Here is a 144,179-nt window from a genome sequence, read left to right on the forward strand (position 1 = left end):
TTAAACACTTTCCTTTTAAAATTTTATATTTATTTTGCAAACAACAATACAGTGAGCAAGATATTCAAATTAATACAACAATCATTATGACTGACCTCAGGGCAAAGGAATGCAAATATGCAAGTCTATTACTTTGTTTTTAGCTCTTGGGTTTGCTTTATTATTGGGGTACTTTTATTTTTTTATTAGTTACTATTTTAAAAAAATGTTGAGACAGGAAAGAGCCAGTGCATAACTAACAGATCAGTGTAGTTTATAATGCAATTTAAAATTCACATGATACATGAATGTTAAGTTACAACTTTATTAATACATCCAAGTGACACAATATTTTAGTGTATTTTCTCCCATTTTATTGCCAATATAGTTTTCTCCATCCAAGCTATGTTTTACCATTGTTTCAATCATTCTGTGTAAACTGGAGCTGTGTTAGATTTACCTTTTCTGAGTATATGCTTTGTGCCAGTAATAGACATTTCAGTACCTGTTTCATGGTGTTTACTGAAAGATTTAATTCATTGCTAGTTCCCAGCATTTGGAGAAGGACAGATCTTTCTATTCACAACTGTGGAAAGACCTTTACGTATATTACTCCAATGTTTTTCTGGCTGGCGACAAGAAAAATGTATATGGGAAAGGTTATCTGATGATTGATGGCATCTCCAATATTTACTGTAGTTACCTAAATCTGCTTTATAGACATACTCTGATGTACAATAAAAACACTTTGCTTTTGAGAACCAGAGAAGGCTATTTTCTTTTATGTAATCCCTGTAATACTCTGTACTCAGTATTTGCTGTGTTGCAGACACTTCCCTGTACTGTGTATAGTGAATACAGCAAATAGTGAGGTACTGCTGTCTAGTCATCTGAAGCAAAATCAGAATGCTTACAAGTACAGAAACTGTAGATGGAATATTTTATATAAATTTCCTATTAAATTATATGCTTTTATTTTTTCAAAGACAAAATAATACTGAAAAATGGTTATTATGTTACCATAAGGGCCACAGTACTTTAGATTGTTTCCTCTCTGTCCTGAGCTTGAGGAATCCTTCCTATTTTTATATTTATTGGTCTACACTTTCATGCTGCAGAACCGTTGTCTGAACTGTTTCCTGTATTTGTTAGCGGAGATACTCTTTATCAAAGTTAGATTAATTTGAACACAGAATAAAAATTTTGTAGCAATCTAGACTCCTCTCTGTTCTGCATATTGAAACAGCCCCAGAGAGCCAAACTACTGTATTTATCATAGTGGAAATTGATTCTTTACAGACTGTTGGGATTGATATTCTACATTTTCAGAAGTCACATGATATAAATTAGAGTGATATACCTAATGGCACTTTTTCTGTGTGTTGGTCCTCCAGTTTAGATACAGCTAATATCCTGTGAGGCAGAAGATGGGGATGGCAGGGTCACATAGTGAGATGATACTGGATGGTCTATCCAAGGGCATGCTGGCTAGCACCATGAAGGTGTGAGACAGTATTAGATCACCAGGTTACTTAAATCATTCCAGTATGGCTAATTCCTGCTGTCACTTTTTCAAATGGGGGTCACTCACTGTTGGATTCTGCCAGTGAAGAACCTTAATGTCAAGCTCCTAGAAGAAAGTAATGCTGATGATATCTGGCTCCCAGAAGATCAGGAGGGAGACCCGTTACGAGCATTTCTCATACACAAGAATCCATCGTTCTGGAAAAGTTTTCTGGTACCCACCTTGCACGAGTAGAAGCAGCTCTGCTGAACTTCTTGTTGCCCCAGGCCTTCCTGTAAAAGCCACAAAGCTCCGCCATAGTGTTCCGCCTCCACCTGATAGAGGGAATTTATTGAATATTCTATGGCTGCTCTCTCTAGTCCATCTAGTTTTCTTGGGCTTAGCAACAACATTGTCGCTTCTATGCCCTTCCCTGGAAATCATGGGGTCCCAGGGAGCTTGTTTAAGCAGCTGGGCCCAGAAACCCAATAGCACTGTTTCCCAGTAATCACAGGGAAGAGCGCCCACATCCTGCAGTGCCTCTCAGTAATCAGGCCTCAGCAGTGAACATGGAATACTTCCCCACCACTTTAGAGCAATGCTATACAACTGTGCTTATCTGAGGAATGAAGGAAGTGCATTTCACTGTTCACACTTTGGTCAGCACTACCTCCATTGGAAAACTGGCCTCACACCATACTTCACAGCAACTACCAACAGCACACATGTGGGATGCCTACTGTTCGGAACACAGAAATCCTCCTTTCTGACTACAAGAAACAGCAACATGGCAAATAGTGGGTCATGTGGCCAGATCCTGGCTGAAGGAGGTCCTCTCCCACTTCCTTCTTACAGACCTTCTGGGGCATGTCCCTCCATATTGGCAAAGGCCTCTTGCTATGATGATGAGGACTGTGTACACAGCCAGCTAGATTGTCCTCCTGATACTGGTACTGTTGCACACCTCACTCCCCTCTGACAATCAGAAAATATCCCAGATACCCTTTTCTTCTTTTGGCATTGTTTCCACCCCACAGAGAACACTAATTAGAAGAGAGACTCTCAACGATAAGAACATAAGAATCATCATAGTGAGTCAAACCAATGGTCCATGTATTCCAGGGTAAGCACCCTGGCGAGCCAGGCCGGGTTGTTTACTTGCCGCATCTGCAGGTTCGGCCGATCGTGGCACCTACTGGCCGCGGTTTGCCACTCCAGGCCAATGGAGGCAGCGGGAAGTGGCAGCTAGCACATCCCTTGGCCTGCACCACTTCCCGCAGCCCTCACTGGCCTGGGATGGTGAACCACGGCCAGTGGGAGCCGTGATCGGCTGAACCTGTAGATGCAGCAAGTAAGCAAACCTGCCTGGCCTGCCAGGGTGCTTATCCTGGCAAGGCGCATGCCAAAGGTTGCCAATCCCTGATGTGTTCTGTCTTCTGAGAGTGGCCAATACTAGATGCTTCAGAGGGAATTAATAGGACAGGGCAATTCTCAAGTGATCCAACCCCTGTCATTCAGTCCCAGCATTGGACAGTAAGAGACTTAGGAACACCCAGAGCATGGGATTGCATCCCTGATCATCTTGGCTAATAGTCATTGATGGACCTGTCCTCCATGAACTTATTTCGTTCTTTTTTGAACCCAGTTATATTTTTGGCCTTCACAACATCTGGTAACAAGTTTCACAGGTTAACTGTGTGCTGTTTAAAGAAGCACTTCCTTTTGTTTCTATTGAACCTCCTGCCTATTAATTTCATTGGGTGACCCCTGGTTCTTATGTTATGTTAAGGGATAAATTACACTTTTACTTTCTTCACATCATTCATGATTGTATAGACCTCTATTATATCCTCCCTTAGTCATCTCTTTTCTAAACTGAACACTCTCTTTTTATTCTCTCTTCACATGCAAGCTGTTCCATACCCTTAATCATTTTCATTGCCCTTCTCTGTACCTTTTTTATTTCTAATATACCTTTTTTGAGATGAGGGCACTGGAATTGAATGCAGTATTCAAGGTGTGAGTGTACCATGGATTTATATACTGGCATTATGATATTTTCTGTCCTTAACTTTCCCTATCCTATTGGTTCCTGTTAGCTTTTTTTACTTCTGTGGAACACTGAGCAGATGTTTTCAGAGAACTATCCACAATGACTCCAAGGATCTCTTCCTTGAGTGATAACATCTAATTTAGATCTCATCATTTTGTATGTATAGTTGGAATTATGTTTTCCAATATGCATTACTTTGCATTTATCAACTTTGAATTTCATCTGCCATTTTGTTGCCCAGTCACCCAGTTTTGTGAGATCCCTTTGTAATTCTTCACACTCAGTATTGGTCTTAACTATATTCAGTAATTTTGTCCCATCTGCAAATTTTGCCATCCTTTTTCTAGATCTTTTATGAATGTATAGAAAGCATTGGTCCCAGTACAGATCCCTGCAGGCCACCACTATTTACCTCTTTCTCTTCTGAAAACTGACCATTTATTGCAACCTCTTTGTTTCTAGTCCTTTAACCAGTACTCATCCATAATAGATCCTTCCCTCTTATCCCAGGACTGCTTACTTTGCTTAAGAGCCTTTGGTGAGAGATCACAAGTTTGTTGACCCTCTCAAAGATTTCTAATAGATGGCTGAGGTGTGATTTCCTTTTACAAAAGCCATGTTGACTGTTCCCCAGCAAATCATGTTCATCTATGTGTCTTGTACTTGTGTTCTTTACTACAGTTTCAACCAGTTTGTCTGAGTGCTGAAGTTAGGCTTATCGGCCTGTAATTGTGAAAATAACCTCTAGAGCCTTTTCTGAAAATTGATGTCACATTAGCTATACTCCAGCCATCTGGTCCAGAAGTTGATTCACATGATGGGTTACATGGCACAGTTAGTAGTTCTGTGATTTCATATTTGAATTTCTTCAGAACGTTTGGGCGAATACTATCTGGTCCTGATGACTTATTAATGTTTAATTTATCAATTTGTTCCAAAGTTTCCTCTATTGACCCTTCAGTCTAGGACAGTTCCTCAGATTTGTCACTGAAAAAGAATTGCTCAGCTGTGGGAATCTCCCTTACATCCTCTGTAGTTGAGACCAATGCAAAGAAATAATTTAGCTTCTCCTCTACGGCCTTGTTTTCCGATTGCTCTTTTAGCACCTTGGTCATCCTATGGCCTCACTGATTGTTTGGCAGGCTTCCTCCTTCTGATGTACCTAAACATTCTTTTGCTGTTGGTTTTTGAGTCTTTTTGCTTGTTGCTCTTCAAATTCTTTTTTGGCCTGACTAATTAGACTTTATACTTGACTTGTCAGAGTTTATGCTCCTTTCTGTTGTACTCAGTAGAATGTGACTTTCGATTTTTTGAAGGATGCCTTTTTGCCTTTGACTGCCTCTTTTACTATGTTGTTTGGTCATGGTGGCACTTTTTTGGTCCTCTTACTATTTTTTTATGAGGTGTATGAATCCAGAACCAAGAACAGCATGATCCTAAAACATTTTCCTGTCTCCTTCTTTCTCTAAGCCCCTTGAAAAATCTGTACCACTATCCTGTCCAGCAAGCTTTGGATTGGAGGGATTCTCATGCTCTTGCATCTCTTGTCCTCCACATCCATCTCTGAGAATCCCTGTCAGCTTTCTGAGATTTTCAGAACTCACTCTTCAGAATCCTGCTTTTCCTGAGCTGTGCTTGTTTCTAAGATGAGGGAAGATTAAAAACGGACAAGGTGGGAGCATCAAGCAAACTTAAAATTAAAAAAAATTTCTTCCCTGCTCTTCATATCATCTGCTCTGAATTCCTCTTGATGGTATGAGCCAGATTCCAAACCAGAACGTCAGCTTTTGAATTTATGGAGAAACTGATAAGCAAGGTCAAAGAGGCCCTTTAGATTGTGGGAATTATACTGTGAGAGTACCAAGGCCTCCCTCAAAATGGAAAAGCATGAAGAGAAGAAAGCCTTCCCAGTCCTGAAATTCATGGGGGTCATTGTTGATTGAGAATATCCATTCTTCTTAGAAGAAGAGCTCGATAGAATTCCTAAAGTATAGAAATTTTTAATTCTGTGCCAACCTGAAGGTGAATTCCAAAATTGTGCCCATTATTAAAAAGATAGTAATCCCCCATTGAAGGAATTTAATTCCAATAACTATGCAGACAAAAACCTCTGTTCCAAACTGATGGATTCCTTGAAGCAGAAAGACAAATTTGCACAAAAGAACAAAAGTTTCCTATTTTTTTTTCCAATAGAATTTCTGTAGGGATATTTTAAATGCAGGTATTTGTTTAAGAATTAGTTCGCCATCTTGTTCCTAATAAACAGCTGTACTGTATGTACAGACATATTACAACCATCATTACTGAAAAAGACTCAAATTTGTTGTTCCTTGTGCATATACACAGTCAATTATGTTCAGGAGGTGGGACAGACATTCCCAAGAGCTTCTAGGGTTTCAAGAAGCATTCGGGTGACTTTTTCCAAACTACCGCAAGACTTAATGGTTTGGATGGTGTTCTTTGTTCTGGATTTGTTTTCTTAATTGCTGTGAGACCTGTTCCAATTCTGTTTTTGTATGAAATTTCCAATAAATGGATTCTGTAAATCAAGTCCTGTATTCTTAGAGGAGAACAGTATTACAACCTTTGATTTATTATTCATCCAATCCTTATTAATCTTTCTTTTCCACAGTTTTTGCCTTATCCTTCCCCTGCCCCCTCAAGATCGATATCCAGGTAGAATCTGTATGGGGGGTTTTATTAGCAATACTAGATGAGAGTATTAACAATCTTTATGTAAATATATGCTTAAGCAATTATATTGACACTGTAGGCCTCTTCCAAGAGAGTAGGATAACCATAAAATCCATTACATAATCTTACAAGCTGGTGGTTTTATGATACAGTATATGCTTTCTCCCACTTGGTTAGAATCTTGTGGATTTTAGATTTAAATGCCCCATAGCACGTTCTGAAAACATTTTTTGTGAGAAGAATTTAAATGAGGCATTGCTGAAACACCTTCAGTAAACATTTTTATAGAATCAAAGAGTCGATGCAATATCAGTGAGGGTAATGGAAAGAATGGGGGGAATGTAGCGCCTCTTCCTATTCATAATGAAACCAATGTCAAAATACCCACTGCTAGCAGAATCAAGTTTTGTATACAACTTTGTACAACTAAGAAAGAAAAAGGCAGGTACTGACATATTCACAGAGTGGAGGCTCAGGCTAATAATGATAGTTAAATAAATTCAGTGATGAGAATATTTATGGCTGCTTAAATTGTCACTATGTGCCCACCCCATTTCTGGAGCATCATAAATAACTGTGGGTCTAATTCTGCATTTTTAGCCATTTATTGGTATGCTTTTGTGTGTCTCTGTAAGTATTAGGGAAGAAGAAACATCTAAAATGGAAACTTCTACTACATTGTTAAGGCTAAAATGTAATTAAGATGCCTTTGGTCCTGAATTTAAAAAATAAAGTCCTAAAGGTAATTAGAATATTGAACATGAAAATGCACATGTTAAATCCTAACTCGTTTTGTACTAATATTCTTGCTTACACTTTTGGATAGTATATTTTCACAGACATATTTTGGGTATTGATGAATCGGTTTTTAAGTAATCATTGAATTTTTGAGCAGTTGTAGGTGATTTTCCCCCTCCTCTCATTTTAGAGCTTCATATCTCATGTATGACCTTTCATTGGACTGTTGCTTTGCTGAGGCTTTCGTTTGTTTCTGCTCTTGGATTTCTTTGCACAAATTAATGCTAATTGTGACAAGTGTTCCTGCTTTTGGGTCAGTGCGTTTTAGGTGCTGAAGTTAGATAGATTGATCTAACTGTGTTTGTGATATGTTTCTGTACATCCACATGGCCGATTATTGGTCCATTCCAAAATTGTGCACATGGCTGCAGTCAGTTTCTTGTTTGTTTAAATAATGCTAGGTGCTGTAACCTGGTGTGTGTATGAATACATTTCCACATACTGTACAGTATAACTGAAACCAGTTACAATGATACTTTTTGAAGGAAAGGAAAGGAGTTCCCTTTCTGTATTATTGGCGGGGCTAGTAGTACTGCTTATTATTAGGGTTGCCCAATGCTTCCTATTATAAAATCTCATCTGGAGATGACTGAGTGTTGTGCAGTGAAGGAAACTGTTGACTGTAGGACACCTGCTTCATTTGTTACATTTGTTGGAAGGTGTGTAGTGAAGAAAACAGGAGATTACAGGAAGAGAAAATTAAGATCTTGTGGTTAAGGCAATTGAATGCTGCCCTGGAGAATTGGATTCTATCCCTGCCTCTGCCATAGAGTTCCTATGTAGTGCTAAACAAATCACTTAAATGAAAGTTTGCACAGGTGGTCACTAACTGTGTGTTCCTCATTTTCTGGGTGCCCAACGTGAAACTCTGGGCCTGATTTGCAGAAGTGCTGAGCACTCACAACCGCAACTGAAGTAGGTTGGAGCTGTGTTTGAATATATAAAGTACTATATAATGCTAAATAAAAAATTATATAGCAGGTCGTACGTGTCTAAAATAGGGTTGCTAACCCTGCAGGATTGCCCTGGAGTCTCCAGGAATTAAAGATTAATCTTTCATTTGAGATTGTCATGTGATGAAACCACTAGGAATACATCCAAGCACAACTGGCAACCATCGTCTCAAATTGGTAGAAACCTTTGACCTCCAACCTTCAGTGCCTTAGCTCGCCATTTGGAAAATGGCTATAATACCAATCCCTTATCTCACAGGGGATTCGTGAAGATAAATAGCGTTTGTGATGCATTGTGATAGAAAAGTCCATGAGGAAATTCATAATTCTGTCTTCAGAGCAGGGTTTAAATAGTGTGCAGTAAATAAGGCCTATGGTGGCACATTGAACTATATGGATAAAACAAAATATTGAATGGCTGCTTGTTAATTGAGCACCGTCCGTCCTGTATATTAAATGAGCAGGGATCCTGTGGGGGAAAATAGCATGTGATCATGTAATTAAAGACTGTATTATAATACATATCCATAAGGGGCCCAATTTAAGATTGCATAGGGCAGCCTTGCTTCAGGCATAGCTTAACTTCTGAGTACTTGACTTTGCAACCTGTACTTGTGTTTTGAGAGAGAGTGAGTGAGTGTGTGTGCGTGTGTGAGAGAGAGAGAGAAACCAATATTTCAAAAAGCATCAAACTATTTTGAGTTTTTTACATTTTCTAGCAGAGATTAAAATCTCTGAATATTAGGCATGTTAGAAGGGAAATTATTCTAGAGTCTTTTTTGTACTTAAATATATGGGGCTGCTGCCATATATATTTTAGCAAAAAGAATAATCATGGCCACTGGTAACTACAATCATTAGTTTCTCAGTAGGACATTATGGGGGATGGTGGCGGTGGTGGTGGTGGTGGTGGTTGTTAATATAAATCCTATCGGTCATCCAGGGCCCTAACTTCTATTGAGGTAGGCATTTGATGGATTTTAAGATATACAGGGGTTAGTATATTTTTACTGTTCAAAATTTGTATGATATGAACTTCTTGTTTCTGTTTATTAATTTACTATTAGAATTATGGAAGTGAGAGATGGATTATATTTTAACACTTTTTTTTTCTTTTACAGCTTGTCATCATATATTCTTCAGAGGTCTGCCTACTGATAAATTGTACAGGTAAGAAAAAATATATAAAGAAGTTAGTTTATTGATGGGAAATATTCTTTAAGATTTTAGGGACTAATTCCTAAGGAACTTCTATAGTATTCTTAGAGAAACATCAGCAAATCTATTGCAAAAATATTGAAAATGCCAATGTTGTCAGTTTCCAGTTAAAAAAAAAAAAAGATCATCTCAAGAAATATTTCCTGGGTGGGAGCAGAGTTTATTTTCCCAATCTTATATGTATTTATTCTTTTTATCCATTCATCTTCTCCTCCCTCATGCTCTCCTGTTGTCTCATTTCCCCCCCAGTTTGTATTAGTATTTACAGGTTTTCAAACCTTGGTAAGTTCTCCCATTCATGCTGCCTGTTGTCAGTCTGCCTTTTCCTACTCATGTATCAGCATCTCAAGTAGTATTACCTGTTGACAGTCCACAGGCAGTATTTCAATACCATGGGGATGGCACAGCAACTGTGGGAGGTAGGGTCAACCAACGGTGTCTTTACAAAATGATAAATACAGATTTGTTAAATTGAAATCAATATTTAAAATTAATTGCTTTGTTGTGAAAAGCAACTGGGTAGCAATGACTCTGGGCAGAACATCAACTCCTCAAGTCTCTTTTAGTGTGCCTATAGGGGTAGGTTGATTCATTTTAGAGCTCAGAGCTTTTACATCTTGAATTCCTGCTTGCCTAGTCACTGTGGTATTAAATGATTCTGGCATCAGCAAAGGATTTTCATTACTTGATTTCCATTGTTGTGTGTGTTCATGATGTACTTTGCACCATATTGCATGCATGGAGTATAGTTTTAATTCTGCCTTCTTCAGCTGGCAAGCCCCATCACTTTTATGTTGCCTCAACTTCCGAGAGCACAAGAAAACACTGGACATCTCAAGCAGGTTACTTGCTTGTTGGGAGAGAAATGAGTGGACAGAGACAGATTTTTTTCACAGACTATTTTTACTTCCAGAATGCATATAGGGATTGATCCAAAACCCACTGAATAAATAGCAGCCTTTCCATCCATTTCAATGGACATTAGAACAGGTTGTAAAGACAGCTAAAATTACTGCTGACAGGCAAAACAAGAGAAGTCAAATTAATGTAGATTCTCCTAGTTCTATTGCTTCTCTTGTTTCATATTGTATCCTACCTCACCCCTTTCGCTCTGTCAGTAATGTTAGCCTCATCCCACTCTTAGTTCTCTCACTCTCTTCTTCGTGCTTTCTTCCATGATGCCATCAACACCTGGAACATCCTCCCAACCCAGTACTCCAAGGGGTAAACCTCCTTTCATTGAAGTCTCTCCAAACACTCCCTTCTTTCACAGGACCTTCCAGTGCAAACCCACCCACTGTTACCATTCCAGTTTCTTTCTTTGAATAAAAAAAAAAAGCTCAGTTGTTACCATCTTCTCGGCTCTCCTGCAATGTTTTTGTTTGTGTTTCAGATTATAATCTCTCACTGATAGGAAATGAGGCCAATATTTAGGAAAGTGACAAGTGACTTTGGGTGCCCAGCTTGAGACACCTTGAAAGGACCTAATTTTCATAGGTTTGGTGAAAAGGCCTGATTTTCCATAGATAGAGGCTCAGCACTTTTTGCAAATCAGGCTTTTCAAGGTTCCTCAAGTTGGGCACCCAAAATCACTAGTTATGTCTGAGAATCTTGCTCCACGCCTTTATTTCTGTCTTGTACACCATCAAACAAAATATCAACCGTTAACAAATATCAGTAATGATATCACTTTCATAGCTCTGGAAAAAAGAAAACTTTTTTCAAGTTCCAACCTGACTCCTCTTACATAAAGATGTCTCCAATTGCTAAGCAAAACATGTCAGTCAAACAAATCAGTTTGTAAGAACATGTGCCTGAACCCAAAGCACTTGCACTGTCTGCCTGTTTAGACTGTAAGATGCACAGAGTGTCCCAGAAGAAGGTACATTCTTAGAGCTTCAGTGTCTGTGGCTTTAGCAGGAAGCAGCAAAACCCAGCAGCTACCATAAATACTACTGTAGCATAGGCAAGAAGAGATCAACATGTTTTGTATATAGTTTTCACATTGTTATGAATACATGGGATTCCTATGTATCTGATGCATACTTTAAATAAATAATAGCACATTTCAGTACAGGTTATGGAGCTCTTTGGGCCAAGCGCCATTCTTTTGTATGTGTTTGTAGAACATCTTGCACAGTAGAGCACCAGTGCTGATTGAGACCTCTGCTTGCTACCACAATACAGGATAACAATGAAGTAGAGTTTTCTACAAACATGGATATTCAGGAATTACCTCTTTAAAAAAAAAAACAAAACCCTGAATGTTACATTTTGAGGAACATATTTTTATAGACTTTAAAACTTTTATGAGTGTCCCATATAGCCAGTTCTATATGTGAACACAGGTAAAAATACACCTCTACCCCAATATAACACGAATTTGGATATAACGCGGTAAAGCAGTGCTCCGGGGGGGGGGGCGGAGCTGCGCACTCCGGTGGATCAAAGCAAGTTCGATATAACGCTATTTCACCTATAACGCGGTAAGATTTTTTGGCTCCCAAGGACAGTGTTATTTTGAAGTAGAGGTGTATGTGCTTTATCTAGAACATTGATACTCCTATTGAGGCTTGCGAGCTGCAAGTGGCTCTTTAATGTCTCTCCTGTGGCTTTTTCAGCACATGATATCAAAACACTGTGTGATTTAATTATTCACCAGTCTAAGTTATTAACCAATCGGGATGCGTTTGCTATGTTATTTACTATATATATAGAGAGAGAGCATCCTGATATCTATATCTATATAGAGAGAGAGTGAGTGAGTAAATGAAAAAATAAATTCACACTACTGTGGCTCTTTTAGGTAATTGTGATTGCTAATTTGGCTCCTGAACCACTGAGGTCTGAGTATCACTGATCTATAACATGCAATCTGTGTACGGATGCACATGTACAATTTGCAGTCTCAGATTCAGAGGTCTGTTTGAAAATATGAAAGTCATTTTTTTAATCTGCTTTTTATCCATTACTGTACTAGTGTTGGATACACTTTCTTCATTATGAGGAGTGAATCTGGGGACTAAGTGGAATAGTGAAAGCTTCAATTATCTATTTTGGAAAAACATACTTAAAAATATCTGTCAGAGGTACAGCTGTGTCAACAGTGGTATAAAAATCCATTGTATTTATAAATAAATTCATTTTAACAGTCTGAATTTGAATTTGTAAACAAATTTGTTTCACCCCTCCCCCTCATGATGGCATCTTGTGACTCTTTTAGCTACTGAGTTTAATGACAGAAACAGGGTAAGTTAATCACATTTTTTAGAACATTCTTGGAAAATAAAAATTTTTATGCTCGGCTTTCACACAAGAAACCTACTTATAAGAGTTGTGTTAATCCAGTGAGGAAACAGAAGCAATGCCATGTGATGTAACAGATTATCCTTGCAGTTCAAATATGGAATATACACAATGAACTGCTCACAAATATGCTGCAAACCAAGAAATGTTCAAGCCACAGCAATATTCACTTCTGTGCAGAGAGCTAGCATGAGACCTATGCATAACGTAAGTCTCTTCTGACACATCTAGTTCCAACTACTGTTAGAGATCAGATACTGGACTAGATGGACCTTAGTTTTGATTCAGTATGGTGATTCCTACATTCTTATTTTAAAGGCTTAAGTAGCATAAAATCTTATTCTGCTCCTATGCACAGGAGTGAATTTTATCCAGAATGATTAAATTTGAGAAAATCACAATCTGCCTTTGGATAATCTGTAAACAGAAGGGGAAAATGTTAAGATTGTCGAATAAATGATTCATTATGAATTATTCACCCAGCTTTTAGTCAGAATTCCATAACCTTTGTGTTTATACAGAATACACATTGGTAATCAGTGTCCTGACTGAAATGAATCAGTTTTATTCATTTTTAAAAGATTTTTAATTATGGCAATAATTTAGTTAAAAAACATAGTTGCTCATTCCTTGCAGTAAATAATTAGTCTTCTGTGCCATCTTTCTTAACCAGTGATGAAGGCATGGGGACACACAGATGTTGTCAATAACACTGTATAAAGCCATCTGTTAGACGGACTCTTTCTCTTTTGGCTTGGGGGACAGGACTTTGAAAGGAGCTCAGACATCTGACTGTAAGGAGATAACCTCATGGATCTGGCCATGACTAAGGACTTATACTCATCGGGTGTTTCTCTCCTACTTTTGACACAGTGACTCAAGATATTAGATAAATCCAAATGGAATCACAAGAAGGAATCCTGGCCCCATTGAAGTCAGTGGGATTCTTGCTATTGGCTTCAACAGAGGTCAGGATTTCACCCACAGTGCTTTTATCCAATTAATGATTTTAGACTCACTTCTATTTTTATCTCATTTTCCTACCCGTGTAATAATAGGAGCTACCTCACTGTGCATATGCTGCAGCTCAGTGGGATGAGACAACTCTCCAAGATTCTTGCTATTCCAAACTGGCTGCTGTGAAGTTTGGAGTAATACAATATATACCAGCCTTTTCCCTCTGGAGACTGTGGTCACAGTTCTCCCCCTGTCATCTGCTCTATGGATCTTTTATGGGCAGTGCACATCCTTTTTGCATATTCTGGGTCTGATCCTGCTCTCATACAATTCAAGCGCAAAACTCCCATTGATTTCAATGGTGCAAGCTTGAGCACTCTGCCCTTTTTGCTGTATGCAGAACTCTCATTGGGAGCAGTGGGAGCTTCATATGTGGACCAAAGGCAGAATGTTTAACAGGTGTCCACAGTGCAGATCAGTGGTGGGAATTCAGCCCTGATTAGCTGATATGGAGAACAGTCCATTTTAAGATCCCATGTTAAAAATTGAACCCATGTCTTCCATGTAGCACTTTGGTGTCACTAACTGAGTATTTCCCCCCTTTTTAATCAATTTTAAATTATTGAGACATATTAAAATGAAATATAAACAATAGAATGATTTTCTTCTGAGTATGTGAGATATGTAGTCAGTGTCTACTTCAGGATCGGCAACATTTGGCATGCGGCCTGCCCGGGCCGGTTTGTTTACTTGCCACGTCTGCCCGTTTGACCGATTACGGCTCCAGCTCCCAGAAGGCAAATAAAAGGAACCAAACATTTTATTATTTTTTAAATCTCATGATTTTTAAGGCAGTCTCATGATTTTGGGATTCCAGATAATGGTTTTTGACAGCCTGGGCTTGGTTGTACTGTATGTAAAATGTAACAATAGTTGCATATATAAAGATCACTAAATGTTGTCTTAAAAAGTATGGTTACTGGTTTTCTTTTCGTATTGAAGTCAAGACTGGAAATTTCATTTTTGTCCAACCTATTAACATGTTTGGGGAGAAAAAAATTGCCATCTGATATCTTCACTATTTGAGTCCCAGTAGTTTACAGGTATCAGAGATAATTATATATTCCTTACTATATCTACAGCTCCTCATCCCATATTCTGTTGTTACCTAGAGCACATGTCAAATGAAATTTATGATTGGTCACCTGAAATAGACTGAACCACTGATAAGGGGGAAATACCTTACTGATTTACAGATGTGCAGACTTTTACAATTATTTATATAGAGATTTGGCATGAATTTTCTAACAATAGGACACCGTGCATTTAAAATTTTTATTTCTATATTCAACAATACAGCAGCATGCAATAAAAATTATCTGATCAGAAGAAAGTGAAATACAAGCCTCATATTAGTGATATGCAACCATAACTTTTGTGGCTTTGGCATTGTTTCAGCATGTATAAGTAGAAAAGATACTAACTTGTTTATTGTTTTAGAATCCCTTAATCTGTATTGCACAAAAAAATCTGTCATATATCCAGAGGAGGAGCGCATGCTTAGCTTTGAGTAGATTTCAATATCTAAAATAAAATTTAATCTAAATATGTCAGATTCCATATTTTGTAGATTAAATTAATGTCTTCAAAAATTATTTTATTAATGTATCCCTTAATACACTTTTACTCTGGCTTTCTTAGAGATTCATAAAGTCACTCATTTAATTTTCATAATATGAAGCAACAGCAAACAATAGTTCCTGAATTGTCTCAAACTTATGGCCAAAAGACATTTTTCACCAGTGTTTGTAATCTCCCAAACCTCTCTGCGAAGATTTTAAAATACTCTCAGTATTGACAGGTTTGTTTTCTGATCAGTTGCAATACAACAGCTCCCCAAATAACAAGGAAAATAGAACTGTAGAAAGAAAAGTGTGGGTAACTTTGCTAACAGTAATGAGTTTGCATATTTTCCATCTATTTGTAAAACTAGCTTGTTGGAACTACTGCTAGCTATAATAAATTTAAGAAGTTAAATTAGAGAGGTTTGTGTGCCAATTCTGTCTTCAAACAGCAATATGTTGTAAAGTTTGGAGATTCTATTAACTCATGATGGTTATAGAATCAAGAAAAAGACTTTTTCACAGAGAATAAGTGATTCATATATTTATGGTATATATTAATTATATTGAGATTGGATTACCACAAGGTTTTGAGTAGGGGTTGCCAGATGTTGCCACTATTCATCAGATATACTCAGACCACCCCCTAATATTCTCAAACAGGGATATGTAATAGGTTCTTCATTGGCTTACTGAATATTAGTAGATGAATTTTAAAAGGGCTACAGCCTCAAAAATATCAGGATATTGCTGAATGATAACTCCAGGAAGGGAGGAAGATGCATGAAATCCAAAGAAGAAACACTTACTTCATAATATGAGAAGGGAAAAATGATTGAGGAGAGAGCCCCAAAATCACTGGTTGTGTGTGTACAGGTGGAGTCCACCTCCCTTAACAATGTTACAGACAGTGGGGGAGGGTAGAATGCCTTTTGCCGCACGCTAATGAGCCTTATCCTCCCACTCTGAGTACTTTAAGCTGTTTTTTGTTTTTAAAAGATCGATGTCCCAACCCGTCAGCTGGATCAGAGCATGTTCAACTCCACCCTTAACGCAGTCATTCCTGGAGCAATGGGAGTTATTGTTATTACTGGTTGCATTGTACCATTTGTATGTGCATGAGCTAGACAATAAAATAAGAAAATAACTTTTGCCCCAAGAAGCTTACAGCGAATATTTCACATGTACTGTAACTGATAATGTGTTTGCTTGGGAAGGAGGGGACACAAAGGAGAATGGAAAAAGTGACAAATGCTCAGGGGAGAACATAATGAAAAGGCTAAAAGCACACAGTTTGTGCCTAATTTGTTTTATATTTCTTTATTGCTGAGCTTATTCTTGTCATTGTTAAATGGATGGATTTTATTTTGGCTATCTTCCTCTGTTGCTTTTCAGTCCCACTTTTGCAGACAGTGCACAGGCTTAGTAGTCTGTGTGTGTATGATTGGGACAGTAAACATAGGAAGTGGCGGAGAAGAGAAAGAGGGGGGGGATTTTGTCCCTCCTACCTGCAGGATCACAACTTCCTAACGCATCATTTTGTTTGGGAGTCTTTCATCTTCTAGAGCAGGCTGACATTTCTTCAGTCTGGATCATCTTGCCTTGGAGCCAGCAGTCATTGCCTCTCAAGAGATGTGGCTGAGGTCCACAGCTCTAGTGTGCTGGATTGGATCCAGAGCATTTAAAACTCTTGGTAGCTTTTGTCACTCAAAATAAACTAAGGATTACCAGGATTAAAATTTAAAGGAACATCATTTTGCAAATATTGCTAAACACTAGATTTTTTAATACAGTATAGTTGTATTTTTGATGCAGTTTTATTTAATTTTTGCTTGAAAATTCAATTCATTTCTGACCCCTCTTGCTTTCACGTTATTATGGTTACGCTTCATAATAATCTGACTGTAGTCATATTGTGGTTGTGCTTTTTGATAACTAACTACCACTTATTCTGAGTGCGTATGTATACATGCGTGCATGCCCATGCATGTGTGGAGAATTGTCAAACTGGCAGATATGTCTAAAATATATTTCCTTCTGTGAGAAAGATGCTAAAATGCTTGTGTTGCATTTCATTTAGATCTGGGTCAGAGATCCTGTCCCATGAAAGTTAGTGAGATTCCAAAACTTTTCCCATTCTACTTTAGGGTGGGGAGGAAGGAGAGCCATCCTCCCAAGAATAGTCAATAGCCCAGTTGTTATGGCGCTAGTTGGGATGTAGGAGACCCAGGTACAAGTCCTTGTTCTGCCTGATATGCACATTCCAAGAGACTGCCATTACCAGCCAGCTGCAGAGTTACAGGTCTGTCGCATCTTCCGCTGGGGTTACATTCCGCAGTCAGTGCGTAAAGTGAAAATCGCGTATAGTCAAAATTACATTGAGTGTAATGGCGGGCAGAATCGCACTACAGGAACAGTATTACAATTGTTATTTTTCTTTTTTTTTTTCTTGTTTTTGCCGATCACATAAAGCTGAAATCGCACATGTTAAATGCACCTAAGATGCAACAGACCTGTAGTCAGTCTGTCTCTTTCCCAATGAATATTTAATTATTTATGCAAAGTGGAACAGTTTTGGCAGGAGACATGGACAAACACCAACCCCAGAATAACCTGGTGAGTATGTCACATAATGGGGATATAGGGAATGACAGGTTCTCATCCTTGCTTTGGACCTCCCAGCTGATTGCCCTAACCACCAGGCTATTCTGGGGACTCTCACTCACTCTCATTTGGACCAGAAGTTCCACCCTTGACCTGAGGAAACTTTTCTGAAGAAAAGTCATTTTGAAACATTCCTAACCAGCTCTGTTTTCTTTATAGCATGCAACATGTGTGCACTGTCTCCCTGTGGCAATAAAACATGACAAATGTTAAATGTAAAACAAATGATTTGAGGCACAAATACAGATACTAAGCCCTGCACACATACCTATTTCAAAGCTGTGCTTATGGTAGTTATGATGTTGCTCACTCTGGCAAAGAGACAGTAACTCAAATTTCTCAGGCTTTTAAGGAGGCTGTGATTATCTCCCATTTCACTTCACACACAGTGCTAATTAAGATTTTAAACAATGGCTGTAGACTTCTTTTCCTTTTTGGAATCTTATCAGAGAGTTATTTCATACTTCCTTAAGCGCTTGCAATGCACCTTTAAAATTTTAGTGCTACATTTTTGTATAGATATAGGACTCCACAGTGTTTTTAAAACTATGAAGGGTCCTGTGCTGTAGTCCTTACATAGCCCACACACCTCTTGGGTGTGGTGCTCTGTCCCCTCTAGTGGCACCAAGACTACTTAGTGATTAATGAGTCTGCTACAGCCTTAGCTAAGGGCCATGTGGCTTTTAGCTCATGCAGTAGAGCAGGGATCGGCAACCTTTGGCACGCGTCCACAAGTTCAGCTGATCATGGCTCCTACTGGCTGGATTCACTGCTCCAGGCCAATGAGGACTGCGGGATGTGCTGACTGCGGCTTCCCACGGCAGGTAAACGAATTGGTCTGGCCTGCCCGGGTGCTTACCCTGGCAGGCCATGGGCCAGAGGTTGCCAGTCTCTTCAGTAGAGGTTCATGCATTTAGCTTCAGAGGTCCCAGATCCGATCCTGCCTGCCAACAACCAGTGTTTGTCGGTGTTACACTAGTAATCCATACATACACACATAGGTGCTGACTTCCTCTTTACCTGGTGGTTGCTTGATCCCCCGGCCCTGCTTCATCTCGCACCTGCACTGCCCTTGCCCTGCCACCATTCCACCCCTTCCCCAAGGTCCCTGCCCCTTCCTGCCCCCATTCCACCCCCTTCCCCCAAGTTCCCACTCCTGCCCCACCTCTTTTCCACCTCCTTCCCTGAGTGCGCTGCATCCTTGCTCCGCCCCCTTCCACCAAGAAAGTCCTAAGCGCTGCCAAACAGTTGGCAGGGGGTGGGAAGTGCTGGGAGGGATGGGGAGGAGTGGGACACGGCATGCTGGGGGGAGGAGAATGACGCGGGGAGGGGGGAGCTTGGCTGCTGATGGGTGCGGAGCACCTGCTCATTTTTGCCCATGGATGCTCCACGGCACCTATGCATACACAAGTAGTTTCATTTACTTCAATTGGGTTATTTTATTAAGTAAAATTACTCGCATGAGTAAAGGTTGCTCTCTTGTGTCTTAATGTTGTGGCAATCAAGTGGAAAATTTACAAATCTGGTTCCTAAATTTAAGTAACAAAACCCTTTAGGCACATTGTAACTGGGCCAACTGCCTCCCATGCACTCCCTTGTGGCCTAGGTCAAGCCACTGAGAACATGCCTCAGTTCTCCCTCTTGGACTAGTCAAGAAACTCAGAAGGTCCATTCCCATCCCTTCTTGGGTTGTGCTTTATTAAATTAACAAACATTCAAAATAGTTTTCAAGTCCATCCAAAAGTTCACACAAACAACGGATTTTCTTCCTCCTCCCAGGCCTTCCTACCTGGGGCTTTTCCTGCTTTGGCAGGCCACTCCCAGGCCCAATTGGTTGGAGGCTTGGTCCTAACTCTCAGGACTTTCTGCTAGATCCTGCTCACTTCCAGCGGTCTCTAATCCCTGAGCATTGCCGTATAAAGAGCAGTAGCAGGCTGCAATCATCCTGATCTCTCCTAGGTGTGGCTCATTCTGTACTGAAGATTAGCTAGCCCCAGCCCTTAATGGACAAGCCATCCTATTACACAGCTAAATAACTAGTTTGAATTTTCAGAGTTAATGAGCACCCACAACACCTATTACCATCATAGTTTGGAGTGTTCTGCACCTCTGAAATTGAGGACACCTTTCTTTTGGTGCCTACATAAGGATTTATGAGTTTAACTTTGGACAGTCAAGGTTGGAAATTTTGTTCCTACATTATAAAATTCAGTTTTCTTTTAATTTTCTTTTACATCACTTGCAAGCATGTATTTTTTTCCCTCGAACACGAACACAGTACCATTCTAACATCAGCCAGGAATCAGAAATACTGTGGATCAGTGTTACCTCCTTACCTGATACTCTTGTCTGTTCCAGATTGTCCATCGCTACCAGTGTTCTCTATTTTTAGAACAGAATGTTTCTAATATGTTGTGATAAAGCTGAGGAAATAAAATAAAAATAAAAATATTGTGGGGGGATGGGAAGGAAACAAACACTAAATTTCCTTTAGACTTTTGAGAGTCAGCATGTTAGAAAAGTCTCATGCAGACAGAGAATTAGTATGCATTATAATTATATATTATATTTTGAACATTGAAGAGAAATTTTCTTATACAGATTTTAAATGTAATTTTACTTATTTGTAAAACTAATATTTATGAAAACTCTTTGTATCCATATTAACAACAAAAGTAATGGAATAATTTTCTCTCTATAAATATACACACACTTATACAGACTTTTTCACTTACAGGAATCCTTTAGAATGTAAAATCAATATCTTACACAATCGTCAGCCATTCTGCAAGAAGATATGAATTTTGAGACTTGGTAGTATAGCTGAAATGTTGATTTATTTTCATTCTAATGTTTTTGCCTCATCCTATAAATAAGTAAATAAATATATTTTTTATGAAACATTCAGTTTAACAGATCATCAAATGATTAATTTTCTAAAGACAGCACTTTGCAGGTTGTTGTTTGATGTCTTTGTTAATATGAAGAGGCTCCATGACTTTGGTATTATCTGTGACACAGGAAGTATCAGTGTATTTCCCCTAAAAGACTGATTGAAACTTTGAGAACAAATTGCTCCTACATTATAATCCTCTTCACTACGAAGAGTAAGAAGAAAAGGGTCATATGTTGCCATTGATTCATATAAGTATCTCCTAGCTGACAGTAACAGGAGCTTCACAAGTCTAATAGAAAAAACTTTGAAAAGCATCTGTCCCACATAAATGTCATCAAGGTTTTAATTCTACAACCTACATCTATGTTGAGCAGATCTTATTTGTGTAAATAATCAATTGTGGCCTGCAACCTTTACCCACAATGTACGTGAATGACTACGGAAAGCTGGCCTTCATAGGTAGCATGGGTTGTCTGGTTACATAACCAGACAAGCATTCAAGGGATCTGAGATCAATTCCTGGACATACAGCTTCTTTTATGGCTTTGGGCAAGCCACTTAGGGTACATTTACAGAGCAAAAAAACAGCTCCAGCAAGTGTCAGAGCCGAGTCAACTGCCTCGGGTTCATGGAGCTTGTGCTGCGATGCTAAACGTAGAAGTGTAGACATTCAGGCTCAGGCTGGAGCCTGTGCTCCGAGACCCTCCCATCATGCTGGGTTTCAGAGCCTGAGTTCCAGCTAAACCTGAACATCCACACTGTTATTTTAGCCATGAAGCCTGAGCTCTGCAAGCCCGAGTAAATTGACCCTGGCTCTGACACTTGCTGCCACCTATCTTCTTTTGCTGTGTAGACAAGTGTGTCTGTACCACGGATCTCCATCCCCAAGTGGGTTAATAATACTTCCTTTCTCTAATACTTCGTGTCCTCTCTGTTTAGACTTTAGAGTCCAAAGTTGTTCAAAACATGTGCTGTATCTCTTGCTCTCTCTGTCTTTACATATATATAGCCTATGCACTATTTGAGCACTATTCTGTACAGGGGTGAATTTCACCCACTGAACGGTATTTATGTGGGTAGACCTACTAGTCCTGTAAGTACATACTACTCACATTTTGCATTGTTAGGAATATTATTATTTATATTACAGTAGAATGTAAAGGTCCCAGTCAGGATGGGGGAAGGCTCCATTTTCTCATGGATAAATCATATGAAAAAAATGGCATGAACAGTCTACAAGCAAAAGATTGATACAAAAGATTGAATTAGAGGAATATTAATTAATCTTCCAGTGGTGAAGGTCAGAGGTATTACTTTGAGTCACAAAATAAGTTAATCAATAGACTTAGGTGTATGCTTGTAGTAATTATGCATGTCATGACAGTGATATGGAGATGTTGTTAGTGACTCCAGAGTTAAGGCTGTACTGAGATTTGCACTTCAGGCAGGACTAAAATCCTTCTCTTTCACATTTTAAATGATAGAATTTACTTCCTAAATTGAATACATTAACTCTTCACTGCGCATTAAATTTTCCATCATTCCCACCCCCCTACAAGATTAATGAATTTGTCAGAGAAGAAGAAATCTCTCTTTTTGAAATGTAACCCTAAGAATCTTTTTCGTTTGTTTTCCCCCCTTTTCTTTCTAGCACAAGAATTACAAGCCACAAACTTTGAACTATAAATAGACCACCTTTCAAAATTTTTAAATAAAACCGAATAATAGTTATTCCCTTAAACCTCAGCAAACAGCAACCCACCTATTACATGCAGGTCTATTTTTAACCCCTCCCCCCAATTTTTTATCGCACTCCACTTTCACACCTTGGTAAATATAAACACTATACTCTTCATAAGTATCAGCATTAAAAACGGAATGTGAATGGAATTGGGAGCAGGACTTTAAGGGATAGCGTATGGAAAAGCAAATGATTGACCCATAGGTAACTTTAAGAAATATTCCCAAGTTAAAGTAAATTAGATATTTTGAGAACAGAGCAGAGGCATGGTGGCTGGGGGAAAGAAGAGAAGTAAAGTTTTTATCTGTATTTAAATTAGGTTTTATCGTACTGGAATAAGTCAAAGTAGTGAAAATTTTGCCTACAAATCAGTTACAGGATATAGCCAAAATAAATTAACTTGATGATAAGGGAATAAAAAAAATATGGATGACATAGATCCCAGGGTAATTATCCTCACCAGTCAACATTTTCAAACATACCAAAATTAAAAAAATGCCATGTGAGAGAACTAAAATATTTAAAAATAAATGCTAGAAATACATGTAATTAGGCTGCTGAATTACAGTTAAATACTTTTAAAAAGTGTGTGATATCAGAATACTTTTTCAAGTGTGCTGGTGTATCATGAGTGTAGCCTGGGGAAAGTGAGTGAACTTGACACACAAAAATTTGACTTTTCATTTACATTTCCGGGGGAAAATTGTAGAGGCACAAAAATGGAAATATTTCAGAGTGGTAGCCATGTTAGTCTGTATCAGCAAAAACAATGAGTCCTTGTGGCACCTTAAGAGACTAACAAATTTATTTGGGCAAAAGCTTCCATGGGCTTTAGTGGGTTTTAGCCCATGAAAGCTTATGCCCAAATAAATTTGTAGTCTCTAAAATGGAAATACTGTTTTCTATTCTATTCTAAACTATATAGGTTCTCATACCTCCCTCAGTACTGTAAGATCTGAGTGCTTAATGCACTGCTAGAAGGCAATATAACTTACAGATATTGCTTAATGCATTACTTTCACAATAGGATGCTTTTAGAAAAGTTGTTGAGCTCTTAAATTCTTTCATACATTAACTGGGCATGCTTGTGGAAATTCAAAATAACATCACAGAAAAGGACAATATTGATGCAAATCATATTCAATCTGCCAAGAGAGATGATCTAGAAATTTTGTCTGATCCTGCAAAGACATCAGGAAGTTAAGGATAATAAAGTGTTGTCATTGAATCCAGGAAAGTTGCCATACACCTTTAGGACAATTAGAAAATGTACATCACAAAATAGTTAAAGAGAGAATCTCTGCTTGGACCATTCTAGGTACCACCAAAAATCATACAAACCTGGTGCCCATGGTTATCAATCAACTGGTGTGCCTGTGTCTGATTTTCTTAGAATTCACTCAGACAAGGAGATAGCAGTTTCAGTGGCATGTATCCACAATATGACCTTCTCTGAAATCTGTGGGGCTGCTATGTGGAATTTGATTTTCATTGTGATTCTTTCAACGTGACAACAAAAGCAGATTCTGGTTTTGGTAGGTCAGTGCTGAAGTCATGGTTTAAGGAGCAGGGGTCTCCACTTAGCCAAGGAGGAAGGATTGGGCCTCCTAAATAGGGAGAGGAAGCCATGCAGGATTCTTACCTTACCAGAGTGGGCATGAAGTTAAGCAATTAATAAGTGATTTTCCCTCTTTAGAATATGTGCATAAACCAGAACCTGCAAGGGAGGTATATGTTTGAATTAATTTGATGTAGTAAATGACTGAAAGAACCAGAGGTGGTTGAGTGCAACACATGTGCAAGGCCACAAGGGGGCATGCTGAAAGGTAGCACCCCATGACAATTCCTCACATCCAAGCATCTGTGACAGCAGAGAAGGACAGGTGACTTGACTGGATGGAACTCAGCAAAAAAGGATACCCTCTTTAGACTTGCTCAGCTCTGCTGCTCTATGCATACTGCATACTTTGTGCATAGCACCATGAGTTATATATAGTGTATTGATGTACTTTTTCTAGAAGATTCACACTTTTATGAATGTTTCCTTCTCATTCACAATCACATGGTTGACATAAGCCATTTGATAATAGGTTTTCTAGATTCTATCTCTGTACTTTTCATCAAACTGAACTGTTCTCTAAATGCTGCATTCCATTTCTCTCCTGTATGACAAAAGCTATCCAGAAGGGCATTCCAGAATCTGATTGCTATGTTTTGTTTGTCATTTGGTGCTTAGACTACAAGTAGTGTTTACCATAGTGTTTTAGGAAAACACTTTTCATGAGGCAGGTATTTAAGTAAATATGACTCCATCCCTTAACAAAAGGAAAATAATTGATTAAACAATTAAATAATTAAATTAATTAAATAGTTGATTAAACAATTCAGGCTGTTTATTTGCCTGTCATACTGGAAGGGTTATGAAGAGAAGAGGAGAGTATCCTCTACAGGAGATCCCACCCCTTATGACTAGGCTACTAACCCTTTGAAATCACCATGTCATGGTGATCTTGCTTCTGCCAAAGAAATTAGGATAAAATGCCATTCATCACCCATAAATTCAAGTTCTAGTGCAGTAAAACCCAAAGAGTTCACCCTGATCCAGTGCACATTTCTCTAGAGCTCCCACCCCTTAAGTCCCTGGAGAAAGAGACCCAGCCTAATCATGGGATCAAGATCTCTTCAGTGATGGTGAGAGCGCACATTGTTCAGGTCCACCACGTTGGATAATTCTTATTTAAAACGAAGACCACATTAAACATTATAATTATCATTATTGTTATTTATTAATTTTATTTATATTGTGGTAATATTTAGTTGTCTCAGCCATAGAGAAGAGGACCCCACTGTGCTAGGTCTTGTACAAACACAAAGCAAGGAAGGTTGTGGAATACCTGTGTCATAAACAGATGGTTAAGGGTTAATGTCTCTTTTACCTGTAAAGGGTTAACTAGCTCGGTAAACCTGGAACACTTGACCAGAGGACCAATCAGGAGACAAAACACTTTCAAATCTCGGTGGAGGGAAGCCTTTGTTTGTGTTTTTTGAGGTTTTGCTTTGTTCTCTCTGGGGGCTAGGAGAGGCCAGACATGCATCCAGGTTCCTCCAATCTTTCTGAAAAAGTCTCTTCTGCTAAATTTAGTAAGTACTAGTTAGAAAGGCTGTGTAGTCTTCTGATTATTTTCTTTATTGCAAATGTATATTTTGCTGGAAGGATTGTATTTCTGTTTGCTGCAACTTGTATTGTGCTGGGGGAAGGATTCTCTCTATTCTCTATAAGCTGAAAGACCCTGTAACATTTTTTCATCTTGATATTACAGAGATAATTTTTTACTTTTTCTTTCTTTTATTAAAAGCTTTTCTTTTTAAGAACCTGATTGATTTTTCCCTTGTCTGAGACTCAAGGGGAGAGGTCTGCACTCACCAGAGAATTGGTAGGAGAAAGGAGAGAAGGGGAGAGGAAAAGCCTGATTTCTCTCTGTGTTAGGAATCTGTCTCTCTCTCAGGGAGTGGTGAGGGAGAAAAGAAGGGGGGGAAGGCAGATTTCCTCTTTGTTTTAGATTCACGGATCTTCAATCTGTATAGTCTCTCCAGGATAACCCAGGGAGGGGACGCCTGGGAGAGGCAACGGTGGGGGAAAGGGTTTACTTTCCTTGTGTTAAGATCCAAGGGGGTTTGGGTCTTTGGGCCCCCAGGGAAGAGTTTGGGGAGTCAGAAAGTGTCCCAAAACACTATATTTTTGGATGGTGGCAGCTCTATCATTTCTGAGCTAGTAATTGGCTTAAAGGGGTTCATGCAGGTACCCCATCTTTTGGACGCTAAGGTTCAGAGTGGGGATACTATCTTGACAACCTGTCATTGGAGGTTTTTAAGAACTGGTTAGACAAACAGCTGTCAGGGGTGGTCTAGTTCATCCCTTGGCTTGCGCTTCCCGCCACCCCCATTGACCGAGAATGGTGAACTGCATCAAGTGGGAGCCATGATCGGCCGAACTTGTGGATGCGGCGTGTAAACAAACCGGCCCGGCCCGCCCCGCCAGAAGGCTTACAGTGGTGGGCTGCATGCTGAAGGTTGCCAATCCCTGGTCTCATTATACTTGGTCCTACCTCAGCTCAGGGGGCTGGACTACATGGCCTCTTCAGACCCTTTGCAGACCTACATTTCTATGATTCTGTGAAAAAGACGTTCACTGCCCCAAAAAACTTACTATCTAACTCAACATTCACTTGTCCTCTATCACGAAAAAGAGATCTCATTGAAGGGCTGAGGTACTCTTATAATGGGAAATAAAGGTGTTCAGATTACTCCTACAAAGGAGAAAAATACCTCTTATAAATATGACACATCTCAGTCTTCTGAAATCACTCTTATTCAATTCAAGTGTTGAGTAACTGAGTGCAAAAAAGATTTTTAAATTAATAACTGAACAAGTTGTGATAGCTACATTCATTTCACAGTTCAACATACTTCAAGATCTTCAACAAATCATTATATGGTTATTTATAATACGTGTCTCACTTTGTCCAAATCTGTGGCTTTGTGTTAGTTGTCAAGAGTGAAATGAAACTGTCTCTTAAGCGCAAGTATGTTTTCAGCTACATTGTAAGCTATAATAAAGTTCTATCATCCCATCAGGAAAACAATTTGATAATGCCAAACTCACAGAGTTCTTCCCCAATAGCACATGTATGTAATATCTTGAAATTTAGTTAAGGATACTTGTATTGATATGGCTTTTAAATTATTAAATCAGTGGGATTACTGACTTCATGTATTTGTTTTGATAAACTTAATCTTTATTTTCAACCTATTATATATAAATAATGTGTATTATTAGTTTCATTATTATTCATTTTTATGACTATAGCATCTAGGAGCCCAAGTCATGCATACACAGCATATAGCAACAGACATATATATCTCAATAGAGAACGTTGTATTTCAGACCATTTGTGGACATTAGAGATCCCATGACACTTTGTAAGATGAGAGCTGTTAACCCCAATATCCTGACCAGACAGTATTCCAGCTCAGGTAATTAAATATTAAATATTGTACTAGCTGCTCAAATTTGTGTTGTATTTGCAATTGGATACTGGGTTTTTTTGCTACTTTGTACTAAACCAGAGTGTGTTTTTATGCACATGTGCAAAAGCAAATATTCATTGTGGAGATGCCATTGACTATAGTATTTTTCTTCAGTTCTTGTCCTGGAGGATCTTAACGCATTTTACATATAGTATTTAAATTTCATAATTATATTGACTGTGGCACACATACTGCTGAAATATGAGCCATCTGTGGACCGATATGTGACAGCCGAGCTGTGTACTGCAATACTATAAAATTGTGTAGGACAAGAACCGAAAAAAATACTGTGCCAGATTGCAACCACAACATGAATTTTCAGTAGGTGAGATGTATTTATCTGGGTTGAAATTTTTAGCTAGGACTTTGAGGCTCATGCTTTTAATCTTTCAAAAAGGTATTCTGAGATGTTTGATGTCCACAAGTGCTCAGCATCATTTAGATCTCATCTTGAAGATAATACTTACAGCTAGTTCTTGCCTCTGCTACTGACATGTTGCACGGTATTGATTGAATCATTTCACCTCCTCATGCTTCGTTTTCCCTTCTATGAAATGATTATAGTGATTCAATACCTGCTTACTTTTGTAAAGTGCTTTGAGATCTGTGGGTGAAAAGTAATATTTAAGAAATTTTATCATTCATTTTATTTATTAGACTGAAAAATATATTTATATATAACTTATTGCTTGTAACCTATTGCTGATTGCAATCACTCAGGCCCATGGCCCAGCAATACAATTTATACAAAGTTCCATTAAATGAAGAATACTTGCTATGAGTATTACATTACCGTTGTTCTATATATTAAATGAAGAATTTGGTAAATATAAAATTGAAGTAAATAGTACTTGTTAAAAAATGGGGAAAAATCACTATATCACTGTATAGATAGTGAAATTCACTTATTGGTTTTGTGTCTAATCCTCTATGGAGTCTGAGAAATGCACATAAAATCCCTGAATCCTAGAGTTGGTATTTGGATTTCTGATTTACCTGAGATGTGGGAGGAAATTCATAAAACCAGACATCCCTAAATGTTTTAGTCAGATGAGAATGATTTTGAGTGATAGTTCAGCAAGGCTCTGTAGTAATTTAGATCTGATTGATTGATTACAAACAATAGCATAATTATAAACCATGAGTTAAACTTGCCCACTCCGCCTTCAGCCACATTACTTGTAAGACCAGCTGTTACCAGTAAAGCAGAAGATACTCAAGCATGAGAAAAAATGGCAGAATCCCAGTAGATCCATGGCTTACCAGGGGCAAATTCTGTATTTGGAGGAGTGTGCAATTTCTGTTTAACTCAGTGGATGATTTTTGTACATATTTGAAGGTAGAATTGGACAGGTAGTTCAAAGCATCCTCATTGGTGCATGACGTATGTAGGTCTAACTGAAGACCTCAAGTGTTATTGTCAGGCCTCAAAGTGTTTGTTATAAATGGAATCCAGGGTATGAATCTGCACATAGATCCAAAAGAAATGGGAGAGATTAACAGAAATGTAACAAGAGTTTATACACAAACGTGAATAGGTTGTCATACAGTGCATTGATACAAGTGGGATGAATGTTGCATCTCATGGACAAAACTTATTTTATGAATGTTTCAAATGCTGAAAGTAGAAATAAAGGGTGAAAAAAATGTCTGTTGTGAAGCTTTTCCTGTTATCCATTCTGTCAACATTTTGCCAACAGAATGTTAAGAGCCATTAGGAAAGAGATAGGAAATAGGACAGAAAATATAGTAATGCCATTATGGTACACCTAAAACTTGATACTGGGTGCAGTTCTGGTTGCCTCTTCTCAAAAAAGATGTATTAGAATTGAAAAAAAGTACAGAGAAGGACAACCAAAATGATTAGGGGTATGAAACAGCTTCCATATCAGGAGAGATTAAAAAGACTGGGATTGTTCAGTTTAGAAGAGAAACAACTAAGGGGGGATATAATAGAAGTCTGTAGAGTCATGAATGGCTGGAGAAAGTGAATAGGAAGTGTTATTTATCCTTTCATGTAACACAAGAACCAGAGGTCACCCAGTGAAATTAACTGACTGCAGGTTTAAAACAAACAAAAGGAAGTACTTCACACAGTGCAATCAACCTGTGGAACTCTTTGCCAGGGGCTGCTGTGAAATTCAAAAGTATAACTGTGTTCAGAAAAGAATTAGATAAGTTCATGGAGGATAGGCCCATCAATGTCTATTAGCCAAGATGGTCAGAGATGTAACCCCATGCTTTGGGTGTTCCTAAACCTCTGACTGCCAGAAGCTGGAACTGGATGACATGAGATGGATCACTCAATAATTGTCTTGTTCTGTTCGTTCCCTCTGAAGTACCTGGCACCAGCCACTGTCAGAAGACAGGATACTGGGCTGGATGGATCATTAGTCTGACCAAATTTGTCCATTCTTATGTTCTCATCATCCATTTGGTTCAATATTTTATGACAACATAACATTCCTCTGTCCAGAGCACTCCTCTGACGTGATCTCCTGTTTCTGCTGAAATAACATCACTCTTTTGTATTTAAAGGATTATCCCTGATAGCCCAGGTTTTCGAGAGAAGCAAAGTGGAGGAAAACTTGCTATTTGTTCCACCTCGGTGGTGGTATGGCACTGCAGCTATTCCATACTCAATGGATAGCTGCTTCTCCCGCAACAATTGCAGCTCGTTGCAAAGAACAAAAAGGGCGCCTTTATTTGCTGTAAAGTAGAACTTTTAAAACACAGTAAAATGGCATTTGGGAAGATTCATTTCAATTTTAGGTAGTTGACTGATCTGACCATGTTTGCCTGCTTTTCTTCATTAATACCCGTATTTTGTTCTCCCGTGCCTCAGGGGAATGACAGTAATTCAGACAAATGCCATATTTGTCTGTGAACAAGATTATTCTTGTGTGTCCAAAAGTATTTTCTATACATTATTATTTGCTGCTGTTCTGTTAAACAGTCTGATTCCTTCTGCAAGGAAATAGGCATAGTATCAGGAGACACAGGTGACCAATCAGATCCCACCTGAATTGTGAATAGTCAAAACAAATCTTGCAAGGGTTTGCAAGTAGCCCATAGACTGAAATTTGGAAGACAAATAAATTTGTTTAAAAGCTTGTCTGCTCTTGAATATTTCAAGATCAGGAAAAGACTTTAATTCACAATGAATATTATTTATGACTAATAATGATACAGACTCTTAACAAGGAGTCTCCTGCCTGTTTAGCTGTAGCTGGAGGATTTAATTAGGTGGTACTAACCTTAAAAAACATAGAAAGATGTGAAGGCATACATCCATTTGAAGAGACGATAGAGGAGGCAAGAAGTTAAAAAAAGGATACCTTGCTGATTTCAGAGCCTTCAAAGTCACTCTTTCTTATGTTGCATACATTTTACAGTCACCTCTGTCTCCCCAGTATACCAGTGCATTGCAAGCTGTGGTCTGCAGAGCAAAGGTTTTTAATTCCCTTTTGTGAAGTACCATGCTCTGCTAAGATGGCATATATAAAAGTTGTCATGATTCAGAGAGATGCTCCCATCTTTCTCCTTCTCATAAGGAGGGGAGTCTCTGTGGGTTCCTACAATCCTGGCTGGGACTCCAGTAGCTCTGCAGGTGCCAAGAGGATGAAAAGCTACTTAGAGCTTTACTATGGCTGGAATCCCCAGCACAATCAGGCTTCCCCATCACCACCATTTTCTTACCTATATTTGGGGTAGCAGGAATAAAGTTCTCCTGTTCAAAGTCATGGTCCTTCCCCCTGCCTTCATGCCACAGCTGCCTGCTCAGGCATGGACAGGACCACACACATTGGTGCGTACTGTTTTTCACCCTTTGTGACATCACCACTTTGTTTAATGGGTAGGGCACTCATCTAGATCTTTACCTGTTGTCTGGCATGCATGGACAAAAGTCTCCTCACTGAGGACTAGCCACATATGAAGATGCTCTTCTACCCAGAAAAGTGTTTCTAAAAATGATTGTGTGGATTCATATGTTGATTATCTCTCAAAGACTCCAGCTCAAATTGGCGCAGTTTATAAGTAAAAATATATTTTGTTTTGTGTATTATTTTCAAACACTGCAAAACTCACACTGTGGTCTAAAAGTCAAGCTCTTTTCCTTTATTTTCTCGCACATCACCATTTTGCATGCCAGAATTTGCCCTTTATCTGTTTTACCTGGACAACAGCATCTTTCTCAAATTAAACTATTAGTTACACCTGTGTAACTGCACTGCAGGTCAGTGGGGTGGCACTGGTGTAACAAAGGGCTTAATTTGAAGACATTATTCTGAGGATGTAATTTGGCCAACAGAATCTTTAGGGCTAATGATGATGTGTAAGACCCCAGCTTCACTTTCGTATTCCTAGCTGAGTTTGAAGCACTGGCAGTTAAGAAAAAAGATATTTTGATTTATCGCTAGAGTAAATTAGATGTGAAAGTCACTGAGACACAATAAACATGGAAGCCCAAACTGCCTTTTTCCACAGAATCACTCCTTAGGTTACAGTCACACTTTAAGTTGACTGGATCAACTGTTCTTGAGTTATTGGTGAGTCTGAAAATCTGAAATAATAATTCTTAGGCTTACAGACTAGTTCGCATTGGGAGAGCTCAAAGAATTTTATGAAACAAGGTACCATTGTGCCCATTTTAACAATTGAGGCACAAAGAAGCTACATAACTTGCCCAAGGTCACACAGTGAAGTACAGTCTCTTTACAATGAGTTCAGAGGCCCAAGACTGGAGAGTTTTTAAAAGGATAAATGGTATTTTCCCTATTAATAACTAGATATGGGTAAGGCTTTTCCTTAACCTTTCAAAAAGGTTATCTTTGGGCTGAGACCATGCATGTGAAATTTCATTCTAATGTGGAATTTGTTTGCGAAAGCTTAGGAGGAGTAACTGCACTACCACAGAATGGTCCAGATGCCATCCTAGTATGCCGTGGTGGAAGAGAGAGGGAGCTGTTCTTTTTAAGGGGCCTTTAGCTCTGGAACAACATTCGCTCATCTCTCAGTACTAAAATAGCCCTGATCTGTTCACTAAGCCAGGCACGCTGTAAGGTGCCTTTATTTTCTGTGGAGGGAAGGTGGTTGATGTATGTGATGGGGTGGTTTAGGGGAATGAGGGAGATTTATGAGGAGTTGAGTTCTGCACACGGTCACGGGGTAAACTGCTATTTAATATTATTTGTGTTCTTGTAGTTTGTGTTGGGGGCCCTTAACACTTTGGATCGGTGTCCTTTTATTATTATAGAAATTCAAAGAAATAACTTGAGGTTTCAGTTTTAATTCTAACATTCACTGTTGCAAACCCTATATACAGTGAGTGAAAGCATACAGTGGGTGGGAATGCATGTGTATGTGTACATTCAATAAATGTTTTACGCAATGTGACTGATCTGATCAGGAGTGGGGAGGGGTGGCAAAGAGAGACCCTTTGATTGGGGTCTTTATTCCTGCTTCCTTAAGGTCAGATGGTTGGGATTTGTGGAATCTCTCTCCTTTGACCCTTCCATTCAGTCATTTCTTCCTTTGTAACATAGCCAAAATCCATCTTTTCCTGTTCATCCTATTATGACGATCATCCTCTCTGCCTTGATAATTTTCTGCTTGAACTACTCTCACCTTCTTTCTGGCCTTCCTGACAACCCTCTCAGTCTACTCTGTTCTGTCAAACTCCTCTTCCTGTCCCAGTGCCCTAGCTAGACCTATCAGCCCCTTTCATGAATCCTTCCATATCCCTTCAGCATCAGTTTCAAAGCCCTCATCCTCACTTTCTTGGCTGGTACTGTTCTGCTCCATTCAGCACTGGCTGCCCACCATTTTTCTGTTCAGACCCTTCTCTCCTCCAGTTCCACCTCTATTACCTCACTGTTCCTTCTGCCTTCAAGGACTTCCATGACATCTCCCATGCTGCCCACAGAGCCTGGATTGTCCTTCCTGGTCCTTTTCTCCACATTATAACCACTCTGTCCTCCTTCAAATCCTTCATCAAACCCCCTTCCCACAATCCCTCATATAATGAACCTCTGGTATCCTTAAAGTAAAGAAAATGAAATTAAAAGTGTAATTATAAAACAAAAACAATGAGGGGTGCTGGAGCAATATGTGTAGTGGGGGTGCTGAGATCCATTGAACCAAACTGTAAACCCTGTATATGATAGAACCACTTCAAGTCAGGGAGCATGGTAGCACCCCACCCACCCACCTAATGAAAACAAGAGTGTTAAGATGATAATACCCTACAATCCTTAAGATCCTATTATCTTACTGTGTTTTCCCTCTCCCTCTTCCTTGTCTGCTACATCCCCCATTGCCTTGCCATGTCCTAATCAGTTTAGATTATAAGCTCTTTGGGGCAGGGATCCTGCCTTTACTTATTATGCAAAGTGCCAGGCACAGCTGTGGTGCTATGTAAAAATATTAATTATTAATAGTAAGTTTGGAGGTTCCTCCACATGTCCCTTTTATTAATGTAGAAACTATGGACATTACTATTTTTTAACATTTATATTGCAGCAATTCCTGAAACTGAGGTAGAAGAATTGATTTGATTTCTGTTAGTTTGTTCACACCACTGAACTCCAGATAAATTCTCTTAACTAGCCTATTTTATGTCCTATAGAAGTGTATCATAGTTGGCATTTTTATTTGGCAGTCTTGTGACATCTTACATTAGAACAATAGATGGGCGGAATAGAAAATATAGATTTGAAGCTGGGTAACTATATCAGATGCTTATCTATTTAATAACTTGTATTTTTTATAAATCCAATCTGTATTTAGGAAAGGGGACAGTGCAGTTCTCAAATGTGTTGGTCTGCAAACTTGCACACCAGCTGTCCTAGTCAGTAGTGAAGATAACAGGGCTAAGGTGAAGGTATTCATGCTATTGGAAATACAACTAGCTTTCTCAGGAGACTGCTTTGAGGAAGATTGCAGCAATATTGAATCCCCACTGTTACTGGTGGGTATTGCTGTGCACATATATAATTTTTGTTAGATAAAATCAGGAAGTAATAAAATGGGGGAAAGAAGAGCTGTGAGATCTACTATATACTACGTTTTATATCTTAAGGAGAAAAAATATCCAGGGAATGTTGCTTTAATTTGTGGGGGGGAAAGTGTGCTGCTTTAAATCAGAAAACTTGCATTATAGTAACTCTTTTAGTTTGGGAACCATTTGGGTGTGTTATAAAGTAAAGTTGCAGAGTAGGCATGTTTACTAGACCTTTAATTGCTACATTTAGTAGAAAGGCTTTTTTTTTTTTTAAACGACAAGAAGCCAGAGTTTGCTGTGCAAATGAAGCAGGCTTCGCAAGAATCAGATTCACTTTGGACGACTCTTCACATTCCTAGTCATCATTACATTAGGCAGCACAATTCCATCTCTGGTTGATGGGCAGAAAAAGTGGGCAGCCTGCCAGGTAGACGTTTCCATGGCTCCCAACCCCCAAAGGTGATGCGTTTTTCAGCTAATTCAATGAAGAGTGGGCTGAACTTTGGATATAAACTAGACAATAGCTGCCTTCGCAGTATCAGCAGAATGGTTTATGGGAATGCACTCCACATTTGGCAGAGAATCATGTGACCCTACGGCTGAGATTTTGTGATGGTGCCAACGGAGACTTGGAAAGCAGCACCCGTTCTGACTTTTTTCCTCTTTTCTTACATGGCTCAGAAAATGGTGGATCTTAATGCTTGACTTTAGCCAGACTCAGCAAGCGATTGAGCTTTGAAGCACAACTTTGCCTTTATTCTGGCTTTTTTGGCACACCACCAGGAGGCTGTCCCTTTCACGCCTGATAAACTCTGCTGCTTATCTCTAACTAAGAAAATAGATAGATAGATAGATAGATGTATATACAGAATATTTAAACTTAATAGAATTTTAAAACTACATGTTCTAATTTTTTTTTATTGCTGAACTGTGGTTTATAACAATCTTTTTCACTGTCTGAAGAATAAAAGTTCTTACTGTTTAATGAACAGGCGTTTGAACTGGGCAAACGGGGTGACAGCACTGAACATGAGATCATTGCAGCATAGTGTAGCAAACTGGCACCCTGCCTTTTCACCCCTTTGCTTCGGCAGATTTGTGCAATCCCCATTTATAAAATCAGCACAGGGGCTAGATGAATTCTCTGGTCTCTTCTACCTCTATCACTGTGCAGGCACTTGCAACAAGGATTGGTGCAGCTTTTGCGCAGTGCTTTGTGCTTGGAATTTCGAGAAGAACGAAAAAGAAGACAGGCATCCTGGTCCTATTCCGAGAAATAACAGGAGCCTGAGAAGAAACAAATCTGAGTTTGTCCTAGATACAAGAGTGATGGAAAAAATGTGAATCTCCTGCTTCAAAAAAAAAAAATCTGGCATGTTTAACTACAGAGACATCAGGATGTGTTAGAGCTTCTTAAAACAATATAACTAAATGAGCCTAAGTGATTGTTTCTTTTACTTACCAAAAAAATCTGTATTTTATTTTATTATTGCTTAAATAGCAATATTTGGCAGTGGGTGAAAACGTACCTTTCATAACAGGTATATCTTATTTTTCTTTTATTTTCTTTTTTTTCCATTTTAAACATGTAATTTTGAAACTGAGTCCTTGTGTATCAAATTTACCGTAGTCAACCAATCACACCTCTTTTGTTTTTACTAACTTTTTGTTTCACTGTGTTTGATCTTATACTGCTAAAAATAGAAAAGTAAACGAACAGGAAAAAACAGAAACTGTATAAATAAGTAGTTGGCACATTTTATCTTAGCTAAGCACTGAAGTTACTCAAAGATTTTAATGGTTATATGTATTCAGCATAAGCTTTGGTTATCTGTAAGAAAATGGGTATTTGGAGCTGGTTGTTATGGAAAGTCCATTCTTTTTTTTATATAGTGTGACTCATGCTTTCAATTCCTAAAGAGAGGAGTGGGGGGGGGGGGGCCAGAAAAAGTTGAAGCTGTAGGAGAAGATCACTCTTGTAAGCAGTATATTAGAGCAAAGTTATTATTGAGTTGGTTCACATACAATCTTACAATTTGTGTTTAAATCCATTACAAAGAATTCAGTGTAATAAGCACAGGAATAAAAGGCACATTATTTGTAGTTTCATGCAGCAAGTCTGGTTTGCTGCTAGTAACAGTGCCTATTTTAGGATGTTTGGTAAATCAGCACTTGTCCATGAATAGTTGAAATTGTGCTTAAGATACCCATTCAATATTTTTGTGAGAAGTGCATACAAAGTTATGGTAAGTTTAAAGCACAGTCCTGTGTCAGCAGATCAATTGTTTCTTAATCATTTTTGCCTGTCTTTGGAAATAAATTGCTAGGCAATTGGAACAATTTGTAATAAAATTCATTTTACCTGGCAAACAATGAAAGTGTTGTCCAAATCAATATTTTTTATATATATTCAGTATGACTTTTTTCAGTCTTCATCTATTCTTTTGAATCTTTTATTAAAAAGTCCCTGGACAGAAAATACTTTGAGACATAAAATGTGTGTTCATTGAAAACTTTGATTTTCTTATTTTTAAAAAACTGTAATTTTTTGTTTCTTTTCTTATACAAACTTTATAATCATCTTATGGCTTTACAAAATATATTTAGTGAAGTTTAAACATGTATTTCACAATTTATAGATTGCCAGTTGGATAGCTGATCTAAGACTACCTGCTGAATTGTGCTACTTTATATTTTTGTTGCTTTGCAGTGAATTGTGGGAAATTACTAAATGGATATCATATATGTATAGGAAAAATATAGCTCTATTCACCTATATTAAAAAGAACAAATTTATTGTGATTTCTCTCCAATACTTGCATAAAAGTAACTACATATGTCAATAATGTTTATTCGTATAATGGAAAACCTATTCTTGCATTCTAAAGAACATAATTCTTTTGTAAATTTAAGCATAGCAATCAAATTATATATTTTTCTGAGTTTTTACAAAAGTATCTTCTTAAAAATTATTGTAAGTGTAATTGAACTTAACTGTCTCCAATATTTTTATATTAAGTTCCATGCTAAATTAAAATCAGATAAGCATCTTTAAGCAAACCTTTTTTTATTTTCTACCAGCTGTGCGCTTCTGTTTTTGGAATTGTTAATACAATTTTAAAAATTAGAAAATAAAAAAGAAGAAAAATACAAATAACACAGTCACTTTGCCTAAGTGTGTGTGGCTCACTGGATGTTTTGCCAGTGGCCTTCAGAGGGGCGTTGGTTTTAGATCTTTAAAATTATGGTTGCTATCCTTTTACATATTTCATGTTCTAAAAATACTTTCACAGAATAGACCTTCTCATTATTTCTCTCTTAATCGTTTTCTTGTTTTAGTGCAAGGAAAAATTAAAACGGAAATGAAAAATGAAGAAGTTGGTTATACCAGAAATCAGTGAAGGTAATAGTGATCTTCTTAAACATTTTTACATATATAAAATAAACAAATATTTTATACATATATATATATATATATTAAATAAACAAAGCTGCAGGCAAGAACACTGAAAATTCTAATGTTAAAGCATTGCCTTTTTGTTAAAAGGGAACGTGACAAAAATAATCTTACAGATATCTATTAAACTTTTTTCTTTGATTGTTTTCTGTTGGGAATAGTGCACTACTGGTTGTGTTTATACTTTTTTCTATGCAGCTTTAGATTAAACTGAAAAATCAATATATAATTTAGATCTTTTACAATATATATGAAATGCATTGACCAATGTGGTTTTTTTTTATGAAATGTTAAATACCTCTCTGTCATTCCTAGAAATGGAAATATCTGAGAAGTACTCTCTATAGCATCCATTAGAATCAATCAGTAAAAGATGTAAGCAGTCAGTATCATGTGTTTGATAATATAAGTATTCTAGGCATAGGGATTGGCTTTTATGACAAGATATGTTAACCCTTTGGCTTCAGCAGAAATCATGTATAAAGTTTTATTACTCTCGAATGCACACATGTTGTACATAAAATCATAGCAAGTTTAAAACACACATTTCTGGAAAATAATTTGTTTAAACGATTACAAAAAAAGCCAAGTAACATACTGTAGATGTTCTAAGATTTAATCCACTAAATTATTCAAAAACACAATGGTCATTCACAGGCATTAGATCATTGTTGTCATTATCAAACTAGAAGTATTTGCTGCAATTTTCCATATACTGAACAGAGTATGGGCCTGATCCAATATCCCTATGCTAGCAATACTCTCACTCTCTTAAATGAAAATTTTGCGAGATTAAGGACTACAGAGTTAGGCCTTTAATGGGAAACAATTTAAAGCAGATACTGAAATCTAGTTCAGATACAGATTTTCAGCTGCAGATTTTCAATAACCTGCTAAAACCAAATCATCTCTACAGCAGTTATTTTAACAGGTACACCTCTGCTGCCAATATTTTAAAAATACATTTGTTGTTATACTGTTTTAGAATTACATTCATTTATCATATATTGATCTTTAAAATATTGAGATGAAATTGCATTCAAGTAAAATATTTAGATTATAAAAACATGTCTGTCTGTCTCACCTGTTGAGTTACTGAATATTTCTACAAAGGGCCTGTTTGGATGAGGCACCATACTTTGGGTCAGTGAAAATAAGGGCGAATTTGGTTTATGAGTTAATCCTGAAGTTTTACCAGGAAGCAATATTGTTTGGAATTTTAGTGAACAAAATATATAAACTAATTTCTGGGGGGTTATTTTTATATGCTTTGCTTAATAATCAAGTTCTTGGTAAGAAGTACCTGTAAGCATTGTAATATGATGAAATCTCCAACCAGTCTTTGCAGTGTTATATGCTGGAGCCCAGCTCTCATACATGATAGATTTTCAGATACAGTGGGTTGATTTTCATTGTTAGTTTCTAGTACATTTCATATTCAAGCATAGAAGCCAAACATATATTGTTCATATTATTTCACATCTAATATGGGACCGAATCCTGCATTCTTTGGGCCTGCAAAACTCCTATGGAAGTCACTGCGAATTTTGGATGCACCATTGTTACAAACTTTATGCAAAATAATGTTTATTCTGATTACGGATAAAAAGATTAGATAATAAACCTGTTAAATATTGTAGGTTTTTTGTATTTTCCTCTTTTTTTAAAAAAGTAGCAAAGTTATTTTCTGAAGGCCAATCGTTGGATGATATATTTTTACAGTTGGTTTAATTATAAATGCTTCACAAGTTATTCCGTCCTAAGTATTCCACATTTCATTTAAAATGAGAGATGCTAGCTGATGGTGCCAATTGGCATAAACCCGTAGATCCGATCTTGTGGTAACGTATACTGCACAAGCTCGCTTCTATGGGTCTGTGTCACTTTGGTGATCTGGCAAAAGATTACGTGACAAGCTACTTGATGATATTTGAAAATCTGATGTCTAAGTGATTGCCTCAAGTAAACGTGGATTTTGGACTTTTTTGTTAAACTTTTATTTCTGTTGTGCTTCTGTTCTCATGTGCCCTGTTAGTGGTATTAAATCATTTTGTTCCATTTGATTTTTTTTAAAGCACACTTGTCTTAAAATCAGAATAAAAATTTATACTCATATTTAAGGAACTTAAATATTTTTTTCACAGAGCAAGGGTAGGGTATACTAGTTTTAAATAAATACATAACATTACACAATGTTAAATTCAAATAGCATGTGGTCAAAGGAAATAACTAAATTTGGATGTCTACTTGACTTTTATTTTACAAGACACTAAGTGACCACAGTGAGTTCTTTTAGAAATATAGTTGGATTCACATCATCCCTTTGCAAGTTTTTCTTAAAAAGAAAAGAACTGGATGAAACAGATTGCTAGCAGTGCCCTCAAAATAGACAAATATGTATTTTCATTATAATGTTAAAAATGGAACATGACTGAAAATAGAGTTAACTATATTTAACATTTTCAAAATCCACCCAGTAGAGAGCACATAGATATGTGGCTGCCATATTTGAAAGAGATGCTGAAGATGCGAAGAAGACTTTATGGTCATCGTTGGAAGCTGTGTGCATCCGGGTTGAGGTAGTAGGTTGTATGGTTTAGAGTTACACCCTGGGAGTTAACTGTACAACCTTCTAGCTTTCCTTGGAGCACACTTGGGCCATCGAGGAATTCATCATCATTTTAATCTGATCAGGGAAACTGTGCAAAAAGGTATTGTGTTACGGCTATACAGAATAATCACTCTAAAGCTTTATTGATGTTGAAATAGTCCTGATTACATGATTATTTCATTCACATCCTGTTATGAACAATGCTAACATGTTCTCCTAATGGACTGTGACTACACGCTACAGATACTTAGAAAAGAGTGATGGTGCTTTAATTCCATTAAAAACAAGGCCTTAAAATTTGATTTTAATTTACAGATTGATAAAATATCAAGTATTAAATATGGTGCTAATTTTCTCTAGGATTAGCTAATCCTAAATAGTTGAAATTTGTTGATATTCTGCTACTGTACAGAAACAAACTATTTAAAAAATACTTACTTCTCCTTATGACTCTTTGGAATAAATATTGCATCATGCTGCTTAGGTAGAGACATAGTATTATTGTTTAGTCCTGAGCTTTGTGTGGGAATGTGATATCCTTTCTTATGCATACATTGTCCTACATTGTCACCTGGGTTCTAACCTGGAGCTCCCCTACTCTTCCATTGTTAGATTTCAGACACCACTCTGCCCAAGAATCTCAGTATTGACTTGCTGCACTCCAGGCATTCTAGTTCTGGATTCTCCCATAGTTCTATCAATGTACCTGAATCGTGACCACCATACCCCATTTGTTCATAATCAAACTCAAAACTTAGTCTCCGTACTAAACTTTAGATTTTTAGGATTTAATTCTGGCATACAGCCATAGCGCATCAAGAGATGAGAGACCCTGCCTATATCTCCCAGAGCTCCAGCAAGCATCTTAAAGAGGGTGCAGTATGTGCTCATTTCTGCAGCCAGCCCAGCGGGGACATGGGGCCATGGTTCCAGCTGCTCCTGCTCCCTTTGCAGAGATTAGTGCAGATACTAGAGCTAGCCCTGTAGAGAACTTGTGCTTCCTGAGTGCAAGTCACCTATTTTTTTTGGGGGGTGGTGGTGGTGGGTAAATGATGATAGAGTTTAGTGGAGAGAAAAATACTTTGACCTATGGCAGTTAATCACTTTTCAAGCAAAACAGGTGGATGAGTGTGTATAAATCAGAGACTGTTTGATTTTTATGTCCTGTGTTAAATATTCTTATCGTGTACTTTCCCGTCTGTCTACTATGGCCCTAAAAAAATCATTTTACATTATGTATATGAGTATTTTTGACAGACATTTCATCAAATAGATAAAACAATCCAAGGACTATCATGTTTAGGCCTTGTAAGGTTTAAAAAGGCATTATATATATTGATCAATTGATACAAGGCACTCTTACGCCAAAATAAGAATTCCACACAAGGGATTGCACTGATTTAACTAAATCAGTTTCTGAACCAATTTAATTAAATTGGTACAACTTTCCCATGTAGACAAGGCCTTGCTGATGAGAAGTGTAAAGGGGATGAAATTTTGTAAATCATAGCATTACTAATAAGAAATATAATAGTGGAGCACATTGTATTTTTTCAGCAGTGAGACCTCTAATGCCATCTTCCTAGCAAATAACAAAGGTTTGTATAAAATGGGCATTGTTCTATGTTGGCTGTTATATTATGTCCAGTAGCCTAGCTTTCTTCTGAAATTAGCATTAAATAGGTCATTCTCTGAGATTATTTAAATATGTGACCATTTATATATTGTGTTTTACAAAAGACTTGACAATGTTTTGCTGCTATCACCCTAAATCAAGGGCAGGAAATAAAACTCATTCAGTTCTACTATAAGTGAAGGCCAGAGCTTTCATTAGTGAGAATTTTTAACCACGTAATAAAGTTCCCAGCAAGAAAAGAAAAGAGAATATGTCCAATTTCAATATACTGCCTGTACAGGTCCCAGACCCTTGGGGACAAAACAGGAATCGCAAACCAATGAAATTTGCCTCAAGCTGGAATCTCCGTTGGGGAAGAAAATTGGGCTGATAGGAGGCATGTCTTGAATCTGTGCATGATTGAAAAACCTTTCCCACCATGCTAACATGACATAGCGTTGTCCACTCTTTGCTAGCTTTGTACTCATTTTTGTTATGGCTCAGAACCACAATTACTACAAAGAATTCCTGCCATCCTAACACTGTGACAAAGGTCAGATCAAACAAGCAATCTGCTGTAGACTCTTTTTTTGAGGTGCTTCCTGTATGTGTCAGTAGGAACAAGAACCCTATCTCACCCCACCTGCCATTATGAACAAGGTGGGAGGATGGATAGTCTGAAGGTCTCCAGTGGAGAAGCATGAAAGAGCTCCCCTCCGATCAGCAATCTTAAATTCCCCATGTTGCAGTGGGAAACAAGTAAAACGGTCTGGCAGAGTCCTAACTGCAAGTTCTTGTACAAGAGATCGCTGGCCTTTCAGTGGCCAAGCATGTGCAGAGGGAAATTCAGATCCTTTCCTTTTGATTTTCCTCCCCTTGCCCTGTGAGGTATGGGAGGAGAGGAAACCCATTTTTTCATTTTTTTTTTAATTTTTAATTGAATTTGCTTTTGCTAATTAATAGCTGTAGCAAGGAGATTAGGAAATTGTACCTGCATGATAGATGCCTGGAAAGTGTAAGAGCTAGATTATGGCTTTTGAGAGACAACCTTGATTAGGGGATGGTGTGGAGTTGCTCCCAGCCAGTGGGGGTGTGCATCAGACAGTTTTAGTGAGCTGCAGCTAAGCGAGTGTGGAGAATGTGTTGCTCACACAGGAGGCTGAGCTGGGGCCACTCCCAGTCTAGACAAAAAGGTTTATTGTCCTCTTTGGATTAAAAGTGGCCCCAGTCATCGCCAGTACATTGTCTTCTTTTGTTTTTATTTTCTTTTTTGTAGTGTAATTCCTTTGGAAAGAGATGTCACTGCTATTTTCTCCCAACAAAGCAATATTTTATATTAATTTTACAAAATAAGGAGGATTGTTTATTCTGATCTGAAACCAAATAGAAATGACTGTTACAGAAACTGTGGGAACGTTTCTTTGGTCTTTTAAATGCACGATATAATTATAATTCTATCCAGTATAGTTTATAGGTTGCCATGCAAATTTTCCTTGTGTCATCATTAACTTTAATTAAAATGTTTTTACTTTGCAATGTGTAATATGTTGTTTCAAGAGTTATCAAATTATGTGCACAAATTTATGGGAAAGTCAATTAATTTTGAAGGAGATTAAAGCAGAGAATGAAAAACAAAAAGAAAGGAATCTATTAAGTACAGCTGGATGGAGCAGGTTATATTCTTTAGTTTCATTTTGAAGCTATAAAATATATGGTCTGTTTTTTTGCAAAACATAGCATTCTTGACCTTTAAAGATGATTACTAGGCTGCCAGAATACCAACTGATCAAGCAGTAATTAGCGTTGTGTTGCTGTGTTGTGTTTTCTGCTTTAGGAAATAAATGCACTGCTATAACATAGTTTATCGTGAATGTTTTAAAGTATAGGACAAATCTGGCAATATTTATTCACATAAGTAATCTTTTCTAAAGTAAGCCCATTGATTTCAAGTAGTCTCAGTACTTTATCTTCACTTATACTGCCTGTGTGCATAGGGAATATTCACATGGGTAAGTGTTGCAGGATTGGGTTTAAGGGTATGGGCATCTTGAACTCCTATTGATTTCTCTGGGAGACACAACTGTTCAGTACCTCACAGGGTCTGGTCCATGGAAAGAAATATTCCAACCGTTCTGTATATGTTATTGCAGAGACACTGACCAGCCAAATGTGCTTGTCAATTGTACAGATGCCTTTTTGGAGATTAGCATAAACCATAACCTGGTTCCAAACCCACAAACTTTTTGGGTGTTCAAAGTATGGATACAAATTTTTCAGGTTGCACCCATGCCAAATGCATATAAATCAACTCATCTGAGTGAGGTAAAGAGAATAGCAAGGCACAAATCCTAAGAAAATTTATACAGAAAAGACACTTTGGGGTTAAAAATCATGGGCCAGATTCATGGCTACAGTGTGGATGCTTTGAGACAGTCCAGTGAAACATAGCAGCCATCAACCCAGTTTAGCTGACTGGTTAAGCCAGGTTTATAGCTACTCTGCATTGCCAAAACAATACGAAGGAGCTAGAGCATATCGGTGAATCTGGCTTTGTATAGTTTTAAGTGATATATTTTCAAATCCTTGTTAGATATAATCCCTTAGATTATCAAAACTGAAAGAAATTTTAAAAACTAATTATCTTTTCATAGTTTCTGCTGATTTTCATTTAACGTGGACAAATGAAAATAAACTGGTCAATTTTACTGTAGTTTTTAGTCTCTTTCACTTTCTCTTGTCAGGAACTAGCTCAAGGCACCAGTCTTTTGGCTTGAGAATGTAAGGGAATGTTTAAACCCAAACCAAAGAAATGTTTTCATTGACATTTTTAAAAGGGAGAAATCCACTAACAGCATTTATCAGCCTGTGAAACTTTTCTTTGTCACCATTCAGGAGACATACAATAGATTGCTTATCAGATAAAGGGGGAACAGAATTACACTTGATATTTTTTGTGTTATTTTGTCATGGTTTCAAATGACAACCTGTTACCCAGTCAGGGTGGTCTCCAATACAATTTCTTCTATTAAGTTATTTTTAATAAAACTAAAATGTTGGGTCTGAAAGAGTCTCTTTAAACATGACTATTACTTTTATTAGATGAGTAAATGCAAAAAGCTAATGTGCATTATATCTCTCACAAGAATTAAGCTTATTTCAGCTTGGTCTTTTCTCACCTAGTAAAAATATTTACATCCAAGTGATGTTTTTTGGCTGTGTTTAACTTTGTACGTGGTTGTTGGGGCTTTCAGCTCTATTTTATTGCTAATGGTTTAATTACAATTTATGTGGCAATTTCAGTTACATTTGATGCAGTATTTCCTTTCCTCCACCCCCTCTTCTGTATTACTGGTTTGTTCCTGTAAAACACACACACAGTAGGGAAGAGACTTGTGTTTCTGCAGTAGATCTCACATATGAAACTTTCAAAGAAACATTAATTCATATTTCTACATGTGTGGGCTAGGATAGGAGGAGAAAATACTTGGAAAAAATAGGTGTATTCTTGTATTCTCCAAGAGCAGCACAACATACCCTGTGTAGAATTCTCCTTTTTTAGATAGATATGTATGTTCAGAATTGGTTGTGTCCAGTCTTCAGATTCATGTGATTAATATTTAACTTGGACCTATGCAATGTTGGCCATATGTCTATACTATGTGGTCATGTAAGACCCCAGGTTCACTGCCATAATAGCACAGATGGAGTGCCCGCTGTCTTTAATGCCCTGCCCCCACTTCCTTTGGAGATGGAATTCTCACCTGAATCACACTGCTTGTGAACCTGATCTAATGACTTTTCTTTTTGGTGCTGGGTGTGGTGGACAGGCCTAAGTGCAAATGTTTCTGGTATGTTCAAGCCAGCTGGCCAGCACACCAGGAGCATCAGGAAGATGATGCAAAGTCAACCACAACACACTGTGTCCCAGACTGCTCGCATTAGAGTTCAGACAGTCTTGTCTGCTACCTGCTTTTAGAGTCATACTGTATTTTATTATTTTCTTAGTATATACATATATATTCTTTTGCCATTTACTAGTTACTGCCCTGATCTGTGCATTTTAAATCTCTCAGCCAAACTACTTGAGCTTTTGTTTTCAGTGTTGGCCTTATACTTATCTAGGAAATAGATACCCTCATATAACCATTCATTTCTCTTATATGATCTTCCACTTGTCTCTGGTTCACGTTTGAATTTATTTCCCTGTTGCTCCATTCCTACTCCTTCACTTGCTGATGACGATTTTGCTAGTGACACAGCCTCCAGAGACTGCAGAGAAGCACAGAAAAGACAGATTTGGGTTTTGCAGAGGTTTGGGGTTTGCCCACAGTCAAGGAGTACTATGGGAGACTGAAGGGGAAGATGGAAGGGGAGGGAGGAAAGTGTTCTGACCCCAGGTGCACAGGGAGCCAGGTGTTTAACCAAACCGAACTGGAACACAGCCGGCATGGAGGGGTTGTGTCTGCTCTTCCAGCCAACAGACTGGAGCATCAGTCTTGCGACAGGGTTGTATGACACCATAACCTTGGATTCAGTGAGCAGATATGACATCTTTAACCACTACATAACTCTTCCTACACAGAGCCTGAAAATTTGGGTTTCATATGGGTAGATAGATTTCAAACTATGTTCTTGGATTCTGAGCCTTCTGAGGTTTGCCCATGCATAGACCTGCCTTTCTAGTTTCTAGGCAGATCCACAGCTTTGAAAATAGGTGATTGATAGTCCTTGAAATGTACTGTGTGTATTTCATTTTGCAGTGATATGCACTGTGTAGATCTGAGAGGAGAGTCAATAGAACTCTTAGAAATACCTTATCTGCTACAGTCATTACACTTTGGTGTGGTAGAGTAGCTTGCTTATCTATATTTTTCTTTATTTAAAAAAAAAATCTAATCTTTCTGATGATTCCTAAAAATATGCTTTCACCTTCTCTTTACATGACTACCTCTTTGGGGTGAGAGTACCTCAAACTCCATGCATATTCAGGGCTGGTTCAAGGTTCTGCACAGCCTCATGAGGCTGATCAGCTGAGCAGATGCACAGGAATGCCCATTCGCTCCTTGTATGCCATGGACACAGACCCCTGTGAGGATGATCCAGGGTTTCCATTGCTCCACGCAACTGGCTTTGAGGAGTGTGGCCACTATTTTAGCCCATATGAAGACTCACTCATGTTTATCCTGACTGGAGGGTGGATTCACCTCTCTGACCACTCTTACCTTTGCAGGGCTCAAATGCTTGGGCTTTATGCAAGTGAAGTGAATCTCACCCTAAGTCTTTGAATCCCCTGATGTGACTTCCAGCAGTGGCTGTGTTAACTTGTGCCAGTTCTGAGGGTGTCCTTCTGTGATGTAGAGTTTTGTCCCGAGGAACTAGATTGTGACCAATGGCACCTCCTACTTTTCATTGAATGTCTACCAGATTTTGAAAGTTTTTGGCCTCTACCAATCCAGGCGACATTTAATTAGCAATGACCTATATACATTAAGATCCTGATTAGATTTCTGATTTCTCGAGCCTGATGGTTTATAGTCATTTTCTGAGGCAAGTATTCTAAAGCACTAGGGGTTAGATTTGGTATTATGGGCAGGCTTCAGGATACAATATTTATTAATAAACTGAATCCTATATTGGAAAAGGATTTCATTAATATGCCTCATTACAATGTACTAGAAGATTGCTGTTTTGCTGAAATTATTTGGCTTCTAGTCTAAATATCTTATTATTCACAAGTTTTATTGTTACCATTATTGACATTTCTAATGAAAACCAGGGCCAGTTTTTTTTAAACGAATAACAAATAAGTAACAAAGTTAGCACCTAAATTCCTGTTTAGAGTAAAATATTTAAAAGTGCTTAAATCTTGTTTTCAGAAACATCTTAGGAACCTAAGTCCCATTGACTTACAATAAGGCTTAGGCTCCTCAGCACTTTTGACAATGGGACTTAGGAGCCTAAGTCATGTAGTCACATTTGAAAATTTTCCCCTTAGGTTCATAAATAAGTGGCCTGATTTTCAGTTTGATCCATGTGGACTGCTCTGTGGTGCTGCAGTTGCTCAGGACTTCTGAAAATCAGGCATTTATTATTTGTCCAATTATGGATTTACAGGACATGCCTAACTTTAGGCACTCAACTTTTAAAACATTGTCCTACTATTGTACAATTGGTGCTAATACTGTATACTGATTCTGTAGTTTGTGGACATTGTGCAAATGTGAAAAATAAGAATATTGGCAAAAGGATCATGAAGGAAATTAGCAGCTGAACACTGAGCTCATGTAATGTAGGCCTGAACTCTGCTATGTGCTGTGCAGGTGCTTAAAGGGGGCTGGTGAGTAAGGCTCTTTCTCTTCTTCCCCACATGCAAGGGCAGCTCTACATTTTTTGCTGCCCCAAGCACAGCAATCAGGGAGCCTTCGGTGGCAGTTCTGTGAGAGGTCTTCTGGTCCCGCGTCTTTGGCGTACCCGCCGACGAATTGCCACTGAAGCCGTGGGACCAGCAGACCTTCAGCAGAAACGCCACCCTCACGACAACTGGCACCCCCTCACCGGCTTGCCACCCTAGACACGCGCTTGCTGCGCTGGTGCTTGGAGCTGCCCCTGCCCACATGAGGAATTCTGGATCCTTCCTTGGATCTGCTGAAGGGGCTTTTGCCTTGTCCCCTGTTCTGCGTTCAAGCATGTTGATGTCAGTGGCGCATGCAGGCTTCTGCTGTGAGGAACAGTCAGCACAAGGTTACAGTGGGCTCTCGTGAAACACTCTATGCTGCGGCTGCTGGGATGGCTCTTGTGCCAGATAGGATTAGAATCACTCTACCCCTCTGCCCTAGACAAGGCCTTCAAGGCAAGGGCAAGATTTTGCTCATAGTGAGGAAAGCTCAGAAATCAAAGTTAATAGTTGGCTGAAAATATTTGAAATATATGTAAAATGTATTTGTCTAGCTAAGTTATTAATGTTATATAGTTATGCAAACATACAAGATGTTTTAGCAATATAAGGAGATAAGTTTAAGGTCCCAACACTGCCCCTGGGCCTATCTAGGGTCATGCCAGTCAGTAGGCCAATGGCATGGGGATCCATGCTAACAGAAGGCCCAGGTAATCTCAAGCAAACAGCGCTGTATCTTTCAGTGTGAACAGCTGTAGCTTTGTCATGAGGATGCCCTTTAAATTAGGAGAAGCTGGCTATTTCACTACTGCATAGAGTCTTCATTTCTGTATGTGACCCTAGTTTAATGACGTTCCTTATTATGTAACATGTTGGTAAGGCTGACTTCCAGTTTTATGGATTGTGCCTTGAATTTATCTGTGCCTGAACTCTTTTTTCAACAATGACTTACTACAGGTCTAGTGAAAATATCTTTGGTATTTTTGTTCAGTTCTCTTTCCTTGGATACTGTACCATTTAACTTTTACTTGATTTATAACTATGGATTCTAGCAGTAACATTTGTTTAACTTATATTAACAATAGACTGGATAAAAGATCACATTTTTGGTGATTTTCAACTAGGATTTTCAATGGCTCCTCACAGTGTTTCTGTCAGTCCCCTGGCAGTATATAGAAAATATTTTATTCACCAGCCTTTGTAAACAGATGAACTTCCAGTTAAGAAAAATAATGGCACCAGCCTTTTCTGGAGGCTAGACAGAAAATTGCTATTCATCTTGTGGTTACGCCACCCTTCTGCAGTTCTGCCCTGCTGCTAGTGGCAGTGCTGCCTTCAGAGGTGGATGTCCGGCCATCAGCCACCGCTCTCAGGCTGCCCAGCTCTGCAGGCAGTGCCGCCGCCAGAAGCAGCAGAGAAGTAAGGGAGAAAATATCATACCCCCTCACTTCTGTGTAACTTTTGACCTTTGTCTACAAGGGAGGCTAAGGCAACTTTTGGGGGGCTATAGACCCTGCAAACTCCCCCACCCCCAGCACCACCCCTGACTGGAGAAAAGAGAAAGACCGAAGGGTGGAGGAAACAGGTGCATGTCTGATCAAGGGAATTAGGAGAAGGATAAAGGAGGAAGGTAAATTGAAGTGGGTGTATACAAAAGTGTGTAGGGGGTGCATAATGGAGTGGGCTCTGGTGTATTTGTGCATGGGAATGTAGGGGGTTCAAGAAGGAGGGGGAAGCTGGAGTGTGTGTGCAGAGGAATACAGGGAGATGCAATGAGCAAAAGAAGTTTGGAAAATGGTGAGAGGGGAACTGGAATGTACGCTCTGGCTGCTTTGCACTGTTCTGATGAAACAAAGTGCCTTAACTCTCCTGTGTACTCTGGTTGCTCTATGCAGCTCCAGGGTGGCATAAAGTAGCCAAAATTTACCAGTGAATCTATCCATAGAAGTAAAAATAAAAATGATTAAAAGTCAAAACTTGGCATCTTCAGATAATTAAAAATGTCACATGGCAATGACTCTCTTCGGGTTTCTTGTTTTAGTCCTCATGTATAATCTTTTTTAAGGAAAGTCACAGATAAAAATGACATGAAAATTGAGTTACTGTTGAAAATACATAATAGTGATTTAGGGTAACATACAGTACAGCAATGTTGCAATCCTAAAAGCAATAATTACGAACCAAGAAAATTCAGAATTTAAGGATAAACTTAAATCCAAATATGTTAAAATATGGAAAAACGCAATAAGGGCATTCAAATATACTGAATTCTGCCCTGTACTGACACAATTTGGGGGATGGGGGGAATCTCATGTGTCTTTAAAAATCAGATTAATCTGATATAGGACCACAAACAATAAAATGCCACAATCATAGTCCTATAGTTATTGTATAGTTTCACTACAAGGCAAAGTTTAGGTTGTTGGGAGCCATAACTGTGCCTTAACTGAATTTCCATACTTAACAGGAAGTAGCAGGAATCCAAAATTAAGAGCCTGAATTAAAAAGGATAAGAAACTACCAAATGTTATGTGATGCATAACTAATCTGTAAAACTCACTACCATAAAATAGCGTTGAAGGAAACCCTGGGTAAAATTCAAAAAATTTAACAATTGTATGAAAAAGGATGGTATTTGTAGTTGCACTGGGACTAGTAATTCTCCTGGTTCCCAACATAAACTGGATAGTCGCTGGGCTCAGGAAGAACTTCCTCCTTCTGATAATTTTTACAATTACAGTCATTACGGAAGAGTTATGCCACCAAATGCTGATCACTTCCAGAGACAGGCTGCTAGACTAAGAAGATAGTAATTATTCCATTAATGAGCTATCTCATTAATTCAACCTACATGTCACTAAATTTGTTCAATCTATAAAAATCTTTGCTATTGCAAGTCTCCAGCTGATTAAAAAAAAATAATTATCAATGGTTCAAATTTTCCTGTTAAAACCATATGGAGAGTATGAGCTGTCTTAACACAGCAGTAAATATACTGGAGGATATCTAGATCTTAACTTCAGCTATTTCAGGCATTAAGTTCAGTGCCCTAGATGTCAAAGTGGAGTTTTAAAAAATCCATTGAGACAGTTGTTTTGAAAAGGAAGCTAGTCCATATACACATAACTATATTATACATGGACATCATTTTCAGTATTCCAGCTTATAAAATTGCATTTTTGCATACATTTAATATAGGAATCATTAAAAAATTATTTAAGAAATATACTACTAAAATATTGTCAGAAAGTAGAATTGTAAGAAAAGAACATTTAGGGCTGGTGTACACTACTGTTTAAGTCAATGTAACTTATGTCTTTCAGGGGTGTGAAAAAGACAACCCTGAGCGATGTAAGTTACATTGACCTAAGCGTTGTCCACACTGGCGCTATGTTGGTGAGAGATGCTCTCCCGCTGACACCTCTTGAGGAGGTGAAGTAATTATGCCAACGGCAGAGCTGTCTCCCATCGGCATAGCATAGCTTCACCAGACATGCTACAGCAGCACAGCTGTGCCGATGTAGAGCTCTAGTGTAGACTTGCCCTTAAATAGCCATTTATATGTGGTATAAATTTGTCTTAAAATGATCTTCAAGCACCAGCAAGGTACCCTCTGGCTCTTATTGCACACAAGGGAAAACATTAGATTGAAATGAGCTTCTTCATATCTGCAGCCAACTTTGAAGGGGAAAATAAACATTAAAATGTGTATTCATTCTTTTAAAACGTAATTAGCAATTTAGTAGACAGATGCTAATTATCTGCAGACATCTGCAACATGTGATCTATTTTACTGTATTTGTGAATCTGAGTTAGAAAACTCTACAATGTAGTCTGACCATAATCAGCTGTTTCTCTTCTGGTTTGAATTTGAGAGAACTGTGTTAAAGCTCAGTTACACCTATAAATCCACAATCTTGTGTTTTATAAAGTGAATCTCTGAAAACATAAAGCCCCAGATGCTCTGTTTACATTTTTTAGACTTGATCCTACATCACTGAGGTTTCCTTCTTTCTGCTTAGTTAATTTACCCAAATCCAATACAACTCCATACATTTACATTACTTGTAGTATCATATTAGTGAGAGAATCTATTCATGACCACTGCTTCTAAAGCTAGTTCTAATTGAAACAATTATTTTTCCTAACAGGGCCAAATTCAGCTTCCTTATAACTCCATTAACTTAATTACTCACAGCAGGGCTCAGTTTGGCTTGGAGACTAAATTTTCCTTTCCTCATTTCAGTGCAGACCGAGAAACTTTGTTTGGATCTGCAACTTGTTTCTGAACAACTATTTAATGAAAATCAAAGCTATACTATCACAGTTTTTGGAACTTCTGCTTAAAAGTAACATTTAATTTTTACCTTTATGACAAAATTAGTTAACAAAAATAAACGCTCATTAATCCATTAACACATGTAAAACACTGGAAATAGATTAGGCACTTCATTTTTTTAATTTTTTTTTTTAATAATTTCTTGTTTTTCTTAGTCACAAAACTCCATGCCCAATACAAGCAAATTCCCTGGTGTCAGGCTTGCATCTCAAATGTGTGCAGAAGCCAAGCATATATAATACCTGGCTATTAAAAGATAAAAATTCCCCTACTATAGCTTTTAGGAGAAATATGTTCATATATTTAATAGAGTAAATTAAAATATATTTAAATAAAATTCGGGCTCAATCACCCTTAGAAGTCATCCTTTGCCAACAGTAACCACAGGGTGGTATCTGAGATGCCACAGTATCACTATGCTTGGAGTCAGAGATGCCAGTGATAACTTTGTAGTTAAGAGTTGCCAAATGCTTATTTTTTAATACCTGCTTTTCCTCTGTGGTCCCCAATTCAAGAAAATACTTAAGCATGTGCCTAACCTTAGACTTTTGAGTGGTATCGACGTAAATGAGACAAGTTGCGTTTGTTAGGCCTGGTCTACACTACGAGTTTATGTTGAATTTAGCAGCGTTAAATCGAATTAACCCTGCACTCGTCCACATAATGCAGCCATGTTTGTCTACATAAAGTGCTCTTAAAATCAATTTCTGTACTCCTCTCCGACGAGGGGAGTAGCGCTGAAATCGACATTGCCATTTCAAATTAGGGTTAATGTGGCTGCAATTCGACACTGTTGGCCTCCGGTAGCTATCCCACAGTGCACCATTGTGACCGCTCTGGACAGCAATCTGAACTCAGATGCACTGGCCAGGTAGACAGGAGAAGCCCCGCGAACTTTTGAATTTTAGTTCCTGTTTGCCCAGCATGGAGCGCTGATCAGCACAGGTGACCGTGCAGTCCCAGAATAAAAAAAAAGCTCCAGCATGGACTGTACGGGAGATACTGAATCTGATCTCTGTATGGGGAGATGAATCTGTTCTATCAGAACTCCGTTCCAAAAGACAAAATGCCAGAATATTTGAAAAAATCTCCAAGGCAATGATAGACAGAGGTTCAACACAGTGCTACATGAAATTTAAGGAGCTGAGACAAACGTACCAGAAAGCCAAAGAATCAAATGGATGCTCATGGAGGGAGGGGCGACTGACGACTGTAGCTCTCCCACAGTTCCCGCACTCTCCAAAAACCATTTGAATTCTGGGCTGAGCTCCCAATGCCTGTAGGGTAAAAACATTGTCCCGGGTGGTTCAGGGTATATGTCATCAGCCCCCTCACCCCTTCCCTCTGTGAAAGCAAAGGGAAAAAAATCTTTTCTCACCCTTTTTCAATGTCACCGTATGTCTAGTGGATGCTGCTGGCAGACGCGGTGCTGCAGCACTACTCAGCAGCATCCCCTTGCCTTGCCTTGTGGACGGCAGATGGTACAGTATGACTGGAATCCATCATTGTCGTCCCGTAGGTGCTCCTGGCTGGCCTTGGTGAGGTCGATCGGGGGCGCCTGGGCAAAAATGGGAATGACTCCAGGTCATTCTCTTCTTTAAGTTTTGTCTAATGGAGATTCAGTCCTGCCTGGAATATCATGGCAGCTGGAGGCTTCTGCCTCAGGCTGCTCTCCCAGTCAGCAGCACCACGCGGTCGTGCCTACCCCAGCCTACCCCTTGCTACCAGGGCTCACAATCAGATACTTAGACCTCTACGTTTTGCTGCAAATAAAAAAATTAAGCTGCTGTTTAGAACTGTGCCCCAACATACATATCCTGGGACATTTTGTATTTTACCAATGTCAACCAAAGGCCCACACACAAATGGAGATTCAGTCCTACCTGTGCTCCTATCCTAGTGCTTATCACAGATTCCCATTTTCAGCTATAGGCTGAGCAAGTGCAGAATGATGGTTCACTCTACTTCGCTGTAAGCCAACCGCCCTCCCCTCCCTCTTTGATCTCTGCTTGCAGATGCAATAAAGTCAGTGTTGTTTCTTAGTCATGCATTTTTTTATTACTTCATCACACAAATGGGGGGGGGATAATTGCCATGGTAGCCCAGGAGGGTGGGGGAGGAGGGAAGCAATGGGTGGGGTTTTTGTAAGGGCACCCCTTTGAATAGCATGCAGTTCATCATTTCTGTGGGATGTCTGGGGCTCTGACCTGGAGCCGCCGTTTGCCTCTCTGGTTCTTTAGTAGGCTTGCCTGATATTCTAGGCAGGACTGACTCTCCATTAGACAAAACTTAAAGAAGGGAATGACCTGGGGAGTCATTTCCATTTTTGTCCAGGCGCCCCCGACTGACCTCACTGAGGCCAGCCAGGAGCACCCATGACAGCAGCAGACAGTACAGTATGACTGGTAACCATCTTTGTGAACTTGCAAAGCAGCAGTCGGTACAATAGGGCTGGTAACTATCTTTGCTAACTTGCAAAGGCAAGGGGATGCTGCTGTGTAGCACTGCAGTACCGTGTCTGTCAGCAGCATCCAGTAGACATAGGATGACAGTGAAAAAAGGCTGAATGGGCTCCATGGTTGCTGTGCTATGACGTCTGCCCAGGCAATCCAGGGAAAAGGGCGTGAAATGATTATCTGCCGTTGCTTTCATGCAGGGAGGATTGACTGACGACATTTACCTATAACCACTCGGGAAAAAATTTTGGCCCCATCAGGCATTGGGATCTCAACCCAGAATTCCCATGGGGGCAGAGACTGTGGGAACTATGGGATAGCTACCCACAGTGCAACGCTCCGGAAGTCGACGCTAGGCTTGGTACTATGGATGCACATCACCGAATTAATGTGCTTAGTGTGGCCGTGTGCACTCGACTTATACAATCTGTTTCCAAAAATTGATTTCTGTAAAATTGGAATAATCCCGTAGTGTAGACATGCCCTAAGACACATGCTTAAGTACCTTGCTGAATTAGAGCCTGGGGTGAAATCCTGACTTCACCAGGGTCAATAGGAATTTTACCATTGACTTCAATGGGGAGTTCTTCCTGTATGTGCTTTTGTCTCTTTATATGCACTGCTTTAGCTCACCTTGATTTCTTAGGGCCTGATACAGTATAAAAAATAGAGGTGGCTACAGCCTTAATATGAAAGGGTTAATTTTTGTTTGCTTCTTTTTTAGTCGATGGTTAGCTGTCTCAAGGGTCATGTAATTTACTGCAGATTTTGTAACACAGAGCAAATCTGGTCATTGTTTTACCACTACTTTTTGACATACTTCCTATGACTCTGTGACCAGAAATACCTTAATGCCCAATGCTGCCTCCATAGACCTCTGGAACTCCCATTAGGTCATTAGTGGAAGCCTTTGTATAATATCCATGTCTTTACCTAAATCCACAGAACAGCAGCGCAAAGGATTTGGAAAACATGGAGTGAATCCCGGCCTCAGTTAAGTTTACAGGAGTTTTGCCATTAACTTCAGTGAGGCAAGGGTTTCACCCACGCTCTTTCAAACAAGATGAAGGAAATGTGTACAGTCTACAGTGATGATGACTGAGGAGTCATGAAATTGTGTGGGCAGTGGAAGGATGCAGAAGTGGAGGCTAAAAAAATTTAAAGTTTTATGGAGGAAACACTTAACTTTAAATGAGGAAAATTTTATAATTGTTTTTCTTTTCTAATTATTGTTACAACCTGCCAAGAAAAATTGTGTTATTGCCATCATTAGAGGTAGTCAAGGCAAGAGCAGACAATATACCACTGAGGATGAGGTATTAAACTATGGAAACTGCCCTGCAACTGTTGTCTAGATAACCCTTTGGGCCACTTTTCCTTAATTTTTATGAAACTGTGAATGCCTTGCCATGTTTGGAATAGCATTACCCAAAAAATAATTATTATTATTACTTATCTGAAACTATACAACCCAAATAGCTAATTGTTAGGATACTAATCAACAAAGAATCATGGGCAGAAAAGGTGACTGCTATAACTGTAAACTTTCAGTAACACAGAAAACATCGTGCAAATCTTTCACATAATTTTCTATCAAATAATGTTCTTTGGAGACTAGCTATTTGGGCTCTTGGGTTTCAGCAAACTTTGATTATTCTTCAGATAAAACCTAATATCTAGGGATATATCAGTTTTCATTTTGCTACTGTTCAGTGACATCCACTGAAAAATTACTATAATCTGTGAGTGAAAGAAAGGAACAGCTATTCACCATCACATACATTAAGATTTCATTTCAAAGAGATATCAGTAACACTTAGTAAAGCAAGAGTGTGCTGGGTGATGTATCTGTAGACGTAAGATGTAACAATGGTAAGACATTTCAAACACACCTCTATAGCAGCGAAGAACAATTAGGAACACACATGAGCAAGCTGAGATGCAAAAGCATGAGTTCTTTCCAACAAAGCCAACTGAAACTTCAAAAGGGGCATTCATACTTGTGAAAACTCCAGATGCATCATACCTAAAGAACAAATCTTTAGCATTTTTCTTTTAAAATACAGTTACTTAACACTTTTGCTAATTATTGAACTCATGTTCAAAGAGAGATTGTTGTTTAGTAAGGTCAAATAACATTTTAATTTCTGACACTAGGCTTATTAAATACCCAATGGATATTTTAAAAATATCTTTTCCAATAAAATTATAGTTTGAATTTGATATTTTTCATTCCTACCTCCACTACTTGATTTGAGACATTGGGTATAGGTTCAGGCTGTGAATTCTGGAGCATCTAAGCTGGTCGGCACAGTGTAATTTTGTTGGACTGTGTTTCAGCTAGTGTTATCCTGTGATGTGATCTCACCTCTGGAATCCATGTCTGTCACTTTTCACTTAGATGGTTCATTACAAACATGACGACATCCCTATGCAGCAGGAAAATATCACTATCCCTGTTATTCATATGGTGAAACAGAGGCTCAGAAAAGTTAAGTGATTTGTAAGCTCATACTAAAAGTCAGTGTCACCAGCGCCATCTCTACCCATACACAAACTATGCAGCTGTGTGCCAAATTGCCCCAAATTTCCCGGTGCCCTATGCAACTGCATGCTGCATCTAACTCCAGCGGCCAGCCCAAGCCCCCGGACGGCTGAGCCAGCCCCTCGTGGACTGCACACAGCAGGGCCCAGGAAAGCAGCCTCTTCCCCTGCCCCACCCCCTTCCCTCAGCCCCTACTCCGCCCCTGCCCTGCCTCTTCCCACCCCTGCTCTACTCCAGCCCTGCCCCCACTCTACCCCTTCCCCGCCAAACCCTGTCCCCTGTGTCCCACGGGACTGCAGCAGGAGTCAGGGTCAGGCCCGCCCCGCACTCATTGGGCATTGGGAAATGGAGCTACCCCAGCCCACTACACTATGCCGGCTCCCAGCCACAACACCGGTGAGTGCTGGGGGGCAGTTCCCCTCCTTCCCCCAAGTCTGGGAGCCGAGGGAGCAGAGCAGGCTGGGGCTGGGTCAACTGTTCCTTTGTTTCAGGATATATTTTCATTATGCAATAGAAGAATCTGTGTCTCATCAGTACTGAAAGTTTTAAAGGTCTAGACTTTGATATTTAGAAATATCCACATAAAATGATTGTTTTTATTTTTTCTTTAAATATTGCTTCCACAACTGCCAAAGCCTATTGCAATTCCATGTCATTTGTTTTATTAGCAGTGCTGATGACATGCTAAAACTGAGGCCAATCAACATAACGGCAAATTTAGACTGATGAACTAAAATTTCTCCTCATATTGTGTTTGACATAGGGCCAAATCCTATAGACTAGGAATTGGCACCCTTCGGCTCGCAGCCTGCCAGGGTAAGCCCCTGGTGGGCTGGGCCGATTTGTTTATCTGCCGTGTCTGGAGGTTTGGCTGATCATGGCTCCCAGGCCAATGGGGGCTGCGGGAAGCAGCACAGGGTGACGGATCTGCAGGCCACAGGCCGAAGGTTGCCGATCCTTGCTATAGATCTTATTCAAGTAAATGTTCCATTGACCTCACTGTTACACCACTGTTAGTTTCTGACTGGAATTCATGGTCTTGGCTTTAACTTATAAATGTTTTGGGACCTGGCTTGAGAGATTTCGTCTTTCCCTGTGCCATGATAACTCGGTTGAGATCAGCTGGAACTCCTTTGGAACAAACAGGAGATGGTTATTGGCAGGGCATCTTCCATGGAGGCTCTTCTCTGGAATTAGTTTCTTTTCTGGGTTCACCAGACCCACCAAAGTCTATTAACCCTCTGGACACATTGAAAGACCCATCTTTTGTCCCTTACATTTGTGTTTGAGTTTGTGGTGTTCTTACAGTAAGGATATTAATGAGGTCCTGGTCTAGCTTTTCCAGCATAGATGAGCATTTTAATTATGCCACTTCTTATGGGGGAAAACATCTGTGTAAAATCTAAAATTCTACAAACAATTCAGAAACTATAAAGAAACCAGAACAAAACATCCACATTAGCAATTTAAGACACTAAAGGGGGAATAAAATAAAGAATTAGCAACATGTAAATACAAATTGTTATTTCAATTTTTTAAAAAAGTAAATTATCTTTAAAAAAATATTTTTCATTAACATTCATTATTATTCATTCTGTAAAGTCCTGATCCTGACACACTTGCACTAAGTAGTATTTACTGTAGTCCCTTTGATTTCTCTGGGACAACATGAGGAGTAAGAAGCTACTCAGCTTGAGTCAGGGTATGAGAATTGGGTCCTAAAGACTAAGTGTTGACTTTAAGGCACAGTCCATTGTAAAGAGCTGTGTGGAGCTATGGGAGGTATTCTACCTCCCTGATGCAGAATGCTTCCTGGAGCTCCCCAGCATGGCCATTATTACACACCTTTGAGGTGCAGTTTTCTCCTCCTCTCCCCACCCCGCGTTGCTCTGATCCCAGTGCAGAGTGGGCATGTGGGCTTGGGCCTGCCTCCCCCACCACACACACACACAGAACATATGGCTCTGGAGAAGTCCCTGTATTCCCTTGAGTTCAGGGACTACAGTTCTGCTTAGTGCTTATCCAGAAGTTAAAGCTCTGTGTTGTCTTCTTATCTCTTCCCCTGAAGTGCACATCCATACAAAGGCTTGGAAGAGTCTGGCCTTAAAGTCAGAAACTTCTTTTATAAACTGAACTAACTAACTAAATAAATAAATGGAAGTCCTTGCTGAGTAATGACTGTAAAGTTTGGCCCACACAGACTGGATGTTCCTTCTTCAACATGGGGCTTTATTGTTCCTTTTTAAGATATAAATAATCACAAAAAGAGGGGGAACCAGTCATTATGCACCCTAGGGCTCTCCTTGGAAATGAATACAAGTCTTTATAATATATATAACAACATGAGAAAAGAAGCCCAAGAATGTCATGAGAATGTAAGCCAGGTTATCCTTGACAAGAAAAAGAAAGATGCTTAGAAAACATTTGAGAATCTGATATGTCAGTGCAAAGTCAGTTGTGTCTGGGAAGTGTGAGGAGTGGAAAGACTAGAATGGAGTGAAAGCAGTTGTGGAATAATTGTATAAAGTTGGTGTAAGTACAGCAAATGGGCAACATGTATATGTAAACTTATGGAAATCTATGGAAATGAACGCAAATTAAAACCTACAGGTTTTTAGTTTGAAAGTGTTGGCAAATATGCAACACCTATTGTGCTGGGGAGGTGGAAAGAAAGATAAGATACAAGAGATGTGGTTTGTTTAGGCCTCAACTATATTACTTAACTCATCTGGGAATTATTAGGCAATAACTCATACAGTGCAGGTCATGATTCCTTCCTTAATCATTTCCACTTGGTGGAGGGCTGCCATCACCCCACCACCACTCGACAGCTGGTCCCAGCTAGTATGAGGCTTAAGAGGTCGGGGAAAGGACTTGTATCCTTGCTGTACCAGAAACTAGGTGCTCCAACCTTGTTCCTTAGCTTCTTTAGGATAAGACTTCCCTTAAGTCCACTTCCAATTCCTGTTTATTAGGGAACCTTATCCCCTCTGTACTGGATATCTGCACTGGATACCTGCCTCAAAGAGGCTTCAGCAATTAGCTTGGAGATATATATATATATTTGAGAATCTGATATGTCAGTTTGCAAGTATTGGCACACATGCAATACCTATTTTACCTACAGGTAGCACCTATTTTTACTTAAAGACAGCCAACTTAAATTTGACTTAAAATTTAATTTTGTAAAATAAAACCATAATAGCAATATGAATGTGTTCCCTTTCTGGAGAGAAAAAAAACCCCACATACTCTATAACAGCAATTGTTTTCAAATACATGAACAACATTCACCAGCATTGTATGGAATACGAATATTGCAGTGCTATAGATTCTGAAGGGAAAACCGAGCATGTACAAAACTAAAACTGACATCACTGATTTTCATTGTTAATGGTAAGAGGAATGTAAGTGGTGTGTTCATAGCATATGTACAGAGAAGTTAGGTAAAAACATAAATACTGTTGCTGGAAGGTAGCAATATAACACTAGCTTATTTCTTAGAATTTAAAATAACACACAAGAACCCAAATACAGAGAGAGAAAAATCAGGCTGCTTCCTAAGGCAGCGAGTCACAACTCACCATGCGATTGTCTAAGCTGGCTCTTTCCAGACTAACTGCTGCCCCCAGAAGCTTCACTACAGAGCCCCTAGCCTGCAAGCAACATCAGAAAATGCCCCGCACTTGAAGTGACAGCTTGCCATTCCAATACAGTCCTCAACACACCACATTAAGAAGTAAACCAAGAGAATGAATAAAGTGATCTTTAAAAATTCTTTTAATAATTTAAGATGTTAGTTATTGATAATGTAGGCAAAGAAGTGTATCTGCCTGCAACATATGGGATGAGATCTCTCCTCGCCCCTGCTCTGGCCTCTTTATGCTGGTAAAGCAGCCAGAGTGATGTAAAAGGGCCTAAAAACACTGGATCTGACTGGGGGAGAATTGTCTTGACCCTAGAGTTGAGGAAGACAGACATCATACTGTCATCTGAGGACCTCCTATCAATCCCTGATATATGGGTTTTTTCAGAGGCAGGAGTGCCATGGGTAGCTGGAGTCAGGCTGCCATAACTTAGACAAGGCTCCAAAGCCATCTAAACCTGCAGAGCAGTGCGAGATGGAGATGACACAAAGTTGGCGTAAAGCCATGTTAGCCCTCTTCTTCCCCACTCAGTGAGTTCTGTGCTTTACAGCACAGAATCTCACCCATAGCTTTTACATTGACAATGTACTTTTAACTCATCACAATATGCGGTGAGAACTAAATGAGCTCAAATTGCAAAATTCAGATCTGGATTTCAAGCACCCCACAGTTCTGGGGTGTTTTTTGGTTTGGCACATTACAGTGAATGGGACCAGCTGTGAAATTTTGATGCAAGTTCAAAGTCAAAAAAAAGAGAAGTTTGGAGGGGTTTGGATCTAGGGTTTCAGTTTAGGTCTCTGAACTTAAATACTCTGTGTATTCAAGTCTGGTGCTGCCTAGAAAATTACTGCTTCAAGTTCCTTTGCTTCTGGTATATCTGGAGAGTTGATGTAACAAGGATGGTCTCTGAATCTTTACATTCCAAGAGGGGGATAATCCAGTTCAGTATTTCCACAAAGCAAAATTACTTTTGGGAAAGAACAATAGAGAACTTGAGCCAAATTCTGACCAGTTATTGTTGCTCACATCTGGATAAGGTACAGACACTACTCTGGAGAATTGGAGGGTAGCAAATATTGTGGTTAGTTTTTGAAAGCTGTTTTGGATTAAACCAGTTAAACTTACTTCAAGACAAGGGAAAGGGGGAGAAACTATAATTTAAAATTGAATTATAAAATACTGAGATGATCATAATAGAAACTAACCATGTTATTAAAACACAAGAAAAAGAAGAGTCAGCTGACATAATTTTCTTGGACTTTTACAAAATCCCTCATGAGAGACTATTAAAGAAGCCATGGAATCCCTTGGTGAGGGGTAATGTTCTCTCATGGATTAGAAACTGACTAAGAAACAGAACACAGGATAAGAATAAATAGCCAGTTTTCATCAGAGCAAAAAGTTAACGATGGGGTTCCACCAGGTTCCAGTGCTAGGGCAGATGTTGTTTAATTTGTTTATTAACGATCTGGAAAAAAGGATGAGAAGTAAGATGGTAAAATTTGCAGATGATACAATTATTTATGTTAGTCAAGTCCAAAGAAGACCCTGAGGAACATCAAAGTGACCCATCAAAGCTACAAAAATGGGCAACACAATGACAAATTAAATTCAGTGTCAATAAATGCAAGGTAGTGCACATTGGAAGGAATAGTTTGAACTGCTAATGCATTTTACTGGATTCTAAATTACCTGTAGCAGTTCAGGAAAGAGATCATTGTTGTAAACAACTCAGTGAAAACATATGCTTAATGTTCAGCTGTGGTAAAAACAAGCAACAAAACCTAACCACCTAACTATTAGGCTACTTAAGGAACAGGTGGGAAATGATACTGATAAGGCCATGATGATATTATATAAGTCGTTGGCATCCCTCACCTTGAACGCTATATTCGCTTTTGATGAGCCTTTTGTCAAAAAGGATATAACAAAAATAAGCAGGGGTTCAGAGGTAGGTAAATAAAATTATTAGAGAAATGAAAAATCCTCTGTGTAAAGAGAGATTGAAAAGATTGAGACTGTTTAGTTTGTAGAGAAAAGGAGCAAGATGGGTAATGTTTATCTGTTATAGACACAGTAGATAGGTTGTTGTGCTGCCTTTATACTGATTCTCACTACTAACCTACTCAACTAGTTCTTTTCTCTGCTTAGTTTCCTTAAAATTCACTATAGAATCTAGAGATAAGAAAGACCCTTTAGCTTGTAATGTTCTAAACTTTATGGCTGTTTTGAGATATATGTACAGACTATGCCTATGAATACATGTATCTGTATACCGGTATATAGAAAATTATGCTCATAGTCTGCGTATGAAATATACAGATATACACATAGTTGTAATATACTTGGAGTTTTGCTAAAGATTTTTGTTTCATAGCATCTCATAAAATCTTATTCTCAAAATTAATTCAACTGGCTTGGATATAGAAATACTGGATTGAAAATTGGATAAAGGACAAGAAACAAAAGATAATGATAAATAGTAAATTGTTAAATTGGGGGGGAACAGTAAAGGGGATTCCACAGAGATGTGTGCTAAGTCAAGTCTTATTTAATATCTTCATTAATGGGCTAGAAGAGGGAGTGAACACCATATTAATGAAACTCAAAGATAACAGTTAACCTGAAAGATTTGTGAACTCCAATGGAGACAGAAAGTTGATACAAAGAGATCAAGAGAGATTAGAGATATGGACAGATAATAGGAAAAGTGAGATTTAATATGGAGAAATGCAAGCTACTTTTGTAGCACAATAACATTGTATACAGCTAGTTGACTCAACTGCTTATTCTTTGGGGTTCAAGCCTCCTGTTCTCCCCTTTTTGTGTCTGGACCTTGATTGTCACACAGACAATGCAGATAGCTTACACTGATACTGGGTGAAATTCACCCCATGTAGTGGGCCCTCATAAAGGCCTACTCATCACTTCAGTCCTCAAAATTGAGCACAGATCAGATTTAAATTATGTATCGACCTGTGCTGGCCCTCTACACAGAGGTGAATATCATCTGTTGTCCTTGTATGGTCTGCTTATCATTTCTTTAAAGAATATGATGAAATTTACCTGACATTTATTTTCATAAAACAGTGATGACATTTTCTTATTAGTCTATTCTTTCCCAGTCCTAATATTCAACTGTTTCATCCCTGGTAATTTTTTAAAATATTTATCTGGACTAAAGATCAGACTCCTGCTGTTTACTTTAAAAATAGATACCTCATCAACCTTCCTCCGCTCTTCTACAGAGGCTCTCAGTGATGCCTCAGCATTTATCCACTGCCACTACTCAGTTATCCCATATACCAGTTATCTCCTACTCTAGGTGTAGAGAAATACTGTGGTATGTCAGATGTCTCTGGGCAAATTCTGACTTTTTAACAGTAACTCCTTCATGTTCCTCTGTCAATTAATATTAATATCAATATTGAGGAAACAAATCAATTAACTATTTTTACATAATAAGACAAAATGACCTCAATAGTACATCATGGTATGATCTGAGTTCAGTCACAAGTAAAAAAGGAGGACATAACATATTCTGTCTCCATTCATGAGTTTTAGTTTAGTTCTGTGGGTGGTGATGGCCCCGGATGTAATGAAGTACCTAACAGAGAGGTGAGTGATTGTGGTGAATGAGAAGGCTTTGTCCTCACAGACAAGTTATTTCCTTTGCTTAAAATCTCATTAGCCGTAACATCTGGAAGGGATAGGTGGATTATGAAAAAAGTCGTGATTTTCCATTTAGAATATTTTCCCTCTTTTGGGGGAAATAAGCTGAAATGTAAATACCTCCTGTAGATCTTTAATCCCACACCTAAACTGTGGGAGTAAATTCATAGAACATATTTGAAATTATTTTCTTTTGTGCATCAACCCAGATTACTGGCCCCTCAGCAGACAAAGACACCATTCTTTTCTAGTATTCTAAGTGAAGAATTCAACCTTGGATCATCTTGAAGAGTTGGGAGGATCCCAGAAGACATGATTGTAAACACAATAATCAAACTAAGGATGCAGACTAAAGTGTAATGCCACTTGATGCTTCATATGCTTTCTAATTTTTCCCAAACAATTATAAATTAAAGGGATGTAAAAATATTGTCATGTTCATCTGATGAAGATATAATTAAGAATATTAATCTAGATAAAATGTATTAGCTGTTTCCCAGCCAGGCCTCTCTCACTCTCACTCTCTACAGCCACGTCTCAATTTATGATAGAAATTAAGAATTAAAAGTTTGCTTTCCATCTGCCAATCATCATCTTGTGGCTTCTTTCCAGCAGTAGTAGGAACATATAAACAACTTGTGGGCTGCCTGAGCACCCTTCCTTCCTAGATAAAATTGAAAAAACAAAAATATTAGAGACCTTGTTCTGTTTCCATTTGTCACCATTTCTGACATTGAAATACTGGCCCCACTGAAGTAAATGGCAAACCTTCCGTTTACTTCACTTGTGTCAGGTTATCTCCGAGAATCTCTAAGGACTTATAGGAAGGCCCATATCTTCTTTCAGATATGCACTGTGGCTATCTGATACTTGGTATAAATTCTTTATTTAAAGGTCTTATTGCAGCTTCTTAACCAAATAGCCATATACACCATGGTTCTGCCATTCTCTAAAGACTGCAGCTTCTCAGATCCACATGCAGCAAGGTATCCTCGTTACAATGTGTTTGTGGTTTGGATAGAAGTGAGGTGTTTATAACCAATCTTTGATTCCAAATCTGCTTTGTAAAAAAAGGCAGATTTGCTCTGAGGGCCATTTCACAAGTAAACTACAAGTGACTTGGAAAGGATTATGCATTTGAAACTATGACATAGTCTAAAGATATGTAGAATTCACATAGCCAGGCAGTTTGCACACTGACTGCAAAGAGGAGTAGACTTAGTGTGCAAACTGCCTGGCTACGTGAATTCTACATATCTTTAGACTATGTCAAAGTTTCAAATGCATAATCTACTCACTTAATCCATCACTCCTGTGCATCCTGTGGATTTCTGATGCACTTTCAAATATTTTTATCTCCTTTGTGCCAGTTCTTCTAAGCAGAACTTATTTGTTTCAATGGGGAGTTCTGCATAAAAACTCAGGGCCCAACATGGCCATATGAGTAGATCACAACAATCCACCATTTTTTCATATGTCATAGATATGATATTAATTATATTCATCATTTTTTATTTTTGTTCAGAATCGTATGTGAGAGAGAACACAGCAGCACAGAAATTACTTACAAGATAGGTACACAGTGTTTGATGGCATGCAACATGTGTAATGAAAGATACCCCAGATGCTGCCTTTCAACGTGTATTGTATGCCACAAGCTCAAAAGCTGATGCTTGGAATACCTTCCACGTCAGTGATAAGCAGGCTAGTTGCCAAACAATAAGGCAAAATGTTGTCTCTTGTATTGGGTAGTATATTTTATAGGTGATCTGTGTATATTTTGTGGCTGTAATGGTCACAGTGAGCTTATGAAAACTGCAGCAATTTTACATTTTAAACTATAACTTGATCACACATATTGTATAGCAATTAAACTCTTTTCAGCACAACATCCTTTACTCTCTCATCATTCCAACCACAGTTTCTAGGCTGATTTATTTTACAGTGGCAAATAAATTAATAGGAATCTGTTGGGAAAATAACACAGCAGGGCACAGATCATCCAATAAGTTATTGGAATGTATTGGAGACATTTTTTTATTTCAGAAGGTGGAGAAAGCTACCAGAGGGAGTGGCTGTTCTAGATTTAATTTTGACAAATAGGGAGGAACTGGTTGAGAATTTGAAAGTGGAAGGCAGCTTGGGTGAAAGTGATCATGAAATGATAAGAGTTCATGATTCTAAAGAGTGGTAGGAGGGAGAACAGCAAAATAAAGATAGTGGATTTAAAGAAGGCAGACTTTAGTAAACTCGGAGTTGGTAGGTAAGATCCCATGGGAAGTAAGTCTAAGGGGAAAAACAATAGAAGACAGTTGGCAATTTTTCAAAGAGACGTTATTAAAGGAACAAGAGCAAACAATCCCACTGCGTAGGAAAGATAGGAAATATGGCAAGAGACCAGCCTGGCTTAACAAGGAGATCTTCAATGATCTAAAAATCAAAAGAGAGTCCTACAAAAAGTGGAAACTAAGTCAAATTACAAAGGATGAATAGAAACAAATAACACAAGTATGTAGGGACAAAATTAGAAAGGCCAAGGCACAAAATGAGATCAAACTAGCTAGAGACATAAAGGGTAACAAAAGAATTCTACAAAAACCTTAGAAGCAAGAGGAAGACCAATGACAGGGTAGGCCTATTATTCAATGGGGGAGGGGAAAATAATAACGTGAAATGACAGAGGTGCTTAATGACTTCTTTGTTTCAGTTTTCACCAAGAAAGTTGGTGGTGATTGGACTTTTAACATAGTGAATGCCAGTGAAAATGAGGTAGGATCAGAAGAGGCTACAATAGGGAAAGAACAAGTTAAAAATTACTTGGACAAATTAGATGTCTTCAAGTCACCGGGGCCTGATGAAATGCATCCTAGAATACTCAAGGAGCTGACTGAGGAGATATCTAAGCCACTAGCAATTATCTCTGAAAAGTCATGGAAAACCGGAGAGATTCCACAGGACTGGGAAACAGAAAATATAGTGATAATCTATAAAAAGGGAAAGAAGGACAACTTGGGGGATTACAGACCAGTCAGCTTAACTTCTGTACCTGGAAAGATAATGGAGCAAATAATTAAGCAATCAATTTGCAAACATCTAGAAGAAAATATGGTGAAAAGTAACAGTCAGCATGGATTTGTCAAAAACAAATTGTGTCAAACCAACCTGATAGCTTTCTTTGACAGGGTAACAAGCCTTGTGTGTAGGGGGGGGGAGTGGTAGATGTGGTATATCTTGATTTTAGTAAAGCTTTTGATACTGTTCCACATGACCTTCTCATAAATAAACTAGGGAAATGAAACCTAGATGGAGCTACTATAAGGTAGGTGCAAAATTGGTTGGAAAACTGTTCCCAGAGAGTAATGAGTGGTTCACAGTCATGCTCGATGGGCATAATGAGTGGGTCCCACAGGGATCAGTTCTGGGTCCATTTCTGTTCAATATCTTCATCGATGATTTAGATAATGGCATACAGAATACACTTATAAAGATTGCAGACAATACCAAGCTGAGGGTTGCAAGTGCTTTGGAGGATAGGATTAAAATTCAAAAAGATCTGGACAAACTAGAGAAATGGTCTGGTGTAAATAGGATGAAATTCAGTAAGGACAAATGCAAACTACTCCATTTGGGACAGAACAATCAGTTGCACACATACAAAATGGGAAATGACTGCTTAGGAAGGAGTACTGTGGAAAGGGATCTGTGGGTCATAGCAGACCACAAGCTAAATATGAGTCTACAGTGTAACACTGTTGCAAAAAAAGCAAACGTCATTATGCGATGTATTAGCAGGAGTGTTGTAAGCAAGACGCAAGAAGTAATTCTTCTGCTCTACACCTCTCTGATTAGGCCTCAGCTGGAGTATTGTGTCCAGTTCTGGGCACCACATTTCAGGAAGGATGTGGACAAGTTGGAGAGAGTTTAGAGAAAAGCAACAAAAATGATTAAAGGTCTAGAAAACATGACCTATGAGGGAAGATTGAAAAAATTGGGTTTGTTTATCTGAAAAAGAGAAGACTAAGGCCTGGTCTACACTAGTTGGTTATTTCAGAATTAGCCAAGTTAATTAAAAAATAAAATGATTTCGTCCACATGACCAAGCCATTTTTTTCAATTTAAAGGGCTCTTTACTCCAATTTCTGTACTCCACTTCAGCAAGTGGAGTAGCGCTTAAATTGAGATCACAATCCGGGGTTAAAGGTATTGTGGACGCAATTCGACATTATTGGTCTCCCAGAATGCTCCCTTGTGACCGCTCTGGACAACACTCTCAACTCCGATGCACTGGCTAGATGGGCAGGAAAAGCCCCGGGAACTTTTGAATTTCATTTCCCTTTTGCTCACCATTAGCACAGGTGACCATCAGCACAGTCCACCCTCACAAGAGACCACGCAATCCCGGGTTCACAGATGAGCTCCGGCATGGTCTGAACGGGAGGTACTGGATCTCATCGACGGGAGGTACTGGATCTCATCGAACGTTGGGGAGACGAATCTGTTATGGCAGAACTACGTTCTAAAAAAAAGGAATGCAAATATGTACACTAAAGTCTCCAGGGCCATGACGGAAAGAGGCTACTCCAGGAACACAGAGCAGTGTCGTACAAAAATCAAGGAGCTCAGGCAAGCGTACCAAAAAGCCAGGGAGGTGAACGGGCACTCTGGGTCACAGCCCCATACATGCCGCTTCTACCATGAGCTGTATGAAATTATGGGGGGTGACGCCACCACTACCCCACCACTGTCCATGGACACCTGCAAGGGGGGAGTTGCACAGAGCGAGGAGGAAGAGTCATTGGAGTATGAAGAGGAGGAGGAGGACAGTGCACAGGCGGCAGGTGGGGAATCCATTTCCCCCCCTAGCCAGGAACAATTCTTAACGCTGGAGTCAATAGCCTCCCCCTACTCCCAAGGCGGGCTCCCGGACCATGACCCTGGAGAACATACTTCTGGTGAGTGAGAGCCTGATCGGAGCCACGTGGTGAGGGGTGGGGGGAAACACAGCCACGTTGGGCTCTTCGCGTTTAGTTTAAAGGGCTCATCCCTGCTCAGAGCCCCATTGGAGCCAAGCGGTGGGTGCGGGAGGGGAGAGGGGGGATTGTGTGAAGCGATCATCCCAGAGAGCCCGCAGGCCCTCTTTTAATATGGCAAACCCACCAGGCATTGCTTGCTATGGGAAAGGGGGCCCGGCAGTTTGAAAGCACTGAAATGAATGCGGAAGAAGCAGAACCCCACGTGCCCCTAGGGCTTACGATGGCTGCCTGCAAGCTCAATTCTGTTGCCCGGACGTGTGTGATGGCTTACTCACACCAAAGTGGCAGGCACTTCAGTATAAGAGGCAAAATGCTAACTTCTACAGAAAGAACATGTGCTGTGTACTATGAATTGCCTGTTTCACTGAGAAAGAGTGTCCCCTTTGTTCTCTGAAATGTATCTTTTAAAATACTACCCTCCCTTTTTCTTCTCCCGCAGGTGCAAATGTTTCAACGTGGCCCCTATCTACTCTGTCCCAGAGGCTGGTCCAGATTAGAAGGCAGAAAAAACGAACTCAGGACAACATGTTCTCTGAGCTCATGCAGTCCTCCCACACTGATAGGGCCCAGCTGAATGCTTGAAGGCAAACAATTGTAGAGTCCCGTAAAGCATTACAGGAACATGAAGAGAGGAGGGATGCACGTGATGAGAGCAGGCAGGACACTATGGTAAAGCTCATGGGGGAGCAAAATGATATGCTGTGCTGCATGGTGGATCTAATGTGGGAAAGGCAGCAAGACTGCAGACTGCTGCTGCAGCTCCTGTATAACCGCCTTCCCTCCTCCCACCCAAGAACATGAAAGAGAAGGCTACGGGAACCCACACACTCAACCCCAGAGGGTCACTCAAGTACCAGAAAGCTGGCATATGCGAACTTTTGATTTGGTTTCTGGACTTGTCCTTCCCTCTTCCTCCACCCCCGTCAACCCAATACCCCTTCCCCCCCGGTCTACCTTCTGATTTCTCTCAATGCGTTGTGCAACAAATAATAAAGAATAGTTTTTTAACAATTGTGACTTTATTTCCTTTCAGATATATAGGAGTGGGTAACTTCAAGAGAAACAAACACAACTGTTACACCATACCCTGGCCAGTCATGAAACTGGCTTTCAAAGCTTCTCTTATGTGCAGCGCGCCCTGCTGCACTCTTCTAATCTCCCTGTTGTCTGGCTGTGCAAAATTGGCTGCCAGGTGAGTTGCCTCAACCTCCCACTCCTCCATAAACGTCTCCCCCTTACTCTCACAGAGATTGTGGAGCACACAACAAGCAGCAATTACAATTGGAATATTGGATGTGCTGAGATCTAACTGAGTCAGTAAACCACGCCAGTGCGCTTTCAAACGTCCAAAAGCACATTCTACCAACATTCTGCACTTGCTCAGCCTGTAGTTGAACTGTCCAAGGTGCCTGTGTACGGCTTCATGAGCCATGGCATTAAGGGGTAGGCTGCGGTCCCCGAAGATAACTATAGGCATTTCAACATCTCCAACAGTAATTTTCTGGTCTGGGAAGTAAGTCCCTTCCTGTAGCTGTTCAAACAGACCAGAGTTCCTGAAGATGCGAGCGTCATGCACCTTTCCCGGCCATCCCACGTTGATGTCAGTGAAACATCCCTTGTGATCCACCAGTTCTTGCAGCACCATGGAAAAGTACCCCTTGTGGTTTATGTGCTGGCCGCCATGATGTGCCGGGGCCAAGATGGGAATATGCATTCCGTCTATCGCCCTGCCGCAGTTAGGGAACCCCAGCACATTAAAGCCATCACAATAGTCTGCACATTTATCAAAGTCACTACCCTGGATAGCAGCTCGTCATTGATTGCATTGGCTACTTGCAGCACAACAGCTCCCGCAGTAGATTTGCCCACTCCAAACTGATTTCTGATTGACCGGTAGCTGTCGGGCATTGCAGGCTTCCACAGTGCTATGGCCACTTGCTTCTCAACTGTGAGGGCTGCTCTCATTTTAGTGTCTTTGAGCTTCAGGGCAGGGGACCGCAAGTCACAAAGTTCCATGAAAGTGGCTCTACGCATACAAAAGTTTTGCAGCCACTGGGAATCATCCCAGACCTGCAACACTATGCGGTCCCACCAGTCTGTGCTAGTTTCCCGGGCCCAGAATCAGCATTCCATGGCACGAACCTGGCCCAATGCCACCATGATCTCCCAATTGCCACATGCCGTGCTTCTAGGAACGTCTGTGTTCATGTCCTCATCAGTATAGTAATTGCGCTGTCGTCGCTTCCTCGTCCAGATTTGCAGGTACTGCACATACTGCTGGATAATGCACGAGGTATTTACAATGGTCAAAACTGCAGCGGAGATCTGAGTGGGCTCCATGCTTGCTGCGCTATGGCACCTGCACGAGTAATTGTGGAAAAAGGGCGCGAAACATAGGGGAGCTGTTCGGTTCAAGATGGCCAATAAAAGGCAGGAAGTGGTTGCCTTCTGTAGCATCTGCCGTAGCTTTCACGGAGGGAGGAGCGAGTGACGACACACACCCAGAAACACTCGTGAGAATGTTTTCCCCCACCATGCGCTGGGAGCTTAACCCAGAATTCCAGTGGGCAGTGGGGACTGAGGGAACTGGGATAGCTACCCACAGTGCACCACTCCGATATTTCATGTTAGCCTCGGTACTGTGGACACACTCTGCTGAATTCATGCACTTTAGTGTGGACACACAACACCGAATGTATAAAATCAATTCCAAAAATTCAAATAGAATAACTTTGAATTAATTTTGTACTGTAGACATACCCCATGAGGGGACATGATAACAGTTTTCAAGTATGTAAAAGGTTGTTGCAAGGAGGAGGAAGAAAAATTGCTTTTCTTAACCTTGGAGGATAGGACAAGAAGCAATGGGCTTAAATTTCAGCAAGGGAAGGTTAGAATGGATGTTAGGAAAAACTTCCTAACTGTCAGAGTGGATAAGCACTGGAATAAATTGCCTAGGGAGGTTGTGGAATCTACATCATTGGAGATTTTTAAGATCAGGTTAGACAAACACCTATCAGGGATGGTCTAGATAATTAGTCCTGCCACGAGTGCAGGTAACTGGACAAAATGACCTCTCGAGGTCCCTTCCGGTTCTATGATTCTAGAATGGACAGTGAGAATGAGGTAGAAGATGAACTTCAGATAACTATACATGGAGACACAAAGCTGCAGTTCAGGAAAACCATAACCTCTGAAAATCAGAGAGCTGATTTTAATAAGAGTTCTGTTGTACTAGACATGCTCTTCTCTACAGTAATTTCAGTTCAAGTGCCAGATATTTCTAAGTATGTTCTTTGTGTGTTGATGTATAATTCCTCCTAACAAGAAATTAAATATGAAGGGATCAAATATCAGTTAGAGCGTATAACGACAATTTCTTTCAGTTAAATGTCTGCTTTCCCTTTGTGTGTATTCTTTGGCTATTGTTGGTGTGGTGGCTTCCCATCTACAGTTCCCGCCAGTCAAAATATCTTTCTAGTATTTCTTATCCTCTTTGATTCTCCACTCTTTTCTCCATTGCCTAATGCCTCTTGAGTTCTTTCTCCCTGTACTGTTGTTTCAAATTTAGCAGCAGAACAGTTTATTTAGCTCCATGTAGCAGTTAGAGATGCTGCCTGTATGAAAGACCCTATATGATATAAATTTGTGTAATTAAATGTTATATACAGTACAAACATGGTCTCAGATGGGGACAACCATAATCTGTGACTAAGGAAGGGCTTGGATAATTGGATGAGCTAGCTCAGCAGATTCTGAAGTTGGCATTCAGGCTCAGAAGATCCCGAGTCAAACTTCCAAGCCTGCTGCACTAGTTCTCCAGCTGGCTGATTCACTCAGCAGGGCTTTGGGCTTTATGTGGTGAAAAACATCTGCATGCATCAAGACTTGTGCTTCAAGGTCTGTCTTGACAGTTAAGTTCCTGAATGAGCCAGAGCGCTGTCACTCTAGCCATGGTAGTAGTCACCATTCACAAAATCTAATTTACCTGACACCCTGTGGGTACATAACCTTCAGTGGCAGATTAACAAATTTGCCGCCCCTAGGCCCACAAAAAATTGCTGCCCCGCCTCCCCCCCTGCACCAGTTCACCTTCGCTCCCTCGCAGCAAGCCTGGGAGGGGGGAGAAGGGGAGTTGTAGTGTGCTTGGGGGATGGCGGAGGTGGAGTGATGGTGAGCTGGGACAGGGAGTAGTTCCCTGCCCCCCACCCCGAAGAGTTACTCCCCGCGCCCACCGGCCCCAGGTCACCTCCACTATCCCCCGAGTGCACCACTACTCGCTTCTCCCTCCCTTCCAGCACTTTTGCGCAGCAAGCCTGGAAGGGAAGGGGGAGAAGGGAGTTGTGGCACTCAGGGGATGGCAGCGGTGGAGCGCTGGTGAGCTGGGGCGGGGAACGGTTCCAGGCCCCCCAAGGTTACTCCCTGCGCCTGTGGGCCCCCAGCTCACCTCTGCTCTGCCTCCTCCAAGCGCACCACTACTCGCTTCTCCCGCCCTCCCAGCGCTTTTGCGCGGCAAGCCTGGGAGGAAGGAGGGAAGCGTGGTGCCTGGGGGAGGAGGCGGGCTGGGGATTTGGGGAAGGGGTGGAGTTGGGGAGGGGGCGTGAGCAAATTTGCCACCCCTGAAAATTTGCAGCCCTAAGCCTAGGTCTTGTTGGCCTAGGCAATAATATGCCGCTAATAACCCTATTTTAAATACCAGGCCAACTGGGAAAACTGATGTTTGGGTAATCGATGACTGGCTCTATATTTCCATGGTGGTGACATAGAAGAAGAGGGAAGGAAATAATTTTGACAATACAGAATATTAACTATAAAGGACTAGTGGTGGCCTAACAATGCAGGATGTGGCAGATGAATTGCCAATTGGTGCCTTTGAAACTGTGGATTTATGCTGGTCATTTTGATAGAGTAACTAACCAAAAGGTAACATACTATAAGTGTATTCGCTGGGAACTTCCATCTTTTTTTCAGTCACATTTAACTCCCTTTTCTGATATTTTCATCCGTTTATAGAGTCTGAGATAAAAACTAGGTTAAGCTGCAGTTATCAATAACTTTAGGGATATTGTACATATCCCCAGTCCAATCATTACAAATTTAGAAGATTCAGAGCTCAAGTTACACTTAAAAGAATTTCAGACATAATAACATACGGAAATGCATTGTTAAAGCACCCAAACACCCTTAACTTGATCCTGCAGTGATGTCATATAATAAGGATACAATTGTGATTAGTGCATAATAAATCTTGTAGTCTCAGATTTGATTAAAACTGGATTTTAAAGGCACAGTAAAGATTTGTTTTGGCAGGACATGTGCACAGTGTCACTACAGGGCAGAGTTAAGGGTGTTTGGGTGCATTCCCATGCTTCTATAAGATAATTGAGGAGAGAAGCCCAGGCAAAAGTAGAGAGCATGACAGTCTGTAGGAAGAAATGAGGTATAGATGGGATGGAACTGATGGGGAGGAGACATGCAGAAGAAGATGGAAAGCCAGTACAGAGATGTGCTCGGAAGATAGTCTTGTTAGTACTGTTTCAGTAGTACTGGAAGGGGGAAATGAGACAATTACAAGCAGTGAGACCTGACTGAGTTTTGATTATTTTTATTTTTTATTCACTTACTTTTAATAACTGCTAAAGGAAGTAGATTGACTTTCATGCAGTTAAGGTAAAATTATGCCTTTTGAAATGCATATATCCCATTTATCAATGGGAGCAGACATGCATCAAAGGGCAGAATTTGGCATAATTTGTGATTGACAGTACATGTGTATAAATCTTGTGTATCTATAGAAGTCCTAATGTAGATTCGTTACAGGTGCAGTATTTTTATATTCTTTAGGTCTAGTCTATGCATGAAACCCCTCAGTTATATACACATTTTCAGTCTCTGTTTTTTGAAAAACAGTCAAAACTACAGATTGTATGAGCTTTCAATATTCATTTTTATTTACTTCAAAAATGCAACAGATTTGCTTTGTGATTGCTTTTCTGAGGGAAATGATGCATTGTAATCAATTTATTGTGTGCAATTTAAAATGTCAAGGACATTTTTGTTACTTAACTAGCAGCAATTTTTCTATGTGGGTTTTTGCTGCCTTTCTATTTATTTATTTATTTATTTTTAAAAGATTTTCTAATATTGAAGTAAAACTATTTAAACGACATGTTTCTCTGAGAATTCTAGTCCAGCATATCTTAATAGAGTACATACTTGTTATTGTCTTTTTTTTTAAATTAACACTCTTTAAGACTTTAGGGAATAAGTAAAATAGATATCAGAGACTCTTTTTCTACTACTGTATTTTATAATAAAAGTTTTTTCTTTATGATTTTTTTCTGTGCTAAGATATGACACACAGGCAAATGTTTCCTTGATTGTCTTGATAACTGACTAGGAAAGTTCTTTAAAGATGTTAAATATTTGTTTGTAGTAAAAATGGCATCTGAGTGTATAGTTCAATTAGAATTTCTTAGTAACAAAATGTAGGAAGATGCAAATTGTTCCTATGTACACATTAATTTGATGAAATGAACTTTTTTTATTTTTGTTTCTAGAACTATGTGTGGATTCTGTAGATACTTAGGCCAATCTTCACTGTTGGTTGAGTTTATTTAAAGAGCTTTTCTAGTCACCTTTGAACCCAAACGATTTCTCCAGATGTACTGAAGTGAACAATGTAAAAATCTTGCTGCTTCAGCAGAACAAGATCCAGCTGGCAGGGAACTGGATCTGCAAGTCATTGGTTACAGCTGTGTTTCGATTTATGTGATGGTTGAAAAAATAAATTACTAGATTAAATGGTTAGAAAGAGGACTCTTTGTTTAGCCCTTGTGTGGGGACTGAAAGTGTTTATGGTGCTGTTTTCTACACAGCCTTTGCAAAGTAAGCTGGACAAACAGACTTATTCAAAACTCCTCAGAAATGTTGCACATTCAGCTTTATATCATCACAGAAGAAACTGTATGTTTTTGTATAATGCTGTCAACCAGCAACTGTTTTAAAGGTCTGTGGCCTCTAATGGTGGCAGTCACATTTCTGTCTTTTAGGCATCGTAGTTTATCATTAGAAGCTCTTTAGTTTAATAGTTAAACGCTTTAAAATGTGTCTCTTAACATGCAGGCCACTGTCAAATTCATAAATTGTTAAAAGGTTTATTATTCCAGTTTTGTAGATCACTTACCTTTCACTTTGCATAATAATGCTGATGCAGTTGTAAATCTGGCACGCAACAACTTAGAAGACTAGATACAATGAAATCAGAAATTAAATGCCAACAGTTTGGACTACTGAGTATTTTCTTTTAATGTTCTAACAATTTAGATGAATATGCTACTCAATGCAGGGATTAGGTTTTATTGCACTATAGCCCTGATTCTACAGAGACATACATGCTTGATTTTATGTACAGTGAGGATTTCCATTGACTTCAGTGAGAGTACTCATGCTTCAAGTTAACCACAAGTCTTTGTAGGATTGGAGAGGGAGGAAGAAGGAGTATGCTTTGCTAAGAACTATGCACATTTTATGGTGCTGTATTTGGGCCAATCTCATGACGTATTGGGAGCCCCCAACTGTCATCAAAGGTAATGCGAGTTTTGGGTGCTTAGCCTTTCGCATGATTGGACCTGACGTTCTTGAGGTGAAATCCTCACTCCATTGAAGTCAATGGGAGTTTTATCATTGACTTGAATGATGACAGGCTTTTACCCTTGGAGTCAGAGTCTGATGCCCTTACTCAGACTAACTAGTACCATATCCCACAAGTGATTCCACTCAAGTAAATGGAACTACTTGTGGAGTTAAAGTGCTACTTAGTGTGCAGAAGAGTATCAGAATCTGGCCATTAATAATAATAAATTCAAAGCCTGCATCTCAAGACCAGATAAATGTAAGAAAAGATCAATAACATGCAACTTTCAGAGGTGAAAAAACAGGGAAGTAACTGTATGATTTTAAAGCTTTAGCCGACTTGTGGTATAGTAGTTTACAAACCCAGAGACATTTTCAGTGCTTTGTATCTGTTTGTTCAGCCTGATTTTCTAGCAATAATTTTAAGCAGACAATTTAGTTTCATTTTACAATTATAAAGCTGTCAGTGGCCATGGATTGATATCAGTTACATTGTAGCAATTAAGGCACATTTCCTAAACAAATGCATAAATAAATATGGAATATGATGGTTGTATTATGTTATAATTGTTATTCTATCAAGATTTAATTACTTTCTTAAATAGGTTTTGCACAAATCTTTTTCAAAGAGCTGTCAGTATTCTTTATGAAATCCTACGCAATGCTGACAAGAAGAAGTACTAAATACCAGAACAAGAGTTCTGTTCCAAGTCAAAAATGAAATCATATAAGCTGGCCAAGTTCCACCATAAACCACCCTCAGAAATACCAGAGGCACACTTAAAATGTTTATAATAGAATATTTCCCCCTTCCCGTTTTTTTGTCCCCTAGCAGCATTTTACATTAAGAACCATGCAACAGAAAGTCGTGGTGATGCAGAATAAATAACCATAATGTATCAGAAGCAGACAAAGGTGTGATTGATCTGTCTGGAATTGGCAGACTCTTTCGCTGCATCAGGCTGTTTCTTTGATCAATGAAGTTATAGCCTCTGACCCTTAAAAAAATCAATGCAGTTGATTGAAAGGGAAGAGACAGAACTGTGAGAATGCAAGATAGTCTTTAACCTTCACTGTCTAAAAAGTTTTGAATATTTTTGCATGCGTTAACACCTACAGTTTCATATTTTATTTTTTAAAAGATTTACATTTCTTCAGCTCAGTTTTGAAAACTCCTGTAACAAAGTTCTGGAAATAGTGTCTCTTATTGTGAATGTATGACACAAAGGCATATCCTTTAAACAGCATCGTTCATGAAAGATACACACTGCTGTGCATCAGGTTTTCTTGTGTAAATTCTAGCCCTGATCCTAGCAAACGGCCATGCAGATAGTCCAGTTAATTTCTCTGTGAGTGTAGCCTAAGTAAAGTTGCTCAATTATTTTGCAGGGTCAGGCCCGCTGAGTGTTGCAACTACAGGGTGAAATTCCGGCATGGGAAAGTGGGACCTCTGGCAAGAAACAACGTCTTTAAACCCTTTCCTGAACGTCTGTCAATAGATACAAAATATAGCTATCCAGGAAATAAAGAAAAGAGAAATTTCAGAAAATATATTTAGCTAATATTTTAAGACTATATGGGTCTCTGAATCTGATGGGATTAGCAGACTGTATCCCCAAATAAAGCCTATCAAAACATTTAAACTCAAACTTTTGCCCCAGTGATCATGCATTTTATTTACCATGTTTTGTTTTACTCCCAGGCTGTTTCTTCAGATTAGACTATAGCAGTATTAATATGAAATAATTAATAAAATCAGACTATAATGTGCTCTTCAATAGACAAAACAAATTAATTCACTCGGTGTTTCATGCTTTTGGACTTCTTGAAAATGAATAGGTGTCTCACTGGTTATTTTGTATCACAAATAATTAAAAATGAAAAGATTTTTTAAAATTGAATATATCAATAAAATCAAATGCCATTTAATACGGATGAATATACTTTCAAAGTAATTCAGACTGCAATAATTTGTGCTGTCATGTATATTAATTTTTATTAAGGACAGGTAAACTGATAAGGCAGCAAAAGGAGGGTAAAGTTGTAGTTCCCAAGTATGAAGAATTCTTGCAAACTTGCACAGAAAGAGTTGAAAGGTCGCTTTTTCTGTGTAAGTTACTATTTTTGTGATTTTTTTTTTAAATTCAGCTTCTGGTTGTGCAATTAAAACGAGATACATTATGCTTAAGTAAGAATCCTGATCACAGTGAGGGGAAACATTGTCAGTAAAACAACATTAAGGGTGGGTGTGAGGAAGTTTGAATCAAGGAAGCAGCAAGATAGATTTCCTATTTCTAGTTCATCTGGAATTTTTCTGAACTCTTTATCTCCTTGCTGTTCAACAGGAAGAGTTTTCCTGAACAGCCATACAAAGGTATGCCATACCGGTCACTCTCAGTCTCTCTCTTAAACACTCACTCGAACAATATGTAAAAGAGATACACTAAGAGGCTAAACCATAAGCCTCCACTTATTTGCACCTCTACAAAACAACTGTGTGTTTTTATATCCCACTTGGCGCGCACACAGATTATAACAATTGAAACCTAGACACCACAGTCACACATTTGATATCGTTTACATTTCCCCTTCCTTTTTAGGAAGATATAGTCTAATTCCCATGCAATAGTATCTCTTTCTTGTTGTCGTCCACCACCTCTTTCCTTTACATTGTGTATGTGTACATATACATATTACACACACAGAAAAATCTCATTAATATTAAAAATCACATTTAGTCTCATTGTCTAATCCCCCCTCACCACTCCCAAAAAGATATCTCATACACGAAGGTACTTTGACATCTAACATCCATGTCCAGCCTCTCTGCTCATCTTTCCCTGCCCTCACCCCATAAACAATAGTTGCGGAGGCACCTCTATTATTTTTTGGTAACTGCAACAATGGCTGCTGATCTCGTTTTGCTCTTTATATACAGACTGCATCTTTTCACTGTGGATGTGAATGCTGTCCCCTTGTGGATGATGCTCGCAGTCTAAAATGCCGTCTGTGTTGTACTGCAAAGTAAAGCTGAGCAGTGTGTCTGTGTGCCCTTCCTCTGGCTGATTTTGGTGCTGAACGCATCACCTTCCTTTTTATCCCTAAAGGACAATAGCCAGCTTCTTCCTGTGTCTTGTGCCACTGTCAAAAGAGCCCATCCCTGTAAGGATATGAACCTGCGATCTTTTTTTCCCCAAGACATTAGTGGCCATGTTGTCTTCATGTCTAAATCAAGGTAGAAACAAAGTAATTCCTGGCTGAGGACTAAGTCCCTTGGATCCCTGTCAAAAGGCAACTGTGCTAAGCACTGAATCATTTTCTAGGATGAATCTTACTAAAAAGAAATAGGCAATTTTTTCCGTTTCTACATATGAAACCGGTTGAATCACTAAATCAGACATTTGATCCCCAATAACTATATGTCTTGTATAATGATATTGCAGAAAGTTTCCTTGAGCATGCTCCAAAAAAATGTGATCTGATTTACAAGACGTATTTCAAGAGTGCCATACCCATGCTCCTTCAGGTGTAGTCCTCTGTAACAGATTCCCTCGACTTCCTTGCCTAAACCTTTTATATTGAGACAGCCATTGAGTGCTGCTATCCCATTCTCGTGCCTCACCCCTACCCTCCTATCCAGCCCCAAAATATAGCGAGCACCAAAATGTGTTCTATTTAACTATATACCTTGAGATATAAAGCATATTCTGTCAGATGACACTCGTAGAACTGTATGGACTTATGCTGCACATCCTGCTTCTCCAACTGAAAACAGACCTACAATTAAAAGGTGTGGTTCTGGGTGGAAACAAAGGCAATGCATACAGAGATTGATGTTGCTGTGAATGTAATGGGGATTATTTTATTATTTTGAGTGTGCTGGTGGGAATATAGCAGTTTTAAGTAATCTGGAGTTCTGGATTTGTTTTGGTTCCCCCCACCCAACGTGTTAAAACTTGAACAAGAAAGATATACGACTTTTGCTAAGATGTTTTTGATATAAAGCTTTCTGATCTTTTCAGAATTTGCAAAAAGAAAAACTTGTTATATTGATGGAATTTTTGTCTGTAAGCAGGAAATGTTAATCTAAAATGAGAGCTAAAAGACTCTGCTTCAGTGGCTGAGACTGACAGCTCTGCGTTTCTGCTGTTGCATGTGGGAGAAAACTGTGGATGCAAAATGTAAAAAGACAAGGGAGATTTTGTGCAACTCCAATATGCATATAAAGGTATCGACATAAAAAACTTTTTAACAGCTGTTCATGGACTAAAAATAGTTTATCCTAGAGGTTGCTTCACCAGAAATGTATGGTCCCTAACTAGGTTGTGGGAGCAAGAGTTCTATAATATTGGATTAGTAGCAAGGGGTGAACAGCTCCCATCTAATTCAACTAGTCCTGTTGTATTTGTAATCTCCAAGGAAACAGCTGAGTTGAATGTTAATTAAACAGTGTTCTTTGATCCACCCAGCCACTCCCAGAGGCATAATAGCAATCATATATGGCAAATCCATAATGATATGTTTAAACGAATGCATCTAACCTAGCCATATTCAAACTTAAAACATTTTTTGCTGCCCCACCTCCTTATCCCATACCATTTAAAGCCTAGGGAAAAAAGCTAAGTTAAACTATAGTCCATCTGGAAGGCAGAGTGACAGGAAGCATAAATTCCTTTTTAAGGCTGTATAAGGGTTAATGATTAGAAGAGTGGAATCAGGAAAGACCTTAAGCCCAGATCTATGACAGTGGTAATTGAGCTGATTGACTACGACATCTCATTTCAGACGACTATTGATTTAATTTAGTCTGTGTGCCCCTTGGTCCCAAAGGTGCTCCCAAGTGAAGCCTCAGCACTTGAACCTGGATACTTTCCCTCCTCACCATCTGGACATAAATTTACAAAATGTGCAGCCATTTAAAATGTTGACTTGTCCTCATGGTTTTACTCTAAAGTTTCTAATTTGAGCAGATTAATGTTTTTAACCATTGAGGAGACAGAGGCAGAGAATGTGAGGTGGCACAGACAGAGGAGGAAAAACAAAAGATGTGGCTAGTATCTGCATCTGTTGTTTTTGATTTGCAGAGCTAGCAAAGGCTTCTTTTTGGAGTCTGTCCACAAAGCTGGGCTATCAGGAGGCAGTTTGCTGTACACAAATGTTCAATTATTAAAATAGAAGACGTTTTCCCGCCTGTGATACCCATAGCAAGGTCACGACATTAATTTATCCAGGGTATTGTGGGTAACTATACAGAAAAAAGCATAAAGGGCACAGATGCTGGAGCAGCAAAAAATGGATGAGTCTGAGCAAATGGAGATTAAAAGGGGATGACCAATCTAATGTACGTATAGCAGTAAGAAGCTGGCATCCGTCACAGACTATTGATGGCAATAAGTATTTTAAGCCATGCTGTGAATGTGTTAATTTTTTTAATACCTCAGTAAATGCCAAACTGAATGCTATAATCCTGTATTTTTTTTCAGTTTTCCAAATCTGATTTCAGTCTTACTTTTGTTGTCTCATGCTTGGCGTTCTTCTCTCGCTTGCTTTCTCTGTCTGTGGGTGTGTGCCTCTCTCTGAGATTACAGACTTAACTGTTTCCTAATTGTCTACTTTTGGTGTATTAATGATGATTGGTCATGAGTTGGTGTACAAGCTGGGTTTAGATTTCATACCATGATGTTTTTGTTTTCTGTAGTCTGGGGGGTTTGTAGTGTTTTCTCTGGAACTTTTCTGCAAATAGATGCCCTTCAGGTTTGCTGTCACAGTTATGTTGCCAAACTGCTACCTTAGTTGGTACTGCAGTGTTGCATTGCATGTTGGGATCTGTCCGTGTGGGTAAGCTGAGAATTTCTACAGCACCAGACAGCTTTTAGAATTGGCTTGAGAATTGTGTGCTGCTCATCCCTCTTTTGTAAATAATTTTTATACTACAAATCACTGTGTAGTGGTATTGTCTGGTAAAATAATTGCTCACGTAAAAAGGGAATGCTAGTGAGTTTATTACACTGTATGTCATGAAAGTACTTGTTTTAAGAACAAAGGAACAAGGTAAAAACACACTCCATAACTGTGCTTTATGGATTTCATAGTCTATAATACAAATGTGCCTGCATTTTATCTAACAAAGCTTTGTTTTATACTGTGTATATAACTTACAGGTATTGTGCATATGTATAATACATACATTATACACTGTACTATATATATACACACACACACACATAGAATACTCTAGATAAACGACAGAATATATAGATCAATATATATGCATTATGAGGTATCGCATGCCCACTGTTCTGTATATTGAGTAGTATATATTGCTTCTGTCTGTGTGTGTGTGTGTGTGTGTCTCTCTCTCTCTCTCTCTCTCTCTCTCTCTCACACACACACACACACACACACACAATTTTGTATAAGGAGGTCTAAAAGAATGACTAATGTCTTGTGAAGCATTGATTTAAATCCAGCAATTTATTATTTCAACACCGTATTGGTGATTCAGATCTTGGCAATGATTTGGCTAAAATAATATAATTCCTACCAAGTGAGAGTACAACTAGTTTTAAAAAAGCCATCATTTGGATTCATATTAAAATTAGAAATTTTCGTTTTCATTATTCATCAAAAAATAGGAGAAAATTCTGGATCCCATCAGCTTATGTCCTTTGCACCAATATTTATTCAAGCAAGGGAAAAAATGAAGAAGGCGTAGAATGAACTCTAAGACTGTTAAAGAATTGCTGGCATTATTTCTCCCTACATCACGTGTGAGCCTGGGTTGCCTGCTATTCCTGAGGCAGAGGATCGAGGATGAAAGTCTGTGTGTCAGAGCCTGTTTTCACAACTGCATTTGGAGATCTGTCTTATTGATTAGGAGAAAAAGGGGGAGGGAATAGGAGTGTGAGGTGAGGGGAGGACCGACTGACTACTGGCTTATTGCAGCTCAAGACATTTTCTTCCGGAAAGATGTCAAACAACTGAGACACTGCAACAGAGGAAGTAGAAAGGTGGAAAAATAAGAAGAGGGACCCTTTGGAAGAAATGAAGGCATTTCTTATGAGAGCCTTGAGGCTTTTTTCTTTTTTTTATCCTTCCAACATCTGACCTGCAAGGGCTAGAGTGACAGCGTCATGCAAATGCTGCAGTCCAGCAGGTCTGAGAGAGGGTGGATGCTAGACAGTGAGTTAATGTTAATGATGAGTGCAGTGAAAATACCAGCCGATACCACCCCCTCCACACACAACAGCTCTGAGTCAGCATCCGCTGCTTTGCCTTGCCTTTTTGTGTGTATCTGTGTGTGCGCGCATGTGTGTGTGTGTGTGTGTGTGTGTGTAGCTGTGTGCGTGTGCGTGGAAGGTAAAAGCGAGTCAGTCAGTGAGAAGCAAAGGTACGTTTGAGAGCAACTAAAATCTGACTGATTTCCATCTTCAGAGCATCAGATGTATTCCCTAAGGAGGATGGGTCTATGTGATGGGGGTGGTGTAATTATGTTAATGTCATATTTATAGAGGGGAGAAATTTTTCATTCTAATTATTAGTTTGAAAGCCGTGGTCAAAAATTGCTTGGAAAACCATGCTCTGTTTTGTTTTGTTTTGTTTTTAAGCATGGAATGAAATCTAGGGAATGCTTGGATTTTTTTTATTGTTTCATTTAACTAGTTAGTGTCTAAGGCATAACTGATTGAATAGAGCATACCAAATGACAAAGAAAAGCTCCTATATAATGTTGCATTATATCACTGACCAAAATATTTAAAGTAATCCAAGATGTATTGAAATCTGAGGTAACATTTGGAGAGAAGAGTGAGGGAGGGCAAGAGGGTAGTAAGGCAATTAGCAAATATTTTCTTCAGCATAGCTTTCTGTACAGCTTACTTGTAAATGGATGATTCACCTGTTCTACTAGCATATATTCTAATTCTTCCCCCCTTCTTCTCTTTTTCCCTTTAAAGCTGAACCGCTTCCTGAAGAGCACTGAATTTTCTATACCAGATTCTACTTCAGTGGCCAGGACCTTTATGGCCACTTATTCTTTTGCTCTGGATTCTGAAAAAACATCATGGATCCATCCCTAAAGTAGAAATGTTCCTTTCCGTCCCGCAAGCAAGGCTAAAGATTGGAGGAGAATGAATGTGAATCTAAATTCAGGATTGCAGTCATGCTATTAAAAGTTTTCAGCTTCAGAACAAAATGATTTGGGAAATATGATCAGTTTTCTTACTCTGTCAACAATGTTTAAAAGTTGTAGGTGGTTCAAGTGACTCGACTCAAATAACAACAATCTTTGCATGTCAATAATTTCTCAGTTTATGGAGTGAAAGGTAGTTTTGAGTTTGGAAAAGAAGCAGTTGTTAATATCAGCCTGTAATGGGATTAAATGTTGAATATGAGGAAGAGGCAAAAAGTAAATAAATGCCCGAAAGTTATCCTTGCACTGAGGATGGGTTTAAAATGCTTTATATCCTAGGGCCCACCTTACTGTAGAGGTATAATGGGGAAATGTTTCCATTAGAAACCCATTAACAAGCATTTAATCCATCTTTAGAGCATTAGAGGAAATAGAATCAAACATTTACTGTACAAATCTGCTGCAAGCAGACTTTAACCCATTTACAGACTTATCCTTCTGATGTATTGTACTATGGCTACTCATGAGTCAGAATAGCAAAGATTTTATTTGTACTCCTTTTTTCCAAAGTTGTGGAATCTATTCTAAGTATCTTGATCAATCAGCTGATATTATTGTTTTGAATGTATGTGTGTATATTGCCTATTTATTTGATCTTTTCCACCCCCTACTTGAAAAGGTGGGGGGGTTTATACAACAGCAACAAAAGTTTTACTGAATGTAATCTTGACGACTAAGTGATTCAGATTATTTGAAGACGATTTCTACTGGATCATATCGGACTTTTCCTAGTCCCTGAGACCCTAACTTGTGAGGTTTTTTAGCAACAATCACAAGTCAGGCTCTTGGGACCTAGGCGGAGGGGAACCAGCAGCTTTGGACTTTATTGATTGTTTACTGCAATATTAACAGAACCAAAGGAGATTTTCTTATCTGGGGGAAAATATTTATTTCAGATGTTAAGCACTAGTGTTATGCTACAAAAAAATTGCTTCTGTGTATTGTACAATATAAAGATTCTACATAATTTGTATGTTTGGAAAGCTATATTGTAGTGGATAACATATAACATTTAGAATTTTAATTTAGAAATTTAAAATGAATGACAGATCTCTACATAAATCAAGTACTGAAGAATAAATGTTTTCAACCATAATTTGCTATTATAGATCCTTCTGGTGGATAATAAAATGAAACACATTTCCAAATGTATTGCTATAATATTTAATGAACTTTTTGAAACTTACAAATTATACATTGATCTGTGAGGCCTAGCAAATGCATTCATACTGTTGTCTATGGGGTAATAATCTGAGCGTGCAAGAAAACTGTTGCTTCTCTTTTCCTGTAAGGCAGTGCAGAGATTCCTTTATAGTTGTAACTGTATCTCTTAGTCTATATAATAATACAATAAAGGTTCTAATTTGGTATATTAACCCCTTACTCTGAAAGAAAAGAGAAAGCTGGTGTCAAATTCATAATCCTGTGATGAAGTCACTTTGCACACAGAACCACATACTTTTCATTTACTTACTGTATCTCAGCAGAGAAGACCGAACACCAGGAATTAGGCTCAAACTTTAGTCTCTTCCCTCACTTTTTACTTTTCACTTATAAAAACAGATTAACTTCAGTGGCTGAATACTTCAGTGGCTTCAGCATAAGATTTACCAGGACACAGCTGCTTTGTAATGTCTATCACTCCTAAAGTGCTGAACCAGAACACAGAAAAATTGACTGTATTTCTTAATGTTTTATAAGAAATTTTTTGGTCCTGATTAATTTTTGTTCAGTTTCCTGTATTTAACCCAAGATGGTGCAGCACCCTGTTAATAGTATACTACTGTCACACTTCACTGATTGAAACAAAGGCTTTACTTAGGGCAAGCATCTAAACAATTTGGTCATTTTGAAATTAATATTTTGGCTCCAGTTTATTTTTTCCACATATGTAGGAGGAATTGTGTTTTATTGTAATGCTATTGTTAAAATAAATTATTATTAAACAGAATAATTCAAGGTTTTGTTCTCCTATTTTCTTACAAAACAAAACACACTCTGTATAGTTTTCAATCAAGTCACTAAAACTACAGTTCAAGCTTTACTTTAAAAAAAATTTCTTACCTGTCCCAAAGATATGTAGTTTCTAATAATGATGAAATTGTTTTCTTCATAAAGCCATCAATCTTGCATGCTCAGAACACTTAAGAGTTACTTGGAAACATTTGATCCATCCTAGATGTACTAGTAATTCTTTTAAGGAAAGGTGTATTGACCTATGATGGTTTCTATTTATGTCACCTGAGAGGAGTAGATCTAAATCTGAGTACACAGAACTAAAATATCAAACCAGGATGATGGACTGATGAGGCACTTTTGTAGCAATTGACTTTATTATACATAATAGATTCTCTGACTTGTTTTAAAAACAATATTAAAGGTGTTGATCAGGTGAACAGGTATTCTGCCCTGATAAACTATATAGTGAGATCTAAATATATTGCAGGTGGTATAGACATGCTGATATATATCATCTATGGTATTTAAAATATGCATAGCATTTTCCAGAGTACAAATCCTGACTATGCTTCATTTTTCAGATAAATTATGCACATAAATGTATACATGAGGGATCTGTAGTGCATTTAGGTATAAGCACAATTTTCTTGAATGTGATTAGTTCATATCTAATTTGTCCATGTCTGTGATTCATTTTACAATTATCCTTAAGTGTAAAAAAAAGACATTAGATGCTGCATTTTGCACCTGTCTCAGTCATGAACTAATAACACAAAGATTCCAAATATTTTCTGACAGTGACAGTGGTGATCAAATGAATCCAGAAAATAACCCTGTGTGGCTTATTTAGTGTTACATCAAAAACATGAATCCAGTGAAGGGGGCAGAATATTGGCTCTGCAGCAAAAGCTTGAACTCTGATAGTATAGTGGGTATTCTATACCAACCCTATTCACCACTGGCCCTTGGAAAAGGGAGAAAAAGTTGGAGCACACTACACCTTTTTATCTATTCAAACAATGCCAAACTAAGAACTGGCACATAATAAAGCCTTCATAAAAATATATAGCCCTGTCTTTTACTCAGGCAAAACATCCATTGAGGTCAGTGAGACTTTTTGCCCATGTCCAGACTGCATGATCAAGCCCACAGACAGCCTATGGAATGCAGTCTTTTTTATACTTTGGCAGGATGTATTACTTCTTTTTATTAGCTGCTTGACAGCAAACAGATCTTTTGTGCTTATGATTTATATATCAAAAATGTGTACACACATGCACACATATATAATGAAAATTTAGAAAATGTATATAAATTTATATATATATATAATGTGTATTCATTCATGTGTCTGCTACTTTTTCTGTTGCAGTATAATATTTTCTAAATGCTATATAATATGTGATTTTGGGTAATCAGCTCATGCTACAGCTTTTAAAAAAAAACCCTCTAGCAACAGAGAGAGAGAGAGAAAAAATGATGTGTGATGCATACAAAAAAGGAGTTATATTAACAATTCGATGAATTCCTAGTTGGTAGACCAGACTGAGCCAGACGCATATATTAACGGCTGTCTGCTGCTGATGTGAGCCTGCTCAATGCGGTGGAAATGAAGGATCACCTAGCCCCTGACACCAGCTTATTTGTACGTTTTAATTTTAAAAAGGAAAATTACTGTTTTACATAAACATCTTAACCCCTGCATGATTTTCCTCCTTCCTCACCTTTTCCTTCATATTGTTTGCTAATTTACTGTCAACTTAAAGTGCTGTTTAGCTGGAGCCCAACAAAAACATCAGTCAAAAAGCAAGGGGAAGTATTAGCTTTTCTTTTGTCTGCCACATACAATTGGGTTATTATCATGATAATCATATATTTTAACTTTTAATCTTCATAGGGAGGACACACATTTTCCAGGATGTCATTTTTAAGCATTTTTAATTTCAACAAAGACAACGCTTTTCACGTTATACCAAAATAAAATATGTTTATGGCTCATGCCAAGTGTGATTCGATCAGTACCATTCATTAACCTGAAAGTCCTTAACACCTTTGTATATATAGTGTTAAATCTACCAGTCAGGATTCCTTTCCAAACCTTACAAACTTTAGCATCCATTTATATTATCTGGGGGAATGCTACATGAGCCTGGGGAATTGTTAATTAGTCCAAGTTAATTACTTTTGGAATTGGAGGAAAGGATAGTCTACCTTAAACTGTATCACAAGAATCTACAGTTATTACATTTCAGTGCATATTCCTATTCACCTGATGAAATATATCAATGAAGTTTGACAGAAGATGTTATCCATTTACATGGGTAATGAAAATCGGCACGTCAATGGTTCGCTAACTCACAGCTTTTTTCACCACTTTAAGATGCAGTGCAACAAAAATATCTGTAGACAGTAAATGTAGCCATCATTTTGATTTGTCCATATGATGACTGTACTCCGTTCCTGACTGGGTACTTAATTTAGGACTGAAATGCAGCTATTTCCATCTGCAACCCAGAAAAGAGACCAACTTTCCAAATTCCATGTTATATATACAACCCCTTGACATTACGAACATGGTTAGAAAGAAGCAAATTTACATCAAAAGATAGGATCCCATAAACAATTGTCAAATAATTGTATCACTCAAGCACCAGATAAATTTTGGGACTACATTAATTTTGCTGTGCAGGTTCATTTAAAGTCCCTTTGTCTAAACAAGGCATTTGTGGGAGACATCCCCTTGGTAATATCTTTCATCATTTGTTACAATGAGGCTTCAGTTTTCATTGAATGCTGCATCTTTCTAGCCCTCTGTAACACCAGATTCATCCTTATCTGATGAAATACATTAATCTAGTAATATTAAGTTGTATGTAAAGCTACTTTTTACTTAGTGTCCTGGTAACAGGTGAAATATGGAGGCAATTGAGATTAAGTGAACATAAGATTCCTTAAATCAACAGTGACAAAACTACGTTATACGTAAGAATTTTTAACCTGATATAAGTTGGATTTAAAAATCATATAGTTGATTATTCACTGAAGTTTCTCTCATAGGCTTTCAGCATTGGCATCTTTATTCTTGTTCCTGCTTGTTTCGGAATTAAGGATTAGTTTGTAATTGTGTGATACAGTAGCTACAATAATGATGGTTAGAAGAATACAAGTATCCTGCAGGGAAAAAAGCAGATTTGGGGTTTTAATTCTGCCCATTAGTGATTGTAACAGGCCTGTCATTCTTTGCGGTAATCATTTGCTTCTTATTTACTTATTTTTAAGTAACAGAACAAATTAACATAGTTTTGCTGAATAGTTTTTCCTTGTGCATGATGAGGAGTGAAGGGAAAACAATGTAAAATGTCCCACCCTTTTAAATAAGCTTTTCCTGGAGTCTGTAAAAATACTGACAATGAGTAGATCCCATTTGATGGGTTTTACTTTAATAGATTCTCTCAGAATTATAGTAGAATACTGCAGTGATGAACTACATATCAAAATAGTTCTACTGGTAAGTTACTGGGTACTGAAAGGAATGGATGGCATCAGCACAAAGACCCAACTGGAAGATTTTTTTCCCCCTTCATTTAATTCCTTTCACCTAGTAGGCTCCCTAAACAGTTGGCAGAACCCAGTATGTGGCTAAGTTATTGCTCTAGTGTTCCTCACACAAAAAGCACAGTCTTAGCATTTGTAAATTTTCTTCAGGGAGGTTTCTAATCTAGGCAGCATTTGCATTTGGGGATTACACCACAATCTGTTCCCCACTACCTCCCCCTCTAACATGTAGCCCTTTCAACTTCTTCAAAGAAGTGGAAAAAAGTAGGTTCTTTTATTAATAGCAGAAAACAAACCGACTGCTGGACTTCCGTGGCAGAGCTCACATAATGCAGCAGGGTGGGAACTGTAACAAAGAATTCTTGAATGCACTAAACATATAGTGAATCCCCATTTAAATTCACTGGTAGAGCTTAGAGTACAATGAGTGGAAAGTTGAAAGTAGAAATTAAGCAGGCATAAAAGGAAAATGTACTTTAGTTAAGGTAGTTATTTCCTTTAACAGATTGGTTCAGGAATTAAGTTGCAACTTGAATACTTCCTAACAAAATGCCTTTTTTATTAATGTATCCCTTTACCCAAAATATCATGCTACATTAGATGAACAGATGCTCTCCTATGAATAAGAGAGAATCTGTTTTTCTAAATACATGATGATTTTAATATCAGTGCAGCAGTTAGGAAGGGAAGAGACCTTTTAGATCACAGTACATCCCTTTGCCAGGGTAAGGTACAGTATCACACTTCTGATTTGAAAGAAATCTCTTTGTGTCCTGAAGTAAATCTGAGAGTGTTGTCCTGCAGGGTTTCCAGTTTTTCTGTACTTTTATTTTCTGTGTACATTCTGCTGTCCCATAATGGATCCTGAAAAAAAGGCATTCCTAAATAAAGAACGGGGCAAGATGGTCACTGTTTTCTGATAACGATGTCATATGAAATGGAAGCACAGTGTTAACCCTTATAGGTCCCATTCTCAGTGCATTACACTGTGCATCTAAACTGAAGTCTGTGCACTTGTCTTCAGCTGCTGGCCTTTCTCCCTTCCCTAAAAGAAGCAACCTCCTTCTCCACTGTGGTATTCTCCTCACCTCCAGCGGAATAAATTCCTTTTTATAACCATCAATGTGAAGCACCACAAAATGCACTCTATCCCCTACTCTAGGTTTGAATTAACCCCTGCATCCCACTGTTACTGTTGCTTTGGCTCTATGCCTGTTCTTTCATTTTCTGGATATGAGGACCCAGATAAGCTGGCTCCCCTCTAATTTTGCAGCCTGAGGAAATGGGTCAGGAACTAGAAATAGGCTGTGTCAGGAATGCTGTGCCAGATATCAGTGAGTGTCCCCATCATCAGGAAGACAGGGCTGACAGGACTCATTCCAAAACAATGTCCTGGTCTTCTCTGGCAAACCAAAGCACACTACAGCTTCCCCATTTCCTCCAAACTCCTTTGGTAACTAGTCAGTTAGTGGTTTCATACTAGCTTGTTAGCTGCCTGATTGTGTGGCTTCCTAAGGGTTAAAAATAAAGCGGCTAAGCTCCCCTTATCATTAGTTTTCATCCATGCAATGGTGTGGTAGCCTTGGTCATTAGCTATTAAAAATAGAAGGGATAATATGTAGAACATAAACCTCAGAGACTGTGATTTGGGAGGCAGGAATTATCTGCTGTTATGCCACCTTCAAGGACACTCACTACACTAGATAACCTTGGCTTGAATGAATGCTCAGCTTTAGCAGTATTCTTTTATTTTAAACCAAATTTACTGCTCATTAAAAGTGTTGGATTGACAGCCCTGGAAACTTGAAGTCCTTTGCTTATCCACAGACCGGCTAATCCTGTAGCGGGTATGCAGGCCCACTTCTTGGATGGCCCCTGGAAGCAGACTATTTGCACAGCACTTCAGGTGATCAGACAGGCTAGTCAGTGCCTAATGCATGTCCAGAGTTGTCTCATACTTGCTCACACAATGCACAGAGACTGACTGTCTTGGTCTGTGTGGCAAAGGAAATGGGGATGTTGACTGCATCAAACTTATCATGCCTGGAATGCAAAATGGCTGCTTGCAGCCATTTCGTGGCTAACATGGTATCACTGCCTCTTCCCCCAAGACTAGAAGCAATTGCACTCCCACTTATGTTTCCAATGGGAGGGCTCATCAAAACTGTAGGGATGTAATGTGTCTATAGTCTGTGTGTATATATACATAACACAGCTGCCCATTTGGCAGCTTAGGGTGACCAGTTATGTTTTAAGTAAATCTAGGGGAGCCATGTGGAAAAATACAGGGCAAAACTATTTTTAAATTATAACATCTCCCACAATTCTGTATGTGTCACACCTGTGTACATTTTTTTCTGAAATACAGTCTAAAGAGATGCTATATTGACTTGTTAGAAGTCAGCCGGTCACAGGTGTCTATAAGAGGTTTCCCTTAAAAAAGAGGGCCTTTTGGTAACCTGCCCTGACTGATTCCCCGGAATGAAATTTTGCCTGTTACAATTAGCTGAGGGCTGTTGGTGTGTCGGGGTTGAGTGGAGTGAGGCACTTTTATTTGTTTATGGTTACTGTAGGCTGCAGACTGCCCTTATAGCATTTGGTGATCATTTCTTAAAAAATGCTTGGGGAAAATCACAATCATCAAGTTTAATGGCTAAAATTCAAAATGCTGTAACAAGGCACATGCATTTGCTATCTAAGTCAGATAAGTGTCTGAAGATTGGAGAAAATCAATCCAATGCACGTGGAATGAACATCAACCCATGCCTAAGAATTCTCTCCACCGAATATTAAGCCTCTCCTACTATACATGAGTATCTTTTTCTCCTATGCCATGGCTTGTTGTTAGCTCAGTAGAAAGATGATCTTGTAATTAAGACTTTGGCCTATAACTCCAGAGATCTGGGTTCAATTCCTTGTGTGTGACCTGGAGCAAGTTGCATATCTCTCTGTCTCAGTTCCCCATTCAAATGGGTATAGTTCTTCTTCTTTTCTCCAGCCCTATGTCTTGGCTAGTTAGAGTGTAAGCTCTTGAGGACAGGGATTGTCTCTTTCTAGATGTGTTCACAATTGCTAGTACAATGGGGCTCTCATCTTGGTTTGAACCTTTAAGCGCTATGGTAATATCAATAATGAATAATCGGATCAAGGTCATGGTTTGCTTGGACAGACATTTTCACAGATATTGGTAATGTACCCAATGATTCAGGAATTGCAAGATTGGGCCCAGAAGGGGAGTAGCAGCAGTACAATTTTCCCAACACCACTGTCCGTGTGCGTCAGGGTTTGTGGACACTTACAGTGCTGCAGTGGCTCAGCTGTATCCATGCAGCCACGTCGCTTTAGCGCTTAGTGAAGACACTACTGATGCCATCAGGAGAGCTTGTCCTGTCAGTTACTCCCCCTCCCCAAGAGGCAGTAGCTATGTTAACAGGAGAAGCCCTCTGATCGACGTAGCGCTGTCTACACCAGGTGTTAGGTCAGTGTTACTACATCGATTGAATGTGGATTTTCCAGACCCTGAGTGACATAGTTATATCAACATGTCTGTAGTGTAGATCAGGGCCTAGTCCCATTCTTCAGGGACCACCACTTATATAGATGTGCGTGGGATGTTCAGTCTTCCAGACCATTCAGTCTTTAATCTCCACCCTAAATCAGTTCTGGTGGTGTATTTTTGTAATGTGGTTGTCTGTCCACAAGCAGCTGCATTGAACACTACAATTTATTTCACATCTGTCACTAGCTGCCAGATTGTAGTAACTTTCTGTCACTGCTGACTTGGGTCACATTTAAATCAGTGATAGGTTCGTTGTCCCGGTGCCCTGAATCTTGTATTCCACATCAAGACCTTCCAACGTAGTTTCTGCACCCACATTTATGAGTTTTCACATAGAGCATTTAAAATGCTTCCAATGGTTTTCTGAGACGTCCAGTAGGAAAAGTATTGTCAATAAATTGCTCTTCAAGAAAGAGTTGCTGGGTGCAGCAATTGTCTAGTTAAACACTGTTCTTTACACTTCTCCTAGTTCTATATTATATATATATATATATATAGTGTTTCCTGCTTACTCTCACAAAGGCCAAAATCCTTTCCCCAGCATCCAGCCCATACCGTGAACTGACAGCAAACTCTAATGACTGCAGTAGGCTCTACTACTCTTATGCAGCTGCCCCACAAGGACAGCATAGTCATGATATCTATGCCTCTGTGCCCATGCCCAGCCAGCTCCCAAACACCAGCTGCATTAAGTTATGCTAGGAGACTTGGTGCCATATAAGTAATGGACCTGCTTCTGAGGCTGGCATCCTCCCCAACACAGCAGAACTACAATGCTTCTGTTTTATAGATTCAGATATTTTTTAAAGTCATTTCGCCTCCTGCATAACATGAACCATATAAACTTCTGCATCAAGCCCATAACTTCTGACTGGGCTAGATCATATCTTTTTAGTAGACAACCAATCTTGATTATACATACTTCATATGATGGATAATCCCTCATCACCCTTCCTAAATTGTTCCAATGATTGATTACCTTTACTGTTAAAAATTTGCACCTTATTTCTAGTCTGAATTTGTCCAGCTTCTACATATAGGTACTTGCAGACTGTGATCATCTCTTATCCATCTCTTGGATGAATTAAATAGATTGAACTTCTGCAGACTTCCACTGAAAAGCTGGTTTTTCCAGACCTCAGATCAGTCTTGAAGCTGTTTTTTCAAATTGTTCTAATTTGTGAACATCCTTTACACGTGTAGGCACCAGAACTAGACACAGCATATCAGTAATGATCTCACTAATGCCATATGCAGTGGCAATAATGTCTATTTCTACCCTGTATTCCCTTGCTTATACATTCATAGATCACATCTGCTTTCTTAACCACTCCATTGCACTAGGAGCTCAGGTTGAGTTGGTTATCCACTCTGACCATAAGTTACTAGGGCCCCTCTGCATTTGTAGCTGAAAGGGTAAGGGTATGGGGCCAGAGTTACAGAAGTTCCTAAACAGAGTAGATGCCTAACATCCATTGAAGTTAATGGGAGTTGTGCACTTAATCTATTTGAGCACATCTGTAAATCTCACTAGGCACTGATCTGCATCTTTAGGCATTTAAATACCTTTATAAATCTTTCCCATGGCTCTATGGAGTAAATCCTGTCATCCTGAGTCAAGCAAAACTCCCGTTAAAGTCAACAGGAGAAATAACTGAGTATCTGAGGGCTTGTCTACACTGGCACTTTACAGCGCTGCAACTTTCTTGCTCAGGGGTGTGAAAAAGCACCTCCCTGAGCACTGCAAGTTTCAGTGCTGTAAAGTGCCACTGTAGACAGTACTGGTAGCTATTCCCCTCATGGAGGTGGTGGGGAGAGGGTTATGCCGCGCCTACACAGTGGGTTTTTTAATGCTGTGTGGAGGTGTTTTTTTTATGCCCTTGTGGAGGTGGAGGGGTTTATGCCGCGACTACACAACCACATTAAAGTGCTGCCAGTGAAGACGTGCCGAGTATTTGACCATACAATGTGTGGGTCATTTCTAACTCTTTCTAATCATATGTATTAAGTGCAAATCACCTTATCACCTAGGTTGTGCCAATGTCAGTATTTGATATTCTCTCTGAATGGTATGGTTAGCACAATATCTTAATCTTAATTCCAAATGGAATAAAACTGGGACTATAACTCTGAATGTTTGGAAATTTATCTTAACATTCAGTATTTCCCATGCTTGTACTTCACTTGAATTATAGAAATACACTGTCTTTATACGGGTGAGTTAAAATGACCTCTGTAATGTAACTAGCTGCTCAGGATCATGTTTTAAATACAGTCTTCCAAACGGGGGAGATACAGTTTGTCATAAAGCATGTTTTTAATGTATTCCTCTGAAGATCTGTAATCTATTCCTTTCACAATGCTTGTTTATTTTCCTCAGTCTAAGTAAATCTTTAGGCCTGTATTTTATCGTTTTCTTATCAAGGATGGGTGGGAAAACAACTGTGATTTTAGATAAGCAATGCAAGTTGGTTAAGAAAAGAGGTGGCTGTCATCTGTAGCCTTTCCAGACGCTGCAGTACAACTCCAGACAGTCACCTGAGTATTATCACTTTGTCTCAACTATAAATCACAGTCTGGTAATGGCCAAGGCTGACACCTTGGCATTTTCAAGAAGAGTAAAAGACCTGATTTGAATGGAAATCAATTTCATTTCACAAATGTTGGGACACTACTCCAAACCTTTTCTTGTTCTTTTTTATGTCTTATTTGGGATTCTCATAATCTTGATAAAGGATTAGTTGTGTTATACGACTTTCACTTCCTACATACTATATACAGTTATAGAAGTGTCTCTCTAGAAACAGCACCCTGTGGACATCGCTCAGCGTGTGTAAAGGAAACTTCCCTCCCTTGTAATCTTGTGCAGGTGGTGGCACAGTCCCTTTTTGGGCTATGGCGCAAGCATCCTTTGAATTCCCCCTTCCTCACTGGCAGGTACCAGAAATACCTGGGATGTGGTGGGGGGCATAATCTCAGACGCCGTGGCACTCAGAGCTGGCCAGGTCTGGCAGGGAGTGAATGCCATAACCCTTGAAAAGACAGCAAAGTTGTTATCCTAGTCTGAGCTCCCCAAGCATTCTTTCTGGGGAGGTGGGATGAATTGGCATCAGAGCCCCACCATGCACACATTCCATCCAGCCTGGCCCAGAATCTATGACAGAAACTTTCCCTAGGCATTTTCTAAAATTTTGATGCAGAACAAACAAAACCTTAGGGAATGGAATTATCCCTGAATGGGTTTTTTTTAAAGCTGACCCATATGCTAAATTTTACATGAATATACTGGCCTGGCCAGATATTCCCACAGCAATCTCTGCAACTGAGGCACCCAGAACAGAGTTGCAATGACAAAAACAAAAAGAGGAAAAAATCAGAAAAAAAAATAATGTACCTTCCCCCAGTTGTCTCTGTCATTCATGGCTGCTAATATAACAGGATAGCTCTTCCAGGTGAAGGTTCCCTGTGGGAGCAGCTGCTCTGGTGCGCCAGACTACATAATACGCATGTATAGTCCAGCAGGGGACTTCACAGCCACAGTAGAGCAAGACTTCATTGATTAGCCCAGCAATCACAAGTGAACAATGAAGGGTACTTTAAAAAGCGTAGTTAAATAATGAGAATCCATGTACATGTTCCTGTACAGCAATCCAGTGCAAGAACACAACTTCCTTGAACTGACTGTCAGTTAGAAGACAAGACGAGGGTACTTTCAAAAGTGCCGTTAAATAATGAATGAGTCTGGTACTAAGGCACGTTAGCAGAGCCCTACCTACCATTTTGATACGGAGCTGCCATTGGATAGATAGTTATCTGAAGGGGAACGAGGAAGGTTGTCCAAGACTTACAGTGAGGGATGGTACACACAAGTGGCTGATGTCGTTCTAAATTCAAATACTGAGAACAGCATACAGCAATTTTTTTTATGCAATGAAAACATGGTGGTGTTTGTGGTAAGATTCAGTTTTTGGTGTATGATACCTTTGAAAAATTGTAAGAATAACATGAAAAAAAACAGAGCAAATGCAGCATAGTCCAGTGCATCAAATGACATGCAATGCAATGGCAATGCATGTACTGGATGCTGCCAATTGCAAATATGTCCATTGGGTGTATCTCAGCACATCACTAGAGGCAGCAAAGAGAGAGTGCTGTTGTGGGATGAAAGTGCTGACAGTCTGGATTACATTAGAGTTAACAAGGAATGCGTTCCCAAAATAGCCCTAGCAGCTGCATTTGTGAATATGGAAGTTTGGCAAAACTCAGCTGAAGACTTATATATGCCTGGGCAGATATCTGCTTTGCGTCATTGAGGCCCCAGGTCACAATTATGCTTAACAACCTTAATTAAACTCAGCTGTTTTACCTGTTTTGAGGACTTTTTTCAAACACTTTTTGTAATGTGTAGGCATGCAGCCTTCCTCGTCACATCACTATTTCTGATGGTTTTGGCCCTTTTCTGATAGTTGTGTAACTTTTTGAGCCCATGTGCATTGTTCTGTATAATAGAGGGATTTTAATATGGATTTGATTGCAAGATGTATCATGTAGCACTGTGATGTTTTCATGAGTAGTTTTCAGTGTAAATTAATGCCCTACCTACATATGTACTTACAGAAGGACATGATAAAGCTCTTTGAAATAAAGATGATGGGTGAGATCCTGGCCCCATTAAAGCCAATGTGAGTTTTGCTGTTGACTTCAACGGGTACAGGATTTTACCCAGTAAATGTTAGGTTTGGAAAAGTTGCACCCCTCCACCCTAACATATCATTCGTAAAGTTTCTAGTGCTGAAATAATCCATATTATGAATCTGATACTACCTTTCTTATGCACCCCAAATGCCTATTGATTTTCTTCTGCAGTTCTGGGAATCCAAGCAATGCAGGACTGAGGCCACTGTAACATACAGGGATGTATTTCATGCTCTAGGAATTCTTTTCACATAAAAAAAAATTACAGATTCATCTAAACAGCCCAGGTTGAAGACTGGAGTATTGCTAAATACCAGCTCTGCACTATGACTTTAAGTTAAAGGATATATTTGCTTAGTTTACTTGCACTTTTTTTAAAGTAGCAATTGAAGCAACCTCACTATATTCCAGTTTTAGTCTATACAAAAACTGTTTTTAATGGAAACTGAATTTAAATATTCGTACTGGATTTAAATGAGATATTTAGTTTTTGTAACTTGCAACCTGACTGGATGATTCATATATTGTATCTGTCACTGTAATTATGGGCCCATAATTTGTAAATGTCTATAACTTTTGCTAAAATGTGCTTTGATGTAATCTGCAGCCCCCTTTCATAAAGCATAAGGCAGTTCTTGTTACAAAACCACAATGTAATATATACTGGTAAATGTTGACTTTAAGAGAATTAGATCAAGATACTCTGCTCCATAATTCCAGTTTATCAAGACATGCTACAACATATTATATGAAGACAATCAAAATGGATTTAGTTGGTATTTTCTTCAGTCATTTCTTTCAAGTTCTGGCTGTGCAGTATAAACAATTGGTTACTCAGCACAGTTGTAACGAATGCAGTTGTGACTTTGATCCACTCAGTGTGGATATTACAAACCAGACCTAGTTCTCCACTGGTGCACCTTGCGTAGTCATTTACACCTGTGCACAAAATACTACCAGGTCAGAAAGGTACTATTTTTCAGCCACTTTGCACAGGTGACTATGCTAGGTGTGGTGGAGTGGGAAAGCAGATTCACTGCGTTATAACCAGATTTAAAAAAACAACCCCACCTTTAGCCTAGATAACAGCTGTAGCTATAGCACATATTTTAATCTGATTACAAGGTGGCTGAGGTCTATTCATGCATGCTGGACTAAATGGATTTGGTCTCCCAGTGAGTCCATAGCCAAATTTAGAACCACTGAGACTGATTTGTTTTGGCTGTGGAGGGCCATTTCGGTTACAGTACAGATGGGATGTCAAAGGAGCCTGAAGGAGTTAGGTTTCAGAGTAGCAACTGTGTTAGTCTGAAGGAGTTAGGCACTTGAATCCCATTGACTTCAAATGACAGTAGGGTCCTGTGCTCCATTGGGCCCCCTTAAAAATTCTGCATGAATTTGCTCGTTCACAGAGATGACTTCCCTTAAAATATTTGGATGTGACCATTTGGAGAATTACATTCTGAAGTTAAAATGGCCTAATGTTTTCAGTGGAGATTTGAGTGAAATCTTTTGGGGCTAAATTCTGTCCCCAGCTATGTGGATGCAGCTGTATTGGAAGTCAGCAGGCATTTCACGCGCACATATAAAAGCCAGAATTAGGCCACTGGACTGCACTGTTGTTATGGCCATAATAGCCTGACAATATTTCTCTCTATATATGTCTCTCTTTTTTTTTTTTGTGAATGCTGATGCTAAAAATCAAAGACACTTTAATCAATAAATGTTTCTAATGCTGCTGCCATGACAGAAGCGATGTCCTCCTTTTCATTAACTGATGATCTTTTCCTACCATTTTGTACAAGCCCCAGAGGATTAGCCGAGGCACGTGTTTGCATTTCAGTGGAGGAGCTACTGGAGATCAGCAGCATTTACTCTAGCTTATAATTGTAATAATTGTAAATAACAATTTTAAATGTACAGGCCTGATGTTCTTTAATAAGCAACATCCTAGTAAAGTCATAGTTGGGGTTGTTCTCCTCTAGCTGTTCAAACACAATCTTCAATCATACCAGTGAGAATTACAAGAATACAGCAAGAAGAAATGAGACCTCAGTAAACAATCATCCGATTATCCCATATCTCAGTTAAGTCAATCTGGAGTTTTAGGCACAATTCCCACAGGGCTGTCCATTGCTCCACACCCTGCCGGGGCCCTGCCCCTCCTGGAGGTAGCCACAATTTTCAGGGGCGTTCACATCTCTTGGCTTTATTGTTTCAGGCTGTCTGCATACTCAGGCAGACATCAGTTACATTTTGGTCACCTTTTCAGTATATAGATGGTATCTATAGAGTTATATTTTATTCTGTTTCTTTAAATGAAAGCTGAGATTCTGATCTGCTGTGGCTTCAGGAGTTTGGGTTCAGGTTGAATATGTTTTAGTCTGGTCCTGCATTCTCCCAACATGTTTGCTTACCTAAATAGTTTTCCCATTTCTGTACTATTTGTTTCTTCTTGAATTTTCTGTGAGACTAGACTTTATCAAAGAAAATCAGGTGTCACTACTAAAATTCACCTTTAAAAAATATATTCTGGACAAGTTTGTGGACCATATCCTCACCTGCTATAAATCAGCACATTTAACCCTATTTACACCAGCTGTGGACTTGGTCCTATAAGGCCTTTGCAGAACTTGAAGAAGGAGAACATTCCCGGATTGATTTAAAAGCATGTTATCAACACTTCAGAAACGTAAAGCACAGCTAAAGTCCACGGTTGGGACATTTATATTTGTAGTTGTTAGTGCCTATGTTAGTGCCACAGCCCTAGGCAGTTTTGCCCTGGCCTCCATGTTCAGGAAACGAGCATACACGTACTCTCAACAAGAAGCATTTCCCCGAAAGTAACCGTTGGGGCTAGGCAAATTTTGTGGTCAGCCAGTTCCAGGAACACCCCCCCGAGGGTGGTAATGAGGCATCTGTAAATCTCCTAATTAGGAAAAACCTGGCCAAAAAAATGAACACGTCATTACCCTTATAAATTGCCCACCGTGCAAGCGGTGGGCAGGGAGAAACGCAGAGACCCGTACCTGTAACCGAGCCTGATCAACTCGAGGTCTCCCTCGGCTCCGTGTTCTCAGAAGCCTACCCGTTTGCCGGCAGTGATGAAACTTTTGTGGTTTCTATGTGTAAGTACGCCTAGCTGCTAATTAACTGAGCCTGTAATCGTCTGTTGTGAGCTGGAGACGAAAGCCGATTCTAGCCACCCCAAGGCTCCTGCAAGGGGAAACCCGCTAACCAGGAAACCTTGAATGCAAGGGGGATTGGCCGGAGTCTCACGGCGATTTTTAATTGTCTTAATGCATTTTTTTTAATTAGACGAGTAATTGCATTTATGCTTAATAATAGCACCAATAGCACCCTTACTAACCCTTGGAAGGACCTGAATAACTACTGGGACCTGGAGAGGTACCAGGGTCAGGTTCTGTTTGTAATTGCAGTATTTTTATTATTTGTTCTAGTATTATATTGTAGGCCCAAATTGTGACTAATATTAAGCTGTTCCTTATCCGCACCTGTGACCCATTTAATAAACCCTCAATTTTAACTCCACGACTCATTGTTTGCGTTATCCCCATTGCTACCTTTGGGGGCACTTGTCACCCCTCCCGAGGACATCCAGTGATCGAGCCTCCGCCCTATCCCAGCGCTCATTACCTGGTAGATAACAGGCACCTTGTGACCATTTCGGTGGAGCGAGGGGCGAGAGTAATTAGAGATCAACAGTAGTGATAAAAATGGGGCCAAAATTCATGGCTAGCATAAGCTGGTTCAGCTCCATTGACTTCAGCAGAAATGCACCCACTTATGTCAGCTGTCATTCTGGCCCATTGAAACGAACAGCATATCATCCCTTTAATGTTCATTATTGTTAACAGGAACTATGTATACATATAGAAGGAACACGTACCCCAACACTCTGCAAACATCCTAGGCCCCTAGCAACTCAATGAGACTACTCATGGGAGTAAATGCTACATTCAGTAGTAATTGTTTACAAGCTCAGGTCCTTAATTTTGGCATTTGAGAGATGCAAGGAGAACCTTACATACTTGTATTCCCTACTGTTTGCAATGGAAGAAGAATAATTGTTTTTCTCCACACAGTGAGCGACAACTATGATACCCAATAACGTACTGCTGAACAAGTCATTTTTCCGTTATTACTTATATAACATCATGCAGTAGCAGTAGATGTGCAACCTGCTTTACAAAGTACAGAGGACCAGAATAAGTATTCCTTTTTTAGGCAGACTTCCAACTTGAATAATGGAAGTTCTTCCTGAGCAAGGTGCAGGATCAGGACAGCAGTTTACCCAGTAATATGAAGGAAAATTACATAAGATAAAAAACATGAGGATGATGTTTCATCATCACGCTTTCAGGGAGGAAATGATCTGCCACTATAAATCCCTAGTAGAAATCTTATTTAAAATTAAAAGTTACGCAGTGTTTTGAGATTCAATAGCATAAATATGTGATTGGTTGAATCTCACTGTTTAGCAATCTGCTTTGAATAGCACTGACTAGAAACCTGAATGCATGTATAACAGAAGTGCTGACCAAAATAAATGCTTGGTGGGGTTGGGGGTTTTTTGGCTTACATTTATTTTCCCAACCACAGTATTTTATTTTATTTAATCTCTCTCTCTCTCTCGCACAACCACCCACCCCTTAATCTGGTTGACATCAGGACTATAGAACAAAATGCTCAGAAAGTGACATGATCTCTGTGAAGCGGCAAGCAGTAATGCTTTGTTTTCAAAATAAAGAATTCATTTTAGGTGCTGAAAGAACTTTTGTGGCTGTAATTAAGAAACTGACAAACAGGCAAGTGGATTTCTCTAGTTATTAGCAAATTGTGTACAGTGCAGGCAGCTGTAGGGTGAGATTTCTTTTTATCTGGCTAATGGGGATGGGGGAGGTGAGGAGAGAGAAAAGCCCAGTTCTGATGTTATCTTTGAGCCCCATCCTCACCACCAAACAGAAGTTCCCTTGAACTGCTCATGGTAGCAAGCACTATACTTGGTAGTAAGCGTTTGCAGGATTGGTCCTTAGTTCTGTGCTTTTTAGAACCATAGATTGATTATTCTGCATATGATCTACTGTAGCTGTCTGGTGTGGGGTACCATTTCCCGGCCATTGAGCTGAGATCTTTAAACTCATTTTACTCATAACTTTAAATAGTTCTTTAACCACAGTGATATCTCCGAAGTGAGAGTTAGTGCTTTAATCTACTAAACTTTTCCCTTGTGGATATTTTGGGGAGAAGATAGGGGGAAGCAAACGCAATGGTGAAAACCAAAGGGTTGACTGGTATGAAAGAATTTTGGACGAGCATGAAGCAGGCGCCTTTGCTCTCCAACCCCCACATACTTCTAAGTCTGCATGTTGAGAGGGGAAGAAGCTGATATTGCTCGCTCTAAAATTAATTCCCAGTTAGCCAGTTACTCCTAGATTTTAGCTCAGAGTACACTATAATTGCATTTTTCATTTCAGTAATTACAAAGCATATTAAAGTGGATAGACAGCTGTAGCAAACTGGTTCTTTAGACATGCATACTTGTCCAAGATCAAATGGCTACAGCATATTTAGGGTTACAGTCTCCTTCTTTTCCCTTGTTCTCCACTGCAGTGGGTTTTTTTCAGTGTTACCATGGCAACACTATATCTGGCTGCCAGCTCTGTCGTAAGTTATTGAACTGAGACTGGCTTTTGGTTTAGCAGATAATTAGGTTCTGTCTCACAGGTTCATTTTCCTGTGACTGGGACGTGAATATGACCTACAGCTGGCCTCAATTTCAGTGTCACAGACAAAACTTTAACCCTTCCTACGCTCGCCACTACTGTACCAACAGAAGCTGCTAGTGGTTAGAAGCACTTTCCCTGCAGTTTGCAATGCGAATCACAGAGGATTTTTTCCCAGTTCTCAGTTTATGCCAGTCCTGCTTTAGGAGGGAGGTGGCTAAGGTTGCATTCACACAGTGCGGTGTATATGAAAGGGATGTTATTAGCACCAAATGAATATTGATAATCTGGTATGTAGATTGGTCAGTAAGGTAAGTTCAGTTGGGTATCCTGATTGATTAGTGACCCTTTAAATAATAGAAATGGGAAGGGCACATTAGGCATTTCTGCTTGAATCAAGACTATGCAATATTTCCAAGGGACCTATTTTAATATATAGGGCCAGATTTTCAGATGGTGCAAATTGGCTTGGCTGTGGAGCTCTGCCAATTTCAAACAGCTGAGAATCTAGCCTGATGTTTGTAATGCTAAACTCTGCCCTTTTCTTCTTGTCCTTTGTGCAGGAATGTAGGACCCAATCCTGTGAGGTTCTGAGCACCTTCTGAGTGATACTATGTGGCCCTCAGCTCTTTTTCCCTTTAATGGGCCTTGAGGGAGCTCAATACCTCATGGAATCTACTCCAAAGATCAAATATTAAGCAATTAGCTACAAGGAGAGAGCACCACCATTTTCTTTAGCAGTGTGTTTAAACCTACTTTTTTTCCGTCTGCCAGTACAATGAGTAGTACGGTCTGACAGTTATAACAACAGCTAGCAGGGCCATAGCCCTTCCCATGGGAAAATGCTCAGGAGAAGGCACTGGTTGAAGGAAACTTCTATGGTGTTTTACTCAAAGAGTTTTCCCTAGCTTGTTCCCAGGGAGATGAGGGTGAAGCTTTTCCCACCTGAAAAGTGGAAAGAGTTTCACTCCCACAACCCACAGATCACAGAGATTCCACCAGAGGCATAGGACCACTGGTGCAGAACACATGCATCTGAGGCCCTCTGCTCCCTGACTGGCCATTAGGCAGCACAACCCCACCAAGCTATTGGGACTTCCCCTTCCTGAAGCTGCCTTTAGCACTCTTCTTTCAGGGGATCCCACAGCAAAGAGGATGCTTATGCAAACATTAATGGAACTTCATCTGCTATCCACACATAAATCTTCAGACACAGAATATTCTCTGTGGGATCCCGGGAAAGAGAGAGAGACAGATCTAAATGAGGATCCTGGGGACAAAGACTACTTCCGTCTCCTCTTTGTTCCCCTTAAAATTATTTGCAATAATATCTCTTGATTGGAAGGTCACAGCATTTAGCCAGGATAACAGCCTTGCTTGTATGGAATTCACCCCATTCAACTAATCTCACAGCCTGGATTTGGGGATACATAGTAGTATGTTTAAAACCTGCCTATTGTACAGGACAAAGAAAATGGTATAACACATACTAGAGACAGTGACTTTACTATTCAGATAACTGTACAGAAAGCTACCAGTTTAGCACATTTGTATAAATCAAATGATCAAAAAAGACTCTCAAGGTAATTCTTGATTAGCATATTTAGTGTGGATTATAGCCCTTTTCAATACGGGATAAAAGGATCATTGGAGGGTTAAACTGGGAATGGGGGTGGGTGAGATAGGGAAGGTCCCTCCTGAATTACAAAATGGATGGAAGAAATTCCACAAGCTGATTGGCTGATGAATCAGCCAGCTAGATTATATTATTGCATATTACCTCTGCTGGTGCCTCTGCTTACCAACACCGAATTGGCTAATACAAAGTCAGGAGTACATTGTACAATACCAGTATATATGTTATTTAAAATTCACAACTAAACATTTTGAAGGCACATTGGTTAAAAAAATCATATTTATCTCATATACTTCTCATCATTAATGGTGAGTTGTTTATTTGGGGGGGTGGGGTAGCATTTTTTTTTATTTTACTTTTTGCATCTTTCTCAGTTTGGACATTAACATATAGGCTAGTCGGGGTCAGTTTTCTTTATAGCTAGTTTTAGGTCCATTATCTAGCTCTCATATCCTGGTACAGTCCTGTAATGTTGGAGCTTCAATCACTGTTCAAAGCCAAGCAAAAACAAAACTAAACTTTTAAATGGAATCTTAATGAAATGCATGGAAATATTGCCAGGGAGCTTAAGCCTTATAAAATTTAGATATGAAATCTAAATGTTTGGCCTAAATCAACATGACATTGTGCCCATAATGTAATATAGTTGAAAACGAGGCTAAGCAAACCAGCTCAAACGAGAAATCACCTATTCATCAGCTAACATGAAACTTGCACTGCATCATTTTCACGATTTTCAGATCTGTTTGTAGACCAAAGCATCCGAACCTCCAAATCACGTCTTGTTCACCCATAACTACTTGAAAATTACTTTCTATTTCAGGGGTCTTGGATGAGGTAGACTGACCCCTTAAGGGTTGTTTTCCTCCCCTTAAGGGTAACAATGTCCAGTCGTCAGCCAGGAATAAGTGGTGATTGGAAGGAAATCCTTTGACTGTCCCCAAGATCCACAAAGGTGCTAGGCACCTAAACCCCAGATTCAGGTGCCTCAAGCTTTGTCTATGCTTGCCTACACTTGCAGTGATGTGTAGGGTATGTGTAACTACACACCACAGTGAAAGGCAGGTTGCCTCCACGCTCATTGTGGTGTGTAGCTACACGTGGCAGTGGGGAAAGGCTACGGCAGCTCCTTGCTGCCTCCCCCTGCCAGCGCTTTTCCCCATTGCCGGAGCCTTTCACTGTGGTAGGGAAAGGTTTTGGCAGTGGGGAAGGAGGGGGACACAACTCTGCTAAAAGTAGCAGAGTGTAAACATGGGAGGTACTGCCTGGGAGTGTAGAGAGCTGTGTATGGTATATGTACTAGGGTTCAGACATGTAGGGCAAACCACTTGCCTAAGCAGTGCTTCATTGTCTACATTAGAGATTGGCAACCTTTGGCATGCGGCCCACCAGGGAAGTTCCCTGGCGGGCTGGTCTGTTTACCTGCAACATTCGCAGGTTCAGCCGATCGCAGCTGCTACTGGCTGCAGTTTGCTGCTCCAGGCCAATGGGGGCAGCGGGAAGCAGCAAGGGCCAAGGGACGTACTGGCCACCGATTCCCACAGCCCCCATTGGCCTGGAGCGGCGAACCACAGCCAGTGGGAGCCACAATCGACCGGACCTGCAGATGCAGCAGGTAAACAAACTGGCCCAGCCTGCCAGGGGGCTTCCCTGGTGGGCCGCGTGCCAAAGGTTGCTGATCCCTGGTCTACACTGCTATTTGTACTCTTGCTAGCTGGGAATGCAGTCTATACTCTGCACACCACCTAAAGCCTTGGGTTTCGTTGCCTAAGTCCCAGTTTTAGGCTCTACTCTGAGCCACTAAAATCCTGCCAAACTCTGGGCTCTGAGCTCACTCAGCACCTAAGTGTTCAGGGTAGAAGTTTCCTAGGCATCTATGTTCCTGCTTCAGGGCCCACACACTGCTGCCTGCCTCTGGGTGTCTAGATGCCTATCTCTCTTGTAAAGCCCAGAGCAATTCACAAGTTGGAGAAGACAGGCATTTGGCTGCCTAAAGTGTATGTTGGGCTCGGTCCAATAGGCATGCTTTAGTTATTAGTGTTAATTTTTCAGACTTATTTGAAGATTTGACACTTACCTGTAGGTTTCCAGGTCCAGCATAAAAAGTGATTGCCACAGCATACAGTTAAACTCCTTTGCCACTAGAGCAGAGGTTCTCAAACAGTAGTCTGCAAGCTCCATTCAGGTGGTCTGCGGATAGTTCCCTCTCAGGTGCGTGCCTGGGCAGCAATGAAGGGCCACCCACCTAATGGCTCCCGTAATTATGTTCCTGGACCCTGGCAAAGACGCACATGTAAGGTGAGGCAGTGGCCTTGGGGGGAATAAGGGGCAGGTGGGAGGGGGCAGTGGAGTGAGAAGGGGAGATGGGGAGGGAATGTGGGACATGCAGGGCTCCAGTGGCCAGAGAAATAGGTGACTTTCCCCAGCTCCAGAGCTGCGGCTACTGGGGAGAGATGGCCCTCCTTCCTCCAGCTCTGTGGCTGCTGTGGCGGGGGAGAGAGGGAGAGACCCCCCTCCTTCCCAACCCTAGCTTGGTGGCTTCTGCACTAGAAAAGTAAGACTACTGATATTAAAATATGAGTTATGTGCTTTTATTTGTAGAACAAAAAAACCAGTTAATTATTATTAACGGGTTTTTTTTTTATATTGCACTTTTATCCAAAGCGCTTTACAATCGTTAGCTAACGATACAAACAACATTTGGAAAGATCATTAAGTCGTCTACTGACACCCTCAGCAATTTTCAAGAGGTCCTTGAAAAAGAAAGTTTGAGAACCACTGAACTAAAGGTCAAACAATGTGACATGAGCATGAATTCAGGAAGAAAATAATGATAGATCCTCTGGCAGGGTGGCATCTCAAAATATGCGAAATGAGAGAAGTACTAACATACTATACTATAAATGTAAACTTTAAGGCAAAAGAAGAAACATTTGGACCATAAACATAATTTAGGAAATTTACTTAGAGCTGGTAGAGATTTTTCAAACAAAAATTCTTTATTTGAAAACTGGCCATTTTTTCCAAAACAGAATTTATTTATTTATTTATTGAAAGTTTCCATTTTTTTCAACAAAACCCCCAAATAAAAACTGTTTCACTTTCTTTTCTTTTTTCCCTTTACTCCCCCTTTTTTCAGTGTCAAAGTTGGCGGGGGGAAAGCATAGAGGGGGAAAACAAAACCTGAGAACCAAATATTTTCAAAACTGAAATTTTTCTATTACAATTTTGAATAACTAAAATAATTGCTCCTTATAAAAACCTGTAAAACTAAACTAAAATTATTCCAATTCTAATATTTTGGTAAAACTACTATTTTCACCCAGCTCTAATCTTAATGTTGCTGACAGATTTTATGCATCTGGCTCCAAACCATAACTAAACACTTACTTTTCAATTACAGAATGTGTGGGAGGAGTTCTTCTATGAAGTCACTGAAAGGACCCTTTTCAGAATAGATGACCTCTGACAGCCACAAGGCCTCAAAATTAAGCACATATCAAACATTTAACCAATTTTAGTTATTGTCAAACCTAAAGTTATATTTTACCAGATTAAGATGCAGATCCCACTTCCAGCTTTCCTCTCTTTCAGCGTCCCAGTCCCTATGGAAGGTAGGTTTATGATAATAATGAATTAAATCCAAAACCATAAATTGGGAATGCCTCCATAAATCCCCCTCTGAATTTAAAGTTACATATGCTCATACATCATTTCCATCTCCACTTCCCTACATGAACAAGAGGCAAATACAAAAATTAATGTATTAGAGGTCTTTCTTTGACTAGATGGTTTTGTAGCAAAATTATTGTACTGGCTAGGTCAGTGCTTGTTTCTTGGTATTCGTAGAGGTAGCCTCTAAAAGATATGGCTCCTCCCAGATGGGAGGGACTTCTGTCTCAGGAAGTAACACTTAGAGGGAGTTGAGGCATGTACTTTCTGACTTGGGCGGGGAGGGAAACTGTACCACCAGCAGGGAAGCTGTCTCTGTACCCTCTTTCTGTAATAAATAGATATTCTGTTGTTAGATTGAGCTTGTGCCATTGTTATTGTTCCAGGGACTCTACATGTTTGTGTTAACCCACCAATAAGGAGATCATGAGGTCATGTAACAGTATTACAGAGGCTACCTCTCCATTCAGAAGTTACCTCTCCAGAGGCTACCTCTCCATTGCCCACACAAATGTCATTGAATCCCCCGAGATGCAGGACTGCACAAATGTCATTGCTTGGAAGCTACAGAATAATCCGCTTAGTTCTACTGAGAGCCTTCCAGGGTACAATATACTTCACAAAAGCCATTTTTTACTGTAGCAGAGCTTGTAAAAGTACAGTAGATCAGGACTTTCAGAAGCATTTTACTGGAGTTAAGCATTTTTAATTTTTAAAATGTGTGTTTTATTAAAAAAGTTAGATCAGTGGCCTAACCCAGCCTGCTTCCCTTTGTATATTAAATAGTGGATTATAAATTGTGTCTGGGTTGCCATACTAATCAATCATATCTAATAATCCTTAGTAAATCCATGGGTTAGGCCTTTTCTAAAATAATTTCCATGCACTAATAGCAATAAGATACATCAGGCAGTGCATTTCTGGGAATTATTGCACTTCTCAGGTGACTGAAGTCACTCATTCTCCTACCTCATGCTTCACAACACAGCTGAGGCATGAAATTATTCCCTTCCAATGTGATGCTTTTGCCTGTCCTTATTTCTTAAATGATTTGCAAGGATTAGTGTGTTAATAGCATTGTGAGAAATTCAAAAAAAGGAGACAGTAATATTTTATATTAAAGTTATCAATGCAATCCACATTTTGGTGATTTTACTTAAATCAAGAAAACCTTGATCTAATATACATCAAAAGTGCCTGGTTGTGAAAGCATGGAGGGCACAATAGCGTTCTAGGAATTGTGCTGTAAACAAAAACTATATGTCATTTATAGTGGAAATTACTGAAATCTATGAGTCTATATATTTACAAGAAGAAATGCATTTCCCTGTCTTTTGATAAGTATTGTCATCTGTCTGTTACATGCAACTATCATTCTTTGTCCCTGAATTTTATGTATTCAACTGTGATTCATTTGAAATTGTTTTATCATACCTTGATTGATTTGCAGACATAATACAAATTCTCCTGAGACAAATATATCATTCCCATATTAAACTCTAATCATTTCCAAAAGGTGCTGTTTTTTCCATTAACATTTTAAAGCAACAGTCTAAGCTCTTTTAATTCACTGTAGTGCTGACAAACCACTACATTCCCCCCTTTTTTTTCACCTAGTAAAACTCCAGTTGTAACATGAAGATGCCACAACAATATCTTGGACAAGTTGTTTTTCAAGTTTGCAACAAACTTATATATAAGCAATAGGCCAGATAAGCTGCCATGACTTAAAAGGCCAGAGGGTGTATTGTCTAGACCCGCATTTCTCGAACGGGGGTCCATGGGCCCCTGGGGGTCCGTGAGGGTATTCCAGGGGTTTTGTGAGCCCCACTGATCAACTCCTCCTCCTCCCTCACTCAACTCCTCTCCCTTTCAGCACCTCCTGCAAGCCAGGGAACAGCTATTCAGCAGCGTGCAGGAGGTGCTGGGACAACAGTGACGGGATGTGTTTGGGGAAGGGGTGGAAAGAGGTGAGAAGAGGAGGGGCAGGGGTGAAGTGGAGCAGGAAGAGGTGGGGGGGGGTTGGGGGAGGGATGGAGTTCCAATGGGGCCTGGGGCTGAGTAGGAGGGGTGGGGGTTCTGTGAAAAAATTTAAAGAAAATGGGGGTCCTCGGGTTGCTGAAGTTTGAGAATTGCTGATCAAGACCACTATAGCCTCAGCCTTCTGTATAGGCCTGATCCAAAGCCCCTTGAAGTCAATGGAAAGACTCCTGCTGATTTTATTGGGCTTTGGATCAGGTCCTCTATCTCTATTCTCTCTGCTTTTACCCTCACTGTTCACTTTAAGCTGGGAAAACTACTTCCTTCTCCTCAGATCTGTTTTATAACTGATGCCAATAAGCAGAGAAGGAAAAATGGCCACCATATTAAAATGTGCTTCTACCCTAATCTCTCCAGGGAAGATTCTTTGTTCTACCTGTTTCTGAGACTCTGACAAGTTGTACTGTTTGATATTTTTTGTCTTCTTTTTCCTTTAATTAATGTGGGCATCTAAGCTGTTCCTGGGCCCCAATTCAGCAAAGCATTCATCTACATGCTTAACTTTAAGCATGTGAGTATTTCAATTGATGTCAATCTTCATTTGACATTAATAGGACTAATCATATGGTTAAAGTTCTGCACTTAAATAAGTGCTGTGCTGAATCGGGCCTTTATCTGTTTCATTTTCTGTCTTAATGACATACATAATGTATATCAAGAAAATACAAATGGCTAAAGATGAAAATGTGGCTATTGGCTTTTAACTCTATCTCACTGACCCAAAATCTGTTTAATATGAAATTATGGGTGGGTTTAATTTAATACGTACACTGAGTAATCCTCTACAGAAGCAAATGTAGCAGAGCTATTTTATAGACAGCTCCATTATTCATTATACTATATTTATTATATTTTAATGTTAAAGTAAATTGACAGATCACAAAAAAACGTTGTTTGCAGCCGTGTTACACTATTCCGTTCCCTGGCTCCACCCTGTATCCAAACACTTATTCATGGGTTACAGTAAGTAAAATAACAAAAACGATAGAGCAAAACATTTATGGCTTTACTGAGTCATGTAAGTGACTCCCATGGTTAAAAGTAAAGATATGTTTCTCCCTCCCTTTATGAGACACTCATATCTTAATATAACACATACTTTATCTACAGCTATCTTGTATATGTTCGTGATGGCTAATCTTGGTTAAGACATTTCTCTTCCTGAGGTGGGAGAGAGGGATCACTCTGAGTGGTGTAGATATAAATGAGCCAGTCCATCTCTTCTCGCAAGAGAAGAGAAATGTCACCATAGAGATAAGCCATCTTGTATTATATATACAATACAGTATGCAGAAGTATGTTTTTCTCCCGATGTTTTATATGGCTGCTCTTGTTTTACATGACAACAAAGTGGTTGGAAATATAGAATTCTAAATTAGGGACAAGTGAAATGGTAAAATCCTCTATGAAATTTTGCCCCAAACTGCATCACTGATTCAAATCCAGCCCTGACTGGGAGTTGCCCACATTAATAACTGAGAGAGTCCTGATTAGTTTGTGCGAAATGAATTGCTGGTCTCAATTCAGTTCCTAGGGGGCAAATGTCCACCTCACAATTTGCACTATCACTGGCAGTCTTACAGACGCCAAGTAATGAATGGGCATGGAGATTGGGCTTTCCCTCCAGGTTAGGAATGAAGCATATTGTTGGGGCAATATGGGGAAATTTTCAGTGCCACTTCCCAACATATAATTGTTTTTGAATAAACAGAGCACTGTGGTTGTCAGGACTCTGAAGCCAGTACCTTTCACAGCATTCACTTAGTTTATGAAAAGTTTTCAGCCAAAATCTAAGCTGAAATCTTTTCAGAGGCTTAAACATCTTCTGTTAAGTGTCTTTTTTTTTTGTTTTTTTGACTAGTCTTTAACTTCTTGCTTCTGATTCAGGAGGAGACTGGAAGCAAAATATTGAACCACTTACAAGAAAATGCTCTTCTTGTGATAATTCCAGCCTGACCAGAAATAGTTAGTACCAGTAACTTCAGGAGTCTTCCTGCCCAAATCTCCAGACCTTAATGGTTTTGATTGCTTGGAAAAGCCTCTGATCTTCTGGGTCCAAACTGAATGGAAATTCTGAACCTTTGGAATACTTCTGAATTCTTGTCTATTACTATTCTGAATACTGATAATGCTTAATAAGTGTGGGTTGCCATATTATAGGATAAATAAAATCACATATAGCTAAATAGTTACTATCTATACTATCTAAACTGCTGGGAGAGTGTTTAGGAATGAAATACATCTACAATATTTCACATCTGTCAGTTTCTGGATGCTTTCCTGACACAGTACTCTTTGGATTGTACTTTACCAATTCACATTGCACCTCTTTTAAGCTTCAAATATGAACAAGAAGAATTAATTTCTTCCTACCCCTTCCTTTTCTACTATCTGATTAACATGAACATCAGTCCTCTGGAATACATTACATGGAATTTTTACTCTGAGTGTTAATATCTGTGTTTGAGTGTGTCTGTACACACTCATTCTACACATTCATTTTAAGTCAATACAAGTGACACATCTTCTGGGATATGATTTATCTACCTATATTTCTATAGTCTATGTTGTTATTTACCTACTGTCATGGATAGTTTTGATATAATCTATATTTCCTTTTATTATTGCAACAATGGATCGAAATATTTTTATTGCAGATCAATTGACCTTTGGTAAGAAGAAAATATTTAATTATTTTAAAATGTTTCTTGTTTTATTTTCCTTTTCTTTTTCATACAGAATATCACCTTTGATTAATAACAAACATATGCAGGCTTTATTCCTCTTATCTGGGTGTCAGCGGTAATTGGAATCCATATCCATATCCAGCCTTGCAATCATGCTGCAAAAGGCCAATAAATTCCCGCTGAGTGTGTTACTTGTTAAATTTAGTGCATTGCATTCAGAGTAATGAATAAAAGCAGTGGGCCGTTACTGTCTGGTTGGCAGAGAAGGAGTAAGAAAAGCCAGACTCCCTGGAGGCCCCAAGCAGGCTTAAAACTGTTACAGGCAGAAGCAAGGGACTCCCTAAGCATCACAGTTCAGTTTGTCTCCCTTAATTTCCTTTTCTATCAAGACTTGGGAGAAAATGGAGGGAGGTGAGGTAATCTATTACATTCATACACCATTTTTATACACCAATATTCCCTGCTATAGGCTCTCTTAAAGGCAAGTGTGTTTAAAAGTAATATATTTATATTAATCAATTAACCAATGACAGGTTTGACTATGCTTGAGGGGAGACATTTATACATGTATGCTGTTTAATTTAATTACAAATACTTAAAATATATACACATATATAATTATCTGCATATTCTGTTAACCTTGTGTTGGTTTACTAGTTGGTAGAAAAAAATATCAAACTTCTAGGTCTTTAGATTGGACATGTAAACTTTTGTTTGATTTAGAAGTAGGTATGTCTCTTGATTAAGATTTAAGTATACATTGTATGCTTAAATACTGAATACAGATATTGTATGAGCCTTACTATATAATATAAAAATACAACATTAAAATCATGAAAATTGATTCAGTGATGCCATGGAGTAAATCGATGCTATATAATTGGAGTCTCAGTGAATATATCCACAAAATAGTTTTGACTATACTGGTTGCACTGATTTTTGCTCACTTCTGTAGTACTTTATTATTATTATTATTATTATTTTATTTTTGCATTTCTGCATGTCTTTTAGTTTCTGAAGAAGTTTGAGTGTGTGTCCAGCCAATCCCCAGAAAAGAGAGACTATGGGACTAAAGCTGTAGAAAGATTTAGTCTTATATGTAAACTTGTTCTTCCCTCAAACACACAAATTTTGTATCAGGGCCAACTACCACACCTAGTCTCTTGAACCAGAGACATCTAACAGTTGGAGTGTAGACTGTCTTAATCAGGTACACGTGGTCTGGATCTCTCATGTAACTGTTTGGTTTATTATCAAGTGAACCAGAAACAAACAAGCAACCAAAAAATTGTAAAGTGAAATCCTGACCCTATTGAAGTCAATGGCAAAACTCCCATTGACTTCAATAGGTCCAGGATTTCACCTATAGTGAAAGGATTCTATTATAGTCCTTCCAGATTTCAAATGATTTTCATGGACTCGCAAAGAAAGGGCCTAACTCTTCTCTAGTGTATTCAATGGGAGAAGGAGCGGAGGCATGCTCTAATGGGGAGATTTTCAAAGGCACCCAGGGGAGTTAGTCACCTAACTATCGCTAAATCCAACCTCCAGCCACAGATGATAGCCATTCTACTATTTCTGTCACAGTCAAAATCCCTTTCGCTCATGACATAATAATTAGCAGCAACATTCTTCCAGCCAATCATATACTATTCACAACATGGCATTATCTAAATTTAAGGCCTTTTCTTCATTACCTCTGTCATGGTCTAACAGTCAGTTAAGTGGCTAGTTTACTTTCAATCTGTGCTTTCTTTGTCTCTGTAAAATAGGTCTCATAGTTTAAGAAAAAGCATGTAAAGTGACAATTTGAGTGGCTGTTTATTCTGAGTTGGATGGTTATAAATTTAGGTTTTGGTGTTGTTTGCACCGGGTAGCTGTTAATGTGTGTGAAAGAGGGGGTTTGTGCCAAAATTGAGACATTTCGACCCTGATTTTTCCAAGGTGCGGTCATCTGCAGCTCACATTGTCTTTGGATAGCACTTACTTGGCCCTGGAAGGATGCTCTGAGAGGGAGTGGGACACTGATCAGCAAGAGAGGGAATGCCAAGAGAAAAATTAGCTGAGACACATACGTGAGCAGAGAAGTTTTACTTCTATATTACCTTTATAATTTAATGTTGCTAACATTATTCCAAATCATTTGTGAACGAAACAGTTCTATAGTGAGGAAACTTAGATAATTTACTTAGACATATGACTGTATGGGTGACAGAACATGGGAACATTGTTGTATTTAATTTTCAGGTGCATCATTTCTTTTACTTGATTTTTTTTTTTTAGTCCAGATTTAAAGGCCAATTGGTTTCTGGTTTTTAAAAGTTGCAGAAATGTGATCGCTGGCCTCCCTGACTTCATCTCCCATGATACATTTATGGACTCTCCTCTGGTTGCACAGCCACAGTGCATCATAGGCATCACATGATCATGATGCATCATGGAATATGCAGTCTATCTAAAAAGCATAGCCCATAGAGGAGAATGGTGACATGAGATACCCAAACTACAACTCCCAGAAGGCAACATGCCACCTCAAGCAGATATATTAGTGTTGAACTGACATAATAGGTACTCCTGGGGGAATTCTGCACCACTGCATGTGTGTAGAATTCATATCCTCCGCAGATTTCGTTGCTTCTCTGAAGAAAAATTACTTTATGATGGAGAAGCAAAGGGAAGCCTCAAAAGTGGTCACGCAGCCCTCCACAGCAGCGCAGGTATCATTTTTAGGTGCCCAGAACAGTTGCAGAGAGGTAAATCACTGCAGATGGGAAGGGGTGGGGACCCCACATCTGGTGCTGGGTCAGATCTACCCCTGTCTACCCAACCTCTGTGCATCTGGATCCCTCCCATATGCAGACCCCCCCCCCCCGGTGAGCCTCACCTCTTCCCTGCACTGGAACCCCCACCCTACTGAGCTTCACCCTCTGCATCTGGAGCCCTCCCGCACCCAGATCCCCTGGCTGAGCCCCACCCCCCTGCATCTGGACCTCCCCAGCCTCACCCCAGCTAGTGGCTCCTACCCTGTGCTGGGCTCAGCTGCTAGTTCCGGCTGGGCTGGGGGTAGAGGAGGAGCACACTTCCCCTGTTTCCTACCCCCATTGCACCTCAGTTGTGGAGGAAGGAGTTTCTGTACAGGAAGCTGCTCTCCATTCCACCCACCTACCCATCCCGCATCCAGACCTCCACCCCTATACCCAGAGCATCCCCTGCCGAGCCCCATCTCCTTTCATCCAAACCCCACCCCTACACCCAGACTACCCCCACTGAGTCCCTTGCACTTGAATTCCCAACCTGATGAGCCCCACCCACCTACATATCTGGACCATCCAATGAGCCCCCCACACCTTGACCCTCACCCCACTGAGCCACAACCAGCTGCACCTGGACCCCCACCCCACCAAGACCCACTCCCCCAGCACACAGATCCCCTCACTGAGCCACTCAGACCCGCCCTGCTGAGTCAGAACCATCTTCCCCTCGACCCTCCTGCAGAGTCCCATTGCCCCTGCACCCTTAACCCCCCCAACCCCAATGAGCACCTGTGCATCCAGATCCCCCCGCATCCTCTCACTGCCCTCACCCAGATTGCCCCACCCATAACCCTCTCACTCCACACTAAGCCCCTCCACACTGGAATCCTGCTGGGCTGAATCTGCCTGCCCATACCTGCGGCACCTGGCATGGGGCTGCTAATCCTGGTGAGTTGCTTCACCTGCTACTCCTGAGGGAATTCTGACCCCCAGCATTTAAAATTCTATGCCAAAAAAGTAAAAATTCTGCAGATTTTATTTGTCAATAAATCAATGTGCAATCAGTGCCTGAATGGGGGGAAGGGGCACACAGGCCACTGGTTGCATGGACGTGGAAGATCCTTCTGAAGCTCCCCATCCCCGTGACATGGACCTTTGGAGCAGGCCCGGTTCTTCTGCTGTGTCAGGATTGGGTGCAGCCTCACTGTTGAATCTGTGTTCCAGGGAGTGGGGAAGGTTGCAGGGTGAGCTCCCACCTCTGTGCAGCCAGTGGCCTCTGCGCCTCATAGCCATGCTGGAGCCTCCACATTTATTTATTGACAAGTAAAATTTGCAGAATTTTAACATATTGTGCACAGGATTTTTATTTTTTGGTTTGGAATTCCCTCAGGGGTACTGATAGAAAATGTGTTGTTTCAGTTTCACACATCATAATGTTTTGAGTTGTATTAATCCAACCCCAAATGAAATATTTTGTTTTAATTTTCCCAATAGAAATTTCAAAAAGTTGGGCAAATCGTATCATCAAAAAATTATAATAGCATAATAGAGTGCCCATCCTCCCTCTAAAAAAATCAGCAACAAAAGCTTCCAGCCCAGATAAAATCCCCCAACCCTTCGCATGCCCTCCTTCCATAATGTTTGAGTGGAAAGATGGGTTTTGCATCATATTCGGAAAGTTAACTGATCCAGGCTCTGACTGCAGTTGTCAAACCATCTAAGGCTTTAAAGATTAAAGCCAACTCAAACTCCATTGTGTTTGCTACGCCCTTGTTTTTGTCTAAGGCAGGCAACTATATGAGTATGATTCTTCCTAAATTTATGAACAATGTGGTGGGTGAGTATGCTGAAAGAATCTGCTTCCCGATACAGGTTACATCATCATCTCGTTTTCCATTGATGACTGGTCCAAGTTTAGCCTCTCCTTTTGGTGATGCACTCAGGCCTCCTAATCAAAAAGGGTCTGCACTGACTGTTCCTGGATCTGCCCACTAATGCATGAGCACACACTCTCTATGGCTGTTTTGTCATCTGTAGTTTGGGAGGAAGTAATTGAGCAAAGCAGTTGCCCTCACAAATATCAATAGGTTGGCATGCACACTGAAAAATCTGCCTTATTCTCTGTGAGTGAAGGTGATCTTCGTTTTCCTTAATGAGGAACAAGTCTGGCAAGAATTCATCATTTCTTGTTTCTAAACCACATCACTAGTATCAGAGGCTTTTCTAGCAGCACATGATTTTTTGTATCAGGCACTCAGTAACAGCAGTGTATCTACTAAATTGCTGTGAGACAGAAATTCTTCAGTGTAATGCTGTCTAGATAGTGCATGTGCTTAAATTTTACTCATTAATATACTCATTAGAATAATGCTGTATATGGATAGGAAAATTACTGTAAGCCCCGCAAATAAGTTTGGAGTACTAGAAGTAGATTGGTTGAAGAGATAGACACGTAGTCATTGGTTTTAGTTTCTTGTTGCCAAAAGGCTGTTTATGGTAGGAAATATCCTGATGAAGTTGGCTGGAGCTCAGGAGAACTTTTTTGGCTTGAATCTCTTTCTTCTGGCCAAGAAGCTTTCTCAGGGAGGGGAATAGCATAAGACTGGCGCATGATTCTTGGCAAAGCAAGTTTTTGCGCTTTTGCAAGGACTCTATAATCTTTCCTCATCATAGCAGGGGACCTAAGTTATGTGAGTGCTTGATTCTGAGTAGACCATTTATGTGGTTGATTTATTTTTTTCTTTTTAAACTGTGACTGTTGGCTGAGACATCCATGCTTCCGAGATGTATGAAAGAAGCTGCCCACCTGTCTGGAGCATGGAGAACATGTCTTGACAAATATCTAATGTACATATCAATCATCTGTTTCTTGATCTACCTGGAAGATATTGTGCCAAAAATAATTTGAGTATCCTGATACTTTAAGTTGCCCTAACATTTTCTCAGGTGTAGGACTGGATACATTCCCAGACCTTACATAACCTTACAAGGCCAACTTTTTCCTATTTTTTTTTCCTGGTGAAAATGTCAAAAGTAATGAGTGCCATTGCTAATATATTCTAAATGTCATCTTAACTTCCTATGGGACAGCAACTTTAGTCAGCAAAACCTCAATTTGTACTTGGCAGTGCAACTGAAGTCTCAGCTCTGTAGCTAATGGCTATAATCCAGCTGTTCTTCAGCTATGATCCAGGAGCCCCAGGTGATCTGCTGTGCACTTGCTAGTGGTCCAGAGATAGCTGTCGGGTCACATGGTGCAGGCTCTACTCCATACTGCCAGCTTCTAAATCCCAATGAAAGAAAAATAAAATGACATTAAATCTAACTCAGCTGTAGAGTTTTCATGTGATCCAAACTGGGACAAGAGTTGGTCCATGAGACAATCTCTCCTTTAAGCTGTGTGCCACACTTCACAGATCTCTGAGAACCCCTGCCCTACTAAGAGAGAAAGGACTCATGCTCTCATTGTGTAGACTGTTACACACTAAGCATTTGTGTCACAGCACTCCTGGACTCAGTTTCTGTGACTCCAGCATGACTAGGGACCTTACATGATGCTCAGGGGAAGGATGCTCAGTGAAGTGAGAATTAAGCTATGTCTACACTACAGCCTATTTTGGTGAAACTTAAGCTGTGTAGGCATGTGAATAACCTCCCCCTGAGTGACATAGGTTACACCGACATAAGCGCTTGTGTGCACAGTGCTTTGTCGCCAGGAGAAGCTCTCCCGCTGACATAGCTTATGCTGCTCACAGACATAGGGTTTTTATGCTGATGGGAGAGCTTTCTCCTGTTGGCATACAGCGTCCTCATCAGATGCGCTGCAGCGGCACAGGTGCATTGGTGCAGCTGTGCCGCTGCAGCACTGTACACATAGAAATGACCTTAGTGTTTTAACTGGAGGATAGTCATCTGGAGGTCGATTTTAAAGAAAACATTGAGCAAATAAATAGGTTCTACAGGTATATTAGCCTGGAAGTTCAAGAGGGCACTCATGTAGCCCAAAGTTATTGTAGCTTCACGGCACTCGCACAGAAACCAGAGATTATAAGATAGTGTGAATCTCTACCTTAAGAGAAACATTTAAAAACAAGGGGAATTAGCTACAATACAACAACTTAATTTCAAATATAGTTTGGGACCTAATGAGAGTGTCTACCCTTGAGTGTGTGTGTGTATGTGTGCACGTGCGCAGAGGACGGAAGGAAGATTGGAGGGGAACATGTTTGAGTAGGGAGGGAGGAATGAAGTAGAAGAGGTGAATCTGTGGGATAGAAATGAAAGGTTGAGAGACTAAAGAGGGGAGAATATGAATGAGCAGAGGAATGGAGATCCTCCTGAGTATTGGTTAAGTGGCCTTGTGATTAGTGTTCTTCGATCCAATGGACAATATCCGGATTTGATTGACTTTCGGAGTCAGTTCTACAGAGACCGATTATGGCAAAGTTAGGAGCAGTGCTGAAGTGCATCGTTCCATGTATTTTTCTTAAGGAAAAACAAGAAAGACAGAGCAAATATTAAGCCTCTGTCAGATGGGGCACAGTGACACACTCTAACACTTTGCATCTGTGAAATAAAATGGCAGTTCCCTCTTCAGCCAATAGAGTCCTTTCATCTGTAGAGGTTCCGCACACAGAAAATGGAATGGCAAGCCTTCTTTTCAACTGCTTAGTTATACATAAACCACACACCACTCCAGTAAATGAAAAACAATCTCCTTAATAAGTTTATTCCTGTGAGAGGTCTATATTTACACTATGGCTGAAGATGGGCAGTGAGCATCTGCTTATCTTCTGCATACTCATCTGCCCCCGTGCTTAAACCTATTCAGTGGGGTTTTCATTTATTTTGCATTCACCTAGTATGGAACTTTGAATCCTCCTTTGGCAAGTAACTAGTGTTTTAGGTACGGGTATATACTGTAGCCCAGGGGTAGGCAACATATGGCACAAGTGGCACACAAGCTGATTTTCAGTGGCACTCACACTACCTGGGTCCTGGTCACCGGTCTGGGGGGCTCTTCATTTTAATTTAATTTTAAATGAAGCTTCTTAAACTTTTAAAAACCTTATTTACTTTGCATACAACAATAATTTAGTTATACATTATAGACTTAGAGAAAGAAACCTTCTAAAACCGTTAAAATGTATGACTGGCACACGAAACCTTAAATTAGAGTGAATAAATAAAGACTCAGCACACCACTTCTGAAGGTGGCCTACCCCTGCTGTAGGGTGACATTCAGCCTTCCCCTCCCCATCATGGATTAGAGTAGAAGCTTGTTTCTCCTCTGCTCTCTTTGTGGGAACTTCTGGCCATTCAGTCATATAAACATGGACCTAATGAACCCATCCCCATATCTTCCTCCTACTATGGCCTATTTTGAGCCAGCATGGAGCCCAATTCCATGAATCTCCCACATGCAGGGCTACTGCAATGCCGAGAGTCTTGTGTGGGTCTTCTGCTAGTAGCAGAATTTCACCTCTGATGCATATTCTGAAACACATTCAGTGGAAATGAGTCTGTCTACATGATCTAGCAACCAAGGTGTTAAATAATTTTATTGCTAGTTTGAATTTGGTGGTATTTATGGCAGAAAAAAAAGTTACAAATGCTATGGCTTAATGATATCCTTGCCCAATATCTTAGTGGAAGAACAGTGCGTAGCATATGAGCTGGGCTTTTCTCAAGTTTATTATGAAAGCATCTAGCTCAATTGTCAAGCACCAATTTCCTGTTACAGTAAATACTTTGCTTTTATATTTTCAAGAGGCACAAATGTGTGGTGGATGGCTTGATCTGGTAATATAAAAACTAAGCAAGTGTAATAGATGCATGTAAAATGGAATTAAATATATTTGGGATGAGTTCTATTAAAGTACAGTCCAGCTCCAGGTACATCTATATCTTTTTTCTCTGCTTTCATAATCTGACTTCAGTAAGAGACTTCCCACTGAAGAGAGTCTTTTTATTATGTAATTTCTGGAAAGAAGGTTAATTTTTTAAACTATTCCCCTGATCTCTTCCATGGGATTACTGTCGCCGCACATCTCACTCTGCTCTTTCCTGAAGAGACAGATAGCCTACAATAATCGCTCATGTTCTGCCTTCTGTTATCCAGAGCTAAACAATTCACATTTAGTACAGAGCAGTGACTAAAACAATCATGAGAAACAGGAGATGCAGTATTCATTTGTCACTGGATTGAACAAATCTTGATTTCAGGCTAGTCATGGTGAGACGGAACAACTTCCAGTGGCACTGCGTGGCACACATTTTTGACCCAGTAATACATTCATCCTTCACTGGTCATGCACTGAGCAATCAAGGGTTGTGTTGGGATAACTGGTGAAATGAAGCAGCAGTTAAAGGCATACTGTACATTTTCTTTATACTCCAGCAGCAGAAAAATGCACTCTGCAGTTCATTAGGTGACACTGCTTTTTTTAACAAATGCATTTTTCTTCAACCTCACTTCTTTTTATGCATGAGAATAAATAAATAACTGAGCACTTTCAGAACACTAATCATCCTTTGCTCCTATAGCACTTTGTAATGAATAGTAAGGATCATTATCTCCATCACACAGATGGGGAAACACTGAGAAGTTAAATGACTTGCCTGAGGACACAGAGCAAGTAAGTGGCAGAGCTGGGACAAGAATCCATATCTCCTGATTCCAAGCCCAGGGTCCTCTCCCCTGAACAGTGCTGCATCCCTGACAATAACAAACAAGTGTTAAAGTATGGGGTAGGTGGAGCCATGGATCTCCTTCTCCTGTGCTAAAAGCTCCTTCTTTCCATAGCTTGGGTAAGCAAGGGTCCCCCACAGCTCCCCGTCCTGCTTAACTGGTATGGGAATAGTTCCCCCTCCTGCTGCAATCCACTTTAACCACCAGTGACAAGGGCTAGCCTAAGCATCTTCGGAAGTTCCCAGCTAAAGGAACTAGCATCTGCTGCTTTCTTTAAAGGAACGAATAAGATGCCACAACAATGAGCCCCTCCTCCATAACTGGTTAAATTGTACCTGTAAGAATGAGCAGTGCTCCCCATAAGCCATTCCTCTATGCAATGGAAAAAGGAAGTGAGACGAGGTAGTCTGGGCAGGCCTGGATTAAGTCATAGGCACGACAGGCCCATGCTAGAGGCCCAGCTCGTGGAGTCACATGAGATCTCATTTTAAAAAAATGTTGCTAGTCCTCACCTATGCAAAAAAATGCTTGAAAAGAGGAGCTGATTTTAATTCATGCTTGTCTGAGTCTATTGGCAGCTTGAAACAATAGCACCCAGGGGAGAAGACCTGCTCCATTCACCTTAACTCTGAAAACTTTTGCCACTCCAAGGAGGGATGGGGATTTGGGATCATCGTGTGAGGTGTGTTTAGAACTTTGGATTGCCTTACCATAGTCCTGAATCTGTGTTTGGTAAATGGAGAAAGCAGATGACTGAGGGAACTCTCATTTATTATCTGCTTGTGCCTGTGTGACACTAAGAACCGCTCAATGCTAACTGTCAAAGGGTACACTGCTGGGAAAAAGCAACTTTTAACAGTCCTGACAAACTCAGTACACCTAACACACCACTTTCAGAGTATTTAATCCATCAGTGATGTCATGAGAAGACTCTAATGAAGACATGTCATACTGATCCTCATAATCATTATGAGATGTCTGTACGGGTGATATTTAAGGAGTTGTGTATTTGTACTAACAATTGGTTTTAAAGTGTGTCACCAACCAAAGAGAAAAACAGACGTCTTGCAGACAGGATGTAAGATGTGAATCCCTGGCAAAATGTAATTAAAGCATTGCAAGCCAACCAAATGGAATACCCATTTATTTACAGAGTCAGGCACACACTGGAGAATGAGATACAGGGGGTCCTCCTGACTCTGAGGTACACACAGTGAACTTTGGGAAATATAAGGCAAAAACACCCCTTTCTCCTGTATGTGAGGAAGTCATTGGGCTGTGCAATTGTAGTCATGAAAATGGGATCCCAACCTGCCCTGGTCAGAAGCTCTGTAAAGATTTATGGGTGTGATAGGCTTCCTTAGGCAGGAGGTTAGCCTGTTAATCTCTAGAAAGCATGTTATGATTTTGTTTTATACGTAACCTTTCTGTTTCCATTATCCTTAGTATCTCTTAACCTTTGATAATAAACTGATGACTGTTTTCACTATAAATCATTGTTTCTCAAACTGGTGCCACCGCTTGTGCAGGGAAAACCCCTGGCGAGCCAGGCCGGTTTGTTTACCTGCCCCATCTGCAGGTCCGGCCGATCACAGCTCCTACTGGCCGCGGATCACTGCTCTGGGCCAATGGGAGCTGCTGGAAGCGGCAGCCAGTATGTCCCTCGGCTCACGCCACTTCCAGCAGCCTCCATTGGCCTGGCGCGGCAAACAGTGGCCAGTGGGAGCCGTGATCGGCTGGACCTACGGCCGGGGCAGGTAAACAAACCGTCCTGGCCCGCCAGGGGCTTTTCCTGCACAAACGGTGGCCCCAGTTTGAGAAACAATGCTGTAAATAGAACTCAATGCTCTGATATTGAACAAGAACTGATCCTGAGTTGAATTGTCCAAGCTTATGTGTGCACCTTTCCCTTGGGGACAGCAAACCCGGTATCACTGTGAGTATTCAGTGGAGAAGGGGCTGAACACTACAGGGGAACATTTCAAAGAGCCTCAGGAACTGGGGTGCATCTATTGTTACCCTGCAAGGCAAAGTAATGTCTGTCATAGCCCACAGGAGATTGTTTGGGCAGCTAACAGGCCGATGGTGTCAGGGAGGTGACATCCAGTTAAGCACAAAGAGGTCTTCCTCTCACTGGATGCTGGGGATCACAAGGTGATTCTGAGTCCTAGGTACCCTGAGAACTGCCCCACGCTGTTAGGAACTAGCTTAGTTAAAATAACTCTGAAACTGTCTATTTTCTTAATTAAGTTGAATCGAATGTGAGAGAGAAATTAGGAGCAGGAAATCAAACCCACCTGTCAACTTGAGCAAAATCCTAATGAGTAATATGTGAATTAAGGAAATCTTATAAAAAATGCTGCTTCTCCTTACATTAGATTCCATCATGATGTATGTGGGCATAACTCGGTTGAAGCCAATGGACTACTAACTACATCCACTTGCACCAGAGCTGAATTCGACCCACTGAGCTAGTTAGTCCTCAGCTGGTGTAAATCAGGATAGCTTTATGGACTTTGATATAGCTATGCTGATTTACAGCAATGAAGAATCCGGCCCCTTTATTTTTAATGCAAAGAGCAATCAGATGGTCTAAGTGATTTTAGATTTAAGTTTAAACACTAAGGTCTTGCCTACATGTAGGGTGACCAGATAGAAGTGTGAAAAATTGAGACACTTTTTTTTTTTGGTCTATATAAGACAAAGCCCCTAATATCAAGATGGTCCCAATAATATCAGGATGTCTGGTCCCCCATCTACATGGTGCATTAGTCTGCACTTCAGCTCTGTGAATTATAGTGTGCATGAGCATGTTGTGCACTAACTGGTCCATTTGCACTCGACCCTGCTGATGAGCACGTAAAGTTCCCTAGTGTGCCTTAATGTAGTCCCATTTCAAACAGTACTATATTAATGCACACTAGGAACCTCTTAGTGTGAGCCAGCACTAAATAGGCTAGTAAGTGTATAATATGATAGTGTGCACTACAATTTACACCCCTCTAGTGCAGACTAATGCACCATGTAGACTAGCCCCAAGAAAAAAACACCTGCTCTGTGCTTCATAAATTGGGACTCCCTTGCCTTTACTAAACAGCCTTTGGGGCTGCAGATTAGCTGTACCAGTAGCTGATGTGGAGAAATGTGCAAAGAATAAATTTGAAATGCAGTTCCCATTAATGTGCAGCTTCTTTTAATAACAAAATTCACATGCACCAGTCTAAAAATAGTTCAGTGGGTAACATTCTTCCTTTCTGATTGGTGTTGGCAGATCAGAAAGGAAAATGTCACCAATAACTGCAAAAAAATGCAATCCATTTACGTGGGTAAAGACACGTAAGTAAGACATTGACACTATTTTTTTAACATTGAAAAGATTTGTGGGTACACTCCTTTGCCAGGAATGAAACACTTAAAAAGAGCGAGTGACATTAACGGCCTTTCAAATATTTTCAGAAGACGAGGATCCAATTCTTCTTGTCTCCAAGTAGAATTGTGAGTGTTAAAAGTTGGATTTTTCTCTTGGATTTCTATGCAGAAAAAAGAATTTTAAGCATGCACAAACAATTATGGCCCATTAAGATATGCTATACAACAGTGTATGAAGTTTTACCCATGTCCACTTTCTAGTCCCAATCTACAATGTATAATGGAAATATTTGGCTTTTATATGAAGAAAATAGAACTATAAAGCATTTGAGTTTCTTGCTCCAGCTACTTGCTTTTTTTGCAGGTCATCACTCAGATTTTAAAAGATTTGTTACAATTACCTAGGGGCCTGTTTACAAGGGGAAATATTTTTGAAACTTGTACTGGTGAAAACATGCATATCTATATTAGGGGTGTGCACTGGTGCACATTTTTTAATGTAGATGGGATTGGGGGTTGTGTCTGAGAGTATTCTTTTTGTTTGTTTGTAGTTTTCTCTTTTTCAAAAGGTTGCTGGCCATCACCATGATACTTGAAGAATCATAATTTGGGATGGGATTATTAAGGGAACACTGTCCATTTCAATAGCACACATCTGTCTGAAATGCTTTAACTTACTATTGCTTTAAGTAACACCTAAGATTCAGTGGAGGGGGACACTTTGTTCACTTGACAGCATTTCATATCTAGTTAAATTACACTGTTTACTCTGTATAGGTGGCTTTTCCTTGCTCTTAGTGGGGGTCTTTCACACAGCAACAGGGAGAGAACCTTTTTTCATGGCAATGTGCTTGTAAACCCCAAGTACTGACAGAGTAACTCAGAGACAACGAGAGTGCCTGAAACTGCTTTCAAATCTTTCTCTCTCTCTCTCTTTTTTTCTAAGATGACTTTCCAATTCAGTGCCACTTTAAAAGGAAAATATGTAAATATTTATTTGGGCTTTTTCATTTTAATTAATCAGGTCATCTTATTTCTCTACTTCTGAAATGTAACAAACAGCCCTGGTGATAATTACAGAACTTTCATAAGAAATTAACACTTCTTAGCTAAGACATTGACTCATGTTCCTCTCTTCCAGTTCTGTACTTTGATCTGGCCCCTCTGGTGATGCAAAAGGGCTGGAAAACTGGCTGAGCTCTCTGGCTAGGGATTCCAATACTCCACCACACCACACCACACCCTTAGCTGTTATGGGAACCAATTGTATGCTGTTCTCCTTTCCCCTGGGGCTCTAGACTTAGGGAGCATTTCAAAGGTATAGACAGGAAGAGAAGGCTGGTTGGACTATTACTGTGCTCCTCCTTATTCTTTAATGTTTTAACTGCCCATGGGACTGTATCAGCTGCTGTTCTTTAGACACCCCAAAGTTACTCTATACTCTGCCATAACTGTATCTGGCACAGAACTGTCCCTATAACTGGGATGTCTAAATTAGCATATTACTGCCCTTCTGTCCCCATCCCCACACTCCTGAGTTAAATCTAGAGATGGGATAGTGGCAGATTCTCAGCAGCACCCTCTATCTGCTTGTTTTGTATAAAGACAGCCCTGATCCTTCAGAGAGAAACATTGTCAGACCTCGGTATCTACACAGATCCTCTAGTGAATTCACTGGGGCTCCATGTAGGTGCAGGGGTCTGCCCATGCTGTTCTTTTTGTGGGATCAAGGCATATGAAAATAGTAACATTACAGCCATTAGTAAAAAATGAAAAATAGACAATAAATAGGAAAGCCATTTACTTAAACAAATTCAAATATAAATGTTTAGTGAATGCTATCTTTACAATGTACAAACCTGACTGCTAAGTATTTTGTAGTTCTTTGCAATTATTGATATATAATATGTGAGTTCTGATAAGACCTAAATTTGCCAAAGAATTTTTATTTCCATTTGCAAAATCATAAGAACCATCAATTGGTGGGAAAACATACATTTTGTTTACTCTCCAAGGAAACTTTTTCCTAAAGCAAAGATCCCACTGATTTCTAAGGCCTTAGATGATCCCTTTCAAAAAGATGTTTTAAAATATTTTAGAGATGTGTCATATCTAATTTGGTATATCTACTTCAGCTGACACTGTCTAGACATTATATAAATGGCACTCACTCATATTTAGCACAAATAAATGTGTGTTAAATTATATAATAAGAGAGCAAATGTCTTTTCTCAACAAACTGTAGGGTTCACTTCATTTTATCAATAAGTATGTCTTTTTCCTGTTCTGTGTCCTTCCTTGATGACTTTTTCAGAATCTTCACACTTTTTCCATGGTTGTGTCTGTGTCTGTGTGTGTCTGTGTGTGTGTGTGCATGCGTGTGTGTGCTCTTTTGTGCATGCATAGCTTACGTATTACACTTGTAAATTTCCAAGGGGATGAGTCTCACTGAGAACTTGCCTCTTTGTTAATTTGCATAAATAAAAGAAAAACAGTTACAGGGGTTTTTTTAAGTCTGCATTCAAAGACTTGCTGTCTATAGGACTAAAATTACTTCATTTCACTGGTATAAATCTGAAATAACTTCACTATATTCAATGGATATAAACCAGCCCATCTAAATCCAGTCCTTTACCATGTGCCTGAGCAGAAGACCTCTCTACTAGGAGCAAAGTAAGTCCAACTTTCAATCTCAGCTAGTGGTGTGCATACAACACAAGGGACCAGACTATAGCAGATGAACTTGCGGTACTGGTCTCTGCTTTGGTCCGCGATGCTGTGATGTAAAGCTCAGACGTAAAGTGAAACTTGCTGTTGTTGGGAGTAAAAACTTAAGTAAAAACAAAATAAAATAAAGTTTGGCTCCTAAATCCATAAACAAACAACTAATTAAGGCCCTGATTCTGCATTGTGATTCATAAGGGTGGTCTGCTGCTCTTAAACAGAGCTCCACCTAATTCAGTGGGACTCCAGGAGGGTGTGGCTGTCTACCTGGATGGACCGCACACTACAAGATTGGGGCCTAAATGACCTGTTTTTCAGAGGTGCTCAGACCCCACAGGTCTTATTGACTACCGTGAAGATAAGGCCCCCATGTCTGACAAAGATCTGTACAGAATATTTCACTTTGAATCTGCTTCTAAGCAGATATTCTCTGCTCCATGCTTCTGGTTCTGGGAAAATAATGAATTATTGTGAGGTCGAGTGAAAGTACTAAATTACAAGTGTTTCAGTTTGGATTTGTTTCCAGCTTTAGATGGTCATTCTGCTTGTTGGGTTTTTCATTTTAATGAAACTGATTCCTTGGTCTCTAACATATCTCCTTTCATTTTCAGAAGCTAGTTCTCCAACTCCCAGTGCAGCCGGGATGGTGCAGTATAACAACAGAAGGCATTACCTTGTTATGCCTTCTGAGTGCTCACTTGCTGAGGCTTTAAAATACTCACTGGAAAATGTTTCTGTTGTATTTTGGAATGAATTACTCTGCCAGAGATGTACCTATTTAGCTTTCAGTCCATATAATCAAAAGTGCCATCTGAACAACTTAGGCTTGAGAAATAAATTTAGAGCCTGAAGTGTGGGGCAGTAAGTCTAAGAGTGAAACAAGATCTCACCCTTGTATTTTAATATATAAATAAATATGTATGTATATACACACACATTCAAGTGGTGTCATGACTGCCTCCGTTAACAACACAGTGAGAACGAGGTGATCCTTTCACGTCTTGAATGATGAAAGTGACTCAAGTATCAAGTTCCAAGCACATTTGCTTCTCCTCACATCTACAGCAGGAAGAAATTAGCAGCTGAAGTTTTGGCAGAAAAACCCTCTAAACGAGCATCCACAGGGGTGATGTTAGAAAAAATTTAAATCTATGCTGAACCATCTAGTACTGCTGTTTCAAAGGCCTTGTATTTAAGGGAGAAGCAGAGCTGTGAGCATTTGTGAAAACCTTCCTGAAGAGCAATTTCTTTTGCTTAAACAACAACAACAACAACAAAGCCTCCTCTTCAAACTTGTGAGCCTACAGAGAGATTAATTAAAGTAAGTCAAAAGGAGAAATATAAACAGAGGGTGAAGACAGAGAAATTAAACACTTAAACATGTTTAGTTAAAAACAAGCCTTTCATTTGGCGCTTGCAAACTCTTTCCCCCGAATGCTCTTGTGTTCAGATAAAACTATTGAATTTCCAAATATAAATAGATAACTACTGGCAGCTTTCTGGCTTGCTTTTTTTATCTTGAGCCTAACGGGTGAGCTGCATCGAGTATGTGAGCTTTTCTTAGAGAGCCCAGAGGGGCTTGCTCAGCAGCTTGTTGCAGCTTCAATAATAGGACTGTATAAGAAAATTAAAAAGAAAGGGTAGCTTGGAACAGAATTGATTTTCTTCCCAGATTCAGCTGCAAAGGCCTTGCTCCTACTCCTATGGAAGTCTTTGGAAATTTCCCATTGATTCCAGGGAGATCAGGCTTGGACCTTATATAACAATCTGCTCACGTTTGCTCCAGGGCCCTGATTTAGCAAACCAGCGCAATTAAGTAAAGGACTTAGGCATATGCTTGACTTTAAACACATGCTTAAGTGTTTTGCTGAACTGGGCCCTGAGCATAGGGGATATACCAGTGATGCCATTTAAAAAAATGTATTTCTGCCACAGGATAGCAAAATCAGCAACATCAGTCGATACTGTCAATAATAGAGCAGAGTGTGCAGGATTCCTGAGTCAATCATTTAATATTGATTATATCCTTGGGTCCTTTCTTGAAATATTTCAGTCAACCTTATAAGAAAAAAAGACCCCTTGGAAGACTTAAGGAGAAGAGCAGAAGCAGCTGGCAGCCCTCGGTAATTGAGGTTGTGGGTGCAAGTTGTTAGAGCTGGCTGCTAACATCCAACAAGTGGCTGGAATTGGCCAAGCTGGGAGACTTGTTGAGTCAAAACATCCCCCAGAGATCCTCTGCTGGATAAATAAGGCTGCTGTCCTGTGGTGGACTTTCTGGAAGAGGTGGGTGTCCTGCCCTCTTATGGTGTTGAATCCTTCTGTCAGCCTACCTGCATGGTAAATGCATGGGGGTTAATCTACTTTCATCCCTTTCCATTCTCCATATCTGTAATGGTGAATCTGACCCATTGATGCAAGAAGCAATATGTTATCTTCAAAATAACTGTAACTGAGGCAGCAACAAAAATACAAATTTATAAGAGAAAGTGCCTCTTGACAGATACAAAACCCCAGTTGTCACCACTAAAGTCTGCCCTCAAAGAGGAACCTTAGTTTCTGAAAGATTGGTCCTCCAAGGTGTTGATAGCTCGTAATGCCTATTGAACCAATCCCTGTCAAGGGCATTCATCACCTTGCAGGACTGAGCCCTCAGGTATGTGTCTTAGCCCATTGAGCAGCTTGAGATGTTCAGATATGGCCACAGCTTCAGAACATTACACAATAGTGTGGAACAGAGAGCAGTTTTTCTTTAAAAATCAGAAAAAATGGGTACTATCTCAGGACAAGATAGCTTCCTCTTGCAGTAAAGAGAGGTGTTAGCAAATGGACACTTCCCTGAGGTACTCCTCGTGGACCTGCCATCCACCTCTGATCATTCATTTGGGGGTGGGCTTTGCCCCAAAAGAATAAGCGGCAGATCCACCCCAGATTTCATAGCCATCTGCATGGAGGTCAGTGTCTCCCCAATAACTCTGACCCCCTGATGTCCTATCCTGTTCCCTACTCATAACCAGGGACCCCCATAGCCAAACCTGTCCTTCGGACCCCCTCTTGAAGAAGGTTCCTCATGAAGGAAGGTGGCATATCAGGAAAGTTAATACAGCCTGCAGCTGTCTTATCTTTCCCTGGTAACTTCCATTATGAGTGGGAAAGCTAATACCAGTCTGGAGCAAGTGGTGGGGGATAGGTGTGGGGGCACCGTGTAAGGAAGTTGGAAGTACGATCTGGTCTTAGGTAACTTAAAGGTACTGAGTCCTTCCGTGTTTTCTCAGTAGTCTGTTTTTACTGAAAGTCTGCCACATTTCCAGAAGCGAAGTCAAAACGGCTCAGCTAATCTAGTCATCTGAGGCAGAATAGCCACTTAATCATCTTATTTATATTCCCTCAGTCCAGAATTGCTATTTAGTAGAATGACATTTTCATAGGATGGGAATTTTATTTTTGAATGGTGTTTCTATATTGTTTTCTCAGCTTTGTCAGTGTGAAGTAAAGCAAGGAGACGCGCTGTGGAACAATAAGGCAGCAAGTTGGGTGGAATACCCGCACAGTCAGGTATGCAGCGGGGCTTGAGAATGTGTTTCCTACTTGAAGTCTGCCTCGGAAATATTTCTTTCCTTTGTATGTCTGCTTCACCCATCTTGTACAGCACGGAGAGCAATGTTTTGTCACACAGAGGGAACAAAAGGAAGGTGTGCAGGAATAATCAGTAGGTAGGGTTGTTTAGCCTAAGCTACGGAATTTGATGTTTTAATCAGGAAAAATATTTTTGAGAGCATAAACAAAGGATTCAGGAGCCCTGGATGTTATTTTAATCCGTGGGAAAGTTCAAGGCCAAACTGCAGATGGAACAATGAGACAAAGGGTTTGAGGTTATTGTTGACATTGTTGTCCTTCAAAAAAGCTTTCCGATGAAAATGGAGAAGTCCTTTGAGGAGTGTCACCCTCCCGTTCTGAGGTTTGCTGTAAATATTGGGAACTAAGAAAATAGAACAATGTCTGAAAAACAAGCGACTGCCTATAAAGTAACATAGAGACATAGAAGAATAGATGGGAATGCTGTCCACCAGTTCTGCTCCCACTCACAGGAAATTGTGTCATCTGATCCTAAGTTTTGATCCCTAACTGTTGCTCCAGAGGAAAATGAAATATTCTAAAATGTCCCTCACTGTGCCATGCAGGAAAATTCATTTCCAGCCCCCAAATTGATAATCACTAGCACTTTTTGCATGTCAGCACAATGGCTATAGCTAAGCACATAACCCCATTTCTACATAGAGCCCCTTGGATGCTCCAAAGGTTGTCAATTTAATTTCTTACAGTAAAGTTGTGGTAAGGTAGATTCTACCAGCCCCTCTGATCACATGACTTTAATATAGATGACCTCCTGTGGCAAAAAGGATAAGCAAGCAATGTGAATGACCAGTGCTTAATTTTATTTCTATTTCTGTTGTGGTTGGATGTTTACCCACCCCTCTCTGCAGGAGTATGGCTGGCTGGCAATCCCATCTCTTTTCCAAAAGGTGCCAAGAATTCCTTTATTCCTGCATTTTGTTCAGTACATTCATAAATTATAAGGCCAGAAGAGATGACTGTGATAATCTATTCTGACCTCCTGTGTAATAGAGGCCTTAGGACTTCCCTGAACTGATTCAATTGAACTACTAAAACATGTCTTTTTTTTTTTAAATGCATCTTGATTTGAACATTTCCAGTGATGGAGATTTCACCACAGTCCCTGGTGAATTGTTCCAATGGTTAATTACTGTCACTGTTAAAAAAAACTGTGCTTTATTTCCAGTCTGAATTTACTTGTTTCAGCTTGGTTTGTACCTCTGACTGGGCAATCTCTGGCTACTTTCCAGCTACATTTTTTTAACCTTTTCTGGAGAACCAGCTTAGTCTTGTGCTGGCCCAGGATTGAGAAGAAAAGAATATAGAAAAGGCACCTTTGTATTCTCTTTTCTGGAACTCCATTCAGCAGCCTTTGGCCACAGCTCACAATCTGTCCCCAAGTTGCTTGCTTGGTAGTACAATGTATTACTTTTAGTGTCTGGATGGTATGACCACAGGTTTCAAACCCAGGTCTATAGAACTCATAGGAGCAGCCACATGCCAATCTTCCACTTGCCAGCCTGCTGATGGAGACTTAACTGGGAAACACAGAGCTCTGCCCTAGCATGAGGCTTCACCCCTGAGGTCCAATTGGCAGAGCTCCAGAGCAGCAGATTGGCCCTACTTAAAACAGCAGCAGGAACAGGCAGCTGTCTGAATACCTGTCTTCCATTCTGCTCCCCTAGCACAGCCATAGGTGCTGGTGGAACACACACACACACACACACACACACTCTCTCTCTCTCTCTTACTTCCATCACATAGAAGGTTTACAGTTTCGTTCAATGGTTCTCTGCACCCCCACTATACAAATAGTTCCAGCACCCCTGCTGGTATCCTGACTGGGCTTGACTCCTGGCATCTAACTTGTGGTTCTTGACCTCCAGTTCGTCTCCTGCTTCTGGTCTCCTCACCCAGCTGACTCCTGTCTTGCAATTGTGGACTCTGGCTCTGACCACTAATTCTGGCTGCTTACAACCTGGCTGTAACACTGGACAAAGTTGTCTATTCTACTCTCAGGTACAAAACATGCAGAAATGTATATTGACATATCTAAGTTTACAAAGGAATTGACATGCTAAATATCACATGGCTAACTCATTTTCTTGCCTCTTCCAATGGGAGTGGGAGGGGAAAGACTCATCTATTGTAGAGACATAAAGCTACCATAATGCCCTTGGTCAATTGTGTAATACTATAAAATGAAGACAGAAATTCTTCCAGGCTCTTTTCTGTTTACACCATGATTCATGAGAGGTGATTTGCAATCGAGTTTAGAATCAAGCCTTGCAAATGTTTTTCCATCCATGCCTGCTCAATAGTCTTTCATTTATACAGAAATTTCAGTACACTCTTACAGTAAAACTAAATCTCAGGAAGCTCAATAGCTAACAAAACAAATTAATAAAAGAACTAGGAGAACATTTGGGTGTCTTCCCTATGCAGAACAACAAATATGGCTTATAAAACTATCAAACGCAGCACAGTCATTACGCCTGCCTTACTGTGTATTTTTATCATTTCAGAATTTATCAGAGATATTGATTGGGTGCAAGGGCAGTAGCAGTAAAATATTTGTCTGAAGGCTGACAGCAATATTCAGCCATTGAAGGAACTCTTTTACCTGAGGTCAATTATCCTACTATGTCTGCCCGTTGAACCCTCCAGTAATTTTCAGTATTCAAGATTCAGCATTTTTGCTTTTTTAACCTTATAAGTAAAAAGCAGCTGTTGATGGACTGGACTCACAGAGAAGAAGTCTTCAGCTGGCTGATCTCCTCTTCAGTAACCCATCCTCTGAGGATGCCTGGGTTTCTCTTCTGAGAGATCCTAGGAATGAATGAAAAGCTACCCTAGCTTTTGTAAATGTTCTCTGAATGGGCTTCCAGAGTGAAGTAGGCTTCTTCTAGAATCATGCTAGCCTTCTTCACTGCACGTGTATAGGTGGTTGACCTTCATAGTAAGCATGATACTTTTTATGGACTGTTGTCCTGAACACCATTACTGAAAATGTATTTTTGTGCATGGGAAGTGGGGGTTGTTTTGTTTATTGGTAATAAAACATTCTATTACCATTCACATGAGAGGAATTTAATAGGCTTTCAATAATCTGAAAAGTTAGTATGTTGTTTGCATGTTTTTTGCATTCATGAATATTAGCCTTGGGTGAATATGTTAATCAAATGTTGGCAATGATATTCAGCCTTTTTCTGTTCATCAAAATTCTTGGATTTTTACAAAATTTAGAAGAAGAGGGGGGATGTCACAATTTTTGCCTAAAAGCTTATTTGGGGGGAGAAAAGTCAGCCTGTAATTTGGCTTTGTGAATCAGTTAAAATTAGTTGTCATTAATTATTTCTAATTTTCTAAAGTATTTGTCCATGTGTAGCTTCTGATTGGTATCAATCAGTATTTCAACTTCTGTCCCCCTTTGAATTCTGGAATGTGTTTTGATTGTTCAGAGAATTAATTTTGGATTATTTTATTTGTTGATGAATATTCATGTGAACAAAATCCCCCTATGTACAAAATTTTGCAAAGAAAATGGAAAGTGGATTCACAAACACAATAAACAGAAATATATATTCAGTTGCTGAATAACAAAAAGTGTTCACTCTTTCCCAATTCCAGGCTCCCAAAGTGAAGCATATGAGTAGTTCCATCGGGTTGAATGGTATTACTGGCATACTTAAAGTCAGGCATATGCTTAAGGGCTTTGCTGGACTCGTGCTTCAGTAAATATGTATGCATATAAATACACCATGTGGTGGTGGTACCCATGTGGTAAATTGCATTGATCATGCACTCTGGACCACCTCACCTACCTACTAATCCATCTCCCTTGGGATTTATTCTAACATCTTAAATCTATGGACAGCTTCAAAGAGTTATTTAAAATACAGGTGGGAAGTGTTTGCTTCCTTCCACATTTTTTTACATCAGCCTGAGACCCAAAATAAGCTGTATTCAGTATTGGAGCAGTAATAGGTTTGTAGTCTAGTATCTACAATAAAAGCTTCACACTACAGGAAAGGGAAAACTTCAAGCTTTCTAATGGGCTGCAATATCTGTCACACCATCATCTTGGTCATCAACAGGGACTGAACCCAGGGGTCTCTAAGAGCCCCAATTCAGCAAAGCAGACAAATGCATGCTCCAATCCTTTGCTAAAACAGGGCATAGGTCCATTAGCTGAAAGTTATAGCAGAATCGTATCTCCTGTGAATTGAGCACAAAGGGGAACTTGTTACACACGCTGACCAGGGAGTTACATATGTCCTCTGGATGGAGGAAACTCTTCCTGAGTGTCTGAAATCTGTAACTAAGGCCCTACTAAAATCCTTATCCATTTTGGTCAATTTCACGGTCATAAGGTTTTATTTTGAAAATAATAAATTTCATTATTTCAGCTATTTAAATCTAAAATTTCATGATGTTGTAATTGTAGGAGTCCTGACCCAAAAAGGAGTTGTCTTGCGAGTCACAAGGTTAATGGGGGGAGTTGCAGTACTACCACTCTTACTTCTGCACTGCTGCTGGAGGTGGCACTGCCTTCAGAGCTGGGCAGTTGTCGAGTGGTGGCTGCTTGCCAAGACCCCAGCTCTGAAGGCAGCAGCAGTGCAGAAGTAAGGATGGCACGGTATGGTGTTGCCACCCTTACTTCTGTGCTACTGCTGCCTTCAGAGCTGGGCCCTCAGTCAGCAGTCGCCACTCTCTGGCTGCCCAGCACTGAAGGCAGCAGTGCAGAAGTAAGAGTGGCATGGTATAATATTGCCAGCCTTACTTTTGCGCGGCTGATAGCGGGGCACTGCCTTTAGAGATGGGCACCTGGCTAACAGCTGCTGCTCTCCGGTCACCCAGCTCTGAAAGTAGTACAGAAATGAGGATGGCAATACTATGACTCCCCTAAAATAACCTTGTGACTCCCCCTGCAATTCCCTTTTGGGTAAGGACCCCTAATTTGAGAAACTCTGGTCTCCCCCGTGAAATCTGGTCTTTTGTGTGCTTTTACACTGTACTATACAGATTTCATGGGGGGAGATGAGATTTCACGATCTGTGATGTGTTTTTCATGGCCAGAAATTTGGTAGGGCCCTATCTACAGCCATCTCTTTAGTTATTTAGGGCCAAATACTGACAAATGGGGACTAGCTTAAACTCACTCAAGTTTGGCGGGTTTAAAGGACTTGACACATCTCAGGATTTAGCCTGTGCTACAGAATTACTCTTATGCAGAATTATTTGAAGAGAATGAAGGGTGATCACATTCATTACACAAGTGACAAAAACATCTTTCAGCTTCTATTTGGCTTCATTGTGAATAGCCTTATCGGGTATTTCTTCCCCCGCTCCCTCCGCACCTCAAATCTGTATAGTTCAGCTAGACCCATTCTGTTTATAGAAAATCCTTTCAACAAACAACTTTCAAAGTATGACTGTGTTTTTACATTACTCTTCAAGATCCCATATAAACCTACCTGGAATAAACATTTCTAGATGGCTTTAAATAGCTGAAAACATTTATTTGAATCTTCATTTCCCATATTTAAAATATAACAGTGAATCTGACAAACTACTTTCTTTTCTTACTCTTTTTTTTCTCTGTACTTATCAGTAATAAAGCCCTACTAAGGATTATCTTAATCCCCAAATTGCTGATGCCTACTTTAAAGAGGACTCTTGGATTATTTTACTTAATGTACTCTTTTAAGTATCTAGTGACGTCTTTGCCCTTGACTCAGACATTTAACCAAAGGACAAAATTCTTCTGTCTGGGGAGATCCTTTTGCTCAGCTTCAGATTTACTGTACGTCAGACTGATCAGGGAGTGAAGACTCTTGTGAGTTTCTTTCCTATCACAGAAATATACTTCCAATGCATGGCTCAAGCTGGCTGTAGAAGAGTTTGGAAAATCTACTCTGCCCAAAGCCGACATTCAGCCCTAGATTTAAACTAACTAAAACCGTGTTCACTCTTTTCATGATGCATTATTCTGACTTCCATGTGCAGAAGGGCTCCTCTATGCTTTCCTTACCTGAAACTACATTGTTAGCATATTCTGGCCCGCATTGCTCAATTTGAGTTTCTTCCACAATGGTATGTCCTCAGTAATAGTTTTAATATGTCACAAAAAGGCCAGAGATCATGTAACTCCTGTGCACTCTGGTAAATTATATTGATAGTAGCCAAGACAATTGTCTTTAAAAAGCAAGCAATAGGATTGTGTTGTGCGTGGCATGGTGCAGTTTATGGTATATAACATTTTGCCTTTTGCTGAGAGACACACCACAGGTCACAAGGTGAAAAACTCATTTCTGAATTTTGGATGAACAACCTGTGTCTCCTCTCTATCATCATACAATGGTAGAAATTGGTGATGTAGAAAACTAGTCAGACCACCTAGTCCATTGCCTGGCAGTGCTGGATCATTCACTGCATTATACAGTATTCCATATATTAGTGCAGTAGAGTAAATCCGTAAAAAATTTCAAACTTGAGTGTCCAAACTTACACCACAAAATCTATATTTTTGTTATATTTCGGCATCTATAAAAGTGCCTTGATTTTTTTAACTGGAAAGAATCAACTGCTCCTATTGAATTTTTAATCTAGCAATTAAAGGGTTAATTATCTCTGGGTCTGTGTTAATTAAAATGCCTTATTTAGCTGCCTAAAGTTTTTAGGCACTCAAGTTTGAAAATGTTGGCCTTAGTCGCTTGAAGAAGTGATTAGTGGAACGTGTGCTGTGTTTGAAGCTAGACACTGTTTTGATTTCTGTCACTTCTTGGAAACCTTTTCTTTGTTTCATACAAAGTGATAAGGATATCCAAGTAGGTGCTTCGTGATTTTGCAATAGAAAACTCTTTTATTATAAAGGAAAGAATACAGAATTCAGAACTCAAGATTGTTTGGTATCCCTGGAACAACAGCTGGATGGTTTTGTCTTGATAAACATTGTCATTTTGTCTTGCTTCTATATGGTTTGTGCTATTCAATGGGAAATGTTAGCCATTTATTTCGTACCAATAATATGATATTTCAGGTGTCCAGAAATACTTTTCTACATCGATGAACTGAGAGAGGTTTTGGACAATTATCGTTCAGCACAGAATTCAGCCTACTGTATAAAGCACATATCTAGCATATATGTAACAAGACCTCTCAGCAATACAGAGAAGGCTGAATTAAGTATTGTTCAGAAAACAGAAAGTTAGAGGAATAATGAGTTAGAATGGTCACTGGGTTGGGATTCAGGATTAAATTTAAAGACTTCCTTGGTGACATTGGGCAAGTCACTTATTCTCTCTGTGCCTCCATTCCATATCTGTAAAATGAGGGTAAAATGCAGTCTTGTTTGTACAGCACCTAGCACAATGGAGTCCCTACTTCAGATGGGACCATTAGGTACTACTGTAATGCAAAAGAATAGTAATCAATAAAGTGAGAGAGTGGTGCACTCTACTAAGCTCAATTGAGCTTGGTTTTGTGACTTTAAGAAATGAACCATAGGAGACATGAGAATGAGGGATGAGTGAGACACTTCAGCCAACAGTAGACCTCACATAGTCAGTTTTCAAAGATTAATAGCTTGTGTGAATCTGACAGTAGGATGTTGCCATAACAGCTGCAGCACATAGTTGGTGAACTGTATTTCTCAGACCTATCTGTTTAATGGACAGGGTTTAAAGACTATTTGTTTGCATTCCCCATTGTGACACTTTAAGCTTTGTCATCTTGGTCACTCCATAGCCACATCCTTAGTTTTTCCAAGTGATACACAGAATACTTCTTCTAACTTTAGAAAATTGTATACCATCTCTATTCCCTTGCAAATTGTAAACTCTCATTATTGTATAGCCGTGACTCTTTAGAGGCCTAAGTGTTTTCTTGTACCTTTAGAAAAACCTCGAACAAGTTTTAGTTTAAAAAAAAATACAGAAGACATAGTATATGAAATGTTTCTATTTTTTGTGCATAACTGAAATCTTGTGTACTCATCCTTGGTGGTCTTGCTTCTGAACTGCTTACTTAATCCAAAATCTCATTGATGTGAAGTTATTTACTCCTAGGCCTGCTAAATGCTTCTTATCTAGGGTTAATTACTCTGTTTTCTATAGTGCCACATGGTACTTTTGGTTTGATAAAATATATCAGTCTACACTTGGTAAATAATCTTCAGCCTAAACACCATTAAAAAAGTAAATTTAAAATCCATTAAAATTTGTTTGAGTTATTAATGATATGTGGAATGCTTGTAACAGTGTAATAAACTTGCATATCAAGCAGATATTGAATTCTGTTGTCTTGAACATTGAGATTTATTGAACCAAGTGATAAATATTGAGTCAAAGTTGAGTTTAATATTTACCTCAAGGGTCAATAAATTGTGATGTTCACTGAAATGTGAAGTCAATATGTGTATTGTTAATGGATTCAGATTTTTTTCAACAGATATATCTTGAAATCTCTCTATTATGGCCATGAATGTCCGAAGTGGCAGGTTTTTGGGGGTTTTTTTTGCACCCAACTAATATTATAAAGAAGGAAGATGAAGTTAGTGATCCAGAAGCAGAAAAGTGCATCTCACTACTGAGAAGCCGGTTGTAAAACAGATTTGCACATGTCATCTGATAGGCTCATTAAGGGGGAAAAAACCCCTCAGAAGATAGAGCTTTCTCAGGGGCTGGCAGAGGTGAAAGTAAGCTGGTACGCGCCAATACGGTGTACTGGCAAGAGCCGGTGTGCTGTACCGGAGCGGCCCGGCTTCCCCAGGTGGCAATTTAAAGGGTTTGGGTGCTCCCAGGAGCAGCTTGAGCACTGAGCCCTTTAAATTGCCACTGGAGCCCTGCTGTCGGAGCCCTGGAGTAGTGGTGGGGCTCCGGGGACTATTTAAAAGACCTGGGCCTCCCACTGCCTCTAAACTGGCTGCCGCTGCTACCCCAGGGTTCCGGCAGGCTCCGGCGGCTATTTAAAGGGGCAGGGCCATAGAAGCGGCTGAGCCCAGGGCCCTTTAAATTGCTGCTGGAGCCCCTAGCTGCTGCTGCTACCCCGGTGTGGGAGGGCATTTACCCTCCCATCCCCGCTCCTTCCGCCTGAGGCCCCATCCCTTCCAGGGGCCAGAGCCGGCCCCATCCCAGCCCCATACCGGTAAGTCCCTATTTCTACTTTCACCTCTGGGAGCTGGCCCAAGACACTAAAATGAACTCCTACAGAAACTAAGGACCTTCACAAAGCTTGCCACCGCCTTCCACTCCAAGTGCAAAGTGCATTTCTTTGACTTTGCCTTCTTTAACATAAATATGTGTATGTGAGAGAGGGGGGGGAGGGTTAAAAAATCCAAAACAAAACACTCCACTGCACACATTTCTCCCCCTGATATTAGACTACCTCTACTTTACACGCCAAGTGG

The 144,179-nt window shown here is 39.7% G+C and overlaps 1 long non-coding RNA gene across 2 annotated transcripts; it reads left to right on the forward strand.

The window, feature by feature from the left end:
* The first annotated feature begins 9,135 nt into the window (after positions 1-9,135).
* Positions 9,136-88,019, forward strand: LOC127055707 (uncharacterized). Of its 2 annotated transcripts, none has more exons than XR_007775583.1 (3): positions 9,136-9,151; positions 37,816-37,879; positions 85,836-88,019. It is a non-coding gene; the product is annotated as an uncharacterized LOC127055707 (long non-coding RNA). The 2 variants fall into 2 exon arrangements; XR_007775581.1 differs by lacking the exon at positions 9,136-9,151 and adding an exon at positions 35,392-36,017.
* The last annotated feature ends 56,160 nt before the right edge of the window (positions 88,020-144,179 follow it).

Source organism: Gopherus flavomarginatus, chromosome 1 (genome assembly GCF_025201925.1).
Source record: "Gopherus flavomarginatus isolate rGopFla2 chromosome 1, rGopFla2.mat.asm, whole genome shotgun sequence".
In the NCBI taxonomy this organism is placed as follows: Eukaryota; Metazoa; Chordata; order Testudines; family Testudinidae; genus Gopherus; species Gopherus flavomarginatus.